The 143,226-nt window shown below is 33.6% G+C and overlaps 12 protein-coding genes across 23 annotated transcripts; 5 read left to right on the top strand and 7 right to left on the bottom strand.

Moving 5' to 3' along the window:
- The first annotated feature begins 6,610 nt into the window (after positions 1-6,610).
- On the top strand, positions 6,611-9,047 carry LOC117908585. The gene is made up of 3 exons (XM_034822235.1): positions 6,611-7,084; positions 7,175-7,522; positions 8,376-9,047. Exons 1-3 carry the CDS (start codon positions 6,761-6,763, stop codon positions 8,868-8,870), a joined length of 1,167 nt encoding a protein of 388 aa, XP_034678126.1. The 5' UTR covers positions 6,611-6,760; the 3' UTR covers positions 8,871-9,047.
- A 320-nt stretch (positions 9,048-9,367) lies between these two features.
- Positions 9,368-9,859, top strand: LOC117908367 (pentatricopeptide repeat-containing protein At2g21090-like). Its single transcript, XM_034821951.1, has one exon. It carries the CDS (start codon positions 9,368-9,370, stop codon positions 9,857-9,859), a length of 492 nt encoding a protein of 163 aa, XP_034677842.1.
- Positions 9,860-9,876: 17 nt separating this feature from the next.
- On the top strand, positions 9,877-11,367 carry LOC117908366 (pentatricopeptide repeat-containing protein At1g11290, chloroplastic-like). The gene has a single exon (XM_034821950.1). It carries the CDS (start codon positions 9,877-9,879, stop codon positions 11,365-11,367), a length of 1,491 nt encoding a protein of 496 aa, XP_034677841.1.
- A 6,518-nt stretch (positions 11,368-17,885) lies between these two features.
- LOC117908572 (myb family transcription factor IPN2) lies at positions 17,886-19,981 on the bottom strand. Of its 2 annotated transcripts, none has more exons than XM_034822219.1 (6): positions 19,654-19,981; positions 19,466-19,542; positions 19,285-19,342; positions 19,098-19,164; positions 18,840-18,909; positions 17,886-18,742 (listed from the first exon to the last, which is right to left on the bottom strand). In XM_034822219.1, the coding sequence occupies exons 1-6, from the start codon at positions 19,820-19,822 to the stop codon at positions 18,086-18,088; spliced, it is 1,098 nt and encodes a 365-aa protein (XP_034678110.1). In that variant the 5' UTR covers positions 19,823-19,981; the 3' UTR covers positions 17,886-18,085. The 2 variants fall into 2 exon arrangements, with proteins under 2 accessions (XP_034678110.1, XP_034678111.1); XM_034822220.1 differs by having other exon boundaries at positions 18,840-18,882.
- Positions 19,982-24,593: 4,612 nt separating this feature from the next.
- Positions 24,594-45,936, bottom strand: LOC117909618 (succinate-semialdehyde dehydrogenase, mitochondrial-like). The gene is made up of 21 exons (XM_034823690.1): positions 45,712-45,936; positions 44,211-44,324; positions 42,765-42,864; positions 42,165-42,213; positions 40,459-40,546; positions 40,224-40,334; positions 38,320-38,382; positions 38,068-38,178; positions 36,315-36,380; positions 36,104-36,181; positions 35,945-36,022; positions 31,188-31,254; positions 30,152-30,237; positions 29,904-29,936; positions 29,782-29,814; positions 27,098-27,198; positions 25,678-25,763; positions 25,368-25,474; positions 25,212-25,289; positions 24,946-24,994; positions 24,594-24,870 (listed from the first exon to the last, which is right to left on the bottom strand). The coding sequence occupies exons 1-20, from the start codon at positions 45,814-45,816 to the stop codon at positions 24,956-24,958; spliced, it is 1,593 nt and encodes a 530-aa protein (XP_034679581.1). The 5' UTR covers positions 45,817-45,936; the 3' UTR covers positions 24,594-24,870; positions 24,946-24,955.
- Positions 45,937-48,179: 2,243 nt separating this feature from the next.
- LOC117909619 (succinate-semialdehyde dehydrogenase, mitochondrial-like) lies at positions 48,180-59,404 on the bottom strand. 5 transcript variants are annotated; one of them, XM_034823694.1, is made up of 20 exons: positions 58,830-59,404; positions 57,857-58,006; positions 56,981-57,080; positions 56,392-56,440; positions 56,010-56,097; positions 55,781-55,891; positions 55,023-55,085; positions 54,770-54,880; positions 54,271-54,336; positions 54,083-54,160; positions 53,919-53,996; positions 52,670-52,736; positions 51,796-51,881; positions 51,566-51,598; positions 51,449-51,481; positions 51,208-51,308; positions 49,242-49,327; positions 48,922-49,028; positions 48,764-48,841; positions 48,180-48,441 (listed from the first exon to the last, which is right to left on the bottom strand). In XM_034823694.1, the coding sequence occupies exons 2-20, from the start codon at positions 57,962-57,964 to the stop codon at positions 48,292-48,294; spliced, it is 1,593 nt and encodes a 530-aa protein (XP_034679585.1). In that variant the 5' UTR covers positions 57,965-58,006; positions 58,830-59,404; the 3' UTR covers positions 48,180-48,291. The 5 variants fall into 5 exon arrangements, 4 of the variants coding, with proteins under 4 accessions (XP_034679585.1, XP_034679584.1, XP_034679583.1 ...); XM_034823693.1 differs by having other exon boundaries at positions 57,857-57,970; XM_034823695.1 differs by lacking the exon at positions 58,830-59,404 and adding an exon at positions 48,547-48,593 and having other exon boundaries at positions 48,351-48,441; positions 57,857-58,293.
- Positions 59,405-59,639: 235 nt separating this feature from the next.
- Positions 59,640-73,219, bottom strand: LOC117909620 (succinate-semialdehyde dehydrogenase, mitochondrial-like). Of its 2 annotated transcripts, none has more exons than XM_034823697.1 (20): positions 73,113-73,219; positions 71,739-71,852; positions 70,742-70,841; positions 70,072-70,120; positions 67,035-67,122; positions 66,812-66,922; positions 66,363-66,425; positions 66,096-66,206; positions 65,309-65,374; positions 65,114-65,191; positions 64,956-65,033; positions 63,344-63,410; positions 62,939-63,024; positions 62,618-62,650; positions 62,492-62,524; positions 61,691-61,791; positions 60,618-60,703; positions 60,392-60,498; positions 60,234-60,311; positions 59,640-60,033 (listed from the first exon to the last, which is right to left on the bottom strand). In XM_034823697.1, exons 2-20 carry the CDS (start codon positions 71,844-71,846, stop codon positions 60,001-60,003), a joined length of 1,476 nt encoding a protein of 491 aa, XP_034679588.1. In that variant the 5' UTR covers positions 71,847-71,852; positions 73,113-73,219; the 3' UTR covers positions 59,640-60,000. The 2 variants fall into 2 exon arrangements, with proteins under 2 accessions (XP_034679588.1, XP_034679587.1); XM_034823696.1 differs by having other exon boundaries at positions 73,071-73,167.
- Positions 73,220-83,094: 9,875 nt separating this feature from the next.
- LOC117908900 (ALA-interacting subunit 3-like) lies at positions 83,095-88,478 on the top strand. The gene is made up of 8 exons (XM_034822728.1): positions 83,095-83,527; positions 84,582-84,640; positions 84,742-84,816; positions 84,899-85,012; positions 85,175-85,245; positions 86,103-86,400; positions 87,007-87,296; positions 88,195-88,478. Exons 1-8 carry the CDS (start codon positions 83,440-83,442, stop codon positions 88,247-88,249), a joined length of 1,050 nt encoding a protein of 349 aa, XP_034678619.1. The 5' UTR covers positions 83,095-83,439; the 3' UTR covers positions 88,250-88,478.
- Positions 88,413-95,834, bottom strand: LOC117908899 (ribosomal RNA large subunit methyltransferase I). The gene is made up of 8 exons (XM_034822727.1): positions 95,728-95,834; positions 94,381-94,606; positions 94,165-94,299; positions 93,227-93,449; positions 92,039-92,225; positions 91,740-91,924; positions 89,172-89,309; positions 88,413-88,692 (listed from the first exon to the last, which is right to left on the bottom strand). Exons 1-8 carry the CDS (start codon positions 95,813-95,815, stop codon positions 88,564-88,566), a joined length of 1,311 nt encoding a protein of 436 aa, XP_034678618.1. The 5' UTR covers positions 95,816-95,834; the 3' UTR covers positions 88,413-88,563.
- Positions 95,835-103,899: 8,065 nt separating this feature from the next.
- LOC117909326 (ent-kaurene synthase TSP4, chloroplastic) lies at positions 103,900-110,605 on the top strand. 6 transcript variants are annotated; one of them, XM_034823325.1, is made up of 15 exons: positions 103,900-103,968; positions 104,524-104,607; positions 105,809-105,861; positions 105,954-106,239; positions 106,385-106,565; positions 107,471-107,688; positions 107,782-107,902; positions 108,030-108,127; positions 108,218-108,441; positions 108,531-108,643; positions 108,726-108,824; positions 109,085-109,300; positions 109,412-109,553; positions 109,821-110,066; positions 110,153-110,605. In XM_034823325.1, the coding sequence occupies exons 2-15, from the start codon at positions 104,526-104,528 to the stop codon at positions 110,456-110,458; spliced, it is 2,385 nt and encodes a 794-aa protein (XP_034679216.1). In that variant the 5' UTR covers positions 103,900-103,968; positions 104,524-104,525; the 3' UTR covers positions 110,459-110,605. The 6 variants fall into 6 exon arrangements, with proteins under 6 accessions (XP_034679216.1, XP_034679213.1, XP_034679212.1 ...); XM_034823322.1 differs by having other exon boundaries at positions 103,910-103,968; positions 104,492-104,607; XM_034823321.1 differs by having other exon boundaries at positions 103,956-104,039; positions 104,492-104,607.
- Positions 110,606-111,271: 666 nt separating this feature from the next.
- Positions 111,272-115,751, bottom strand: LOC117909266 (inosine-5'-monophosphate dehydrogenase-like). The gene is made up of 4 exons (XM_034823221.1): positions 114,707-115,751; positions 113,908-114,087; positions 112,298-112,552; positions 111,272-111,675 (listed from the first exon to the last, which is right to left on the bottom strand). The coding sequence occupies exons 1-4, from the start codon at positions 115,694-115,696 to the stop codon at positions 111,604-111,606; spliced, it is 1,497 nt and encodes a 498-aa protein (XP_034679112.1). The 5' UTR covers positions 115,697-115,751; the 3' UTR covers positions 111,272-111,603.
- A 6,201-nt stretch (positions 115,752-121,952) lies between these two features.
- Positions 121,953-123,690, bottom strand: LOC117909299 (vegetative cell wall protein gp1). The gene is made up of 3 exons (XM_034823265.1): positions 123,425-123,690; positions 122,340-123,329; positions 121,953-122,255 (listed from the first exon to the last, which is right to left on the bottom strand). The coding sequence occupies exons 1-3, from the start codon at positions 123,645-123,647 to the stop codon at positions 122,224-122,226; spliced, it is 1,245 nt and encodes a 414-aa protein (XP_034679156.1). The 5' UTR covers positions 123,648-123,690; the 3' UTR covers positions 121,953-122,223.
- Positions 123,691-143,226: the final 19,536 nt, after the last annotated feature.

Here is a 143,226-nt window from a genome sequence, read left to right as displayed (position 1 = left end):
GAAAATAAAAAATATATATATTATAAATTTTTATAATTTATTTTTATAAAAAAAAAATCAATTAAAATTTATTTTTATTTAATATTACATATAACCTATCTCATATGAGCATCCGAATCCAATCCTTGAAATGAAAAACTAAAACAATTCATTTTTATCCCAAACTTATTAAAACAGGGCATGTATCTAAAAACAAAAAAAACAAAAAACATTTTTTGCTTATCTAGTTATAATGAAATTATATTGTAATCCTTTAATAATATTTTTCGTCTTAATTTTATAAAAATAAATTAATAAAATAAAATAAATAAATAAATAAAAGAAGGAGAATTTCGGTGGCTATCCCACGAAAAATGGATTAACATTTGAAGAGGTTCTTGTTTGTTTTTCAGGAGAATGTTTAATTACCCACTTTAATTTAACATTCCCCAAAAACAATTTAGCTCTTTCAACAAAGTGAATTGTCTCAACCTTCTTCCTGTTTTGGATATTGATACCACAATATATTGTTTCTTTCACCACTTTTTTTTTCAGTCTGATAACTGATCATCAGTGATTTGTGAGTTATTATAAGTAATTTCTTGCTTTGAAAAGAACATCTTAAAGATACATTTAAGTTGAAATACGCTAATATATATATATATATATATATATATATATGCATTGACATGAAAAATCAAGGCCCATCAACATGTCAATTTAATTACTAATGAGCTAGTGATAAGAAATAGAATGTTTTGGCTAAACATTCAAAATGATATTATAAAATGTCTAAAAACTTGTGTCAATGATTCATTTTGTATGTGATGCTTAAGACTTGGACATATTAATTTTAAAGGATTGAAATTGTTGAACAAGAAAACTATAATGAGAATGATTGTCTTTTAAAGATCATTTGGACCAATTATGTGAAGGATGCATACTTGAAAAACATTTCCGAAAACGTTTTCCAAAAGAAACAATTACAAGAGCAAAGAACTCTAGAGCTTATTGTATACAACCCGATTCATCCAAACTCTTTTGATAATAATAAATATTTTTTACTTGTCATTGTGATTTTAGTACAAAAAAATTGGGTGTGTTTTTTAAAGGAAAAATAAAAAGTATTAATGCTTTTAAGAAATTTGAAGCAAGAGGAAATTCATATTAAAGAATTTGAAGAATATCATGAAAATCATGAAATCATTGGCCTTTAACGGTTCCATTTACTCCACAACAAATAGCATAGTTGAAAGACAAATAAAAGGATTCTGGACATGACTCGAAGTATATTGAAGAGTAAGAAGATGTCTAAACGATTTTAGACTAAAATGGTTGATTGTGCAGTTTATTTGTCAAAGTATTCTCCTAATTGAAGTTTATGGAATGAAATACCACAACAGCCTTGGAATGGAAGAAAGTCAAGTATTTCACATGAGGGTATTAGGAAGCATTGATATTTATACAACCTACTCAAAATGACCCTCACTTGAGATTATATAAAAGAGGAAGCTTTTGGAACCACCTTGAGACATTTGCACCTCCCTACTAGTGGAGGAGTATAGAGAATTCTAGAGAACCCTAATGACATTGACACATCTACACACAAGGAAGGAAAATGAGGGAAATGTCTGGAGAATTCTAAAGAGTTCTAAAGATGTCTTGTACATAGAATTTGTATAAGACATTCCAAATAATTTTAGAGTAGTGGAAAACCTTTGAGGTATCTAGAGAGTTCTATAGGTGTCTATAAATAGAAAATGACTTCATTTAGCAAAAGTACCAAGCACTTGAGTCTATAAGCTTTGTAAAGCATTCTAGTGCAACACAAGTTCCTTTCTTTCAAACCCTCTTGGTGTTATTTTCTTCTTTGTTCCTAACTTATGAGTTGTGTTATGCTACTTAACATAGCAAGTTAAGACCAAGGTTAACTTAGCAACATCAAGAGGCTTGAGTTATCTAAGCGTCGTATATGAACTTAGGAAACACCTAAAAGCAATTAAAGTTAGATAATAAGATTGAAAAATATATTTTCATTGGTTATAACTTAAGCTCTAAAGGCTACAAGTTATACAATCCAAACAATAAAAAGATCATTATTAGTAAAGTTGTAAAATTTAATGAAGAAACATGGAATTGGAGTAGTCAAGAAGGTAACTATAATACTCCTCCCCACCATAAAAATGAAAAAATATAAATAAATAAAAACAACAAAAAGAAGCTTATAAGATATTGCTACTCCATTTTCATCACCATCTTCATCAACTCACGAAGTTCTAATAACATCATCTTGGAAAGTTTAAGTAAAAGAACACCACATTTTAGAAGTTTTAAAAGACATTTATGAAGAAACAAAAATTAAAATGATCTAACCTTCTTTTGTTTTTTTGAAAATTGTGAACCAATAAGTTTTGAAGAACCAATTGGTCCAATTCGAAATCGAAGATGGAAAGATGGTATGAATGATGAAAAGAAGAATGCAAAAGGGGAGGTGGAGAAACACAAAGCAAAATTAGTGGCTAAGTGCTACAAGCAACACCAAGGCATCCATTATATGAATAAGACATCAGTGATTATATTATCAAAAAATCTAGTTTTCCATGATTGAAGTAAGTATAATAGATACAAGATATCATTTTATTAAAGAGTGCAGTATGAAGAATGAAATGCAATTAGAATTTGCAAAATCTCGAGATCAAATTGTAGATATTTTTACTAAGTTTTTGAAGTTCGAAAATTTTAGAAGGTTGATAGTTCAAAAGTTAAACTTAATTTAAAAACTTTATAAATATTATAATTAGATTTGGATTACAGGTTTTTTTTTAACTTAATGATGAATGCAATTTGCTTTCAAACTTTACTTATTTGTTTTTTAATTTTTCTTAACTTTCAACTTATTTACCAATATTTTTAACGGAATGGAAAAAATATGACTTTTTTCTTAATCTAAAAAGCTAACAGATTCAGATTTCCACCACCCAACTCTTAAATATGTGAGGTGGTAGTAGAATCAAAAACATCTAGGCACAACATTCAAATAATTAGGAATTTGAATAATGCATTAATATGTTGATTTTTAGAATATAGCCGAATGAGGTGCCAATGTAAGCTAAGTAATCCAATGACAGCTTCGATGTCATATGTTGTAATTGGACCACTTATAGGGATGGCAACCGAGGCACCCCCTATCTCATTCCCGTCCCAAAATATTTAATTATTTTTTATCCCCTTCCCAAACCTAAGGTAGGGTGGGGTAATACACTTTCATTCCCATTTTCAAACAAAAATTATAATCTTGTCCTTTCCCCATCTTAGACACGCAAATCTCAAATCCAAAATGAAATTCAACTCCTAAAGAGAAAAATCTCCTCAAAGATGCAACAAATTGCATCAATTTGAAGGGAAAAAACAAAATACTCATGAGAAAAGGCCAATTAAGGAGGTTGAACTTGAAATAAGGTTCAAAGTTGAAACTAGGTCCCTAAGAATCTAATGCCCTCATCCAATTAGAGAAGAATCAGGGCCTAAATTGTTGTTGGGACTTACTTGTAGAGATTGAGCTCACTGTGGCTCTTGGGCCTAAATTGTTTGGCTTGGGTTGATATCTGTTGAACACCTGAACCCTAGAATGAGAATCCGGTGGAAGGCAGGCATGTAAATAGGTTGGGCTAGGTTGGGCTGAAGCCATTTTGACATGGGACAATTTGGGCTCAGGACAGCCTTAGTTAGGCCCAAGTGGGCTGTCAAAAATTTAGTGTTTGTTTGGCATCTGCTTTGAAAAACAGGTTCTTATTTTTAAAAAATTAGTGAAAACCATTTTCAAAAATTGTTCTCAAATTTTTATTTTTAAAAAACATTAGCATGATTCTTAATTTAGGCCAATTCTAGGCCTATAAAGAATCATTTTTAGAATTTTCAAAAATTGATTTTTAAGAAATGCTTTCAAAAAATTCCAAGCAGACTTTTAATTCCTAGTCTAGGCTTTCAAGTTAGTTTTCAGGCTAACTTAGCTTTGGGCTAGGAATTCAATTAATACTTTCAGAATCAAACAAAATAAATTAAAAATTATTAATTGAGGTGATGGGATACATTTCCCATTTTTATATTTTTAAAAATAATATGTAAGATTTTTTATACAAAAATGGATACACAATTTGTGTATTTAAAGCATGTTTAAAATTTTATAATTGAAGTAAAAAAAAAAAAAAAATTACTCTCTCAAATATTTATATAAAAAGTGGGAACATAACTTATGCACTTGAAAACATTTTAAAAAATTTTTAAATTCAAGTAAAATTTTCTACACAAGAGTTTTTATATTTTATATAAAAATAAAAAATAGAGGTCGCATTCTATATTTATATAAAAATAAAATAAAGTAAAAAATGGGTTCAAATAACTCATAAAAGATGCATCCTCTGGAGTTGAAAAAATTAAAACTTCAAAACAGATTGTCTAATGAAAGAATTTATAATCTTATTCATCATTTTGAAAATGGCTTGGTTAAACTTAAAAATTAACTTGTTGAGTAAGTAAACAATTCAATTGAATAGTAGCAACAAAATCAAGTGCTAAGTCTCATCAGTTGAATATATAGTAGTAGCGAAATCGAGTGCTAACTCTCATTTCTTATTGAATTGATTGATCAACTTTCTATTGAATTTTTGGATTCTATAATTTTCACAAAAAGTTTCATTTAATTTGACTTTTTATTATTTTGGAAATAAATCCTATTACTTCTGGTCCTAGAGTCTCCACGCTTGAAAAAAAAAAAACTTGGGAATGCTTCGTTACAAATATTTTTAAGAACCCTTTGCTCTTAAACATAAAAATAAATAAATAAATAAGAGACCATTTAGCGTGATTAAGCTAAGCTCAAACTAGGTTAAGCCATGTTCGGGGGGTTTCAACTTGATAATATATAAAATGAAAACATTTTACAAAATTATAAAAACATAATCAAAATGAGATAGAGCATCATCCATCATCCTTAATAAGATGGTGATGGATTAGCTACTACGAACATACAAGACACACATGTGATTACAAAATGGATATTAAAATCCCTCCATTGAAAGCCACATATTAACCTTTCAACCTTAGCTTGAAAGATATCACCATCCTTCATCTACCATTTAATTTGCTTCTCATCCAATTGATGCCGACTTTCCACCATTATCTTCTTATACATTCTTCCTCAAGCATGCAGGCCTACCAATTATCATCAAATTTCTCTCCATTTGGACGTCATTCAATGACCCTATGCTACTATTAATTCAATTTAATTAATTTAATTTCATGTTATTGAATATTAATTTTTTATAAGTATATGGTTTTCAATGAAAGAGCAGTCCACCCATGATTAGTTTTTAGACCTTGGGATAAAATGTATTTATCTTGCATGGTGGATGGTGACCCATCAAGCTTGTTCCTCTCCCCTCCCCCCCTCCCTCCACCTCCCAACAAACTTTTTTTTTTTTTTTTTTTGCCTTAGTATTTTTATTTTAATGTTGGAACCCAACCAAATATTGCTTTGGCCATGCCCTACTCTAAATATAGCCTCCACTCATTGATTGGCTCCATGGTTTGGTAGGATTACTTTGAGTCTTTTTTTTTTTATCTAAAAATAAATTATTAAATAGATAAATATCATCAATAAGAAGGGACTATATAAAACCTTGTAAGACTTACCAAAAAAGAATTAAAAAAAATCCAAGAAAATTTTTAAGTAATTACATATGTATAACAAAGAAAACATTTTATCACTATAAATAATTTGTCCAATGACCTAATAAAAGCATTCAATGACATTCATAACATATTTCAATATTTTAATGGACATCTATGCTCTAAGTGCATTCTATCCTTGGATAGTGTTGTTACTCATGAAAAATAATTAATTATATCATTGTTTAAAAAAAAAAAAAAAACAAAGAAAGAAAGAAACTTAATTTGGTAATATCTGAAAAATGGATTTTAAAAAATAGAACAATTTTGAAAAATAATTATTTTTCATAAAAAATATTGTCTAAAAATATTTTTCAATTTTCAATTACTATTAAGAAAACGTTATAAAAAAATTGAAAACATGTTTAAATTGTTTTTAAAATAATTTGAATGTTTGTGAAATGTGCTTTTTAAGTTAAAAGCAATCATCAAATTAAGAGGTCCTCCCCTTTTCATGCACTTCTTTATTTTAAAATTAAAATATGGATAAGGTTGTTTCTTAAAAATCCTTTTTATAAAATTCATTAAATGGTTAGGAAAATTCAAGTTCATGAATTCGAAGTCATTGATCTCCAACCATATATATATATATATAACCCAACTTGGAGGAGTGTGACAATAAATGGCCTTGAAAATGAAGATGAGTAGTTACTTTATCCTAAAATAAATGAAATGGTGGGGCAGTCAAATTAACTTATGGGTCTGACCAAAGACCTAGAGAGAGAGAGAGAGAGAGAGAGAGAGAGAGAGAGATCAGAGGGTAACCCTCATCCCTCGTCCCTCACTTGGAGCTTCACAATGGAATAAATATAAAAATGAAACGACAAGAGCAGCCTAAAAAGAAACCAAGAATAAAGCAAACACATCCCAACATGCTACTTCTCCAAACCCTCCTCTCTATTATTATAAAACCCTTTCTCTGCCCTTCCCCACATAACTTGTCCCTTTTGTCCCTATTCACCCCCATTTTCTCATCCATATTCACAACTCTCTCCACCTTCCTTCTTCTTCTTCTTCTTCTTCTTCTTCTTCTTCTTCTTCTTCTACACAGTTCATGGCTTCCAGAGCTAGAAAGAAGCAGCAGAGATGGTGCACACAGCCTCTAACTCCTCTAATGGAGGGCCCAGATCCTGAAATGCAAGAAGAAGGAACCAAGAAGGAGAGTTCCTGGGAGGTCATCAGAGAATGGTTCCGCCTGCAGAAGGGTGGCGGCCTTGGGGTTCATGGAAGCAGTAGCTTCTCCCTCTCTTTATATGGAAACATCCCCGCCAAAACCCAAGACTTGAGGCTTCTGCTAGGCGTCCTGGGCTGCCCTCTCGCCCCCATCCCCCTCGCCACTGACCCACTTCACCTTCTCCATATCAAGGACATCCCCATAGTAAGTATATATACTTAATTTATCTTCTACAACATTTATGTATATGAACCAGCTCTGCTCATCATGAAATATATATGGGGTAATGAGCAGGAGACGTCGAGTGCCTGTTACATCATACAGCAGTACTTGGCGGCAACGGGGTGTCTGAAGCAAGAGAAGGGGATGAAAAACATGTACACCACGGGGACGATGAAGATGATATGCTGCGAAACGGAGATATCGACGGGGAAGAGTGTGAAGAGCTTGGGGACGAGGAGTGGGGAGAATGGGTGCTTTGTGCTCTGGCAAATGTCTCCCGGAATGTGGTCTCTGGAGCTGGTGGTGGGTTGCAACAAGGTCGTCGCCGGCAGTAACGGCAAGATCGTCTGGCGCCACACCCCTTGGCTCGGCACCCACGCCGCCAAAGGCCCCCACCGCCCTCTCCGGCGCATCATTCAGGTACATAGATACATACAAATTTTCTCCTACAATTTTTTTTTGTTTGTTTGGAAATTAAATTTGAATAAAGAAGGAGGAGACGGAATTGAAGAAGGGGCAAACGAATGGAAATGGCTGACAATGATAGAGAAACTGTCTCCTTCTTTACCCAACACTATGCTTTTTCTTTTCTTCTTTTTTTTTTTTTTTTTTTTTTGTCTGAGAAGCTGAGAGTGAGTGATGGAGGGCACGTGGTCCACTTTATTACGTCACCAACGATCACAAATCCTCGGGATTTCCACCTCTTATTCTGTTAAAGTGTTCCGCGTAGTATCTTATCATATCCCCTCCCTTTCACTTTTCCTTTTTTTTAACACTTTACTGCATCGTGTCGGATTTTATTGCATTTTAGACCCTACTTCTTTTGGCTATTTCCACTTGTTCCCTTCTTCATTTTGTCTTATTCGATTAATTCCCAATTGTAACCACCTTTTTCAGCTTTTTCTTCTGCTATGCCCCTCAATTACTCCTACTATGTTTTTCAAATTTATAAATTTAACACAAGAAAAAAAAAATCTGAAGAAAAAAACAGAAAAAAAAACCCTCAAATAACACTATAATTATACAAATCATGATGGTCGAAACCGCAATTATTTTAGGATATTGAAATATAAATCTCGAAACTCTAATAATTATCATTTAGCTAATAAGTTCATGGATATTAAGGTTTAACAAATGGTGCTTGCAAATGTTGGAAATCAAATTCAAATAACTATTAATTCTAAGGTTTTTTCTAGTCCAAGAATAATTGTACATTTTTCTTAGGTTGACTTGAAAGGTTTTTCTAACCCTACCATGACGGTAAATTGTGTAGGGTTTGGATCCAAAGAGCACGGCTAGCCTGTTCGCCAAAGCCCAATGCTTGGGCGAGAAACGGATAGGAGAAGATGACTGCTTTGTCCTAAAGGTGGCGGCCGACCGGGCGGCAGTGATGGAGAGAAATGAAGGCCCTGCAGAGGTGATAAGGCACGTACTATATGGATACTTCAGCCAAAAGAGTGGCCTCCTAATATACCTAGAGGACTCACACCTCACAAGGGTTCAAGCTCCTGGAAATGACACAGTCTACTGGGAGACCACCATAGGAACCAGCCTGTGGGACTACCGGGACGTCGATGGCGTGATGATCGCGCACGAGGGGCGGACCATCGCCACGGTTTTTCGGTTTGGAGAGGTGTCCATGCAGCATAGCAGGACAAGGATGGAGGAGCTGTGGGTGATAGATGATGTAGTGTTCAATGTTCCTGGCCTCTCCTTTGATTACTTCATTCCTCCTGCTGATATTTTTGATGTTGATAACTCACCATGATGGACTAACAATAGGGTTTTTTTTTTTTTTTTTTTTTTTTGTGGGTTTAATTTGGTTTGGGTTACACTAATATTGGTGGATCAACGTTATAACGGTGTAATTTTCATGGGGATTGTGCAGTTGTTTCTAGTCATTAAGCCAAATGACCAAATTAATCAAAGAATGCATTTGAAGTCTTGGAATAATGTAGGGATTTTGAGTCTGTTCACCAATGATTTTTAAAAATAATTCTTAAAATGGTTAAATATGAAAAATATTTTTGTTCCCTTATTCTAAATACTTGAAAACAAACAAAATATTTTAAAATATTTTTTATGTTTTTAAAAAATTAATTGATCTAGAAAAAGACGACTTATTTTTAGATTAAAATTAAAACAAGCTTTTTAAGTTGGAAAATAATTTTTATATTATGTTTTAAAGAATAGAAATGAGAGAGAGAGAGAGAATAAAAGAGGTCCTAAGAAAGCCACAAGGCTCTTGGACTAACCATAATTTCAATGGGCTCGCAAAACGCCCTCTTAATCCTCTACTCTGAACAAGGAAAATGGCGGGAACTAACGGCCTTTTACCACCAAATCAGAAAACAAGGCTTTCAGCCAAACTCCTTCACCTTCTCATCTCTCCTCAAATGCCTTTCCTCTTCCCAATCTCCTCTCCTTCATGCCCAGCCCCTCCATGCCGACGCCGCCAAGCGCGGCTTCGTCTCCTCCGACCCCTTTGTGACCAACGACCTTCTCACGGTATATTCCCGATGCGGCTCACCGCAAAGTGCTCGCAAAATGTTTGATGAAATTCCTGTTCCAGGCCCATTCTGTTGGAACACCATGATATCTTGCTACTTCCGGGAATCCCATTGTGGGGCTGCTCGGGAGCTGTTTGATCGAATGCGTGAAGCCCATTTGGCTAATGATGTTACTTGGTCTGCGGTGATAGCGGGGTATGCTCAGAATAGCAGGCCTAGGATGCATTGTTTGTATTCAAGGAGATGAGGGGGGAGTGCGATGAAATGGGCTCTCCCTTGTCGCCAATGTCTCACACCATTACAAGTGTTTTTTCAGCTTGTGGGCAGTTGAGGAATGTTATTTTGGGAGAACAAATTCATGGGTATGTGATGAAGATAAGCAGTTATGTTGAGAATGATGTTTTTGTTGGGAGTGTTGTTGTTGATATGTATGGTAAGTGTGGTTTTGAAGAGCTTGCGAGGTTTGTTTTTGATTCAATAGTGGACAAGTGCGTTGTAGTTTGGACGGCACTGATTGCAAGCTATGTCTGTAATGAGTGCCCTTCCCCAGCTATTGAAGTTTTCCGGGAGATGATTTATGAGGGCATGGAGCCAAATTGTGTTACTCTATCTTCTCTAATTTCAGCTTGTTCCCAAATCCCAGACTTGATGTTGGGTAAGGAAATTCATGGCTTCATTACTAGGAGAAGAGCAGCAACAACTCCAGATGTTTTCATTTCAACATCCTTGATAGATATGTATGGTAAATGCAATTACATGGTGTATGGTCATCGGATATTTGAGAAGGATAAAACATACCCAAGATGTAACACAACAGCTTTGTGGAATGCAACAATTGCTGGGTATATGGAGAATAATTTTGTTAGTGATGCTTGGGATGTGTTTAGATCTATAACTCATGGTGAAGGGATTAATCCCAATACTGTTACCATGTCCATTGTTCTTCCTTTGTGTGCTAGATCTTCCCAGCTCCTCTCTGGTAAGGAAATTCACTGCTATGCTCTTAGAAATGGTTTGGATCAAGAAATCTTTGTAAGTAATGGCCTAATAGACATGTATTCCAAATGTGGAAAGCTTAAGCTGGCGGAAAATCAATTTAATAGAATGATGAATGAAAAAAACAGGATTTCATGGACCTCCATGATTGATGGGCACGGGATACATGGAGATGGAGAAGGTGCAATTAGAGTTTTTGAAAGCATGGTAAGGGAAGAAGTCAAGCCGGATCATATCACATTTGTGGCTCTCATCTCTGCTTGTAGTCATGCAGGCCTCTTGGAACAAGGTCTTAGATACTTCGAAGAAATGAGTAGAGAGTATGGAATTGTACCCGTGGAGGAGAATTATGGGACTGTTGTTGATTTGCTTGCACGAGCTGGGCGCTTCAAAGAAGCCAGGGATCTAATGGAACGAATGCCTATAAAGCCTGGTGCAAACGTTTGGGGGGCATTGCTTGGTGCCTGTAGGATCCATGGAAATGTCAAGGAGGCTGAGCTTGCCGCTCATTGTCTGCAAAAACTTGAACCAAAAGATAGTGGTTTTCAAAAATTGTTAGCCAGTATATATCTAGAGGCTGGGAGGCGAGAAAATGCAGAAGATTTAAGGAGTCAAATGAGAGAAATGGGCATGGAAAAAAGACAAGGATTCAGCTGGTTGGAGACTAAGGAAGAAATTTATGAATCCATTGACAGCGATAAGCACATTCCTGATACAGCAGAGACTTGGAGTCCTGAACAACTAGAGATTTCAGATTAAATGATAAAATTCATCTTGAGGATATCAGTTGAAGATTATACAATGATGCCATAAATCTTCAGGCAGCAATATTATATTAATCTTCCCTTATTGGAAGTTACAAATTTATTTGTCACGATTTTGGACCCACTAGAGTGGGAAATATCCATGTATATTAGAGAAAGAACGAATTCAATGGAAACCTGAGTTTCTTCTTTATTTGTTGTACACATGATATATGCATTTTCATCATGACTTTTTTAATATTGTTGTACTCAGATTAATTTTCCTATCTCATACCCAAGTTAGATATTGAGCACCCACAACAATTTTTTGTGTTATCAGAGCTCATCGGACTCACTCAAAGAACCTCTTGACTTTTTATCTTCTCCTTCTTGTCTAATCCCCTTACATTTCTCTCTATTTACAGTTACTTCTGATTCATGTATGATCATCCCATGTTTGATGAAACCATTTTTGTTGTTTCATCTTCTAAAAATGGTCACTATAATTGATTCTCTGAAAAAGGTGAATATTTCCGGCTTCATGTTCTGCTGCTCTGTCTTTTCCAATGGAGAAGAGTCTGGGATTTGCAATGATCCATTAATATATGTCGACATGTTAATGCAAAACTCCTTTCTTTTAGTTGCTATGTTATTCTCATAGGCAATTGGTGCAAGTTTGAGATGCATGATATTAAGAATGGTCTTCTGTTTCAGCACTTCAAGGGAGGCACCGTTTCCCAACCATGTAGATATTGTCTGCTTTAGACGCAAAGGGGCCCTCACAGCTTTAAAACGTGTCTATTTGGTTAAAAGGAGTCTCTACATATATAGCGCCAAAAATTTTTCCCCTATCCGACGTGGGACATCACAAACACCCCTAGTTTAATACAAATAAATATTCTTAGAATATTTAATTTAGATAAGTTAGAAAAAAGAAATAAATTAAATAGTAATAATAGTTTAATACAAATAAACATTCTTAAAAGATTTAATTTAGATAAGTTTGAAAAAAAAATATTATTGTTTAGGAAGATGAAAATAATATTGGACGGTAATAATAATATTAGCATGAAAAAATAATCAAGATCCCTAATATGCTAAATAAAATATTTTTAGGATTATATAATTTTTACCTTTAGATAATTGTGAATGATATTATGTTAGGTGGGGGGAGTAAATTTGTCAAGCTAAACACTTCAAGTTTTTGAGCGCTTCTTCAAGGTAAGGGAAATTAATGCAAATTTTTACAAAAGAAAATAATTTCCTTTTTATATTGTATTTTGAAAAGTGTAAAAATATTATTTTTATCTTTTTGCATGGATCAAATATGTGTTTTGCATGGAAAGTATATTTGAGAATCTTCTTTGTTTCTTTATGAAAAGTGAAAAATTTTGGAGATATGATATTTTGTTTTGCAAGTTTGAATTAATGAAATAAAGTGTTTAACTCTAGTTCCTATGACCCTAGTCAATGGGTTATAATTGTTAACATTTCTATGGCCCTAATCAACGGGTTATAATAGTTGATATTATATGGCCCTAGTCAACGGGTTATAATAGTTGACCTTATGGCTCCTAGTCAACGGGTTATAATTGTTGACTTTTGGTTTTGTTCACCTTAAATGGAACAAATTTGAAACTAGTCACTCATTTGTGAAGTTCCACCTAATTGGGCACCATTTGTTATTTGATAACCAGCGTAAGATATTTTGAATGCATTTGATTTGGTTTTGATGAGAAATTATTTTGAAATGGATATAAGAAAGTTTGTTGAAAAGTTTGAATATATTAGTATTTCGAACTCAAAAGTTTTTTATAAAAATAAGTATATGTTATATCTCCTATTTACAAGCATGATTGAAAATGTTTTATCAATGAAACTGTATTAATATTCCTTATTAAACTTTAAGCTTATGTCCCTTCGTTAATAATTTTTCAGGTACTCTCAGTTCGGGTGAGGAGTGACGGTTAGGAGGAGAAATTGGCTTGTTAGGACTTTTGTCAAAACTCTCTTTATTTTGAGCATTGTTAGATGTTAAAATTTATTTTCCATTGGAATTATTTGAGTTTTGAGTTATTTGAACAATAACACTCTAGTTGATGTGTTAGTTTTTTTTAAAAAAGTTGATGCTCGGAGACTTTAGAATTTTGTCCTATTACTCTGAACAGGAATTTGGTAATTGATAAATTTCTTTCTAGTTATAATACGAATATTTGTGTCGTTTCCACTTTGAGCCTTTGGGCTTGAAGTGTGAAATGACCATCATGCCCTTGGAGTGGGTTTTAGGGCGTGACACACCGACACCCTACATAAACTAACAATTCGATTACATTATACATTCACATTCATAAAGTGAGTAGGTTTCATTTTCCATAGACAGATTCACTGATATATTGTTGGTTCCCTTATGCAGGGTGCATATTCATCCAAAATTTCTATGAAACAGAAGTGGGACTCATTTCAATTTCCATGGATGGAGAAACATATGTCAGAGCTGCTACTACATTGCAATCCACCATTACCTGATTTTACGTTTAAATCCCAACAAAGGGTAAGTTGCACTCAACCTGTTAAGTTTTTCTTGTTTTCTTTTTCATAGACTGATTGCAAAACACGACCAATGTGGTAGCACAAGAGTCCAAACACCATGGGTCCGAACTATCTAACAATATTAGATTTTGAACAGAATAATTCTCCACTTGGTTGCATAAGAATCCAAAATTTCTTCTCTTTTTATCCATAGTGTGAGGTTCAATACTTTTCTCTTCTTTGTCTCTGTTTTCTTGACAATCAAACTAGCATAAAGGACTGGTAAATTTAGTGAGAAGCAAAATGATCAACTGTCTTGGTATGAATGAAGATTTATTTGAAAATTTAGCTAGAGGCACCAAAGCAATGAAACTGATCACCAATAATTCAAATTTTCTAACTCTCTCTTGTAGACTAATCTACTTGTGGTCCATTTTGAATGCCTTTAGAATGCAATCTTTTGGATCTGTTGAACAACAAAGATTCTATCCTGGCCATAGAGGCCACTCGAAGAGCCCACTAAGGACCACTCTCTGAGTCATATGAGCTCTCTCATAGGCCCATTGAGAGATCTCTTTAAGCTCGTTAAAGTTTCATTCCTTGCTACAGGACCACTTCATCAAAGCCCATTCGAGTTCCACTCAAAGCCCCTATCTTTTTGCACATTCGAATTGCGTTGCCAAGCATATTGAAGCTTCATTTTCCTCATTTTCTTACAAATCCCACACTCAATGTCGGCAAAACATACAAATAATCTCGGGAATATAGATAGATTTGATTACCCTTTAGCTTTTTCCATTCTTGTCCATGTACAGGTCTGTCTCTTAGCAAGGTTATCATTGTTGGTCCATGCCTGGCCACAAAGATGCATGCATCTTTGAATACCCTTGACCATATAACACATTCTTCATTGGCTTGACACTCAACTTGGAAAGCATATGCTACTCTTTTGAATGAGCTTTCTAACAAGAACTAGAATTTAAGTCGGAAAACCCATTTTGTCATCAATTGAATTCCGAAAACTTTCTAGGAGGAAGTTCAACAAATGAAACCCATTAATGAACTGCCCTTATAACTTGGTGGTCCTGATGAATTAGGACTCTCATCACGATCCATGCAATGATCGAAGTTTATGCCACATGACAATCATCATTTGAAAGTTATTATGGTCGAGATCTTAACTAACATTCAACTTATTTTGTAACACATTTTTAATTTCAAGCAGGTTGGACCAAGTCTTAGAATGATGATTTTCACATAGGAAAAGGTTTTGTTAAATGATGGCTTGCATCATGATCAACTTATTTTCTGACACTTATTCTGTCAAGCAGGATGCACCAAGACTTTGGAATGATGATTTCCGCATAGAAAAACCCTCCTGATACATGATGGCTTCCATTATGTTCAAAACAGAACTCATTTGGTTGCTTTGATAGTTTCAAGAGCCGATTTCAATTTATGCAGACAAGAAAAAACTTGTGATTTCAATAGTCATTGGAGTATGACAATGTTCTAAAAGTATCACAGGAGAATGAAGATTGATTTATTCTTACATTTATTACGAAATGCACGGTGGTGCTTTTTCTTTTCTAGTGGTAATCTTATGGTTACATGTTTATGAAGAAATCAGCCTCTTTACTTTATTAAAAGGATTTAAAAGCCAACTAATGGTAATGTACAATCGTCAAAAAGAAGAAGATGGATAGAAACAGCATGCATAGTATTTTCCCAGCCGATATTTTGGCATTATTTTCAACTGAGTCACATTACGGTTTCATATCAGACCCCTCAAGACATAATTTTCCCCTTTCTAGTGGATACATTGTGCAAAATACTCTTAATTTCTCAAAAAGGGATGAACCATGACTAACTCATCACTTTCTTTCTTCGACTCTGGCTCAAATTATGGGAGAGGTGTCAGAGGGGAAGGACAAAGGAAGCTTCTGCAGCGTACTTTGTGACAGAGGAGTCATGACTGAGCAGACAGAATCCAATGTAAGGTACTCTATATGTATATGGAGCTGCAAATGATATTTACATGGGAAACCACGCCATGACCAAGTGCTTCCTTCGGCCTTCTTTATATTTTCGATGATTTGCAATAATAGGTGATAACCCTTATCATGGCATATATAAAAATCTATGTATAGGTTTCTGGGTAAACATGTACTTGTGAAGATACGCAAACCAATCCCTGATCATCAACTTTTAATATAGTATTGCAGACTCAACTTTGCCCTCATAAAGATAGAAGCTTCCTCGGAATCTGCACGCATGGGAGTGCGTTGCATTCTCTCCTCCCCGCTCTAACCTTTAAATCTCTCCCTCTCTCTGTGCCTTGGCTTTTCCTCTGAATAAATGAGTAGTTAGCTTTTCCTCTGTTTATGAGTGGTACAGTGTGTATTGGGAGAGTGAGGTGGTGGGAGCTTTGTTGCCAACTTGCAGCCATCCTCTTAAATTTTTTTCCTGCAACCGATAAAGGTGGTTGCACCGCCATCTTTTCTACATAGCAAAAGAAACCCTCTTCATGCGTCCAATCATAGACAACCAACCTAGAGAGAGAGAGTGTGTGAGAGAAGGAAAGAGACTTGGATCTTTTTCTATTTTTCTTAAAGGGAAGGAAGCCTCTAGGGTTTTTGGTCTCCATGAATCCTATGCCAGCACTGACTGATCAGCATTCATCATCAACCTTAAGAAAGCAAGCAGTATTATCAAATTATTCTTTTACACCATTTGTTAAAGGATTACGTGGTGAAGTATGTGCTTTTTATGGTTACTTCTCTCTTTAATTGTCCCTCATGCATGGCAAGGCCCCATGTATATCTTAAAGGTGGGTCTAATAAACTTTTGATTAATGTGTATGATTAATTAACATATATGACACTGTTCTTATAGTAGAATTGTCTCGATATTTTAAAGGAAAAGTTATCAATGTGTTAACCATATGAAGATAAAATTATTAATTGGCGTTACAATCACTGTTTTTTATGCATTGTTCATGAGTTGTGATGCCATGATAATCTTCTGTTCTTTCACATATTGACTAGCTCAGATTGATATTAAGAAAAAATGAAGAGAAAAACATATCATATATAGATAAAAGTAGAGGAAAAAGAAAACAACAATACTAGATTGAACCTATTTTCCAAGAAACCAAGAGTACTTAGAAAAATTAATGAAAGGTAGAGTTCTTCAAACGACCGATGAGATCGAAATGAGAGATAGGTCATGCACCTAGTCGTTCTTTTCATTTGATACCCAAGGAATGTGGAGTACTAAAGAGGAAAAAGGGCATGAAAGATAGATACTCACCCACCAAAAGAAAAGGGATGGTTAGATACTCTCTGTCGGCTTCTCTCACGGGAAATTCTTCTTCATTCAAGGAAAAGGAGCTTCTATCAATCTTGCTTCATTCAATTCCCAATGAGGAATTGAAAGCCCTACCTAACCAGGTTGTGCCTTTGTTTACTGTTTTATGTGTTCCCCAAAACCCTAAAACCCTTTAATTGCTTTAATGGTGATCACTGTTCGTTTTTTATCTTCCCAATGGATTTGTTTCCAATGATGGAACTAACTAACTATGAGCAACTAACTTAAAAGCAACAGTTGGAAAAAGGTTGCTGCATTCATATGAGTAACCTCAAAAAACAAATGCATACTGTCCAAACATGACAATGTCCTATGTAACAAAAGACCCCACCAGAAGAAATTTAGGTTCCATAATCTCAAAGTCCTCGCTTCTTCTTTTTTTCCCTTTCTACAAATTAAGTTGTCCTTAAAGAAAATGTTTTCGGGCAAATTGTGGAGGAAGGTTCGATCTTAAGTGGAAGAAAAAGGAAATAGTTTGATGAAAAGAATATTAGTACTGTTTGCATGGTTGCTAGAATATATTTCATGCAAGCTAGCTTAATTGTAAAGCAGCATTGTTCTGTGGAAATTTCATGGACTAAACAGTCATCCATAGTGCGATACATTTCCGAATCGATAAGCTAGGAATGAGATGCATGAGAGTAGAAAGAGTATCAAGTAGTAAGAGCATAATAAAGTTATAATTGTACTAGTTAGATTACATTCTACCTGAAAGTCTGCCATGCATGGCTTTATACCAGATTTGAGCGGAAACCCTAATGTGAAATGCTAGCCTTCAAGACCAAAACCCTAAATCTCATAGTTCAGGTCACTTAGATCTAATATGTAATTTGGCCTCACCCGTATGAACTTCTTCCTTGTGGCATGGCACCAGCATTGATCATGGGATTCATCCTATCTGTGGGAAGTGGTGCTCTACGTGGCGATGGCCTTCCAAGCTTTGCCGACCCCGACCCATCAAATTTCTTTTCTCCCATAGGATCACCAGAGAGAATTGGCTTTGTTTCATAAATGTCGGATATGGAATCCATATCAGCTCCTCTATCCATCGATGGTGGTGCAATTTGAATTTGATCACCCTTGAATGGATCATCTTGAGAGCCTAGACAGGATGCTGCTGTTCCCAGTTCTTGCATCCGAAGATCATCAGACCAGATTAGAGGGTTCTTGCCACTACCACTATAAGGGCTAGGCCTCTTCTTTCCCAAACACATGTTCTCAGTATTCTGTATGAAGCCATCAAGTGATCTGTCCATGCTTTGTTGAAGGTCAAGCTGGTCACCGCCATAAATGTTTAGGTCTTGAAGAGATGGAAAGTTCAAGGAAGAACCGAAATCCTTCATCGCTCCCATGTCAGGAACTCCTTGATTTCCGATACCCTTGTAGTTTCCCAAAGCCATGTTTTCACCTGCAAGTGTCTGGCAAGCTTTCTCCAGTATAGTCTGCATGTACTTCCCTTGAGCTTCAATTCTCAACTGGAGGTGTCTTTGGACCTGCAATACATATATAACACATATACCAAAACCGATCCGTAAACGAATTCTTGTTGATCATAGCCTGTACACGAAAAATGAAGTTCTTTGCACTTACCTCTAGTTGTTCGTGAAGCCTTCTTTGCACCTCCATTTGCATCCTAATCGCATCAGTTATATGTGTGTTACTGCCACCATAGCACACATGCATTCCACAAGAAAATCACAAACCCCCCACCCCCAAAAAGATACGGAGAAAAAAAAAAAAAAAAAACTTAGGAAATTCATTCAACATTCAAAAACACAGTTCCCCTACTAGAATTCATTCACTGGCTATCACCCAAAAAAAGAATTGTTGAGGTATGTGATTACATACTCGTTGGTATTGCGGCTCATCACCCCAGATGAAGATGCAATGTTTCTTTGAAGTTCTAATGCTGAAGCTGCCATGGAAACCGAATAACCAAAATTAAATGACTTATATATTAGCTAAATTATAAGTCTGAATTTGGAGATACATGCAAAAACTTAACAACCCTAGGAAGATGAAACACTTCTCTCACCATCCTTAATTGAGTGATCATTGAATTCCTTGTGCGGCTGCTTTCCAAGCCTGAATTTCTATGAACAAAGAAAAGGAAGGAAAAGGAAAAGGAAAAGAGAAAATATCAAGCCAACTCAATATCAGATGCATCAAAAGCAAAAGAAGCACGCAATATTTGTTATCCTCTGTTGTGTTCAAACCTGGAGATGGCTCTTGAGATGGTAAAGAGTGAGACCTTTTACACCCATGACTCTCATGATGGTCTTCGGGGTGGCCTCTGCAAAGAGGAAACAAATTAAACAAGAGAAAACGAGGACAATCGCAAAAAAACAGAAACACGTGAAGATATGAGATACAAGAATTGGTGAGAATTAGGGAGGAGAGGTACTATCAGGTCCTCCCAGCTGAGTGACAGCATCAACAAAGCGTTCATGGAGCTCAACAGTCCACCGGAGGCGGGGCTTTGGGTCGGTGGTGAGGACAAGGCCAGAGTCACCTTGAACACACATGGGTCTATCGTGAGAATTCATAGTAGAAGGCTTCTTGTGATGGAACATTCTCTATCTCTCTCTCAGCTGCTCTGGAATAGGAAGAGATTCAAGAACAAATGCGATGCAAATAGGGAAGAATAGGGTGCGTTTTTGAAGAAGAGTTTGGCTTTGATTTCTCAAATAGAAAGTACGGGGGGACAAGCCAACCCTGTAGAAAAGAAAATCTCCACAATATTAAACAAAAATAAAGCGAACCCCTACTCTAATATGCAGGCAGGCAGGCCTCTTCCTTTGCCAAAAGATTCTCTCTCTCTCTCTCTCTCTCTCTCTCTCTCTCTCCCCCTCTCTCTCTATATATCTCTCTCTCTCTCCCTCCCTCTCTCTATCTCTCTCTTCCTCCCTCTCTCTCTCTCTCTCTCTCTCTCCTTACCTTTACAAAGAGTACATCAGTGTATTGTACATCTAAGTAGTGTTTTTTTAGTGTACATCTTTTGTCACAGCTAAAAGAAGAGTACATCCATGTAGCGTTATTCTTCTACCATGTGAAGCTTTTGAAGCATTGAGATATATGAGAGAGACCTCTCATGCAGTCATGATGAGCAAATGTTGAACTTTACCCTTGTTCCATTGAACCCCATGAACATATATAGATATATCCATATGCTGATGTTCCATCTAAAACATAAATCTCACTGCCATTATGCATCACACTTTTTCTTCTGGTTCGTAGTACGACTCCCTTTTTAACTGATTATGCCCCAATAAATCTATCAGCCATGATGGTTAGAGCTTCAACCCTTGCTTTGTGTCATTACCACCAAAAAGGCCTCATGGATGAGACTTGACACAGTTAAATATGTTTTCATCATTTGCATGAGATGGTAGCCAATACTCATAAACTCCTCTTCTTTTCAGAAATATATATATATATATATATGCTTTCATCTGGGTTCTTTCCCTTTTTTTTCATGAGAATCAAAATTAGGGTTCATGTGAGGAATACCTAAACATTAGAACTTATTTTGTGGACAGCCCAAAACCCTAATGTTTGAATACATTAGGGCTAAAACTCATAGGATTATAATATTTTTCCTTGCCTAGACAAATTGGAAGTACTGTTAAACTTTGATCATCACTTGGCTTTGGAAAGAGGGTATGATGATCAGGAAACTATACTTCATAGATACTAGATGCATATGATTAATATTTTAATACATGCATCCCTAGAGATACTAACTCTCTCCAAAGGCCTTTTGTCAGTATAGAGAATGTCCAAAGTTTAATTTGACCACAAGCTTACAGACTGATCATTTCCTTTCTGTAACATGCCTTAGAAGAACAAACAGCATATTATTATAAGTGAATTAGAGTTAAGCAATGAATCCCTCCTCGGATGAAGAACTTGAATATACCTGCAGAAGAATATGTCTGTGGAAACCAGTTTATTTTATGTGAATTCTCATCAGTACCTTAACCAAAAGTTGCAAGTATCCATCAACTGAATTTCATTTCTCTCATGCTCAATGTTTGGCTCTAAAACCCCACGTAGAATCTGATGAACTTAAGATTAATGAATAGATGAGAAAAGGTTCTCATGACCCTACAAGTTTCAATGAGCTAGAAACCCTAAATAACCAACCCCATTTTGTATTTAAAACTTTCAAGTTTGCATTTATTCTTAATTAATACACTACCATTTTGTATTTGTCATTATTAAGTTACCACTTTAAATCAAATGCCTCAGCTCAAATTAAAAGATAATAGTAAGTCAATGATGTATATGAAACCGATATGAGTTACAAGCCTAACACCCTATCTCATATGCAATCTTTTCAAACTTTCATGTGAACTTAATTAATAAATATGGGTGACAAATAAATAGAAAAATTCAAAATCACGATCTCCTATAAAATAAGTTTTTGATATCATGTTAAGTTCTGACAATACTCGATATAATTTATAATTGTGACTATAATCAATTTCATGAAATTATCAATATTGGTAACAGGCATGGAAATTGCCCATGACTATATTTTTGTCCATATGTTGAGAAATTAAAGCAGCGGGGGGGAAAAAAGAACATAATGTGGAAGACACTTTAGGGTATGTGGTTGGTGTGATCTTAGGAAGTGAACATCAATGCATAAAGGGTGGTGTAATGTGGAGCTTTTGATGACAGGTTTGGGGGGACCTCTCTTCTACTTCTAAAGCTTTTTTGGGGCTCAACACCACCTCCCTCCCTCTGTATAATCACTTTTGTGGAACAGAAGATTGTCTCAGCTCCCGTAAGCATTTGTCATACAAATGATTAATCCATATTAATTTCATCTATTAAAGGACTAAAAAAACAAATTGAACTCATGAAAACAGTGGTAGCCAGTCAAACCCAATTCATTGACACAGGGGCCCATATCCTTAGTAAAAGAACATAAATGCAGATGAGTAAGAACATTATAAAGCTCTCTCTCCCTCCGCCCCTCCCTCCCTCACACACACACCCACATAAAGCCCATGCAAGGATGTCAAATCTACCACAGATCATACAAATCTAAAGAGGGAAATTGCATGCTACTCGCCTAAATCCAAAAGGGAATAGATGCTTTCTTCTTTGACAATCAAAGGAAAGATTCTTTCCCCCTCAAACATTTAAAACTTGTAATTGGCACTTCTCCCAAATCTTACATCTAAGACCCGTATTTGACCCAACAAAAAATTGACCAAATTTTTTGCTAATACTTCATGATATAATTTTTCTTTTTAAAAAATAGTTATAATGTCATGTCATGTGATTTTTAATAAAACCCGAAATATCATAAGGATGATATAGAATTGGTACCCATTTGCTTTATATTAATGGCACCTCATTAATGAGAAAAGCAATAGATTTAAGATAGGGAGATTCTTCTTCTCTTTAGACCACTGTGTTACAGTTGATATCCCTTTTTTTAAATGTGATTGAAGCAAAGCTGAGATTTAACTTTTAGTTCAATATGTTTCAAAAACTATAGGGGGAGTGGAAAAGTGGGTTGGCTTAAATGTTAAGGCCATGTTTGCTTGAATTTCAAGCATCTTTATGTGCTGTGGAGAATTATTCCCAAAAATTGAATATATTCCCCTTTCAAGTGTGAAGGTTTTTTGGGGGACCCACCTCTTCCTCTGTAGCCTGTGGTATTAGAATACTTTACTTGCCTTTTTCTCTTTATAATTTTTTTTTTCCCTATATGCTTTCACTCCCATATGGGAATTGCTAGGGTGGTGGAGCCTCCATCTTATTATTATCACCCCACCAACAATAAACCAACTATAGGGTTACTTAGAAGAACCTTTGGAAAAATGGTTTATAATTCACGGTCTCTTGGGGTGAAAAATAAATAAATGGATTAAGCTTATTTTTATTTTCTTAAACTTTTTTTCTTCCATTCTTGTGTGGTTCTTTCAATCTTATTTTTCCCTCATACTTCCTATAAATAAAGCCTATTTAGAGGAAACATTTATGGTATGAATATTATACTTTATTTTTTATCTAGACCGTTGAAAATATATAATCAAATCTAGATTATCAAAGTGCAAACCATGGGACTGAAGTACAAAGCAATTAGATCATGTATAAGGTACAAAACAACGGGATTCAAATACAAAATAATAAAATCATTTTTATGTATTGACATTATTTGATGGATGATACGTATCCGATCTAATAACCAAAAAGTACATTTTGTTATTGTAACCACTAGCTGGTTAATTGACCAAGGAAGAGAAAATTGCAGGTGAAAAATAAAAAATTATTGGCATAATGTTATGGAACATTAAAAATATAGCTTGATTTGGATGTGTGATCTTTTGGGTGATCGGAGGCTTCAAAATGAAGGCTCACAAGAAGGATTCATACCATGGAGTACATGCATGGATTGGGGTCGGTAGAGAGATAAAAGGACATGATGAGTTGATGATGATGATGATAATGGATGTACATGTTAGGTAGTTGTGCATTTTGAAAAGATGCTCCAGATTTGTGGAATATTTGACATTCCAATCTCCTATTCATGTATTTTCCACTCTTTTTCCTTTTCTTTTCTTTTTCATTTTTTTTTTTTTTTTAACGCAAAGGAAGTAAATTGGAGTACGATATCTGCGTCAACTCAGAGCTTGGCCGGATAGACTCATACCTTGCCTCTATGGCTCTATCGTCGTGGTCCAGCACAGACCCAACTGAAGACCTTTATCTGGGCCTAGCCCGCTCCGCCATCTGGCCCAAAGTAAGCTTTCAGAAGCGGTTTAAAAATAGAGAAGAATATTTGGCAACATTTTTCTAAATAGTCCTCAAAAATTAAAAATTTAAAGAAGACCCACTATGCACTTGTGTATATTACAAAATTTTCAAATATTATATTAAAAAACAACTTAAAACAATTTGAAATTCATTCTTAAAAATTATCTTTATTTTAAAATAAATTCTAAAAATTGATCCATATATCCCAATAAGTCCAAAATTTATTTTCCATTTAAAGAAGTAAGAAATTGCTTGAAAAACAATTTCCAAATAAATCAATCTTCAATTCAACAGTGTATTTAAATGATGTAAGGTAGAAAGCCTTACCATATTAATGCATTTGAAAGTATGTTCATTCGAAATGCTATTAATTAAAATGTTTTCTTCAATACCATTTTCATAATAATCACCCATTTAATGCTTCTTCAAAAAGCGCAAGTGATTTTTCAAAATTTTAAAAATATTTTCTAAATTTCACCAAATACCCAATTTCTTCTACACAAGCGCTTTTTATATATTAAAAATATTTTTAAAAAACACAACCAACCGAACCATGTCAGGAGCCCCTACAAAAACATTTAGGTTTCAAGTTCAGGTGTTGATGGATATGCGCAAGTGCATATAGCCACAACGCAACCCCGGAACAACAAATAAGCAGGATAACCAATCAGCAGAAAACAAAAATCCAAGCATAAGCCTCTACAACAAAGAGAAGCATTAAAAGAACAAGGAGTACAACAAAAAAGGGAAACATTCAGGTGCAAGTCTGCACTTTATTTAAACACACAAACACAAGAAGGAACTACCAGCCGCTTATTCCTCACTCTCCCGCCCAAGTGATGACCTGCATTTTTAAAATCAGAATCAATACTTACAACGTATATGCATAAGATTCCGGTTTGTGTTGGAAGATACCAACCTTGGCCCCATCAGTTACTGCTTATATTTCCGAAGCACACATATTTCATCTGCAATCAGAGTGAAACAATGTCAGAAAAAAACTCTATTTGAAAACTCAAATATCAAAAACAATTTTCTCAATTTATCTATAAGCTTATATATAATTCAAAAGTTCTCGACTTATTCTCCATGTTTCAATTTATTTTTACTAAATAAGTCATAATTTTTTAATGAAAAAATAAAAATCAAATGCCTTTTCAGCTGTTAGTAAAAGGGATTACTTACTTCCAGAAATTCATCCATCCCATATTTGGAACCTTCCCTACCAAGACCAGACTCCTTGACTCCTCCAAATGGAGCCACCTGCAACGAACAAAATTTTATTCAGCCAATTTTGAGCCTGCCTTTATTTATTGTTGCCACATTCAGGACAGAACTCACCTCTGTTGAAACCAATCCTTCATTGACACCAACCAGTCCATATTCAAGGGCTTCAGTGACACGCCACATACGTTGCACGTTTTCAGTGAATACATAAGCAGCTAAACCTGCACATGTGTATCAGAAACCATGTACTTGATAAGTCTGAATCTATTTACCATGAGAATGGAGAGCACAAGATGTTATTTAAATTTGCTATTAATTGAGATTTGACTGGTCACGCTGTCAAACTGCTTTCCTAATAAAATAAGATAATCAGCTGTATGGTCCTAATGTTGTGACATGCAGTATGGGGTTGTGGGAAACAAACCAGCATTGGTGTCATTTGCAATGCGGATAGCTTCCTCCTCGGTTTTAAAGCGCAAGAGGGGTGCAACAGGTCCAAACACTTCATTCCTGGTGAAGACAGATTTAAATACCATGTATTAGCACATAAAACAAACATGACAAGCCCAAATAACACACAGAGTAAGCTTCAAAAGGAAAAAGTCCAGCTTTTTCCGAACTAATTAGAGACCCTTTATCTGATCAACCGTCTTCTATAAACAGCAATAGAAGAGACAATGTTCACAACAAAATGGAAACCATAGGGTATAAACAGTCAACTTTCAACAATGAAGTTAAAGAACAATGCAAGAAGGATCACTACCCAAAACCCCTTGGAAAGATGATGAGAATATAGAGTGAAGTGGATACGCATACTGCAGTCCCCAAACGCAAAATAACATTTTGCAACAAAATAGTCTAAGAAGGGCCAGTGAAGATTATTTTGTTCTAAATGCTTCCCTAAGTGCCCTTATATTACCCTCCTAGTTCTCAAATGCACACCTTGAGTAAGTTGCATAAGTTCATGTTCCCCCCATAGTTGGATTCCTAGGTAAGAAGGGAATGCCACGGATGACAGAAGTTCATGTCACCCATGAACTGATACTAAACAAAATGATTCTTGTAATTTCTTTGGAACATAGGAATTCTCCATTCTGTACCCCTCAATGTGTATTGGCTTCTATTTTGTCTAATCTCTAAAAATTTTTTGGAGGATATAAATTCAATAACTGGACTATAACAAGTGTGCTATCCCAACATGAAACCATTTCTCCCAACCCCCACCACTGACAAGCCCATTCTCAAAAGAAATCCCCATAAAAATCATAAAGAGCCATTTGAAACCAATCATCCCAGGAGACTTGAACAATTTTCCTTACAAGTACTTAGTTCCACCAACGACTGACTCTTATAATGCAGATTCAGCCAATCTGTTCGATCTATTAGGACCAACCTATAGGACAAACCCCCAGATAATATGGTACAGAAACTAAAAGTAACCATAGAAGAATCACCAAAATAGAGTACATTTTCCTCTCGCTTGCTAAATCAGTTTCACTTAAATTGTGCAACAGAGGTATAATCAATAATAGATTTCTTAAACAGGAAATTCTAAATAGTGCTTCATAAGTAGTACCCAGCTAAAATAGTAATAAAAGTCAAACTGCAGAAAATTACACACTTGCAGAATACACTGAGAACAACTGCAATTCTCTCATCTATGATAATAACAGAACACAATAATAAAGATTTTGCACAATAAATCCATGTATAACACCAACAATTTTTTTATTTTATTCTATCTTTTTTTTTTTTCATTTGATAGACATATAACACCAACAATTTAATTTTACATATGTATCCTTAGCAGAATTTTTGGAATAAACATGTTGACTAGAGTTTACCTCGCAATAAGCATATCATTCTTGATGTCACCAATTACCGTTGGCTCATAGAAGGTCATTCCTAGACTGTGTCTTTTACCCCCAAGAAGGACTTTTGCTCCCTTCACATAACAATTGTATAGCTTATGAGAAGCAAATAATAGGAAGAATTGCATCAAAATTATCCTAATGTTGAAAGACAATTCATCAATTATTTCAGTGGAGAAAATTTACCACATATCTGAGTAGACAGAAAATGAAGAAAGAAAGAATAGGCAGAGAGTACTAGTTTACTCCAGTGCATGTTAGTTCAAAGTTCCAACTTATTCGAATATTATAAGAAATTTTCCTCTTTTTTTTTTTTAGTCTCTTTTCATTCTTCATGTGCAATGCAGCATGGGAGAAGAAAGAAAACAGAGATATCAAAGTAACTTAGATGCAGCATAACATTTTATGTTTCCTATCACTCTTTTATATCGCTCTTTTTTACAGCTAAAAGGATGCAACAACAGGACCATCCAAAATTATACATTCAGTATTTGCAAAGAGATTTTTTTTTTTTTTTTTTAGCAGACAAAAAAGAGCATTTATTAAAAAGGCGCCAAAGAGAGGGGATGCACTCTTTGAACTAATTTAGAAAGGATTATCCTATTTGAGCTTCCTTTTGAATTATTTTTCAACATCAAACACATGAATCTTGTCATATCAAGCACAGTTCTGGCTCCAAAAATCACATTGAAGTCCATTCTGTTGAGGTTGTCATGATCAGATGCCTAACATACATGTCAGACATTACAGCTATGAAAGCATGCTACTTTGTTACATGGGTGCACTATATTCCTTAGTATTACAGCATTACTCATGGTAGTTAACTGATGTTCAAGATCATGTCTTTTTTTTTTCTTTTTTTTCTTTTCATTTTGTTGGCGGTTGGCCAACTAGAAAATCCAACTCAATCCTAAACCCATACCCCACCCTTGACCAGGCTTACACCCATTGGCATTATTATTGCCCTTAGAGAGTTTGGAACTCCCTAACTCTATGAAGTTTCCCAAGTTCAGATTAAGCCTATTTACTTACATGAAAAAAAAAATGTAATTGTTCAAAAATTCATTTTTCTACTTTTGATCAGAGCAGCAACCACATTGTGGCCTTTATTTAATTGTCCTAGTATGTTTCTTTCCCTATCAAGTAGAGGAAGAAAAGCGGTTTCTAAGACATTTTTTCAAGTTCACATTTATATTTTGTACAATTTTCATGCATAGCACAGGCCGACAGTCCATTACTGGTAGATTAATTTATTTTTTTTATGATAAGTAAAGAAAAGAAATTGTATTAAAAAAAGACACTAAAAAAACCGGCCCAATAAATACAAGAAAAATACACTCACCCCCTTCACAGTTGAAACAAAAAACTGTCCAAAGGGATATACAATAGACAACCCTCCCTCAAGGGGCACCCACCCAATCAATGAAATCTATTACTGTCGAAAAACCATCTTTTATAAACAACTTGGACTCCAACCATAATAAGTACACAAAAGAACCTTTTACCCTTCAGATGGATAACACATCGTCTTCAAAGGCGATTCCATTTCTTGACTTCCAAATTGTCCAAAAAAATACACAAGGGGCCCGTTCTCCAAACTTTCTTGCGCTTCTTACCCACAAAAGGCTCATTCGAACTCAAGAGGGTTTCCCTAACCGAAGAAGGGACCACCACAAAACTCCAAAAAAAGAAAAAAAACATCTCCCACAAAGCCCTTGTCTTTACACAATGGAGAAGTAAGTGATCTATGGATTCCTCATTTAAATGACAAAGATAACACCTATTTGCTAAAGCCCAACCCCTCTTCTGAATTTGGTCCAAAGTTAACGTTTTTCCCCACGAGGCCTCTCAAGCAAAGAAGCTTATTTTTGGTTGCACACAAGAATTCCAAATGATCTTCATTGGGAAGTAAACTGAAGATTCCGACTCTAAGGCTTTATAGAGAGACTTTACAAAGAATTTACCACTCTTCGTTGGCGGTCACAGCACCATATCCTCCTCATCCAAATTCACTCTCTTCCCACCCAGCCATAACAAAAGTCTCTCCACCTCATCCACCTCCCAATCATTGAAAGGTCTAGTAAAACAAGGACTCTAGCTCCCCCCACCTTTTGAGACATTCCAGACATCCTTCACCCAAGCCTCTTTGGAAACAGCTAAAGCAAATAAAGACCACTTATCCCTTTAAAAACTCACCCTCTGCCCCATTACCCACCACAAAGGAGAGCCTACTGCGAACAAGGTGCCAAACCTTCCTAATTGCTTTACACAACCCCACACCATATCCCTCCCTTACTTCATAAGAACACCAGCCACCTCGATCCTCCCCATACTTCCCCCTTATTACTTGATTCCAAAAGGCCTCTCTCTCACTTGCAAAACGCCAACTCCATTTGCCAAGGAGAGCCTTATTGAGAATAGCAAGACTCTTAACCCACCTGTTTACAAAGCCTACTCAACAAGATATGGACATACACAGGCCATTATTATCAAGAAAAATAATCATGGTAGCACCAATCAAAGAGCATGTGCATTTGAACCATTTATTAATAGAACTAACATAAAAATAAAGGTGTACAGTGCTAACAATTTTTTTAAGTAACATACTCTAAAAAGAAAAATTAACATTTCGCAATGATACAGATGAGAAAAAGAACCTTTGAGACAGCATCTTTAACAAATGATTCAACCTGTCAAAGAATTCCAAGGTGCCAAGTTAGTTAATGGATTATACCAGGAACAATGCTCAATAGAAATTAAATTCAAAAACAAAACTAACCTTCTGCACTGCAGCCTCATTAATCAGTGGACCCTGTGAAATATGGATGGTCAAAACTATGATCATTAAAACTCGAAAAAAACTATTAATTATCATGAGGGAGAAAGTTCTCAAGTGTGGAAAAATGGAAAGCTACATATATGTATGAAGGTACATGGACAAAGCCATCTCATGTAATAAAGAAGATAAAGGAGTTCAATAGATTTTGTCATCAATCAACAACACTGGAAATCAGATTGGATGACTACCTGGACCACACCTTCAGTAAAACCTTCACCAACTTGCATACTCTGGACAGCTTGTGAAAAAGCAATTGCAAATTTCTCATAAATACCTGCAAGAATGAAGGCTCAGTAAATCCCCCACAAAAAACTACATACATTTTTAAGGACATGAACAAGTTCAGAAACATATAAGAGAAAGTTCAACATGAATGAACCAATTTAGGAACAATCTGCATTGGTAAGAATCTGACATGTTTCTACATCTATATTCCCAGGGACAGTACAACAAACGTACTATTAAGAATTTATTTTTAAGTAACAAAAGCTTCAACATGGCATAAGGCACACCCGCAGTCTCGTATATCACCTTTCATTTGAGACTCTCCAAATAAAAGTAAGAATTTACAGTAATGGAGGTAATAGAATTTGTCCTACGATGTCATTTAAAGCCATAAGATACTCCTGTAAGAATGATGTCAATTTTGACATTTTGAATTTCTAAAACCATATAGAAGCAACATAAACAAACAACTGAAATTCTAGGGCTTAGAGAATAGTCTCCTAGTAGCAGGCACAGAAGGATATCCTTCGTTAGTCAAGCTGGCAAAATTGTGGACACATATCTGACATGGCTATGGCTCCGCTAGAGTAAGGTCAATGAATGCTACAAGCTTTAATATCATGGAGCTCAATTTATAAAGTTAAACTTGAAATTGCTTTTCAAGTTTCCATGAAACAGAAATGCAATGTTTTGGTATGGATAGGCATTGGGAACTTTTCCTGTTCAATGGATCGTTTAGGACTACAAGTTATGATAACTACATTTCCCAAAATCTTATAATAATGATCTTAGAGTAAGATTAGCCTAGAAAGGAAGTAGAGCAGCAGCTTCAGATATTTATGTATATGTAAGACCCATGATTACTACATATACTATCAGAATTCTTAACTTGTATAATTCAGTAACAATCAACAGCTAGTTCAGTGGAGAAAAAGTCTTTATACACCAAACAAGGCAGTAAAATTACAAATATATAGTAAAATATTCTTCCCAATATACCTTCCTGCACAAGTATTCTATTTGCACAAACACATGTTTGTCCACTGTTACGGAACTTTGTACCAAGCTGCAAAAGAAGATTCCACATTTTAGTTAAACAATGGTGCACAGAAACTGAGAATGCAGAAATGTTGTCAAATTAAATAACAAAGTCCATTTTCACTACTTATTCTGTAACACAAAGGCAATCGCCATCTAAAACCACATGTACTTAAAACACAACATATTAATACTAGTAAAAGTATAAAATTTTAGCCAGGCCCAAATTCAATGGAATACAGATATAGAATAAATATAGCTGGAAACATAAGGATTAACAGAGAATGAGTAAGGAATGTCTCATTTTTTTTTTTTTGATAGACGAACAATCAAATATATTAGGAAAGGCTAAGAAGCCGCATGTATACAGGGGGTATACTGAACAACCCCAAACAAGGCTGGAAAAACAAAAAAAAGGGGAAAAGCCTCACCCACCCTCAAGTGGTCCCAAACCACTCCAAAAAGCCTAACAGAGAGTAGATTTCCTCACCAATGTACACCCTAGCCCAACTCCACAAGTTACATACAAAAGAATTCTTAATTTTCTGAATATCTAAAGACCCTTCCCTTAAAGCTATCCTATTCCTTTCCTTCCAAACCGTCCAAAATATGCACAACGGAATGGAATTCCATATCTTTTTTCTTTTTTTCCCCACAAAAGAACCCCTCCAACTACGTAACACCTCTATAACTGACTCTGGGAATACCCATTGAACTCCAAAAATGGCAAAGGTGATCTCCCAAATAGTTTTAACCACTGTACAATGTAAGAGAATATGATTTGCATTTTCCTCTTCGCATCCGCATAAATAGCACCGATTAGGGAGCTTCCATCCCCTTCTTTGAAGCTTATCCAAGGTGAGGATCTTCCCCCACGATGCCTCCCAAGCAAAAAAAGACACCTTTGTTGGAACCTTATCCAACCAAATGCGTCTATTAGGAAAAACACCGGCTGAGGAGCCACTCAAACTTTTGTAGGCCCCCTTGGCCCCAAACACACCGTTGCCTTCCCGCTTCCATCTCACAGAGTCCTCTTCAGGAGCAATCCTGAAGTCCTTCAGAAGATACAGCATGCCTCCTATCTGATCCATCTCCCAATCATTGAGATCTCTAGCCAAACTGAGATTCCAACCTCCTTGACCCAGACTAGAATCCCACACTTCACAAACTTTGGCATTCTTATGACCCGCCAAGGTAAATAACTGAGGAAAAGTTTGAGAAAGCGCCTCATTGCCACACCACTTATCCGTCCAAAACAAAACTCTATTCCCCTTCCCAACCTTAAAATCCATGCTCTCCCAACACCAATCCGCCTCCTTCATGATCTCCTTCCATAACCCCACCCCATAAGGCCCACAAACTTCCTTAGTCCTCCACCCACATCCCTCTTGACCATATTTCACCCCTATCGCCGTTTTCCAAAGATTATCCTTCTCATAGGCATATCTCCAAACTCATTTGCCCAACAAAGCTTTGTTCAACACATCTATCTTTCGGATGCCTAAACCCCCCTCCTCCTTAGGGCTACATACCACCTTCCATTTAATCAAGTGAACTTTCCCCTCCAAGCTTCCTCCCCCCCACAAGAAATCTCTTTGGATTTTTTCAATCCTTCTTGCCACAGCCTTCGGAATGCGAATAAGGGAAAGGAGGTAGATGGGTATGCTGGCCAAAGTGCTCTTAATGAGAGTAATTCTTCCCCCCTTCGAAATATATTGCCTTTTCCACCGGGCTAGTCTTCTTCTCATTCTCTCCTCCACCCCATCCCAGGAAGATGAGGTTTTATGATGGGCTCCAAGGGGCAGCCCCAAGTACACAGTGGGTAAAGCCCCCAATCTGCAACCTAGCTCAGCCGCCAACTCCTCCAACTCATCCACTTCCCCCACCGGAATTAGAGCACTCTTAGCCAGGTTAATTCTAAGGCCGGAGGCCGCCTCACACCATGCCAAAATCCAACTCAGATTGGTCAATTGCTCTCTTTTAGCTTTGCAGAAAATGAGAGTGTCGTCAGCAAAGAGGAGGTGAGAAACAGTCAGCTCTTCCCCCCCTCTCCCCCGCATCCTACAGCCTGAAATAAAACCCCCCTCACCAGCCCGTCTAATAATGTTACTAAGCACTTCCATACCCAAGACAATTAATTGGAAGAGACATCCACCAACATAAAACATGGCAATGTTCCTTCAGAATAAATTCCATTTTTAGAGGAGAATGGAGGATAAATAATTTACACATAAAGAGCATAAAACATGTAGCTGTAATGGACTAAATATCATTTCAGCACATGTATTGCTGCACCAAAAGTTCAATGAAGGGAATCATGAAAGTGGGAACTGACATTTGTACAGTTTCATTTACTGCTTCAGTTCCATGATAAGGCAATACAAAACTGTTATACATAAAAGTAAGAACAATAGCTTTTCGCTTAGGAGTTAAGCCACAAACCTAATTTCATGAACCTTTTTACTTGAAGCACAAATTGCAGAAACATTATCACTAAGCACCTCAAAGTGGAGAAATACCACTATTCCAAAAGCCCAACAGAAAGCTGATCCTACCTGATACTTTGTTAGCATATCAAATGCACTCTACTCACACTAAAACTCTATAAATCTAACCTCAGTTCCTAATTTGTTAATCCAAGTCATTCTTCTTTATCCCAGAGTTGTCATAAGAAAGAAGTACTAATACAATCAAGCCTCCACTGTTCAGCTCAGTACTAATATTCCCCTTGAATGGATGTACATTTAGACACGAAATGGAACATACCAAAGCAAGAACAACTAAGGTATGTTTCACTCTAGATCCTAAATGATTAAGTTTTAACCTCCTTAAGAGAACATTCATTAGATTAAGGAACAACTAACAAGACCAGAGGCATGAGCTTGAAAGGAGTTTTAAATTTTATCCTCCGAGATGCGTTTCAATTTAGAACCGATGATGTCAAAAGAAGCATGAGCAGCATCAAGGAATTCCTTTTTCTTTTAAAACCACCATTTTGTTGTGGCATGTGCAGACAAATATTTTGATCCTCAATCCAATATTCAGCAAGTAAACACTTCGTAGCCCCTAGAGGAGAACTCTACTGCTAATGCACCAGCAGATGCTCCCACATCTGTGCAACCATACAAGCAGAAAGTGAGGTTTGTGATGCTGGTGTTTCAAACCCTATTCAGCAAACAACAAGAAAATTTGCCATAGCATAGGAAGAAAGAGACATTTATCAATTGATCCTCCTCTAGGCAAGACAGTGCTACTTGTAACAAAAAGCTTAATGGTAGAGCTGATAGTAAAGAGTATCATCCCTTGGCCATGGAGGAAGGTGAAGGATGGCACTTCAATGGTGAAGCGAAAGCTGTGACTCCTTCTTCAATGGCCTTTCCATGATGGACAACTTTGAAGTATGAGGTATCGGATAACTTGTTGCGGACATAAGTTTTTCGTAGTGAGGTTAGAGGAGGAAGAAGATACTGAAGTTGGTAATTGAAGGCAAGCTCAAATAAATCATGTCTTATGACACAGTGGGTCTTCCCGAACTACCAAATGAAGAGGGGTCTAGTGCTTTCAGAGTTGCTTAGATGAATTATTCAATCACTGTGGTGAACAGTAGATGCATAGTTTCCTTCAAAAATGTAATGTCATTTTGACGACACACTTTTCTTGGAAGATCACAGGTATATGGATAGAAAGTTCATCAAGGTGGGATATGCCCTCTAAATGAACAGAAAAGGGAGATTTTTCCAATGAACTTGAAAGAGGCTGCCATAAAAGCCCAGGAAAAGAGAACACTCCCCAAACCATATCCAACAATTATATCTCTGAGACATTTTGAGGCTGACCAAAAACAGGTTGCTCTCCCTACTCCAGCAACACAAGAACTGGAAAACCAGTCAAAGAAGTTTCTCCAACCACGTAAGGAAGTGAAGTTCTTATCTTATATCCAAGATGCTAGGCTCAAAAAACTCATCAGAATAATTTCTTCCATGGCATAACATCTCTTAGATATAGTATATATATGCTTACCCATCACATAGTGTTTTAGTACATCTATGGTCAGATGTTGTCATCATTATAGGAGATACACATCTTTTTCTCAAACTTTTGCTGTCCATCTAGACTACTGGATCTCTTCCAAACACCATGAAGGTTGTGCCAGTGGGGTTTTCAACCATTTTCAAGTTCAGAAACACAGCAAGGGGGAAAATGCAAATAAGCAAACAAACATATGTCAGAGCAATTTAAAACACATGGAAATAGTTGGGACCTCCAAAAAGTTACATTAAATGAATTGTTAAAGATACAGAAGAGCATACTTGAGTAGCTCCAAAAAATTTTACCGAACTTGCTGCTCAATCTAAAACCTAACCAATAAATAAGGAAACAATATTTGAAAGTAACCAAGATATATGTCAAACTCAATACAACCTTCAGTTGTCTCAAAAAGATAATAGAGGCTCATCGTGTAAGAGGCACAAAAGAACCTTATCACACGGATAAAAAGGAAAAGTAAGAGAAAAATAAAAGAGTTTAACAGAATGTTCAGCCCAATCCACACCATATCTCAGACCAACGGATAAAATTTTGATTAGGATTATCTCAATGTCATCAACATCCTGTTCAGTTTCGATGTGCTAAATAGAATTACTCATGTAACTCAACAAACATCTATTATGTAATGACAACAGTATAATCAGGATAGCTAGGGAATAATTCTAACTTACAGCCCCTTTTACTGCCACCTCCAGGTCTGCATCGTCAAAGATTATGCAAGGTGCATTACCACCAAGTTCCAGAGATACCTAGAAAAATTATGATTAAGGCAATTAACAATATAATGATCTCTGAAGGCTTGTTCCTTTAACAAATTCTACTATGCCAACCTTTTTAACAGTCTGAGCTGCACCAGCCATCAACTTCTTTCCGACAGCTGTTGAGCCTGTAAATGTGATCTTCCTTACCTGAATAAGTTGTTAAAAGTATGAGCTACTAAAGTTGTATCATTTGTATTCCAAAGCCAATACTATCCATAAGGATGCTGCATCCAAAGTAATAATTGGGGAAATTTTCCCTCTATTTCAAAAGGTACAATACCTGCCGACTTGCAAGTAAAGCATCCCCAATTTCAGGAGCATTTCCAAAGACCACATTCACAGCACCCTAAGTGATTAACAGACAAAAAACCATTAAAAACAAATAAAGCAACAAAATCTATTGAGAGGACCCAGGAAAAGAAAGAAACAAGACAATTGGAGCACAACATTCTTTTGATAGGAGAGCTTTCAATGATAATTGTGATAGGTTCGATCAAACAATTAAGAGTTTTTTCTTGAATCTTTTTTGGGAGTGGATAAGAATTTATATATATATATATATATATACACATTTTTGATAAGTAAGCACAGGTATTGTATTAATAAGAGGCGCTAAAATAGCAGCCCAAGATGTACAGATGAAAGAAACTCACCCCCTTACAATTGTAACCAAAAAGAAAACTAACCAAGCAAGATGTACAAAAAAGACCTCCATCAATGGGAACCCACCCAATCAATGGAATCTATTAACATCGTAGGACCAACTTTCATAAACAGTTTGGTCTCCGACCAAAGTGAAAAAACCAAAAAGGCTTTCAGCCTTTGCAGGGACAGCACCCCATCATCAAAAGTAATGTTATTTCTAGCCTTCCAAACTGACCAAAACAAGCACAGGGGGGCCGCTTTCCACACTGTTCTGCGCTTTTTGCCTACCCAAGCACCATCCCATCCCAAAAAGGTCTCCCTAACCGAGGCAGGAAACACCCAACACACACCAAACAGAGTAAAAAACAGTTTCCACACCTCCCTCGTCTTTTCGCAATGGAGAAGAAGGTGGTCAATAGACTCCTCATAAACTTAGCATAAAAAACATCTATTTGCTAAAGCCCAACCCTTCTTCTGAATTTGGTCTAAGTTAAAACTTTTCCCCAAGAATTTATATTGGGAACGGATCATTATCGTTGTTAGAATTTGTGGAATAGATAGGTTCTTTGTAGGGCATGGCCAATGATTTGTGAACTTTTTATGTATACATTATGTATACACTTACACTTATCAAAAAAAAAAAGCATTCTTTTCAAAACAAATAGTAACATCACCCAAAAGGTGTGTCAAAGTAGACTCAGATATTACAGAGTTACAGAAACTCATAGTAATAGTTTACCCCTTGGGCAATGACACAATCAGATGCAAAAGTAAGAGCAAGTTTGTCTTCTAAACATTAGTATCCAAATACCTGCAGAAATAGGTTATAGTAATCACCTTATATTCTCATCCATCATGTCATGTACCAATAAGATGTACAGGCCATAATGATCACTATCTTATTCCTGTATCTAATAATAATATGATATGTCAATTGATGGCCATAACAATGGACCAGTGTAACTTTTTTCTTTTAATCAAAACCTTATGATTTGCACACCAAATGTCAGTCAAGTTGAACAACATTTAGAGGAATGCCTTTAAACATTATGAAACAGGAGGCCCAAAAAGTTCTTTCCACCAAAAATTCACTAAAAAAAATTAAAATACTAATGGCTTATTTACACATGCCATTAATCACACCCCTGCTAGACAGCCTAAACTAGCTTGGAGAGTTCTGCTATAGCATCAATGGACCCCACAATCTGAAACCACGCCCCTTTGTGTTTATGAAAATTTTTGATAAAAAATTTCAATTAAATGCCAAATTTGCGATCTATAGAAACATTCCAAGTTGCAAAATGTTATTTCCAACTTAAGATGAAACCAAATCAAGAGTAATTTCCATGAAAGCCAATAAAAGAAGATTATACAGATATAAGGATTACCGGTGGTATTCCAGCTTGAAGGGCAAGCTCAGCTGCTGCTAAGGCTGTCAATGGTGTAAGTTCAGAAGGTTTTATAACCACTGTGCAGCCACAAGCAAGGGCAGGACCAACCTGACACAAATGTAAAAAGATGTCATTTGAGCATGACAATCAACCACCAACCAGATTATCTGCTCACAAGACTGATACAGAATTACAAAAAATTATGTCCCATTGTCTAGTCACAATGCAATAAACCTAGATCTGACACACCTTCCGTGTGATCATAGCCAATGGAAAGTTCCAAGGAGTAATTGCACCAACAACACCTACAGGCTGCAAAAGAAAGATTCAAAAGCCTATGGTAAGCAACAGAAAACAAGAGAATTGCAAGAGAATGACCAATATTGGGAAGTCTAGTGAAGCCATAGCTAGAATTGTCCATCAAAAGCTATAATCATAAGTGTCAAGTGTCTAAAAACTGGTGGTAGAAGCTGTTACAGAAAATGCAATCAGCTCAGAAAAAGAATAAAAATGGCAGACAAAGTTCTAAAAACTAAAATTAATTACGAAAATATTGGCCAATGGTTCAGCAGAGTTTCACATTTCCCTTACATATATACCTGATGTTTTAAAAGGCCAAGGGTGGACTTGAGGCTTTTTGAGCAAATGAAGCAAGGTGTAAGCCTTGAGTGGAACATGGGTAAGCCCCAACTTAAACAATAAAATATCAATAATAATGAAAAAGAAATTAAAAAAATTAAAAATTTTGAAAAAAAAAAAATACAAATAAAATCACATGAAAATTGAATAATAAGAAAATTCATAATAATCAAATTAATTATTTTTCATTGCCAATAATTTCTAATTTAGTTCCTCTTTATTTCTTCTAAAATTCAATTATCGCTAATGGCTTCATCAAAATAATTTTCCAAGGAATTATACTCATATCTAATTGCTTTATGTCCTCCCTATCAGTGTTAATATCCACCCATTCCTTTTCTTCATCCATCAATTTTATTTTTTTTTATAGGAAACAACAATTATATATATTAGAAAAAGAAGTACAAAAGAAGGATGAGGAATCCTCCCTCCAAAGATAAAACTAAACAACACAATAAAATTTCTTCATCCATCAATTGCAGTGAACTTTTCCTTTATCTATTAATAAATGATTATATAAGAGCTCAACATTACAATGGCCAACAACTCCTTTATTTCTTCTCCTCGATCTATTTTTTCCCTCTCCAACTAAAGCATTAATTGGTAGCCAATTAAGCTCTAACTCTGAAAAGGACTTAACCTTGATCTTGAACCCAAGAAAAAAAATAAAATAAAATAAATAAGGAAAGGAAAAAACTTATAAATCTACATCATAACCCCACAAAGCACAACTCATTAAAACTATTGAATATTGAGGTTTAAAACTCTTATAAAACATATACCAAAAAAACCCAATAAGGCCCTAAAACAATTAAAACCCTTTGAATATTTGATACTTAAGCCTCAATAGCCTCAAGGCTATATCTCAAGATTGTAAGCCTCTACAGGGTGAGCCTCAAGCCTTGATTACCCTATATGGGGTGAGCCTCAAGCCTCGATTACCCTATATTCAGGCTACAGCCTAAATGCTAATTTGCATAACCTAGCCTTGAGGTGAGCCTCGAAACATAAGCCTTAATAGCTTTCTAAATCACTACATATACCATATAGCCTTTTATTATAAGCTAAATCACTGTATATACCCTGTAAGTCTCAATAGCTTTCAAATCACAAAATATACATTGTAAGCCTTAATAGCCTTTTAAATCACTATATATACCTTGTCTTTATTTATGTCTCTGTGTGATCTTTTTAAAAACATTGTTTCCTTTGTTGTTTCCCTTCCAAAACACATAATGGCTAATCAAAAAGAAGAAAAATATGCTCCATATAAAACAAAACATATTGCACAGTTTAAGGTGGTAAAAACAACATTTTTATCAACATTAGAACCATGGTATTGCCAAATTTAAATGTTTTGGGCATTTCCAGGTCAAACAACCTAATAATCATGTTGTAGTCGACCCAAGCATGTAATCTTGTTAAATTGGGGTATCTCAAGATAAAGAGAAAAGTTTAAGACAATTATTTGCGTCAAAACTTGTATAGAATTAAGATATAAGCCAGTGCTTCACCTGCTTTAAAACAAGCAGCCGACGATCAGCTAGTGGTGATGGAATTATATCACCATATATACGTTTTGCCTCCTCTGCAGAGAACTCAATAAAGGCAGCCCCATAGTTAACCTGCAAATTGACTTTCCAGTGTCACATGTTGCAGAGAATTAATGACAAATAGTGAAGAAAAATTTGTGATACTACTCCTTAAGTTTCTTAAAGCAAAGTTGAGAATGGCAGCCCCATAGTTAACCTCACCAATGGCTTCTTTTAGGGGTTTTCCTTGCTCTAGTGTTATGATTTGACCAAGCTCTTCTTTATTGGCAATTAGCAAATCATACCTTCAATCACATCCAGAGATGATATCACAAAAATTTCATTGGGTATAAAGTTTTGACAGATTCAAAACAGAACACATCTTTTATACACATCTTTCATACCTTCAAATACAAAAGCTTTAAGAAACAACTGACCATATTAAATGCAGGCATGATTCAACTTCAAAACACATCTTTTATAAAAAAGTACCGAAGTAGCTGAACAACATAAATTTATAGGATTAATAAGAAAACTTTACACCAAATGCTAAATTTTCTTCCAAAAACTTAAGTCAGAATTTCAAAACAGAACTCCAAAACTCATAATTTACGTGTTTTTTTCTGATGAAGGACCAAAGAGGCCAAAGGAAACCAATGTATTCAAGGCTGTACATGAATGGGAAAAAAAAAATTGTAACCAGTGTTACTCCTCTTCATTTTCTTTGACTATATCTCATTTTCAACCCACTAACCAAATTCAAAATATATGTATATGACATATATATAATGATCAAATCAGTTGCTCTTCCGGGATAAGAAACATTGTGCTTATATAAATTGAACCACACAATAGGAAGAAACCAAGACATAAAGGCATTGAACTTTAAACTCATTGAATTTCTTATGATTTCTAGGTATGAAATGTACAATATACTATGCATCTACATGTTATAGCCAAAATTTTATGTTAATGTTTTGAAATTTACAAAGAATTTGGGGGCTGTGGTATACATTGTGTATACTTTGGTGTGCCCCTTTTTGGCGTTTTTCAGAACTATTGCTATTTATCTATAAAAAAAAAAAAAGGAAAAGAAAATTCATCGGTTTTAAAATTTACTCTTAAAATTATCAGTGTGCAAATTCACTAGTGTTTACAATCAAATAGCTTTGTTTAACAATGCCAGGCTTCCCTGCAATAATGCTTCACACTCATTCCCACATATTTCAAAACCTTAATAAAAAAAATAATTTAAAAAAAAAAAAAAGAAAAAAAATTTATGTACTCTTATTATTATAGTCAAAACCAGTTTCAAAACAATCCTCCAAGTCTTTAACCCATCTCCAAAGCACTTGCAAGCTAAGTATATGAAAACCAACTAAATATTTCTCTTTAGCTTTTTTTTTTTCTCTCAAAAGAAGATACTTTATCAACCCACTCAAATTGCGCGAAAATGAAAGAGAGGAAATGAAAGTGACTCTCTCAAAGTAACAAATATTCCCAGCTCCTACTTATGACGATATGATTTCAGGGCACACAAACAAAAATCACTTGACCCAAAAAAATTTTAAAAAATAATTATTATTTTTTGATAGGTAAAAAAGCAATAATATTAAAAGTGCTTGGAAAAGGCACACGGAGGATATAAATAGCAACAAAAGGCAAGCAAAAGGAAAGAGCAACAAACCACCACCCAAACAAAACAGAAGCCCCAAAGACCTAGGAACACCTTCAAAAAAAATAATAGTAATATAAGAGAAATGCAATCCTCTCCTACATGTTGCAACGACAATGGACTCTATGACTTCTTTGTCTGAGTCATTTAATTAGATTCACTAAAATAGGTAGCTATTTTCAATAGTGAATCAAATTAAATAACTAAAATAGTTAAAAAAAGATCATAGAATATAGATTTCCCCATACCATTTCCGCAGACGTTTGCTCCTTTCAGCAGCAGTAAGTTTGCTCCAAGCTACACAGATAACAAGGTGAGGATGGTAAATACAAGGAATTACATGTAAATCAAAAAATTAAGAATGTAACACAAGGGATAATGAGAACTCATTGCCCCCAATTCCACCTTAACCTGCACTTGCCTTTGGCAACCCTATTCTAACTTAACCTACATATGCCTCTGGAAGCATCAAAATACAACTCCTTGTAAAAGACTTCTTATCAGCCACAAGTAATATCTTTTAGTATTCTATTTTTTTATGCTGGTCGCATATTTATTATAAGCAACCACAATATATCTTTTGCCATCACATGAATCAATGATGCATGTTTATATGTCATCTGAGATTGTTACCTCCGACAGGTACAGATCAAGTAAAACATTGCTGTGAGAGGTGTCATGCCTACAGGACTAAAACAATATATCTTTATGTAATAAAAAGAAAAAAAAGGAACATTAAGAAATATAACCCCCACCTCAATAGGTAAATACAACAAAATATGCTTAATCCAAAAGATTGTGCTTTCCAAAGAATCACAACATAGTAGAGAAGCACAATAATCACTTACAAAGGAATGCCTCATAAGCTACAGATATCGCATCATTCGTCTCCTGCCCTCCCATGCATGGAACATTTACTAAAACATCACCAGTAGCAGGGTTGTGGACCTGCCAAGAGATGCAACACCTTTACCACTATAAATATGTACAATGATATGGTAGAGATCAAAGAAAAGAATAATTAATCAGCAAAAAAATAAAAGGAACCATAGATAAGTCTGCTATCAAATTTTGTTTTTTTTTTTTTTTTTTGATAAGTATAGATAAGTCTGATATCATGTCTTATGTTGTTCAGATTCCACAGCTGAGAGTGCATTCCAGCTATTTTCTAATATGGGATTTCTCATTTCTAGAGAGAAGATTTCAATTGGGCCTGAAGCTCATTTATATAAGGTTAATGCCATTGTCAAATCAGTGCAATCTAGCAAGAGTGATTTGTGGGGAAAAACTGGAGTGTCTGAGAACAGGGTGAAAACCCCAGCAATTCTAGTATTCTAGGCAATAGCAAAGGGCTAAGTATGCGATATATATGGCATCTGTTTCTCTTCTTTTTTTTTTCTACTATCTGTGTGACAAATAAAATAAAAATTAAACAAAGGAAAAAAGAATGCACAAGAAGTATAAAAACAGACATTTAGAGCAAGGCCAAAAAACCCTACATCAATGTCACATTGACAGATCAAACCAGGTAAAGTACTAATGCAGGACTTGACATAACATGAATATGGAATGGGATGTGCATCTTCAGTCCATACAAAAAACTGACACCCAGGCACGCACACAAACTAGACACCAGTAACTGAGTCTATGCAACAAAATTTTAGAGCCCAATCATCAAGTATAAGATTTGAGGGTAATACCACAAAATCCTTTGAAATATACCAAGTGACAATATGACAATAAAAGGAAAATTAAAAACACTGTTTAGCACCACCATTTCAGTGGAATGATAAATTTTGAAGGCAGAACATCTCTTTCTTTCCAAATTGTCCATAAAATCAAGGTAAGGATCAAGCTTTTGAACAAAAGAAATAAATAAACAATGAGCATAAAACAAAACAAAACAATAATTTCGTAGATAAATATTCAGCTCAATACAGCAAAAGGTTTAAGCCCCAACGCAAATTTGTCTTCACTGTTGAGCTCAATCTAAGGCCATATCCTCTGTGATGCAGAACTTATTGCCCTGGATATATAGCCAACTTCAAGTAGTTGGGATAAGGTTATGTTGAATTGACTATTAACACCAAAGTGAAGTTCCTTGCAATCTTATTCTAACTATTTTAATACTGAATTCATTACTCGTCACTATTTTTCCATTTTTTAATAAATTTTACACCAAAAGCTTTAATTACTCATTACAATTAGGAATTGATATCTGGTACTAGCCCCCTATATACTCTACAACACATGCAGATTGTAGCATTATTGGAAAGGGGAAAAAACAGTCAAACCGGTATGGTCTTCCCATCATAAGCTTCAGTCCATTTTCCTCCAATAAGGCACTGGCTCCGAAGTAGACCTGAACTATTCAGCCGAGCCACAAGATTTTGTGTGTCCATGCTTATCTGATCATCAAAAACCCTGTTTCAATCAGATGAATTTGCACATTTGGAATATGAATTGAAAACAATTTCTAAAACATGAAACAAATTCACCTTAGTATCAAGATGAGGCAAACAATCATAAAAGAAAATTGCTAAATAAGACATCAATGGCTGAGATAATCATCGTATCTTTCTTTTATTCATGCACTACATAGAGTACAGTATAAAGAACAGACTATTTCGCAAAAAAAAAAAAAATGCAGAGGTATTCACTATACAGTGTGAGTACACTCACAGAGTACCCAGAAAGTACTAAAAGGGAAAAAAATGATATTCCTGCCCAAATGCCCCCTGAATAGCAGAAAATCTACTTGGTGAAGACATTTGTAATAAATAGCATTGCTCATCAAAAAATAGAACAAAATCTACAGAATATAACAGAAGACACATACATTCACATCTCAGTTGTGAAAAATCAAAAAAACAAAGAACCAAAAAAGGAAAGTAGTCAATTAGCACAACTAGCAAATTAAAATTGCCAAAAGTAGCAGGAAAAAATATTGAATTGTTATTATCAAAACTGAGATTTAGATTGTGATGACATATATGAACTTAGCCCCAGTGGTGAGTGTCTGTGTCTATGGGACTGCAAGTGAGATTTATATTCAACGGCAATCTATTGAATATTTGAATTCAACAGCAAAAACACACATTCAGCTCAATTATGAAATCAAAAAACAATCAAACGATAAAAATAGAAAATTCACACAATCTGCAAATAAAAACCACCAATACACAGCAAAAAAAAAAAGTCAAACTGAGATCATCAAAATTGGAATGGAACTGTGTTTACATCTCTGGACACTTCAGTGTGTCTGAGGCACTGCAAGTGAGATTTGGAGCATACATACATTCTTAGCTCCATTATGAAAACCAAGAAACAATCAATAACAGGGGGGGAAATCACACAATGTGCTAATCAAAATCACCAATAAACAGCAAAAAAATAAAAATTAAAAAAAAATCAAACAATCAAACAAACAGATCGAGCTAATCTGCAGCAACCGTGAAATGAAACCATTGAAAACTCAGATTGGGATCGAGATTACATGTCGCAGCGCGCTACAGTGAGAGGGAGAGAGTGAGTATATAAGTGCGAAGACATAGATGTGGTGGTCGTGAAAATCAAGAAACAATCAACAACAACAAATATGCAATTTCACACAATGCGCCACCAAAAATCACCGATAAACAGCAGAACAAGTTCAACATCGAGACCGAGACTGAGATTTACATATGAGGAGTTTGCTACAGTGATTGAGTGTGAGACTGAGGGAGTTCGAGTGAGAGAGATTTATGCAGATAGAGAGACAGAGAGAGGTGGAGGTAGGTGGCGGTAGTTGAGTACCTGGCGAGTGAGGACAGCGGAGGGTCGGAGCACGGAAGCAGTCCGGGGGCCGTGACACAGCGCTGAGCAGCTGCTCCGCAACAGACCCATCTGCGATATCCCCATTTCAACGAAACGCTTCTCACCGACCACTGATGCAACCCTCTCCTTTTATAACCAGGTGCCCCAGCCTCGTGACCCTAAATCGCGTCGTTTTGTGTTCGGGCCGGCAGCTGCAGCACTCCCTCACCTCTCACTACCAATCTTGTTTAGTTGCTGAGAGAATTGTGGGGGCCACAACAATCAAACATGAAACAACAACGATTTATATGACTGATTAAATTACTCTCCTTGGTGTTTGACCTTATTAAAGAAAATGAGAGGATAAAGAAGGAGGACGCAAGTATGAAAAACACTGATGGTGATGGATTTTTAGGTATGTGGATGTGTTAATAAAGTAGATATTTACAATTTATTTTTTAGACTTTTTGGTAAATTAATTTTTAAGAAATTTTTTTAATATCCCTTTAACGCTATTATATAAAAACTCAAAATTATGTTTCATCATGTGATTTAAATTTTTTTTATTTTTAAAAACATAAAATTATTTTTAAAAATGCATAACATTATTTGGTTATTATTTTTTGTTTTTTATTTTCAAAAAAATATATATATAAAATAATTTTTAGAGAATAAGTAAAAAATTGTTTTCATAACTTTTAAAATAATAGAGAAAATTGAAAAAAAAAACCAAATAAAATCCTATTACTTTTTTCTCTCTCCACAGTTAATATTTATGCTAAAAGTTTTCAAATATGACATTTCTTCAAATTCTAAGTTTTTTTTTATTTCTTTAAAATTTTATATTAAGCAAATAAATTTCAAATCAAACTATACTTAATTAATAAAATTTATTAGATTTCAAAAATAATTATATATATATATATATATATATATATATATATATATAACTATTCTAGTAATATTTAAAAATAATTTAAAATTTAAATTATAATCTCATTAATACTTGAAAATTAAACAAGATTTAATGTTTTTGATTCATTAACGAGTTTAATAATTTTTAAAAATAATTTAAAACTCAAATAATAATCTCATTAATACTATAAATTGTTGATAAAATTTTGTTTACAATGAGTTTATTATTTTTTTTATACATAATTATATTGTTATAATTTTTTTTTTTACAAAAATAAACTTCAAATCAAGTTGTTGCTATCATGGAGACCTCATGAAGATAAGGTTTCTTAAAAAAATAAAAAAAAAAACCCTTATCAACTTAATTGAAGTGCTTCAGACTTAAAATTTTTAAAATATCAGTTAAGACTCCATTAAAAAAATGGTCTACATTTATATGGATTATTTAAAAACCACAAACATGAACTTTCAAAATATTGGGTTAAAGCAAATGATCAGATGATCATCCACTTGTCATGTGGACGACCACACAATCATCTACTTACTCTATTTTCTTTTGGGAAGTCATCTAATGCATATTTGTGTTTTGGCCTATAACGATTCCCTGCAACTCATTAAATGCTAACAACTAATAGGCGAACTTGTTTTTAACAATTAGTTTGACTTTTTAACTCTTCATCTATCATAGAGAGAGGAGTTCCAAATTGTTATTCAGTCATCTTTTAAGCCATAGGAAAATATTTTGAGTGTATTGAGTTTAAACATATATTCCACTTTTAACGCATCTCCCAAACCTAGCTTTTTTTGTGTATTCTTTGTGCAAAAATTATAAAATAGGAATTTCCAATAAGAATTCATTTCGTGTCAACCTTGTGAGGTGAGCTCAAAACTCGAGCAACACCTAGAAAAAATCTAATTATGATGTTAGGGTTTGTTAAGTGTAATCTATTACTTGAGGAATTCAAAAGTGAGACATCTCTTAAGAAAAACTATAAGTACTTATTGAAATCGATTAATCCAAGTGTAAAGTTTGAGAGATTGGTTTGGAAGTCTTCATATAATGGGACCTCAAACTTGATACTGATATTGAAACGGAAAATGGATGTGAGTCAAGATTTGATGAAACCACTAATAATCGAAGTTTGCAATCTCTCTTCCTTATTTGTTTTACGTAATTATTTTTTTTAATTTTTATTATATTGTTAATTATTTGTATCTTACATCTATCTAAGTTAAATTGCTTGAATTTGCAAAAAATGACCTTCGCTCAATTCAGCCCCGTTAAATGATTAGCTTAGGTTGATTAACATATAATCCCAACACTCTAAAAAGTCAGATATATTAAATTAATTGAACTAATAGGGAGTCTCCTTTAGGCTTAAATTTAAACTTAATAAATGGGGAAAATAACTATGGTGAGGCTAAAATTTAGCCCCCCCGTAAACTAAGACTCTGATACCATATTAAACTACTTATAACTTAAAAAAGTTTTAAAATTAGATTACTAGCTTAACCATCTAAAGCTCTTCTTAATAAAACCAATAAAAAGGTTCTTTTGCAAAAAGCACCCACCTAGATTATGAAAATTGTGATACAAAATGTGGGTGACCTTGCAGACTTACAAATGAAGAAAGGAGGCTTTGTATGTGAAGATCATATTAAAGCTTAAGCTTGAGAACTAATACCATCCACTAGAACACAAAACCATAAACATTTACAACAAACCACAAAGTTTTTCAAAGCTAGTCTACACACATTTGAATAGATTACAATTGTGCAAAACCACTTATTCCTAACTCTTTCTCTTGTTATGACCTGCATTTGTGAAATCATACTCGTCATGACAACATGCAAAGGACATTGAAAAAAGGTAATAACTTCCAATTTGTGTTGGAAACTTGTTATAATAAGAATACAGACCTTGTCAATCAGATATTATTCATATTTCCCAAACATATATATTTTAACTGCAACCATGGAGTGCAGGAATGTTAGTGGAAAAGGACTAACATATTGAAAAGTTTTGACTCTAACAAAGGACAAAAGAATTTTCAAAAATTAGAATCATAATTTTTTTTCCTCAAATCAAGAAAATCAAATAGTTCTTTGGTAAAGGAGATATTTTCTATATACTTACTTCCAGATATTCAAGCATGCCCTTTTTGGATCCTTCTTGTCCAAGACCAGTATTCTTAAACCCACTAACCGGAGCCATCTGTAATGAAGGCATTCAACTATTCAGCTAATCTAAATATTTGCTTGCTTATTCATTGCTACATGCAGTATAAGACTCACCACTGTCGGAATTAATCCTTCGTTCACACCAACAAGTCCATATTCAAGAACTTCAGAGACACGCCAAGATCGTTGTAGGTTTTTTGTGAAAATATAGGCAGCTAAACCTGCAACATGTGTCATGAAAAACACATGATTATAAGTCTAGATGGATATCCTTTTCATAAATCCATTTACCATGACCTTTGGGAGAATGATTAAGACCATATTTTGCTATTAACTGAGATTTCTAGATTCACTTGACCAGATACACTGTGATGTGCTTTCCAAGAGAAAAATATAATGTGTGGTATGGTTCTAATGTGGCATGTAAAAGAAACCTTCATCAGTGTCATTTGCAATGCAGATGGCTTCCTCCTCGGTTTTAAAACGTAGAAGGGCAGCAATAGGTCCACATATCTTGTTCCTGATGTGAGAACAATTGAAATAAGAGTACTAGCAACAAAATGGAAACCATATGGTTTAAATACTCCACCTTCCATACCTAAGTTGTAATTTTTAATCATTTGAAAAAAGTTCTCTTCTAGAGACAAATGTCACGAATTTTGGTGTTTCTTAAGCAATACGTGTGTTATTTAGACATACTTGAAGTTACTAAATCAGCATTCAACAAGGAAGTTAGATGTGAGCAAAGCCACAGTTACAGTTTGGAAGAATGAATGGATCTATTATTTCACAAATATGCTTTACAAGCCTTGATTGCTATCAAGTACTCGATGACTTAGCCAAATAAGGCTATCACCTATTTATAAACACCATAGAACTCTTTGGAACCCTTTGGGGTTAATGTTAACCAATGAAAATTGTAGAACAGCCTAGACTCTGCTAGGCTTACAAGCTATGCCCAAGCAACAAAGAATTCTTCAGATTTCTCTACATTGCTCAAAGGACTTCCACCTAACTTTGGATAAGGCTAGAGGTCTCTTGACTCCTCTTGACGCTTTCAGAATATTCCAACCATCTAAAGGAGGCTCCCATCTCAAGGTCATTTAATGCTTAGTGTGGAGAGAATAATAAGCTTGTCTTTGTATCTAGAAAGTTTTGCCTAGCAATAAATACTCAAGGGAGGGGTCGTTTAAGGAGGGTGTAACATAAAACTCCTGGAGTTGTTGCTGTAATGAAGAGGCAAAAGAGAAGTGAAGAAAATGATTCCTTTCAAAAGCCTATTCACGAGAATATGTAGAAGAGTGATTACACATGCCCCAGTCCAGCAAAATACCATTTGGCATAAGGTCTATTTCTACTTTCTTCATAAATATCCCTATATCACCCCCTCACTTCTCAAATCCTCGATCAAAAGAATTCTTGTATTTTCAATGAAACTTGTGTATTCTTCATTTAGCACCCCTTCAAATTGTTGGATTCTGAGTTTGATCAATCTCTGTCATTGGAGAGGATATGCATTTAATAAGTGGACTACATCAAGTGTATTTCTCTAACACGCTGTGGATATCATCCCCACCTGACTCCCACATTTTCCTTGAGAAACAAAAATCTACAAACCTCAACTGCTTTAGCAACTTTTTGACCTGCAATTATTCTTATTAGCTCAATCAAGTTCAATCGATACCTATACAAGCCTATTCTTGACAAAAATCCCCAAGAAAATTGCAAGAAGCCATTTGGAAACCTAGGAGACCAACAGAATTTTCCTGTAAGCACCAACTTTTGGCTTGTAAGTTCAGCCATTGGTTTTTCCTATCTGTTGGCACCTCCAATGGTATAATAGAGAAATGAGAAGAAAAAATCAGAACAATATCATTGAAAAAACAAGCAAATTGTCTGCCAACTTGCTAATACAGTTTCACTTATTTGTGTAGCAGGGGCATAATCAATAATAAATTTCTGCAGTAGTAAATTCTACCAAGTGTCTTCTAATATTGCTAAATTTTGCCTTTCACAATTTGTGTTCATGTTATAGTCCTAATAAAAGTCGAACTACAGAATATTACACTCTTAACGCGACTAGAGTTAACCTCCTCTATATCGTGGGTCCATGGGTCCATTATAAGATTTTGGGTCAAATTGATGCTACCAACATGGTATGATCAACTAGAGGGTTTGAGTTCGAGTCTCTCTATTCATTTATTTCCCCATCCATTCATCTGTAATCCATGGTATACATTGTCAGCCCATTACCTAAAAGTTTAAGCTCTTTTATCAAATTGATATATAGTCTAACATCAATAACAATTGCAACCCCATTCACCAACAAACTTGTTCAACAAACCTAAATTGAATGCCAACAATTCAATTGTGGAATATCATTTGGACGGTAGAGTTTACCTTGATATAAGCATCTTGTTGTTGACATCACCGATTACTGTGGGCTCATAAAAAGTCATCCCCAGATTGTGTCTTTTACCCCCAAGGAGGAGTTTTGCTCCCTTACATAACAATCATATATTTTTCAGAGATGGATTATTGGAGTTATTGCATAAAAAATTTGCTTTGCTGTTGAGAAAGGTGTCCTCATTTATTCCAATTGTAAGGTACTTTTCAATGGTAGAGATGAGAAAAAACATACCTTTGAGATAGCATCTTGAACTAATGACTCAACCTGTCATAAAATCCCAAAGAGGCCAAATGGTTTGTTACTGGACTATACCAGGAGCAATGCTAGATGGAAATTAACATAACTAACCGTTTGCACTGCAGCTTCATTAATTAGTGGACCCTGGAAAATGAACGGATAACTCAAAATTATCATTGTTAAAACTCAAAAATCACTTGCAAATATCATCCCCAAGAACATGGTGACATTAATAAATATTGACAACACTAGGCAGAAACTTCAGCATTGGTGTGCACAAATAAGAAGACCAGCAAGGGAATCTTGTTAGAAACTAGAAACAAAAATGAATGGATGACTACCTGGGTCGCACCTTCACAAAACCCATCCCCAACTTGCAGACTCGTGACAGCTTTAGAAAAAGCAGCGGCAAATTTTTCATAAATACCTGAACAATGGAGGCTCAGTCAATCCCCCCCAGAAAAGAATTTACATTTGAAAGGAAAATTAAGAAACCAGAAATGTAGAAGAGAAACTTCAGCATGGATGAACCAGTACAGGAGCAAAAACTAAAAGCATTTTGTGCATCGATGAGAATCTAAATCATTTTTGAGCTATTGAGCGTGCATTTCGAGCAATAAAAATGTCAACATGATACAAACGCGTATCCATAAATGATTCTTCATTTGGGACTGCATGATGGCTAATAGAATCCCCAACTAAAATTAAAAAATATAGTGCAATAAGGGTAATAAAATGGGTTGTACAATGATGATAAATAAAACGGCAGAACACTTATCAAAAATAAATAAATAAATAAAACGGAAGAACCTTGGATCAACTAGAAGCATGTAAATTCTACAAAGCTGCACCATCATACACTTCAATTTTAATAAAGTTAAACTTGAAAATGTGTGGTTTACATTTCCATCTCTGGTTGAGAAATAAATTAATTATCTCATGAACCAAAATGAAAGGTTAAGTCATGTTTGGTATGGCTGGAAACAGTTCTTGTGCCAAGGATCCTTTTGGAGTTGCAAGTTATGGTAACTAAATCCCCTATCGATCTTAGCAAGGAAGTCATACGATAGAGCATAATAAGACCCACATTAGCCCACATATTATGAGGATTCACTAAGTGTATTACTTAATAACAATCAATAGATAGCTGAATGTAGAATGAAATACAAATCCAAAAAAATATGAATTTATAGTAAAAATATGCTTTGACCGTACCTTCTTGCACAAGTATTCTATTGGCAGAAATACATGTTTGCCCACTATTATGGAATTTCACGGCCAGCTGCAATAATAGATGACATGTTTTAGCTAAACAAAACGACAATGATAATGGTGTACTGAAACTTAGAATATAGAAATGTTATCATACAAAATGATGCCCATTTACATGCAGAGCATAGAATATATAACTCTTAATGGGCTAAATATCATTTCAGCATATACTCAACAAAGGGAGTCATGAAAGTGAGAACTGAAATGAGTAAAATTTCATTTGCTACTGCAATTCGATCATAAGATAGTGAGAGAACTCTTTTGCATAAAAGCTGAGGACAAATTAAGCCCCAGTCTTAATTTCATATACTTTTTGCTTGAAGACCAAAATAAAGAAACATTAAACATTTAGCATTTCAAAGTAGAAGAATAGTACCATTGTGAAGGCCTAACAAAAAAGCAGACCTATGTGATTTTTTTGTTAGAACATCTACTGCACCCTGCTTCCAATCCTACCTTATTAAGAAGAGTCTTTCTTCTTTATGCTAGACAGTCGTGAAGAAAGAAGTAGCAATACAACATAAGACAAATGTAGGAGAATATTTATTGGGAATAAAGCATAGCAGTAGAGCCAGAGGCAAAGAGGGTCATCCTTCAGCTATGAATGGAGTCGAAGAATTATACTCCAATGATGAAGAGGAAGTTTCTGCTCCATTCTCACTGGTGGTTTCCCGCCAGAGCACTTCAAAGCAAGATAAAAACAACTTTGCGTGGAAAAGAGGTTTCCATTGTGAGTTCAGAGGCCGGAAGAAGATATCAAAAGTTGATAACACTTGTGCACAACTGTCAACAGGAAATTCAGTAGTCAATCTTAAGAATAAGACTGTTGGCACCTTTCATATTTCTATAGAGTTCCAAGTGTTCACATTTGATGCAGCTCAAATGATCTGAACTTACCCTGTGTGATCTATTTTCAACCTTAATTTCTAAGTTTCAGAACATAACGAAAGGGAAAATTTGTTGGAAGCTCTAAAGAGTTACATTGTATATATTGTTAAAGCCAAAGAAGTGCATACTTTGAAAAAGGAAAAACTAAAAGAAAAATAAAGAGATGGAAAATCTTCAGCTACTGCTCTTTCAAAGGAAAAGGCCAAACCCAAGCACTATCCCAAAGCTATATATCAGATATTGATGAGGATAATATCAATTCCATCAAGATCCAGATCACTTTCTGTGTATTACTCTGACTTACAATTGATTTTACTGCCACGCCCAGGTCCGTGTCATCAAAAACTATGCAAGGTGCATTACCGCCAGGTTCAAGAGATACCTAGAAAGTCATGATTGAAGGAAATTAATGACATGATGAATTCTAGAGGCTCATTTCTCTGGAAAATTCTGATAATCTATGCATACCTTTCTAAGAGTCTCACCAGCACCTGGCATTATCTTCTTTTCAACAGCTGACAAGCCTGTAAATGTTATTTTTCTTACCTGAAAAAATTCTTAGAAGTATGAGCTACTAATGTTGTATTGTTTGTACATCCAATGACATTCACAAAGATGTTGCATAAATGATTCCTCTATTTCAACAGCTAAAATACCTTTGGACTTGCAAGTAAAGCATGCTCAATGTCAGGAGCATTTCCCGTGACAACATTCAGAGCACCCTAATTGATAAATAGATAAAAAAAAAAATCATTAGAAACAAATGAACACAACTTATGGAGATATCACAGGAAACAAAAGGGGAAAAAAAGCTTTCTTATTGAAAACGATATTGTATAGAAAATTCAAAATCCCAATGGCTTCTTTGAACATGTCTTTGATTCAATGCCTTTTTAGGGAGCCTAAATCAGCTTGAGAGTTCTTTCTGTACAGCCATAGCCGTTTACTGATATATGAAACAGGCGGGATAAAAGGCTCCCCAAACACGAAGCCAATATCTTTTTGCATAAAAATTTTGAGCTTGGTAACAAATCTGCAATCTATATATATTTTCCAAGTTGCATAGCAAAATTTCCATCTCAGAACAAAATGATATGAGTACAAATTCCATGATAACCAATAAAAAGAATATTATATAGATATAATAATGATTACCGATGGTATTCCTGCTTCAAGCGCAAGCCCAGCTGCTGCGAAGGCTATCAAGGGTGTAAGTTCAGAGGGCTCTAAAACCACCGTGCAGCCACAAGCTAGGGCAGGGCCAACCTGACACACATGTGAAACCAACGTCATGTTAACATGATAGTCATGTATTAAACAAGTTTTCTGCTCACAAAAACACTGCATTCGGAATTCCAAATTATGCCTCATTTTGTAGTGGAAATGTAATAAACCTGGTTTAACACACCTTCTGAGTAAGCATAGCCAACGGAAAGTTCCATGGAGTAATTGCACCAACAACACCAACAGGCTGCAAAACACATTTGAAAAGGCCATGGTAATGATTAGGAAGTAAGAAATTGCGTGACAATGATTGGCATCAGGAATTTTAATGAAGCCATTGCAAGAACTGTCCATCAAAAGCTATAACAAGAGTCAACACAGAGGTGGTACAAAGAACACATAACAGCAGAGAGAGTTTCACAGAATAATATTGGTCATAAGAAGATCGGTCCAAGGCTTGGTATAGACTTTTCTAAACAATTGAATTAAATGTTACCTAACACCTTAAACTTTCTTACCCTTATTTGTTCCCCATTTATTGAACTTGCATTTATTGAGGCTATTAGCCGAGTGTTAACTAAAGCTCGAGAACTGAACTTGGAGGTTGGCTAACAGCTTAAACTTTTGAGTTGATAAGTAGTTTAACAAGAAACGTTATTTTTATTACACGGAATCAAATCTAGAACCTTCCCATCCTGCCCACTTACCACACAAGCCAGGCCACATTATTCCAAACCCTGAAACCTGAGTCCTTTTCTGTACCATTGTTAAACATCAATGTTTTAGACATTTTCACAAACAACCCATAGTCATATAAGATATCTACAGCCATTCATGTAACCCTGTTCAATAGATATATCTAAGTTTAAGGGAAGAGATCAAACTAATTACTTGTTTAAGCAATTATACAGAACCAAGACAAAGAAAAACCCATAGCTTCACCTGTTTTATAACAAACAACTGGCAATCAGCTACTGTCGATGGAATTATATCACTATATACATGTTTTGCTTCCTCTGCAAAGAACTCAAGGTAGCCAGCCGCAATGATGACCTGTAAATTAAGTGACTTTCCATTATCATATGTTGCAGACAATTGATGATGAATAGTGAAAAATATGCAGTGATCCTACTCCTCAAGATCTCTTGAAGCAAAGGTGTGAATGACATACCTCAATAATGGCTTCATTTAGAGGTTTCCCTTGCTCTAGTGTTATAAGTTGACCAAGCTCTTCTTTATGGGCAATGAGTAAATCGTGCCTTCAATTATAAGCAGAGAAGATACCATAAAGACTTATGAGCATAAAATTTTCACAGGAACTGACGCAATATTTTCCAAAAAAACATTTCAAGTACGAAAGCTTCAAAGGACAGCAACTCCAAGGGATTGATAATAAAAGGTTACAATATATGCAAAATTTTCTTCCAAAAGCTCAGACTAGAATTTCAAAACCCAACTTCAAGATCAGAAACTTGGATCAAGGGACTATTCAAGAACATTGTAAGGGCAAATCTATAGTCAATAAAGACCACAGTATATTAATTTCCTCATACCATTTCCACAGGCATTGGCTCCTTTCAATCGCAGTAACTTTGCTCCAAGCTGCAGGGACATATTTTCAAATAGAAGGCAGATCATATATATACAAATTTGCAAAGTAAAATCATTTCTTATGTAAGCGATATCATACATAAAAATAATGGACAAATTGCTGCTTATTTATGTTATAAATATTAAACATTTCAAGGAAATGTTAATTGAAAATTGTTTACTCGCTTTCCACCTCTTGCTTCTTCACTATTTTATCCACAACCTGTCAGTCTTTCCATTGGTTCTTGAAACAACAAACAAAACAGAAGGAATGATAAATACTATTGAAACATCAGCTGTGTTCAATGATGTCAATGAACCGATTCTGGTTCAATTCTAGATATATATTGTCCAATTCAGGTCTGCCTATTGCTGCTGAGATGATACCATCCTCATTTTTCTCAAAATCTTCTGTACACATGCCAACCAACCAGGGAGCTTCAAAAGTGTCTTGGACTAAAGCAATATAAAAAAAATCCTAAATGTTTCTTTCTAAGAATGAATTTTTATCCAGTATCATGAACAACAGGCACCAAAAGACAATTCCCTTACAATTGAACATCTCATAAGCTGAAGATATCGCATCGTTTGTCTCAGGCTGACCCATGCATGGAACATCTGCTATAACTTCACCAGTAGCAGGGTTGTGGACCTACCATTAAATGAAACACCTTTAGTGTTTGACATGCATATCGCCACATGGTAGAAATCAATAAAGGAATAATGAATTGATGGAAAAGAAACAGACAGAAGGGAATCAATGTCAAGTCTCTCTGAGAAAAAGGGCAACCTTTGAATTTTTCTGTTAGCTTTGAGATAAATAAAAAATATCGAAGAAAGGAACAAGACTCAGAGGGAGGACACAGACAGAGGTTCATAGCCAATGTCCCCGAAGAGGTTAGCAAAAACCTCAGCCTAGGCAAACACTCAAACATCCATTAACCATAGCAGACCCAATCATGAAGTAAAAGATCATGAGGGATATCCTAAAAATCCTTTAAAACAGAGGCCTAAGGAACAATGTGATATCAGAGAAACCCCTTCTGCGCCATCATTTCTGTGGAACAATGGTTTTTGAACGAAATAGACCAAAGGTTCATGGATAGAATTAGGTAATCAACAAAATAAATAAAAAGCGAACAAAAAAACAAATCAAAACAATTTCCTCAATGTTTAATCAGCTCAATTCAGCAAAAGATTTAAATCCCAGTTGGTTGAATCAACCACACAAATTGGTTCTTTTACAAGCACAATCTAAGGTCATGTACTCAGTCATTACTTTAGTACTTACTGAATTACTCATTACAGTTACAACACCGATACTTGGCACCGACCTCCGGCATGTTCTACATGCAATCACATACAGAAATTTGGAGGCAGTGTTTGTTGTGTTAGGAAATAAAAAGAGAAGTAAAAGTTCTGTCAAACCTGAATAGTCTTGCCATCATAAGCTTCAGTCCATTTTCCTCCAATAAGGCCCTGGGTCCGAAACACACCAGAATTTTGAAACCGAGTTATAACACTTTGTGCTTCCATCTTTATCTAGCCATCCAAAGACCCTCTTTCAATCATATGCGTCTAAATGTTTGGGATATTTATTGAAAACAAATTCACCATTGAAGTATGAGGAAAACCATCAAAACACTAAATATGAAGTAATATTGACAGTCCTTATACAGGAAATATATTAAGAAAATGTTAGCATTTTACTATTCTAAGTGCAGTTGAAATATCTCTAGTCCAGGATTAAGTGGACCAACACAAAATGTTGCTACTACATGTTTTGTACTTAGACAACTCAAGCCACTAGAAATTGCTTAGACAACCTTTCAGAACCAATCTAGTGATGCTGAGCAACAATATGCAACATGAGAGTAAAACCTAAGGAGTTTAGGCATTGAGACTAATAATAATAAAATAAATAAATAAATAAACCAAATGTTTAGGCATTTAAACCAATAAAAACCCCAGATTTTCTAAAAAGGATATCATATATTTATATATACCTAAAACCCTAGAAATTTAGGCATTGAAACCCATCAAAAAACCCCTAGATTACTAAAAAAATTTAATCAAGTTCCGTATACACACACCTAAACCAAGAAATTTAGGTATTGAAGCCACTTAAGGGAAAAAAAAAAAACACCCAAAATAAAAACCCCAAAGTTTCTGAACCGATACTCAAAACCTTAGAAGTTTAGGCATTGGAACGGGGAAAAAGAAAAAAGAAAAAAGGAAAGCCTTAGATTTCTACAATTGACTGGAAACTAAAAGCATCAGATAATCTTTCCTTCAAACCAAACACTATACAGAGAAGAGAATACAAATTCCAAAGGAAACAACAGGAAAACAGAGAGATAGAACCTTTGCAAACAGTAATGAAATATAAAAATATGCTTACCAGTTATCACTACACTGCACAGAGAAGTGTTCACCAAGTAAAACTACAGGATTCAAGAACCACACAAATTGAGCCAAACACACTGAAATCAACACACCCCACATCCCAATCTTATTATATATATTCATATGAACAGCAGATTCACACAATACAGCAAAGGAAATTGGAAGATGACTCCCAACAATGAACTGAAGTTGGAATTTGTAGCTGGGTAGGTGGAGTCTGATACTCTGACACACATTAGTGGAATGAGAGCTTGAGAGAATGACAGCAAGGAAGGTCCATGTGAGGTGTGCATGGATTTCTGTTCCTGCTGTTTTGGCTTCTAGTCTTCTTCTAAAGCCTCCTTATTTTGACTGTTACAAGTCTTATGTTTATATGTTTGCATGGTTTTCATGCAAAGGTACCCAGTCTGTTGGCAGCGGGTGTAAAAGAGAACAGCATCCTCTTGAATTTTTCTGTGCTTTGCATATAGTCTTAGGTGTGGGGTTGGAATATATGCTTTTGGGCTGTGCTTCAGGCTTTGATGATACCGTTTTTATACCTTTCGAAAACCTACATTTCGATATTGTAATACGATCCTCAACTATAAAAACAATATTGAAATTATTTTAAATGAATTTTTTTGTTATTAAAAGTTATTATGAATTAAGCCCAAGATTTGATATGTTAGGAAGTGTTTTCTTAAGCTTTTAAAAAATGTTCCATGGCACGTTGAGTCTCTGACATTCATCACCTGATTAAAATGCATGAATATGAAATAGAATTATGCATGGAAAATTTTCAAATAGCCTTCTCCTCCAAAACCTCTTTTGTGAATGTGAGATCCCACATTGATCAAAGAAAGATCACTTTCCAACACTTAGACAATGTTTGGTTCCCAACAACTACTACACAAAGAAAAGCAAAAATCATGTTAAGGAAAATTGCTTTCTTCTGTTTGGACTATAGAGCAAGATGAGGAAAAATATTAAAGAAAGAGAAAAGAAGGGAACCGAAAAATGTTTTACAATGACTGCTAACAGAAGCATCAAAAGCTCAAAGTTGTGCAACAAAAATGAAGACACCCAGTGCTAGTCTGCATGGATTTATTCGAATACTTCATGTGGGAGGAAACCATCAGCAGCTTATTCCTCATTCTTCCATCAAGTTGAGACGTGCTCCAGTAAAATTACACCATATTTCCCAAGCACAGATATTTTATCTGCAAACAAAGGATTAAAGGAATGCCTTAGTATATGATGCTTCTTCTGCACTTGGATAAACGAATGCATTGTGTTGTAGAACTGGAAACAGGTTGGTTCATACTTGGATTATATCGACTAAGGAGTTATCCAAAAGTATAATCGTAATTCTTTAATGAAGCAGGTCATGAAAGGGGCATGCATTTGTTTATGTACTTACTTCTAGAAAATCATCCAACCCATACTTGGATCCTTCACGTCCAAGACCAGACTGCTTAAACCCGCCAAATGGAGCACACTGCAATGAAGGCACATGGTCACTCAGCTAATCTTAATCTTAATCTTTCCTTGTTTATTGATTCAGGATATAAGACTCACCGCTGCTGGAATTAATCCGTCATTGACACCAACAATTCCAAATTCAATAGCTTCAGCGACACGCCAACAGCGACGCAAGTTCTCTGTGTAAATGTAGCCTGCTAAACCTGCATATGTATATGAAAAATTAGTATGTGCTTATAAGTCTACTTCAGTCCCTCTTGCTAGTAGTTGAGAATTCTAGGTTTGTTGATTGGACATGCATGGGCCTGGCTGGAAAACAAACCTGCATTACTGTCATTTGCAAGGTGGATAGCTTCCTCCTCAGTCTTAAATCGCTGCAGGGCTAGAACAGGTCCAAATATTTCGGTACTGAGGAAAGACAAATTTAAATATAGCATAGTACCAAATAAAACCAACATATTTAAGCAATCTCATGATTTGGTTTAAAAGAAAGAAGAGAAGAAAGAAAGAGAGCTGCCTTTAAATCAATCCGAGACCCCATTACCACCTAAAGTTGGGGGAATCATATAGTAGTTAGCTATCTCCATAAAAACCGCAATGAAAATTACAGTGCTGGCCAAAAAATGGAATCTACATGGTATAGACATTCTCACATCTAGCATCCAATTGATATTCTTCAATCCTTGGAGAAAAGTTCTTTTACAGACAAGTTTTCTAAGATCCGAGCTATACCAAAGAAGCTAAAGATCAGTGAGGGAAAGGATCGCTGCTGAAAAGCCCTTTGAAAGACTATTAACAGCAAAGTAACACTCTGCATAAGATGTGGTCTAAGAAGGCCTGTAAAGATATTCTGTTTCTAAATTCTTCTGTGAGTTGCCCCTATAATTCTTAGACAGGATTTAAGTTCAATAAGCAGAATTTCCACTCCTGTTTCCCAACATAATCCGCAAAGTTTATACTTTCTCAAGCCTGTTCTCAGCAAGGTTCTCAGTAAAATCACAAAAATCCATTTTCTGAAAGGGAGGTACAATCTTTACTGCACAAGTACTTCAAAATTCCACCAAGACATCTTTTTATGGGGTCATCCTATGAGGATTTATGGCAATGGACCTTGGAATGAAATAGTTGAGAAAGTAGAAGAAATCATAGTATAGTATGATAGAAAAATAAGAAAATTATCCTCCAACTCATGGAATCAGTTTGTGCAAAAACATGAAATTCTAACAAGTGCCTTCCAATAAGTTACTAAAAATTTCAGCATTCTGGATTTCATGGCCCAGCTACAATAGCAATAAAGATCAAATTACTTCCTGATCCATGAGAAACTTTGCACAAAAATCTATACTTAACACTAATAGTTTAATTATGGGATATTGTTTGGAATTTAGAGCTTACCTTGATATAAGCATATCACTAGTGACATCGACAAGTACTGTGGGCTCATAAAAAGTCAATCCCAAACTGTGTCTTTTACCCCCAACGAGGACTTTTGCTCCCTTCAAAAAGCAACCATACATTTTTCAGAAATGAAGCATAAAATTTTTTTTATACCTCTTAAAGTGTGTCAGCATTTATTTGCAATGGAAAAAAATCTAGAAATATTAAGCAAAAAGGGGAAAAAGAGGAAGTATGTATTATTTTATCATGTTTTCCTCTTCCTTCTTCATGAATCATACAGCATGAGAGATGAAAGAAAACAGAACTATTGGAGTAATTTTGTTGCAGATAAAATTTTCATGGGATCTAAGTGTCGTTTTCAGGTTCAATTCCCAATGGAGACAAAAATTTATTTTTGAAAAAATTGTATATACTCGTACCAAGAGTTGGAAGCTCAAAAAGACCCAAGGACTTGATGCGTTTCTAGTTGTCATGTTGGGTGGCCTATTTCTTGTATTATTCTCTTCATCAATGTTTCTTATTGATCTTCAGGTGTATTTCAAGTTAGAACCTTTATTGTACCTGCTATTACTCTATTAAGATGAACATATATCCTATAGCTTTTGTTTTTTAAGCTATTTAACATGTTTGAGTGATGGAGGCATACAAGGAAAAAAATTACACTGCAATCGAATGAGGTCGTGCACCATTTTATAGTACTTTCATAAAAATGAAGCCATAGAATGCTAACAACATATGAAGTAATATCCTTTGAATAAAAGCTTAACATTTTCCAATGTTATGTGTGAGAGAACAAACCTGTGAGACAGCATCTTCAACCAATGCCTCAATCTGACATTAAATCCCAAAGGGCCAAATGGTTTAATAGAGGCCTATACCAGGAACAAATGCTTGATGGAAACTAAAGTTGAGAACAAAACTAACCTTGTGCAATGCAGCTTGATTAATCAGTGGGCCCTGTGAAAAATGCACGGGTAAACTCAAAAGGCACTCATCAACTACCATGAGGGAGACAACCCTCAAGTGTGAAAATATAAAAGCGATATATCTGTACTAATTTATGTGAAGCTCATGTAATAAGGAAGATAAATGAGTTCATTATATTTTTTCATTGGCCAACAACATAGTGCCATTGATGAGTATGACTATCAAAAAACCAAGTAGAAACTGTAGAATTACATAGATGGGAAGACCCACAAAACAATCATCTTAAGGACTAGAAAAGAAAACAGAATCAATGACTACCTGGGTCACACCTTCATCAAAGCCATGCCCAACTCGCAGAGTCTGGACAGCTTTTGTAAGGGCAGCTGCAAATTTATCATGAATACCTGCATAATGAATACTAAGTAGAAATCCACTAAAGATGTACATTTGAAAGAATAGTGAAGAAACCAGAAATTTATAAAAGAAATTTCAGCATGAATGAACCAATTTAGGACCAAAAGTAAATAGTATTTTTCAGCATCGATGAGAACATGATGTGCTTTTACTGCTATGTTGGTAGGCACAGTATTCTAATATGAGGATTCACTTAGTGTATTAGTTAACAATCAATGGTTAGTTTGATGTAGAATGAAATACAACTCTGTATCCACCAAAAAGAAAAAAAAAAAGCAGTAGACTAAATATTTACTGTTTTCACTGTACCTTCTTGTACCAATATTCTATTCGGAGAAATACATGTTTGTCCACAATTAAAGAATTTCACAATCATCTGCATACAATGGATTGCATGTTTTAGTTAAATAGAACCACAATGATCATGGTGAGCTGAAACCGACAGCCAGAAATGACATCAAACAGAATAACAAAGTCCAATGTCTTCTGCTTGTTCTTTAATGAAAAATTTACAGTGCATATCACACAAATACCACAAGCAATTGAAAGACAGAATACATTCAGAAGCAGAAATTAGAGACATCTTCCCTTGAAGAGAGATACTTTAGACAGGAAAAATAGCATATTCAGCCAAGTAATATCCAAAGCACATCTCACTCTAGATCCAAAACAACAAAGTTTATGACCTTCTTAATAGTATATTCAATAGATAAAGGGATTAGTCAAGACTCAAGACACATGAGCCCGAAAAGAGCTTTAAATTTTATCATTTGAGATATTATTTAATTCAAGAGCTACAATGTCAAAAGAAGCATGAGCAGCATCCAGGGAATTTTTATTTTTAACACAACCATTTTGTTGTGGAATACCCAGACAAGTGTTTTAATCCTCAATCTCATGCTCATCTAGTAAATCCTTAATTCCCGGTTCAGAATTATATGGTAAAAAAAGATAGATCTATGTCAATGCATGACCTAAGACTTCTAGACCTACACAACCGTGAACTTAAAGTGAGATCTGTATCACTGGTGTTTCAGTCCATATTCACAAACTCACAAGACAAACTGCCACAGGTCAGGAATTAAGGGATTTTTAGCAACTGATTGCTCTAGGCAATGATGCACTATTTAATGTGAAAAAAAGCATAATGGAAGAGCCAGTATTGAAAAGGCTCGTCCTTTGGCTAATAAGGGGAGTTGAAGGATTGCATTTCATGGAAGAAGAGGAAGTTTCTGCTCCTTTTTCAGTAGCATTTCTGTTGCTAGAGAACTTCAAAGCAAGATTAAAAGGACAATTTATTGCAGAAAAGGGTTTCCACATTGAGGTCAGAGGCAGGAAGAAGGTATTCAAAGTTTAAGATATTTGTAATCAGTCAATCCACTGATCAGAAATTCAATAATCAATCTTGAGAAAAATTTTCTAGAGTTCCAAGAGTTCATATTTGATGCAGCTTCTGTGGTCCAAAGCTACCCTCAATGATTGACTATCAATAGGAAAAAAAAAACTAATGTATTTTCAACTAATTTAGAACACATGGAAATGGTTGGAAGCTCCAAAAGTTTACAGTGCACTTCATAATTTGGCAGCTCCAATAAATGAGCAAACAATATTTGAAAAATATCCACATTATAAATCAAACTTATTAGGTTTTTTAGTTTTCTCAAACAGATGATTGAGGCACATACTGTTAAAGGGCATAGAAGAGCTTTGCATGAAAATCTTCAGCCCCTTGTCTTAATAAGAAAAGGCCAATCCACACAGTATCTCAAAGCAATTCATCAAGCACACAATGAGCATTTTGCCAATGCCAATCAAGATTCAGGCCGGTTTTGATTTTCTAACTGCAAGTGCTCATGGAACTCAGCAAACATCTAGTATGGAACAAAAATATTAGAATCAGTATATCTGGATGACAACTTACAAGTCCTTTCACGGTCACCTCCAAGTCTGCATCATCAAATATCATGCTAGGTGCATTACCGCCAAGTTCCATAGATGTCTAGAAAGTTGGGATTGGAGTCAGTTAACAATATAATGATTTGTAAAGTCTCTTTTCTGAACAAATTCAACTATGCATACCTTTTTAACAGTCTGAGCAGCACCAGCCAGCAACATCTTCCCAACAGCTGTTGAGCCCGTAAAAGTGATCACCCTAACCTGAATAAGTTGTTAAAAGCATTAACGAGTACTGTCGTATCATTCTGGATATCCCAGGACCTCGACATGGAGGTTTACACTAGGAAAGTAATTCCTCCATTTGAACAGGCACAATACCTTTGGACTTGCAAGGAAGGCATCCCCAATCTCAGGGGCAATTCCCATGACCATGTTGAAAACACCCTAAAAGATTAAAAGATCAAAAACCATTAGAAATGAATGAAGGAACAAAAGTTATTGAAATGACCCAGGAAAAGAACAAAACAAAAACAATTGGAGCACTGGTATTCTTTTGAAAATACATAAAAATATCAACTAGAAGGTACACCAAGTAGATTCAGATACTTCACTGAGTTGCAGAAACTAGGATAATAGTTTGTGACTGGAGAAATAACACAATCAGAAACAGAACCATGCACTTGCTCATGCCTTCTCAAAAATTAGTAACCACATGACTGTCAAAATAGATTATAGTAAAATTTCCTTATTCTATTTCTCATCCATGGTTATCTAGCAATAGTATGATATGTAGGCTATAATGATGACTACATCATGCCAATGTAGCAGTGTGATTGTCTTGTGTAGTTTAATCATAATGGTATAGTTGAAAAAACATTACAGTTAAAGATCCCGTGCATGCTAAATGATTTGAAACTTTCCACTCTTTCTATCAAACTGAAACTAAAAAGCTTTCTTATTGAAAACCAGCTTAACAGTTCTGCTACACAGCGATTTTCAGATGATATGGTACAGGTAAGGCCAATGGACCCCCCAAAGACCAAGCCAATTTGTGCTTCTGAATTTTCTTACATAAAAATTTCAAGAACAATTCCAAATCTGCAATATCTAGATACTTTCCAAGTCACATAACAATAATTCCATCTTAAAACAGACATGAGATTACCGGTGGAATTCCAGCTTGAAGAGCAAGTTCAGCTGCTGCTAAGGCTGACAATGGAGTTAATTCAGAGGGCTTTATAACCACTGTGCAGCCACAAGCCATGGCAGGACTAACCTGATAAAAATGTGAAAAAGACATCTTTTTTAGCATGGCATGACACAATATTCATGGATCAAATAGGTTATCTAATTCAAGAAAACACGACATACAGAATTATATCATTTTGCCCCATTGTCTAGTTGTACTGTAATAGACCTAGATTTAACACACCTTCCGAAGAGCCATAGCCAATGGAAGGTTCCAGGGAGTAATTGCACCAACAACACCTACAGGCTGCAAAAATGGAAATTCATAAGGCCACAGTAGAAAATAAGAAATTGCATGAAAATGAGTGGCATTAGGAAGTTTAATATACCCATGGAAGTCCTTAGATAGCTACAATCATTAAGGTTCAACTGTCTAGATAGTGGTGGTAAAAGGAGGTACAGAACCAGTACAGAACCAGGCTAAATTATCATAGACATTAAAACCCATGTCCTTCACATATCATTATCAAATTCCAATGTTTTGGGCATTGCAAGGTTAAACAGCACATTGTCACATATGATGTTGAGACCCAAAGTATGTAACCATGTTTGTGGAGGCATCTCAAGATAAAGAGAAAAGTTTGAAATAATTACTTGTTTAAGCAATTAAGACAAAGAAAGCCACAGCTTCACCTGCTTTAAAACAAACATTCGGCGATCTGCTTGTGTTTGTGGAATTATATCACCATAACAATGCTTCACTTCCTCAAGAAAGAACTCCAAACAACCAGCCCCAATCAAGACCTGTGAATTTCCTTAGTGTCATAGGTTGCAGATAATTGATGTTGAGGAAAGAAAAATTATGCAGTGAGCCTACTCTTAAAGATTTCTCAAAGAAAAGGTGTGAAGGGCATACCTCGTTATAGCCTTCCGCTACAGGTTTTCCTTGCTCCAGTGTTATAAGTTGACCAAGCTCAGTTTGATGGGCAATTAGTAAATTGTACCTTCAATTGCATGCAGATATGATATCATAAAAAATAGATATGGGTCTAATTTTTCACAGAAACTGACACTATTAAATAAAGAGATTTTCCAATATGAAAGCACCAAGCGACACTTAACTACAGTAAATGCAGGCACATGATCCAACTCCAAAATTCATCTTTATGGAAAAAAAAACTAAACAGCATCAATCCCAGGATTACTAGCAAAATGATACACTAAGTTCAAATTCTTCTTCCAAAAAGCTAAGATTGGAATTTTAAAACTCAAACTCCTAAATGTTGCCTTATGCCGAGGGACCATAACAAGATGCTAAAGGAAAGCAATATATTCAAAACTGTACATGTTAAATGCAAATGCATAAGCAAGTGTTAGTTCTCTTCATTTTCTTTGCAATATTTCTTATTTTCCACTCTTTACCCAAATTAAACAAAAATAAGTAAATAAATCAATGGATGCTTAAAAATGATCAAACATGCTTTTCCTAGATGTAAAAACAATGCTGTCATTTGATACGGATAGAAAACAAACTTTTAAGTCTTAGACCCATCTCTAAAACCCTTATAGCTAAAAGTGTATGAAAGCTACCCATATGTCTTTTTTTTTTTCAGTGCTACTTCATATTTTATAAACAATGCTTTATGCCTATTATTGATACTTTTTAGGCCACCAACTTTCCTTAAAAGGCTACAATGGATACTAGGGTACAATATGGGAAAAGACAAAAATTATGAATTATCAACAAATAAATAGGGGAATAAATAGTAGGAGAGACTCAAACTCAACACTTCTAGTTAACGATAGCTCTTAAATAATATTTGTAGACATAAAAAATTTTAGTGGATTAAATTACCACTAAATTGGTCTTTAAAATTGTGACTCCTTAGTTCAACAAAATTTCAACTTGACAAGTGATGGGTCTTACATGTTAAAGACGTAACATACAACTCAAAAGGTGACATGTAACGAAATTTGGAAGGCTACAAAATTAAGTGTTCAAAATAAAATAAAATAAAATATTTAAAGTGAAGAGGGAATTAGAAAAAAGGATTTTCCTGTTGACATATTTCCTAAATAAAGGAAACAAATCTTCCCATTGAAGTCAAAAGAGAATTAAAAAATAAATATTCTCTTATTGGCAACTTTCCTAAATAAATAAAACAAATTGTCCAATCGAAGTCAAAAGAGAATTAAAAAATAAATATTCTCTTATCGGCAAATTTCCTTAATGAAGGAGACAAGTTGCTAAAATCAATGAACCAAATTCTTTAAACTAAGCAACCAAATCTTAGGGATGTCAAATTTAATTTTTTAACTTCATCTATAAATAATGATGGCTTCCTTTTAATGGAGAAGATTAGAAAAACAACTTCACGTGCGAAAAAAGGCTTTACAAAGATAAAAAGGCTTCACAAAATATCATTGTTTTGAAAACTGGACCGGACCAGCCGATCCAACCAGTCCAACCGCTGGCCGGTGGTCTTTCCGGTTTGGCCCTCTCCTTTAAATCGTTGGGTTGTAGAACCAGCCACAAGCCGCCTAAACCAGCAGTTAGACCGATGAACCGCCTGGATTGGGCGGTTCTTTATGAACCACAACTCAATTCCAGCCCAGTCTTCCTCTATTTTCTTTCATCCAAACACAGTCCAGCCTTCCCCTCCGGGCCTAAGTGAAAGCCTAATTAGCCCAACCTTTACATTTTAATGGTTTTTCAGCAAAACCCAAACACTTTAACAACCTTAGTGGGCTGCACCTTTGAGCCCATTAAGTTCACAAATGGCTTGAATGAGCTGTGTTAATAAGGGCACCATTATCCTCATCTGCAACCGATGTGGGATTGCTGCTATTTTCAGTCTAAAGAAAAATCAATGTAATAACATCTACTTTAGGGATTTGAACCCCAGACCTCAACTGAGCAAAAATTATAGAGCACCACTTGGCTACAACACAAATCGATACTAAGTCTGGAAAAAAAAAAAAAAAAAAAATCTATCTATTTCTAAAAAGATTTATAATATCGGATAAAATAAAATATATTTTCTGAAATTATAAAATTAGTTAAAATAAAATAATTAAATTTTCTTTCATTTTGAATATATCCACATTTAAATATTATACGTATTCCATTTAATAAAGTTTAAAATATTAATATATTTATATTTATATTTGATAATATCCAAGATAAAAAATAAATATTATTAAAATTTTAATTTATTAATATATATATTTAAAAAATTATTTTTAATTTTAATAATATATAAATTATATATTTATGACGTCACTGGTTCAACTACGGTTCGACCACCGATCGACCACTAAACCATTCTAACCGCTAAACCGTGAACCACTAACTTTTTCAATTCAATAATCGGTCTAGTTCTAAAAACATTACAAAATATCCCTACAAGTCCAAGAATTGCATAAGTACTACACACATATTCTTCACCTTGCAACAAAGTCATTCAAGAACAAGTCATTCGAAGCCCTCGATTGATCTTCAAAACAAAAAAACCCTTTGCATTGTTGTTTTTTGAATTGTGATCAAAGTGAATGAATCAGAGGAAAAATATTCTTTTGTAAAGAATATTGTCACAAAGATTATACTCTACAATTATTTTTTAATACAAAATTTGTGGTTGCATACAACTTTCCTAAAAGCTTAAATTGTTAGGATATAAACCCACAATATATACCATCCTAGTGTTTCTAATTAATTATTGGGTTTAATACTCATAGTTCTCTTTCCCTAATTTTTTGTTTTAGGTTCAAGAACATTTCCAATGCAATGATGATGCACAACACAACTTCTTTGTGTCACTTATTTAATAACATTCACAGTTCACTATATTGGAAAAGCTTCCTCAAACAAGCTCAGATCAATGGATCATTCAAAACATTATAAAAGCAAATATATAGTTAATAAAGATCACAGGATATCAATTTCCTCGTACCATTTCCTCATAAGTTTGCTCCTTTCAGTGGTAGTAAGTTTGCTCCAAGCTGAAGAAATAACGGACCACAAATAGATTGCAGATCATAAATATAATTTGTTAACTTTAAATGATACAACATAATTTAAACATAGAATTCAATTACCCAGAAAATTAAATTCTCAAAGTTTCTTCTAAAAATGAGGTTACACTATGTATCATGTACAGCATGCACCAAAACACAACTCGTTGTAACAATTTTCTCATCGACCATTAAATACCATATATGCAATTACGATACCTCCATTTCATAGCCCATCTTTTATTATGTTAGAAGCATATTAAGTATTAGCAACTAATAATATATCTTTTTCCATTACATTAATCTATGACGCATACAGATATGTTATAGATACCTACTGCAGGTATGGATTAAGTTCATATTACTGTGAGAGGTGTAATGCTCTATCCAAATAGCGGTTTTTATAATTAGACACAGAAGTGTTATGGTACACCCCATTGGTTACATTACAATGTGTTACAAGACTCTGTAAAATGTATTTTTTAAAGAAAATAGGAAGTACAAGGCCAAGGTTCAATTGGCAAGTTCAATAAAATATGCTAAATGCACAAGATATTTTTCTTCTAGGAGATCACATAAACACAGTAGATGGGCAAAAAAATCCCTTACAAGTGAATGCAGCATGAGCTGAAGCTATCGCATCATTGGCCTCCTTCTTACCCATGCACGCAACATTAGCTAGAACTTCACCGGTTGCGGGATTGTAGACCTGCCATGAAATGAAACACCTTTAGTGTCTGATAAGTATATTATATATTATATTGCCATAACTGATTTAAAAGAAAAAAAAAAAAAAAAAGCAGAAGTGAATCGGTGATAAGTTCTATTTGAAGTCTCTTGGGAGTAAAAGGGGCCCCTAGTATTTTAGCTAAAATAGCAAAGAGCTAAACATTGAAACAAATAGCTGTTTTTCTCACCTTTTTTTTCCATTATTATTGTTATATATAAAATGAAATCAAAGAAAGGCTCAAAACATGGAAGTAAGTACAAAAAACAGAGGTTTAAGGTTTATAGCAAAGGCCTAAGAATTCTACATCTATGCCATATTGACATTTCAAAATATGCAAAGTTCCAATATTTGGCTCAACAATAATATGGATTAGAGATTAGACAAAATCCAGGCCATTCAGCTCAATTCAATCCAAATAACATACAACAAAACAAAAAGCAAGCAAAAAACAAATTCCAAATAGTAATTTCTTGAATACGTATTCAGCTCAATTCAACAAAACATTTAAATCCCAGCCACTTGGGATCAACTGGACAAGTTAGTGTTCAATGCTGAGCTAAATCTGAGGCCGTATCCTCTGTCATGTTGAATAGCCAACATTAAGTAGATAGGATAAGACTTTGTTGAGTTGACAATTCTTGCAACCCTCTTCTAACTGTTTTTAAGACCAATTTTTTACTGCTCACATTTTTTCCTTCAATGAATAAGAAAATTTTCTAAATTACTCATTACGGTTGGAGTTCCAACATTTGATACAATTCACTACATAGTCTGCATGCATGCAAATCATCCAGGGATCTGTGGGATCAAAGGAAGAGGGTGCACTATTTGCTGTTGTAAGAAATGGAAAGGACAACAGGAAAAAGTCTGTCAAACCTCAAAAGTCTTCCCATCATAAGCATCCATCCATTTTCCTCCAATAAGGCCCTGGGTCCGAAAAAGACCAGCCCTCTTAACTTGAGCTATAGCACTTTGTGGATCCATGCTTATCTAACCATCCAAACCACTTTCAATCAGTTGCATTTAGATACTGAGAATACTTATTGAAAAGAAATACTAGACACACAAAATGAATTCACCTAAGCATAGAAAGGAAAAGAATCACAAAAGGACATTTACTATTAAAAGCGCACAACCTCAAACAAAAAAGGACAAGGAAAACAGCAACAAAAATGTAAAAAGACAACTTCAGTCCTTTTCAGTAGAGGAAAAGATCAGTAAGCAGTACTTTAGCATCTTACGGTTCTAAGTAGACAAAGAAAATGCCACACCACTAAATCAGTCTTTAGATTTACAAAGCTCTGGCCAATATGTAGGAATTGAACACAACATTACATACAAGCCATCGATCTTAAGCCAGACAATAAAAGATATAGCAGCATTTTTTGTCAAAAGAACCCAAAACAATGTTTCCTGATACACACAAATGAAGCCAAAACTATGCTCATAGCAGAACACAGACAATAGTAAAACAAGGTGAAGTAAATTTACAAATAAATACTGGTATAATACATTTTTCTTTTTGTTGAAGAACAATGGAAAAAAACTGGTATTATATGACTTTGGTGGAAAGTTCAAGACCAAAAGTTCAAGACTGAAAGTTCAGTGCAACATATTTTCCTTGTTTCCCTTAGGCTCTCTTTAGATCTCAAAGACTTCAAAGCCAAACAAAAAATACCCCCAAAAAAATTAAAACTAAACACTTATTTTCATTATTAGCAGGGGAAATGAACCTAAAATCACAATACCACAATTAATTTTAACTTATTTTATTTTATTTTTTATGGTATAATTTTCTTCTCATAGAAAATAATCATGTTATGTTTATATCTAAAACCCTTGAACCTTAAGTATTGAAACCAATAAAAAAAACCCCAAAATTTCTAGAATGGATTTGATCTATATACCTAAAACCCAGTAAATTAGGCATTGAATCTGATAAAAAAAAAAAAATTCTGAATTTAGACTTAAGACTCAATAGGTTTAGGCATGAAAACCAATAAAATAAAACCCCAAAAATTTTCTACATTTAGACATAGAACCATCAAGTTTACGCATTGAAAGCAATCAAACAGAAACCCAAAATTTCTACAATGGTCTGAAACTGAAAAACATCATAAAAATCTTGGCCTTAACACCACATAGAGAAAAGAGTACAAAATTCAAGCGAAACAACAAGAAGCAGAGAAATCAAACTTAGGTAAATACTGTGTATATAAGCATGAACACACTGCGCAGAGAAAAACCCACATAAATCACAGCTGAATCAAGAAATTCTGCCTATAAAAATGGCAGATGAGCAGCAAATTATGAAACCCAGATTGAGGAAAACCTTCAGAAACCAATAAACAATAGTTGAGACCTGTAAGTCATAACACTGTTATAGTGCCATGATGCAAGGTGTGTGGGCCTGCTGATAAGTTGTCATTGGGCCCACATTCATTTCCAAATATTTTATGCCTCTGCATGGTCCTCATGCAAAGAAACCTACCCACTGTTCACGAAGGCGGTGGCAGCGGAGGTAGACAAGAAAGGAAATCAAAACCCGGCTAAACTCCACCTACCACTAGGCTCTGGCAGTTGAGGGAACTGCCCTTCTTTCCAAAAAATTTCTTGGACCTTTGCATGCGCTCTTATCCATCTTTGTCTTCTTTGCATTTTGCATGTCCGGTGGTTAGGTGGTTCTCGGGATGTTTGGAGAACAGGTTTAAGGCTACGTTTGATGGCCGAAAATTTGAGGGAAAGAAAATACAAAGGAGGAAGGAAATAAGATTATTTTTTTATTAAAAAAAAAAAGAAAAAAAAAGGTTTTGACTCGTTGATACGTCTAAATTTTGAAGGAAATAAAATTAAAAAAAAAACGGAAGAAAATAAGAAACCAAAAAAAAAAAAACACACACACACACAAAAGAGAGAAAAATGGGTTTTGACTTGTTAACATGAAAATGCAACCTTTATTTTTTTAATTAATATTATTTTTATTTATTTAAAATTTATTTGAAATATATTTATGTTTCAATAAGTTATATAATTATTCCTTAAAATACATTTTTTTACTTATCATTTCATCAATAATAATTGGCAATTAAACTAAACTTCTCCATGTAAATGTTTTCATTCGTTTAGATATATTACTATTATTATTATTATTTGAGATTTTTTTTCTTAAAAAAAAAAATGGTTTAGATATATTACTACTATTATTATTATTATTTGAGATTTTTTTTCTTAAAAAACAATTGGTTTAGATATATTACTATTATTATTATTATTTGAGATTTTTTTCTTAAAAAACAAACAAACACTCCGTAGACAAAGTTGAAAATTTTTTTTTCTCCATAAATAAGCATTTCATAACAAATGTAAGGTAGTTTGAAGAATGCGAACATTAGAAATAGTGAAACCCGATAGACTATAAATGAGTTTGAGTTTTGTTGAAAATAAAATTTATGATTTTTCTCATGGTCTCTTTAGGAGGTAAGTTGAGGTTAATTTTAATGACTTTGATTGTTTAGAACATTTTCTTTGTTTTTGACATCACCTTAGATTCAAGAGATAGAGATTGAGATAGTTTGAGTTGCCTATAAAATGTTTATTAATGAAGAAAATGAGGGAAAAAAAAAATCCTTACGAGTGTTTTTTTTGAAGAAAAAAGAAAGAAAAACATTTGTATGACGAGTTTAGTTATCAAATTATCAATTTGTGTCGATGACATAGCAAGTAAAATGAGCATTTTAGAGAATAATTATATGACTCATTTAAAAGTGCATGTATTTTAAATTATTTTTAAATAAATGAAGATAATACTAATTTAAAATTTTTGAGATTCATTTTTTCATATATTTTCATATCAGTGAGTCAAAACTCACTTTTCCTAATAAAAAATAGATTTAGAATTAATAAATTATTTTTGTATATTTTTTCAAACTTATTTCACTTATTTTTTTTATTATATAAAAATTAAATAAATTTAAAATATATAAATTTCTAATTAAAGAAAAATGTGGATTTTTCTTAACTTTTTTTGTATTAAAATTATCACCCTAATTCATAACCTAAATGGTTAGATACGTTGACTTCATTAGTGACACGGTGTCATATATGGTATAAATAGAAGACAAAGACAAGACATAAAATGGAATATTAAGGAAGCAATTTCATATGACACAAAAGGTAGATGTAAAATAAATTCGGGCACTAAAGGAAATACCATGAAAGGGACACAAGAACTAATAGTAATTTAATAGTGTAATTTATTATATTGAAGTATAAATAGAAAATTAAAATAGACTTCTACTAAACCGAGGGTTGCAAAGAGAAGAATCAAAATTAATTACAAAATGTTATACATGATAGGTATAAAAGGTGGTATGGAAAAGAATACGGAGTATGGGTGTAACTTGGATGGGTTAGCTTGATCGAATATAATGTTCAAGCAGGTTTGGACAATCATTTTCAACATTCGGATTGGATTTGGGTTAGGTTTTTTCAACCTGGACTTAATTTAGGTTAAACTTGCATTAAGATTCAAACATTCTTAACCTAACCCAAATTCAATTTAATGTTTTTATAATATAAATTATCTTATATAGTATATATATATATATATATATATATATATATATATATATATATATATATATATATATATATATTTTCTTTTTAAAATTTTTTTAAATCAAATTATATTATATGTAATGTCCCAAATTCAATTTAGGGGTAAAATCGTTATTTAGAAATTAATAATTAATTAAAGTAATTTAATAAGGGTAAAAAGATCTTTTCATATTTAAAACTCGAAGGTATAAATTAAATTTTTCTTATCTTTTTTATTCAGAAAACTCTTTTACACAGAAAAGATCAGAGCATAAGATTAAAGATTTGAAGGTTTAGGGTTTTAAGATCAACTTTTCAGGTAAGCTTTTTAATTTTTAAATTAATATTTTATATTAGTTAATTAGTTTTGAACATTTTAGATATTTTTTGGAATATCTCAATTTTGATTAAAGTTCGTTTAATTAATTTCTAAGTAAAAAAGATTAAAAATTATGAACATAGTTTGATTTGTTTATGGAGATTGACAAATTTTGATTACTCAAATGAATAAATATAAAAAAAAAATTATATAGTTTTAGATGTGAAAATTACATAAAATTTGTGAATATGGAGGTTAAAAGTTTTGACTTTTAAGAAGAGAGAAAAAAATGATGAAAGATGCGTGAGGTAGGAAGGATTTGGAATGTTGGGAAAAAAAAGGCTAAGGAATGACGTGCACGTTGGCTTAGGAAAGGAAGTAAATAGGATTAATAATAAACAAAAGTTAAATTATGTATTGCTTGCATACAATAAAAAATAAAAAACAACAAAAGACAATTTGTGTGCTGTTTGTGGAGGAAAGTAGTATTAATAATAAACAAAGGTAATGGGTTGGTCATGCATTGAATATGAAAATTAATAAAAAATAATAATAATATTTAGTTTTAAACTAATAAATGAAATATTAGTAATAATAATAGCTTAATGTAATAAATAGAAAAAAAACATATTTTTGTGGGATTTGGTTTAAATAATAATAATAATAATAATAATAAATTAATAGAATCTTGGAAATAAATTTTGGAAAGAACCTAATTTTTTAGAATAATTTAAAAACTCACTTGTTAAATTATTATTGATTAAGAAGTTAAAAATAATAGGTGACATAATATAGAAAATTATTAGGGTTCTCAAACCTATAAATTTAGATAAATAGTTAATAGTAATAGTTATGTCTTTTTTTTTTTTTTTTTTTTTGTTAGGTTTGAAATGGGTTCTTTGAGGTGAAATTCTTTGGGATTAAATACTTCAAGGTTTTTGAGTGTTTTTTTGAGGTAAGGGAAATTAATGTAGATTTTGTAAAAGGAAATAAGTTTATTTTTATATTATATTTTGAAATGTATAAAAATATTATTTTTATTTCTATGCATGGATCAAATATATGTTTTGTATGAAAAATATGTTTGGACATTTTCTTTGTTTATGAAAAATGAAAATTGTGGAGATATGATATTTTGTTTTGTAAGTTTGAATTAATAAAATGAAGTGTTTGACTCTTATTTCTATGGTCCTAGTCAACAGGTTATAATAGTTGATCTTATAACCTTAGTCAACAGGTTATATGATGCGAACCTCAATCAACACGTTTTAAGACCCAACAAATAGTATTGGAATAATTGCCCAAGAAAGTTAAAATACAGATTTTTGATAGAACTCTAATCCAATGTTTATAAGTGAAACGCGAACCAAAAGTATAAGTAACAGACTTTGACCCAATGATTACAATGGAATCACGAACCGAAGGTATTAAGTTTGAACGCCACAAGGAAGAATCCCTGATAAGTTCACAGTTCTTGAAGAACCAAAAGAAGAGTAAAGCCTCACATTTTCTTATTTTTTATTCAATAAAAATTATCTCTAATACAAGGAGTGCATGCTATTTATATGTCATGACAAAAAAACTTACTAAATATTAAAACCCTAAATAAAAGTTGATTTGGTCTGAAATTAGCAGATCCAAAATAGGAAAATAGCTAAAAAAACGTTCTAAATAATAAAAGCCTAAAATTAAGGTAGATTTGGCCTGAAATTAGAAGCTCTAGAATAGGAAAAATGTCTATTAACTGATATGGAGTTGGAAAGTCAATCAATCATTAATCCACGCCATAAATCACGTCCAATTAAGCTAGATTAGCCCTCAATAGTTTGGATTAAATTTATTACACATTCATCTTCTTTTGGGCCAAGTTTGGAATGTTCTGTGTTAGAAGCAACCCAAATCTCTTGAATTAGCCCATTAAGTGCTTCGATCTTCTTGGATCTTGCTTTAGTAATAGGCCCAACTGGAACATGCAATGGATCCTTGAATGCTTGTTGATTCTCATCATTCCCCCTCTCTTCAAAAGGATTCGTCCTTGAATCGTCACATTTTTCTCCTTGGAGTAGTTATGGCACTCAAAGATGAACTTCACCTTCTTCTCTCATTCCAAGTACACTTCTGGATCATTTTTCCCTTGGAACGATGGTATCTTCATTTTGATGTTTCCTAGGTTTCTATCAATCTCATATTGCCATCTTGGAGCTCTTCGGAAACCTCTACCACGCCTTTCTCCCCTTGGCGCAAACCTGCCCTCATGGTTCAATGAAGCTTGATCATCTTCATCTTTAAACTCATCCTCATGGTAGTCATCAGAATCATCAATGCGCGCATGCCTTCCTTGTCTTCTAGCATTAGGGGCTCTTTGGGTACGCTCCTCTCGCAAAGAAGTGATAATAACGTCTTGGCTATCCATCTGATCCCGAATATCATTAAACACCACGTTCATGCGTTTAAACTGTTGTTGCATAGCCTGCAACATGAGGGATGACTCTTCTCCTCCTTCATTGTTTGATGTTTCGCCCATAGAAGACATATTTTTGAAACTACAAAAAAAATGTTAGAAATAATTTCCTCACAACACTCCCTCACGTGTTTGCACTCACACTCGTGTTTCACTCTTAAATTGGCTTTTTCCCGATATTAGTCTCACACTCTCTTGCCTTTTTCCACTCGCAGCTTCCCCTTTTCAATTCTGCTTAAACTAATAAACTTGATCAAGAAATTCAACTTGTAGTATTTAAACTAATATCAATGGTAAGAAAATATGACAAAAACACTAAATCAAAGGAAGAGGACGAAAGAAAATAGTATTTTGATTTGAGAGAATTGAAACTACACACATTTTTTATTTATTTATTTATTTATTTGAGCTTGGTGCACGATTTTATCCTAGTGCATGTAAAAAAAATAGGAACGAGTAATAAAGAACACAAAAGGAACAAGATAGGATGATAACAGGAAACAAAAGATAAATGGATAGAAAACTAATTTTAGAACCTGTGCTCTAATACCAAATGATGCGAACCTCAATTGACATGCTTTGAGACCCAACAAACAGTATTGGAATAATTGCCCAAGAAAGCTAAAATACAGATTTTTGATAGAACTCTAACCCAATGTTTATAAGTGAAACGCGAACCAAAAGTATAAGTAACAAACCTTGACCCAATGATTATAATGGAATCACGAACCGAAGGTATTAAGTTTGAACGTCACAAGGAAGAATCCCTGATAAGTTCACAGTTCTTGAAAAACCAAAAGAAGAGCAAAACCTCACATTTTCTTATTTTTTATTCAATAAAAATTATCTCTATTACAAGGAGTGCATGCTATTTATATGTCATGACAAAAAAACTTACTAAATATTAAAACCCTAAATAAAAGTTGATTTGGTCTGAAATTAGCAGATTCAAAATAGGAAAATAGCTAAAAAACGTTCTAAATAATAAAAGCCTAAAATTAAGGTAGATTTGGTCTGAAATTAGAAGCTCTAGAATAGGAAAAATGTCTATTAACTGGTATGGAGTTGGAAAGTCAATCAGTCATTAATCCACGCCATAAATCACGCCCAATCAAGCTAGATTAGCCCTCAATAGTTTGAATTAAATTTATTACACATTCATCTTCCTTTGGGCCAAGCTTGGAATGTTCTGCGTTAGAATCAACCCAAATCTCTTGAATTAGCCCATTAAGTGCTTCTTCGATCTTCTTGGATCTTGCTTTAGTAATAGGCCCAACTGGAACATGCAATGGATCCTTGAATGCTTGTTGATTCTCATCATTATAATTGCTGACATTTGGTTTTGTTCACCTTAAATAGGACAAATTTGAAACTAGTCACTCATTTGTGAAGTCTCATCTAATTGGACACAATTTGTTATTTGATAATCAAAGTAAAGATATTTTGAATGTATTTTATTTGATTTTGATTAGAAATTGTTTTGTAATGGATATAAGAAAGTTTTATTGAAAAGTTTGATTGTATTAGCATTTTGAACTCAAAAGTTTTTATGAAAATAATTATATGTTATATTTCCTGTTTGTAATTATAATTAAAAACGTTTGATTCATGAAACTATATTGATGTTCCTTATTGTGCTTTAAGCTCATGTCCATTTGTTGATAATTTTTCAAGTACTCTCAGTTCAGGCGAGGAGTGATGACTAGGATGAAAAATTTTTCTTTGTTAGGGTTTTGGTTCAAACTTTATTTTGGATATTGTTTAGATATTAAAATTTATTCTTGTTTAAATTATTTGAGTTTCGAGGTATTTGAACAATAACACTTTGACTCATGTGTTAGTTTTTAAAGTTGATATTTGGAGATTTTAGAATTCATTTATTTTACTACTCTGAATAGGAATTTGGTAACTGGTAATTTCCAATTACAAGATGAATGTTTGTGTTGTTTCCACTTTGAGCCTTCGGGTTTGAGGTGTGAAGTGACCGTCATGCACATAAAGTAGGTTTTGGGGTGTGACATTATATCATATATATTTTTTATTTTTTTAGAAACATATGATTTTTATATATATATATTTTTTGTTACTATTTTAAAATTTTATCTATTTACTACATAAATTTTCATATAAATATATAAAAAATTTTAAAAACACACTAACAATTATACAACTCAATCAACTTAAGTCTATCCTAACCAACTCAAATTCAACTCAAACTTAGAGAAATGATGTTGAGTTAAACTTAGGTTGAGTATCTTGAGTTAAAGGTCGAAACTCGGGTTGGGCTTAGGCTGATTGTTTCGTAATACAGATTAAATTTAGATTAGTCATCAATTCAACCAATCCACCTAAGATTGAACCCTAATATTGAGTTAAAAGTAACATGCATATCGATTTAATTAGTCATACAATTATAATATATGAAAATCTTTCCTTTATTTAATTTTTGAGAAAAATTCTAATATATCGAATGGGTTTCATATCTAATCCTCGGACCTCTCAATCTTTAGTTTCTATTTTTTATTTAGTTTCTATTTAGTTTAGGGAATAAATGATCCTTAGTAAAAAAAATTATTTTATTTAGTTTCAACTTTATTCAATTTCTACTTCTATTTAGTAGCCTATATAAAATATGACAAAGCGTAATGAGAAAGACATGGAAAAATATTCTCAATAAGAATAATTTATTCTCTTAATTTTGCATCTTCTCCATAGATCATAAGAATTGGTATAAGAGCATGGTCTTGGCACCAATCATGGCAAAAAAGACTAGAACATAAAAACAATATAGACTTGAAGATATTGTTAAACAATTGAAGGACTCGTTAGATAAACAAGCAGCATGACTCATCAAATAAACAAGTAGCAACCTTATTGGAATTGTTGAAAATGGTTGCAATCATAAACCTAAAATTTGAACACTTGACTTCCATAATAGAGGAGTCAAGTAATGGGAACCATGCTTTAATAAATAGAAGTGAGACAAATTATCACTCACATGATTAAAACTCCTTTCAAACTAAGTGTTCCAAACCCAAATTTCCAAATTTAAAAGGTGAGAATCCTAGTGGGTGGATTTGCAAATGTGACAAATTCTTTAAAATTAATGGAATCGAGGATTAGGAGAAGGTAAGATTGACTTCCTTGCATTTAGAAGGAAGTGGCTTAAAATGGTTTCAAGGGTACGAGGCTAATAACAAGGAAATCAATTAGACAGTTTTTTTTTATAGATGTTGTTTATAGGTTTGGCCTTAGTATTTATGATAAGCCTTATTGGACAAATAACCAAATTGAAACAAGTTTTTATGGTTAAGATATACTAAGAGCCGTTTGAAGTGTTGATGGTAAAAACTAGTGGGTTGATTGAGGAATTTTTTGTTCAATAATTCATTATCGGCTTGAAAAATGCAGTTAAAAATCAAGTCACAATGTTTCGACTAAACATCCTAGCGCAAACCATCAAGTTAGCCTTGTTGCCAGAAGGGATAATGAAGGCAATTCTCAAGGAAGTCAAGGACTCTAATGAAAGTGATGGGGAAGCAATATGTGAATCTAAAAATGATATCAGGGAGGATGATCTTGTGGTTTCAATCAATGCAATATTTGATTCAACATCTCATTAGATCATGAGGATTGGTGGCAACATTAAGAAGAAGTTCGTCACTATACTATTTGACTCAAGAAGCACCCATATCTTCCTTGATCCCATAGTGGCCAAAAGAACAGGATGCTCAATGCAAACTACCAACCTTATGAAGGTGGCAATGACAGATGGAATTAGAATCACTAGTGATGCAAGTTGTAGGCAATTGACATGGAACATGCAAAGGAAGGAATTTTAGGCAAATTTGAGGCAAATCTGAGGCTCCTATCTTTGGGTGGGTGCAATATGGTATTGAGAATTCGATGGCTAGCTAAATTGGGATCCATATTATGGGATTTCAAGAATTTGAGAATGAAATTTATTATCAATGGAAAGAAATTCATGTTGAAAGGTGAGGCTATAGGTCCCACCAAGTTAGTAAGCTCTCAAGCATTTACAATTCGAATTTTATCCATACAATGGGAATGAGGAAAATATAGCTAAAGAGGAACGATATGACAGTTGTTCAATAACTCATACATCGGGCCAACTTGTTTCTGAAAGACACAACATGAGAAGATGTTTACAAAATTCAACAAAAGTTTTGAGAGTCTTGACCTTGAGGATAAAACTTCTTTTGACGGGGAAGAGGATGTTACAACCTGATTAGTTTAGGGAATAAAGGATCCTTAAGATTAGTTTCTATTTAGTTTAGGGAATAACGTACACTTAGGATTAGTTTTTATTTTATTTAGTTTCTATTCCTATTTAGTAGCCTATATAAAATAGGGAGATTGTAATGGACAAGATATGAAAAAATAATCTCAATAAGAACCATTTATTCTCTTAATTTTACATCTTCTCCTTGGGCAGTAAGAATCATTGAATAAAGATAAAAAAAATGATATTCAAATATAAACAAAAATGAAACTTTTTATAATAAATCCATACTTTTCAAAATTGTATTGAAAATAATAATCAAATAAGAATCTGGCCATTGTTTGTCAAAAGCATTTTGGGTACTGTTTGTTAGTTTGATTTTGTTTTTACGCCTTATATTTGATTATTATTATTAGTCTTATACTTGTATAATGCGTATAGATATGGCATTTTGAAAAAATGAGAGAGAGAGAGAATGAGTCAAAGAAACGGAGAAAATCAAAACGCAGAGTTTCAATAAACGGAGGAACCCAAAACGCAGCGTTTTGAGGAGAGAAGCAAAGAGTAAACGTTCTTAATGAAATACCTAAGTCACCAAACCCAGCCTAAACCGTGTTGTTGTTTCCCTCTGAATTGGGGTTTTGACTTTCAATTTTCTCTCGTTTTCTCGCACTTTCTCTCTCTAGACTTTCTCTCCACCTTCTAGAGGGAGAAGTTGTCTTGGCCGCCCTTAGAGAGAGAAGACACCTCTTTCCTTTTCAAAGTCAAAGGACAGCTCCAAGAATTTTCTCTGAAATCCCAAGGCTTCAGTTTTCATACTTTATATGATCACACACGCCTTCATCATCGTTTCTATCTCGCTTTTGATTCTCTTCTCTTCTCTCTTTCTGAGGTCGTTGGCCTTGTCTCTTGTTTGGTAGGAAAAAAAAAATAAACGATAGAAAAAAGAAGCTTTCTGATGAGTTCGAACGTACCGTCGTCCAGTTCCGGAGCCGCCGGATCGGCTGATTCTTCAGCTCCCAGAAGGAATTCGAAGCGACCCAAGTGTAAATTTCTATGCAAAATTCAAAATTTGTGATCTTTTAGGGGTTCTGTGTCGAGTTTATGAGTACCCATATACGAATTCGTGGTTTATGGGCCCCAATGCACAAACACCCATATGCAAATTTGTGGGTTTTGGGTCCAATTTACTTTTTCCACTTGGAGTTTTGTTCATATTGTTTGTGTGTTCTGTTATTTTTCTGTGTGTGTATTCACCGTTGTTGTGTCTAGATTTTTTATCTTTGCGACTAGATTAATTAGTTTTTTTTTTTTCTGACGTATTTCTCAACTATTGATTTTATTTGCCGATGCTAATTCTTTTTTTTTTTTTTAAATAGATGGTCCTTTTTTTCTCGTTGTTGTATTCATGATTGTCTGTTCTGATCCAAATTTGTTTGGGTTTTTCTTTGATCTCTCTTAATTAAGTGGTCTTTGATTTGATCAACATGCTTTTTTTCCTCCCAGATATTTTGTTGGAAAGATCGTCTTGATAAACGGAAGAAAAACTATTTTTGTTTTTTGTATTAAAAGTATAATCTTCGTCAGGTCAGGCTACTTTATTCTTAGAATTTATGTCAAATTGTTTAACTATTGTAATTGAAACATAGCCTGGTTCATGAGGGATATCAGTATGATAAGAGATATACTTATTCTATGTTATTTACGCCCTTAGCAATAATGGTTCTGGGCATTACATGGAAAATTTTATGAGATTGGTTGTGTCAATTACATTAAGCCTGTAAAACATAAGAAAAATGAAACTCTCTAGGTTAAAAGTTCATCACGGATCTTTAAGAATGATTGAATTATCGAGGTTAGACATACAATGTGATGGTTCCGTTTACAATTGAGTGCAAAAGAATCGGTTTATAGACTGATACGGCTGCAATTCAGTGTTCTAATCATCTGTGCATGCAGTTTTTGATTCAGTGATGATTACCTTTTCTTTTCATATATAAAGCCTTCTTTGTCCATTGTATTCATTTTGGCAGTGGGTTTACGAAGTTTCTGAAACATTATATAATGAATTAAATCGGTCCTTTTCTATTTCCCCTTCAGATTCAAGGTTTACTCAACAGGAACTTCCAGCCTGCAAGCCAATTCTCACACCACGATGGGTAAGCTTTCTTCTTTTCTGCATATTTATAACACTTGTGTGATTTTGTCATCATAAATGGGAAAAGAAACCATCTCATGAAATCTCTCTTCCCCTGTGCAGGTGATTTCAGCATTCATGCTAGTTGGCATTATATTCATTCCCATTGGAGTTGCTGCCTTGTTTGCTTCTCGAGATGTATGCATGACATTGACTCCAAAACTCTCATTTTCATGTTGAATTCTACAAATTTGACTGTGTATTATGTTGCTTGCCATAGGTAGTTGAAATTGTTGATCGGTATGAGACTGACTGCATACCAGAGGAATTCAGAAATGATAAGGTCAACTACATACAAAAGCCTGGAAATAAACCTTGCAACAGAACGATTACAGTAAGTTTTCTTATCAATGATATATTATCAGTTATTATCATTGTTATTAGATGGATCTATTCCTCCTGTGCCTTCTGCTTATTTATTGCACCATGTGAGATAACACAATTGCTGACTTTTAGATTGGATGAATTTATCTTCTTTTTTTGTTTTCATAATCAGGTACCAAAGAAAATGAAACAGCCTATCTATGTATATTATCAGCTCGACAACTTCTACCAGAATCATCGCAGGTATGGTCACCTACCTATGTTAAGTCCTTAATTAAAATATAAGGTAATCACTACTGGAATAAATGTGATTCTTTTTATCAATCGATCTAGATCATTCTCTTTATCAATCAATCTACATATTTAGTACATCTAGCGATCATAAAATAAGAGGATCATCTACAGAAAAAAGATCAGCTAGATCTTTGATGATGGTGGCCTGTGCTCAGATCATTGCATTTTCTGATTTTTCTCACTAAAAGCTACTCTGTATTGATATATCCATTGTTCTTTGCAAGAATTCATTTTCCATAAGTAGGCTGGGGCTGGTCATGAGCTTATTTCATGTCTTAGATTGCTTTAGCAATAACAGTATTCTACCATTTTCATCATAATGGTACATGTGTTTGCCCAAACAGCCCAACTGCATCCTAACTCTCCATTTTTTTGTTAAATTTTTCCATTGCCTGGTCTATCTGTAGATCCAGGTTTTTACTGAACTCCTTTTGTCTTGGTAGTTGCAACACATTTAGATGGTTATTTTTTTGAGAATGAATTCTACAATTTCCCAAAATGAAGGAAGCTGATTTTCCATGATATTGATCTGGGATGTCAGTGCAGGATGTGAGGATGTCTTAACACACTATATATGTTGCATATTTTGCAAAATGTGCTTACACCCTGATCATAACGATTTATGGCTCATACAACTTGCTTGATATGCTGCTTTTCCTTAATTCCATTTTCTGATATGTTGCTTTTCTTTGAATTCACTTGCAAAATACATGGAGGTTAGCTGTCAAAAATTCAAATAAAATCAAATGTTTTCATATGTAGTGATTGATTTGCTGCAAGTGTAACAATCACCTTCTGCAATTTAGGTATGTGAAGAGCCGAAATGATGAGCAGTTGAGAAGTGGCAACAGTGCGAATGAAACAAGTGATTGTAAACCTGAAGATTATGCAAATGGGGCAGTAATTGTGCCTTGCGGTCTCATAGCTTGGAGTTTATTCAATGATACTTACAACTTCTCTCGCAACAATGAGCAATTGTCATTGAACAAGAAGGGTATCTCCTGGAAGAGTGATAGGGAACACAAATTTGGCAAAGATGTGTACCCTAAAAATTTTCAGAATGGTACTCTCATAGGTGGTGCAACTCTGAATGAATCCATACCAGTAAGTCTTTCACCTCTTCTCTTGGAAGAACACTAGTCTAGGGGCAAGTTCCAAACTATGATCTTTTCTGTGCTTAGCAGTTGAGGTTTGGTCATGTAAATAATACTTAATTATGCTCTATAAAGATTAAGGAAATATTTCCATAATTATCTAGCACTATATTCCTATACAACGTATCCATTTATCCGAATCAATAAGGCATAGACTCTGCAGGATGGTTATGGAAACACCTCTTAGAATCTTCTTTCTTTTCCTAATGATTTTTTATTGATTTATAATTTCTTGTTTCATAGGTCTTTTAAAAAGCAGAAAGAATCACAACCTAGTGTTGATGTTCTAAAATACAAAATATTTGTACTCTAAAATAGTCCCTTTAACGTGTCTGGCAGTGCTTACAGACCGGAATCACATATGTAACCACATGCAAGAAAATTATATATTTTACCATTGCTTTTTTCATTGTGATAAACATGTTGGTATCATTTTAATGACCTCTAGATTTGTTCTTGTTGATGGTTAGAAATCGTTTTAATGGCCTCTAGAATCATCTTGAAGGTTTTCCATCAAGGCAGGTGTTAATATAGTATAATATGTTTTCTGTAACAGTTGAGTGAGCAGGAGGACCTTATTGTTTGGATGCGAACTGCAGCTCTCCCAACTTTCAGGAAGTTGTATGGGAAGATAGAGGTGGATCTTCAAATCAATGATACCATACATGTGTCATTAGAAAACAATTACAATACATACAGTTTTAACGGCAAGAAAAAGCTTGTGCTTTCTACCACTAGCTGGCTTGGTGGGAAGAATGACTTTCTTGGCATTGCTTATCTCACCGTCGGGGGAATATGCATTTTTTTGGCTATGGCTTTCACTGTTGTATATCTTGTTAAGCCAAGGTAAATTTTCCTTAACTTGCATTTATTTAAATTGTTTTCACCATTTGAATTTATAAGTGTCTATCAACAAGAGACCTTCATATTACAACCTGAGGTATCCCATTTGATAATGTCGTTCCTCATAGATGTTTGGCCAGCATGTGGAAACAAGTTGCAAGTTTGGTAACTTTCCACTCCCAGAATTGGAGTAGTTGAATTTAAGATTTTCTCTCTTAATGGGCAAACAGCATGTGTAAGAATGTTGAACTTTGGGATGACTGAAACTGAACTGAAAGGCTTTTGCTTTATGTCTAGAGGTTCTTATCCTTAGGAGGAGAGACTTAAACCAATTGATCTAAAAAGCTTAACCGGTTAGGAAAAGGAGACACGATGTATGTTAGGTTAACATAGAAAATTTAGTCTTATGTAGGATTTGCCCTCTTACTTTGAAACTGCCTTACTACCCGAACAGTGGGTAAGGTTGAATGCAAGCTAATTTAGGGGAGTACGAAAACTAAAACCACATAACACAAGGAATAGATGTATGGGTATTGAATGAAACTAGTTGAGTTACCAACTTTTCTGAGACCTTGTTAAGATTTGAGATCCATGAAAGAATGTTTAACTTTCAGATGAGTGGAACTGAGTTGAAAGGGCTTTGCATGCCTTAAGAGGTTCTTATGCTTAGGATGAGAGACTCTTAACAAATTGACTTAAAAGTTTTAAGCTTTTGGACCCATGGTTTATAGGCTGATATAGAAAATTTAGTTGCATGTAGGATTGCCTGAACAGCGAGTGAGGTTGAATAAAACATACTCTAGAAATTTAGGGGGGTACACAAACAAAAACTACCAAATGCAGGGAATAGATATCTGGGTATTCAATGAAACTAATAATGTCTTTCTTTCTTTCTCAACAGGCGGCTTGGAGATCCTTCTTACTTGTCATGGAACAGAAACCCAGGAGGGCACTAAACAAATTCACTGAACCTGTTTATAGGGCTTGGCTTGAGTATTTCCGTCACATTGGTGAATGTAATCTTATGTGTATTAAGATTTTCAAAAAGAGAGTGCATATACCTCAGTTTGGTACGGTTTTCATGCATTCGACTCTGAATTCTTTTTTGCAAGAACAAGACCACTGCAATGTTGATGTATAATTTCAGTAATAGAATTCAATACAAGAACTGGTTATTATGATAAACTCTAATGGCTTCCCATTTTTCTTCAATGTCTGTATCAAAACTTGTGTTTATTTTCATATTCATATTCATTCATGATGACAAGTTTCAGAGTACCCTAAAAAGAATGTTGGAAAGGTATGCCCCTTCTGGGTAGGATGGATCAATAGGATGGTCACAAGCTGCTCCTGCCTGCCGTAGAAGGGTGATTTTCCTTCCAGCCATTGATGCAGCTCCCTATACCCGAAAAAGAAAAAGCAGACTGAATCAATAATGCAGGGTAAAAATGATCCTAAACAGGGGTGAAAATTGCTTATAAGAATGCATTTCATTTTGTTGTTCTTTTGCCTTAAAATGCAATATCAGTTTAAGTGATTCATGGTAATACATGGTTTCTATCAAAAATACAGTTCCGGAAAACCGAATGATAAACCTCACTCTTAACACATTAGCAAGAACAAGGAAGAGATGTTCCTAACATGATGGTTGTCTAGTATTCTACTTCACTGCTTTCTGGAAGAGCTGTGACAGAAACAACACAAAGAACAGGAAACAAAGGAAGCAAACCAGAGTTTCTTTTTCTAACAATGGATTCTTTAACTTATGGAGATCATTGCATATGAAAATTCTCAGGGTGGCTAATCCATTTCAACAAACTCAAGTTATGTTCCTGCAAGGATATGCTGGATAGAAGTTAGCGATAGAAAAATACTTGCCTGAAGAGTACGCATGAATGTTCCACTTTGGGTCATTGCTCCTGAACAAGAACAAGTCATGAGAAGACCGCCTCTCCTCGTCAATTGCATGGCTAATGAATTTAGATTTCTGTACATGCCGGATGCGCTTTGTAGAACCTGGATTTGTTACTGACCCGGTAAGTAGCAGCAAGAGAGAGAGAAATTAGAGCAAAAGGCTGATAGAAAAGAACTTGATTCAAAACAAACAAGATGATGTGTAGTCTGTAGACCACCCACCAATCCTTTGAGTTGTTTCAGTTATGAACATGGGAAGACAAAGGAGAGAACAAATTTTCTTCCAGTTTCAGTTATGAACTGAAGTGTAGCGAAAGAAAGGGAGGAGAAACAAGGGCCCAACCTGAGTGCCTTATAACATATTTGTAACCAGGACAAAAACTATTGCACTCGATCCCTCAATTTAAGTTTTCTCCCAATCACGTGACTTTTGTTGTGACAGTATCGGTTGGTTCAAGGATAAAAGCTCTGCAGGGAGACGGGTCACACAGGGAAAATGAAGAGATTTTTTTCTTCTCTTCTTTGCTCCTATTTCTAGTGAGCTAAACTGGCTACAAAACATGTTCGTTGGCCCTATACCCATGTCATGAGAATTCTACTTTAACTTGATAGGTATATAACAATCATACAACAGAAAACCCGCTTCATTCATCTCCCTAAAAATTGTATGGATGATATTCTCTCTTTATCCCTCCCTTTATGATGAATCCTTACCACCAAATTTTAACTTCTACCAGATTTGTCTTTGATTTTTTTCTGAACTACTTTTGACAGGCCAATTTACTAAGTTACATCATTTGTTTGGAGAAAAATTCTAGGACTCTCCATGACGAGTGAAGATCCACATAGGCGTCATGGGATTCAGCCCATTACCTTTCTCTATTAGGGGATCAGTCATGAAGCCTTGACTAGGCATTCTCATGACTGATTTTTCTGGGTTAAGAAGAGGCGTGCAAGGCTAATAGGAGAGAAGAAGGGGTCAGGCAGGTGGTGGAAGCCCTGACCTCCAGCAGCTTTTTGGAGGTGTGCAAGGCTATTGGATGTCTAGAATGGTTAATCAAACAGCTGATCAATTAGCTAAGCATGGGACTTCTTTGATATAAACATTGCTGAGGTAGAAATCTATTTTAACCTTGTTTATTTTAGAAATATTAGACTCCCAAGAATTTCTCCATCCTTCATAGACCTAACATAAACCAACAGATGCCAGCTATAGGGGATGCTGGGATGGACAGAGACAGTGGGGACTACTAAACATTGAGCCTCAGTAGGGATTTTAGGTGACCAGACAGACCCTTTCTGGATTAAATATTTGTAGAGTGGAAGGCATGGAGAGTGGACAGATGAGATCAGCTGAAAAGCAAACAAAAGATTGTCAATTCTAAATCAAATTATTCTTCAAAGCTGAGCCCCAGGAGGATCATGAGGTCTCCAGGTAGATTTGGGGATTCTTGACACCAAAAAGAAAGCTTTCTTCTTCTGGATAGCTGTATGTAAAACAATCTTAACAACCAAGTCAGTTTAGGAGGAGAGCCTGGATCCTAACAAATTAGGAAGTTAATCTAAAAGGGATGAAGAGACCGTCCAATGGCCAAGAATTTAGAGTTGATGATCCCTTGTGGGTTGGCATTATCTACATTTAAGCTTAAAGAGGCCAATCTCACTCCCTGTACACGTGGGTAATTGAAGACTCCAAGGAGAGGACATTATCTATTTCAGAAATCAGCAGTAGCAAGGATATTCCCAGAAAAGACAAGCAGATTTTGTATGCTTTTTAACTTCGTAAGCCATAACTTGTATACTTGCTGAGTACTTGGGTTACAACCTCCTTTAAGGTGGTCTTTTTAGTCATCCATTTAGAAGAAACAACAGCAAAAAAATGTCATGGTGGAATAACAACAATAAGGAAGAAAGAAAATAGGACAAGAAATAAATGTAGAATAAGAAATAAGAGGGGGCATAATGAAGGACAAGACAAGGGAAAGTACTCTAAGAGGGTCTGTTCTTATGATGGAGAGAAACTTGAACCAAGTTCTTTTCTCTTTTTCATCATGCTAATCAACTTAGAGAAGTTTGGATGAGTTTAATATCAAATGTAAAGAAAACCTATGCCAAGCATCAACCTGAGAAATGAACCTATGGAACCCCAAGGAAATTCCCTTTATCTAACAGCAGGACTGACACAAATATTCAGCCTGAGAACAAAACCGACACAACTCAAGTTTGTCATCTTGGCCTAACAAGTTTTAGTATATCAAATTAAGCCACAAGTTTCACAAAACATTTACTCTTGTATATAAACATTTATCATGGTTATATATAGGTATAGGTTCCTATATTGTATCAGGAATCAACTCAAAGTCAATCAGGACTTGGGTCCATCTCTAATTTTTCAAACCAAAACTAACCCTATTCCAAAAAGTCCATGCCTAAACTAACCTAAAATCTGGTTGGGTTGGATAGGCCTAGGTTGGAACCAATACAATTTTCACCCCTTTATTCTTACCGAATAGGATTTGCATGTTAGAATACCTTTCGTCGAGGTGCTAGTTTAGGGGGATCCAGAATAACTATATCCCATGATTCATTCCTAGCAACAGCATCCTTCATAAACTCGGTGGCATCTCGTCTCAAAAATGATATTTTCCCTGGATCCAAGTTGTTGAGAATGATATTTTCATTGGCAAGCTCCAGAGCAGGCATCGATGTATCAACCCCTGACAAAAAATAAAAGATAATGAACAATCTTATATGAACTCCGCCACTCCTGCAATCTTAGGAGTGTTGGAGTTTGTACAAAACAAACCAGTAATCACAGTGATGAATTATACCAGTGACATTTACGGCACCACCACATACTGCATTCAGAGCAAAACCACCACTATAGCAGCACATGTCAAGAACTCTTTGACCTTCTGAAATTGTTGATATAAAATGACGGTTTTCACGCTGATCAGCATAAAATCCTGTCTTTTGGCCCTCTGGCGAGATTGCATAAGAAATCCCATTTTCAATAACCTGGCATACAGGAATTGAATATATCAAGCAGGTGTACATGGGCAAACAATAATAAAGGCCCTCGACAAGTTTCAAAGAAACACCAAAAAGAGATTAAGTATATGAAAACATGGATTTAGCTAGTGATTGATCAAAAAGTTCGTGTTATTCCAGAAATCTTGCCACCGGAACCTTTTCATCACATGAATCAGACACAAACATAGAAAGAGTATAAGTAAATAAATTAAACAAAGCAAAATAAATCAAATCAAGCCCTGACAAAGAGAAGTGGTTTTTAGAATTTCATCATGCCACAATCTACATCCCAATTATAAAATTACTATACAGAAACCAGATTTAGACATGCAGTAAAAGCACAAAACATCTTCCATAAATCGGTTGTTTTGTATTTCGATGTAATAGTGCAACAAAAAAGTCAGAATTTATTCAGAAAAAAGGTTGTAAAATGCGAGTAAGGACTTCACAAACTCAATATCTTTTGCACTGGGTGGTGCATGACCCGGACCATTCTCATAGAACTTGATTTTTTACCCTCTAGAAATAGGTTCTGAACAGATGACTTTCACTTTCTTCTCTCACCTTATTTTTGGTTCATGGAAAGTACTAAGGAAACATATAAAAATGCTAAGGAAAATGATTTTCTTATGTTTGGTTTACCATGAAAAATATGAAGAAAATCAAACATAATTAAAATTACTTGGAAATGTATATATTTTCAAATTATTTAATCATTATTTAGAAAAGAAAAAAATAAGTGAAATGAGTTTGAAGAAACATGTAAAAATAATTTATTAACTTTAAGTCTAGTTTTCATTTTCCTTCACTTTTTCTTTCTTGTTATTTTCTCTCTGTTTTGTTTTGATTGTATTTTCCCTCAAATTTTCAAAGAACCAAAGAGTAAGGAGTTCTTGTAATGGAAACAACAAAACCAATATTATTTCAGTTAAGAGTTCTGAACTTATTCAAATGAGAAATATTAACTATGTCATGAGGTTTCCTACCTTTACCCTCTGATGAGAAGTAGGCAGATGTATTCCCTTCAGATCTGTTAAATCCAATCCTTCTTCTTTTAACATTTCCACAGACTGCCTCCAGTTTATATGATTAATTTCATCAATTCTACTAATGCAAGCCTCTACTTGAGGCTTGTACTTCTCAACCCAAGCCGCAGATGATGCTATTACAGCTAAATCTCCAAAGACATCAACAATTAGTCCTGACAACCTGTATTGAGGAAGAAAATTGAAAATTAAGTGGACTTGCTTTCTCAGAGAAAATTCAGTTTATACACTACAAAAATATTGAAGTAAAGGAATGGATTTGGAGCCCTGCATCATATGATTCCTATCACAAACATGCACCCACAAATTATTTAGTTCCTCTTTTTTTTTTTTTTCCAGTTGACAAAAATTTACTGAATGATTGTCTGGAACGATGCTGTTGTAAATTCAACATGTTCTGGTAATATTTTCCCTTTTTTCAGGTATGTGATGTTGGACAGCACCATATTTAGATGCAGAAACATATGCTGCACGTTTAGATCATCAACTACCCAATGTGGGAGGCATCAAGGACTTGGCATTTGACATTTCAAACAAATAACCCCAAGTATAATTACCACTGATTTACTCAAAAACTTAATTAATTGCTATAAAACCCGAATCTGCATAAGTAAACTATTTAAAGTCATTCATACTCAACTTACAGAGGAGCTGAACCAAAAGTTTGTACACAAATTAAAAAACAGGAATTCTAGATACCTTTCTAGCTCGGTATGTACATGGGTGCACGCATATGCATGTGCATATAATGATTAATTGTACAGTAATACAAGAACATAAATAATTCTCAGGTTCCAGAGAGAAATCAACTAGCTCCAGCGTATAGAGAAATGTTATCCTTAAGAAATGTAGTGTATTAAATATCCAAGAATCTATACCTGTCTCCTTCACTATTCACAAGACGGTATGCATTTGTATTGGCAGAAGGAAGGCCCAAATTCCTACGTAGTTCTATAGCTGCATCGATTCTTGTTTCAAGCAGTTTCTCCATGTTCAATGCACAAGACGGGTCTCTGCACCATATAGACTATAACATAACTAGCTCTGTCTCAAATATCAGATAAAACTAAGAAAGCCCTTATTTTGACAAATACCTTGTTGCTTCCTCTTCTTGTTGCATAAGCCTAACACAGAACATAGAAACTGAATTGTATAAGCCCCACCCTATTGGTTTCTCTGTTCCATCAGCTACCACCACGACATCTCCAGTTCTGGGTGGTGGCCTCCCAATAATTCTATCAACTGCCCCGCTATAAACCATAGGACTTCCATCCCTAAAAAGTTGCGTCTTCCCCTTTTTCAGGACAACCTTTGCAAGACCTACCAAATTGAAAACAAGGATTAAGAAGCAAGCAGGTTCATTTTAAAAATATTTGACCACTAACACTACATGTTTAAGTTAGAAGAAACAAATAGACTAAACTGACATGCTCCAAAAAAAGTTATGCTAATTAAATTAACACATTTTGCTATGGCGTGTTTGGGTCATCAGAAAATTTTTGAGCTATCATCTCAGTGGATGGCACATGATCGGTTTTATGATTTCTTCAAGTGCCCGTTATCCAAATTTTTACTCTCATTTGTGAAGATGGCAGCCATTATTCACGATCAGTCCATTCATAATCATGGATTGAAAACAAAATCGTATATAGAAGGCAACGAGTCAATTGAATTTCCAAGAAATATAATTTGAGGAAGAAATGAACAATTACTCTTCAACCATTGTTTTTATTAATCAACAGCATTCATATGGTAATCCAAACTATTTAGAATTGGCACAGTGGATTCAATCTATACCATTCTAGTTCATCGATTATAAAAAAAATGGGATGCATAAATCGGGTTTCAAATCACATGCAGAAGTAGCATATAAGAAATATATTTCAGGATGAAACCACACACACAGAAAAAGGGTTATCCATCCTACAATTTGAATACCTATTATCAGAATCCTCATTTTCAAGTGATTCTATCCAAGGCATATATGTATACTCACACCATAGATTACTCAATTGAAATACATTGATTTCATATTCTGAATATTTGCAGACTCCTTTACTGGAATTCAATCACACTCTCGTAGAACAATCATATTCTTCTCCAAAAATCCCCCTGTTCCCATTTTCACCACCTCCCGGTTTCCCCTATTGCAGAAACATCTAAAACTACAAAGAAAATAAATTGAAGCTTTGTTCACATGTAGAATGCAAATTGAGACAAACCCAACAGCAGGATAGTTGATAAAATTCAGATTAATGCAAAAATAGGAACATTTAAATCCGAAAATAAAAGAAATTGAAGCTATGCTTACACAAAGGATGCAAATTGAGACAAACCCAACAGCGGAATAGTTGATAAAATTCAGATAAACACAAAACCAATGCATGAAAGTGATGACCTTGGAGGCACCCAAATAGAGAGAGAGAGAGAGAGAGAGTGACCCTTGTGGTGATTAGAAGCAATTTCTTGAAGGGTGGTGGGCGGCAGTGACTGCAGACAGAGGGACTTCATCAGGCGAGTTGCAACCATGTTTTCGCTCCACACTGCTCCACTGCCGTTGCTTTATTTATTTAGAGCAAATTTTCAGATTTATAGTTATTCTGTGACATTTTTTTTTACTTATTTTTTAGATTTTCAAATTATTTTTTAAACTTCATAATCATAAAAGAGTAACCTTTTTTTATTTTTTTTAAATTGCATCACTTTCTTATGTAAAATCCTTTTGGAATTTCTCCCAATTAATTTTTAATTTTCTCTTATAGGTTTCCTTGTAATTTGTATTTTAAATTTGATTTACTGATATTTAGTTTTCGGGAAGTGTTAAGGGAAATGATTTTCTTATTTTAGTATTTTCGAATTATTTAATATTTACATTGATAAGTTAAAAAAAAAAAAGAGTTTAAATAACAAATAAAAATTATTTATTGACTTTAATTTTTTTTTCCCTTGTATTTTTCTTTAAATTATTTGAAAACCAAACATAGCCCAAGTATTAGTATGAAATTTCAAAATTATTTTATTAAATATAAAGGTAATTGAACATAGTTTCATTTGATACGAGATATGTTGAAGTAATTTTTTCAATAATTAAATTTAACAAATTTTTAGAAAGTGCCAGTCTTATTTAAACCTCAGATGAATCTCTTTTGGTTTGGGCTTGCCCACTGGATCAGTAGGGCATGGGCCAAGCCTGACCTGGCCCAAAAGTCTGCTCAACCCATCAATAGCCTTGAGTGGGCCACGTCGGATCGGACTAGCCCAACCCTTGAAATTTGTGGGAAATAGGGCTGAGCAGAAGATAAAAGAGAATAAATCCACAAAAAATATAAAAAATAGATTTAAAGTTAATAATTTTTTATATGTTTTTTTTCATCTATTTTACTTTTTTTTTTTTATCTTTTATATCATAATTAAATAATCTAAAAATGTATAAATTTTCTAAATTATCGACTATAAATATATTATTATTTTTAACATTATAAAGATTTATATTCCGTTTGATAGTAATTTTAAAAATTATTTTTAATCTTTTTAATATTTGAAAATATTTATTTTTCAAATATTAAAAATGTTAGAAATACTTTTTAGAATCACTGTCAAACTTAATCTTAGAATCCTTTTAGTACTAATTCTAAAAAAGCGTTTTTAATCTAAAAAGTATTTTTGGAAAAAATAAAATTAGGTGTTTAACAAATTTTAGAAAACATTTTTAGAACGCATTTGATAGTGATTATAGGAAGTATTTTTAACATTTATAATACTTGAAAATTCTTATATTTTAAGTATTAGAAATACTAAAAACACTTCTTAAAATTAAAATTACTACCAAACACATGCTTAAAAATTTGAAAAATCACCACTTATTAAAATTTTTTTTGGAAAACCATTACCAAATGCAAAAGATGTTGATTTTTAATAACTGTTCAAAAAATTGGGACATTAAAGAAAATTGTTATCTGGAATTTTAAATTTTTGAAATTGTTTTGAACTTGGTATTGTTTGGTAATTGTTTTTGAAAATAGTTCTTAAAAAATAGTTTTTAATAACGGTTTTTGAAAATTGTTATATAATGTTTTGTAGAACAAAAGTCTGTTTGGGAACCTAAAATTGTTTTTAACTTATTTTAAAATATGTTTTTAACTTATTTTTAAATATGTTTTAAAAATAATTTTTATGTCCATAACTTTATTTTTAATCATTATATATATTTGTATAATTATTCTTTAAAACAGCTCTAAAAAACATTTGAAAACAACTAAAAGAAATTCTCTGAAAATTGTTTTCTGATAATAGAAAATAGGGAAAAAAAATAGTTTTTGATTATCATACGTGTTTTTCAATTTTTTTTTTATTTTAAAAAACATAAAATCATTTTGAAAATAGTTGCCAAACAAGCCAAAATGGGTCCACAATTTTTATGCAATAATTCTTGTATTCTATATGCAAATTACTATCATTTCCCATTTTAAAATTTTAAAAATAGAAAAATATATCCATATCATTAACTAATTTTAATTATATTTTATTTTCATTTATATTTTTGATAATAAATCAAATATGAAAAAAATATTTTTTTTAACATTAATTTATTTTATTTATTACTTTCTTGAAATTAAACAAAGAAAGATAAAATTTATTAAAATTAAATTACTTAGAAATGTATTCTCAAGACTTTCTCTTACATCCATATTAGATAGATGAGAAGTTAATTTCCAATACTATATAGAAAATTTTCTTTAATATATATGTATATATTCAGGCATGTTTTTAAGCTTATTAAACTTAAAGTAAAAAATATCAGTATACAGTAGATCATTATAAATTATGATAATTGATACTCGATCGTCGATAGTAGATGTTTATTTATTTTATTTAATACTTTCTCGACGTTCTTAAAATATTTTTTGATATCCCATATAAAATAGAATATAAATTTTAAATTTTATATAACTATGTGAACTCGTTTTAAAGCTATGTTTGCCCCGACAAGATATATTCGGTATACCTTCTCGATTCGTTTAGGAATAACCGATCTTTAGGTCATGGGTGAGTGGAGTATGACACGAGAGATTATAACAATCCGGGTAGTTGGAGTTGGGCAAATATTATGTTTTTTGGCAATTATCTTGACATGTGATGTATTGGGATGTAGAAAAGAATTTGTGATGAACGTAGAGGAAAACCATCTTTTGATTTGCCCAACCTCAAGATGGGCACTTTATTCATTGGGATGGCCCTTGCTTTGCATGGAGAGGTGAGTCTAATTATGTGGACTACGTTTAAAGAAGGTGACGGATGACCCCATAACGCGTCAAGACATCGTGTCCGCGTTTCGGCCATCCTTTTCCAAATCTCGCTGATTACGTGTTTCAGTTGTTTTTGGCAATGATCGTCCGGAATTCCGAAATGTCAGGGATTGTTTATTTCCGATTCTCCGAAATACCGGCCATTTCGGCCTCTATAAAAGGCGGGCAGTCGGCCACCCTCTTCCTTCGCCTCTAAGAATGTCTCTCATTCTCCGTTTCCCAAGAAGAATCTCTGTCTCTGTAACGTCAGGGGTGATAATCTGTGTGTGTGTAATGTCAGGGCCGCTGATCTCTCTCTGTGTAACTTCAAGGCAGCTAACCAACAAAATAGTTTTTAGCAGGAAAAGTGTAGAATGGGAAAGCTACAAGCCCATCTCTTCATTCATATCTGGAAGAAAATATCGCGATATTTTCATCAATTATGTATTGTAAAGAATTGATGGATAATATATCAGAAAGCAGAAAAATCAATAAAAATCGGAAAATATATGGATCGGAAAGCAGAAAAATCAATAAAAATAGTAAAAAATATCCGATATATCTGTATATGGAGATAAATGTTCTTGTTTTCGCCTAAATATCGGTGATAAATAGACGATTTTTCCGAAAATATCGCCCAAAATTGGTTTGTGGGCCTATGACCTCCCGCCGTCAGCCTTGTGGGCCCCAGGCCACAATCTGCCATCAAGCCAGCACTTCGCGTGCGCTCAGGTCAGAGTCTCCCACCAACACTTCAATGCGTCTCAAGTTTAACAAGCGCCCAGGTCACAGTCTCCAGTTTTAAGGAAAATTAAGTTTAAATTAAATTAAATTTACATTTGAAAGGGAAGGCCATGCCACCCAGTAAATTTATGTATTTATTATTTTATTGATATATATATTTATTATATAACATTAAAATTATTATATATGGTATCCCAAAAGATAAATTTCTTAATACTTATATATTAAAAATTATAAGTTTATAAATTAATACACGTCTTTTTGTGTATATAAATATAATAAATTAATCAGAATCAAATTATTATAAATAAATTAATTTTAATTATTATATCTTTTGTATAATAACTACATGCAAAGTAAATATAAATTAATAAATAAAATTATCAATATTTTAATAAAAAATTAATCATACATATATTATCATTTATTTTATATCATTGAATATATCCAAATTAGATAAATATATATAAAATATGTTTTTAACTTATTAACGTTATTATTAAATATTATAAATTATATTATGTATGTATTAATTTATTCAATAAAACAATTTTAAAGTATTTATTATATTTCTAATTTAATTTAAAATATTTATATTACTTATAATTTAATTTTTAAGAGTTTTTTCTTATAGTTTTATATTTTTGATATATCTTATATATACCTAAAATTGAAGTATCAATATATCTGTAATTACTAATATTTTTATCATTAATTAAGCGATGAAAAATAATTTTGCCACTACATAAATTTTAAGGGTTTTAATGGGTTTGAGTTTATTACATTAATGGTATCTTTGCTTTTTAACAACCTGATAATTGTACATATCATTGCCACGTGGGGATTCGTATGACCCAGATGAGTTCTAAAATCTTATTAAATATATAATTATAAAAAAAATGGTGAATTTGATAATTGAATCAAAGATTTGAGAGTTTGAATCAATGTTTCAAGATGGAGTTTGAGGAATCTTCAATCTAAAATAAGAGAGGATTACACTACGAATAAAATCGATTATGGGGTTAAGGTTCACAAAAGCCGTAAAATTCAAGGTTAATTAAGTTAAAAGATATATTGTTGTTATAATGTCAAAAATACCCGATGAACATTTAAAATTATATAAAATGAATTTATATTGTGTGATTATACTACTGTAGGTTGAGACCTCAAGGCAAAGTATGGATTTTTATTTTTTTATTATGAGAGTGGGTGAGATGGGAAAGAATGGAGGTGGGGGTTGTCGGTGGCAGAAGGGTGGCAGAGAAAGAAATTTGTAGAAAAATTAGGCTATTTTAATATCTTGGTTGTGACTTGTGAGAAGGGGTCATCGGTGTTTGCGTTCAAAGCTTGAGGCATTTTCTGAGAATGGGTTAGTGGGGGAGTTGCAGGAAGAAAGTGGGGAAGAAAAGTTTTTATTTTTTATTTTTTTAAGGGAGTTTTAATGGAGCCACGTGTGAGCCAAAGATGTCAGCATAGAGGAGTAGGGGTTTTATTTATTGTTAGTATTGTGTTATTGTTGTTTTAATTATTATTATTTTATTTATTTATTTTAAAATTTCATTTTAAACAATTAATTTAAAACTTTCGATTTTCAAATTAAATTTCTATTTCTAAAAAATTCCAATATTCACATTAATCTATTTAATTATTATTACTTTATTTATTTATTCTAAAATTCCATTTTAAACAAATCATTTAAAACTTCCGATTTCCGAATCAAATTTCTATTTCTGAAAATTCCGATATTCACATTAATCTATTTAATTATTATTTTATTTATTTATTCTAAAATTTCATTTTAAACAATTCATTAAAAGTTTCGACTTCCGATTTTAATTTCCAATTCCAAAAATCCTAACATTCATATTAATCTATTTAATTATTATTATTTTTACTTATTTATTCTAAAATTTCATTCTTAAACAATTCATTAAAATTTCGGACTTCTGATTTAATTTCTAATTCCAAAATTTCAATATTCACATTAGTCCATTTAATTATTATTATCTTATTTATTTATTCTGAAATTCCATTTTAAACAATTTTTTAAAATTCTAACTTCTGAACTTAATTTCCAATTCCCAAAATTCTAAATTTCTTTCTAATTCAATTCCCAAAATTCCAACTCTTAAATTTAATTCCCAAAACTCCAATTTTCAAATAAATTTCAAAATTCCAGTTTTCTCTCTAACTGTTTTTAATTCCATTCGGGTTTCCAATAATCTTTTGTTCATCTTGATTTTACATAAGCATGAATGCAATTTTCATAATTCCAGAATAATGGAATTTGTGAGATTAATTCGTGCAAGATGGATCGGGCTTTGGTGGGGGCCCCACATACGTGATTTTATGATTGATTGGTGGATTGATTGCTTTGATTGCTATATGTGATTGATTTACACTATTCTATAATACACACACGATTATTCTGTGTTTAATTGCTAACATTTGTTTCCCATGAAATAAGTTAGATCATCACTCAGGTACATTCTTTGTCTCTTTTATTCATTCAGTTATTTTGTTTTGGGTGATATTCATTTGGTATCCATGCTCGATTAATCAATTGCCCATGATTGCTTCATTTTATTAGTACAGACCCGTTTTAGGGACTTAGAGGGGTGTTACGGTCTTTACCGTACCTTCCCGATAAGTAACCCAACCCCCGAACCCGATTCGGTTTCTCGCAGACCGCCTTTTCCAAAATAAGGAGTCACACTTAGGGTTTTTCTTTCTTATTTTGTTTACCCTTTTAAAAATAAAATAAAAATAGTTATTTTTCGTAATCAATAAAATCAAATTTTTCAAACAAAAATCGAGTTCATCATTCGAGTGGGAAATGCATTGAGATTTAGATCGAAATGCGGGGTCCACAACTACCTTATTTTTTTCTTTAGGCTTTTAATTGTCTAATGATTTATTTTTTTAAATGATAAAAATAAATAAATAAATGAAACCAAGTAAAATCTTGATTGGAAAAGTTTATTTTAATACATAACTTTAAATTATTTTTAAATAATTTTAGCTTGATTTTTTATTTCATATAATAAAAATATATATTGTGTGAAAATTCTAAAATATAAACAAAACAAAAAAAAACTTAAAAAACATATATTGTTCTATTTCAAATATATGCAAATTATATTTTAAAAACGCTATTATTAATATTAAATTTTAAAGAATTTTTATTAATTGCTTTCAACAACATTACTAAAATGTTATATTATTAATAAAAAAATAAAATTAAAAATGAGTTTAAATTATAGAGAATATTTGTTTTTACTTAAAATTTAACTTGTTCAATTATAAAATATAAAAATTAAATTAAATTAAAAATTAAATTTTTTTAAAAAATATAACTAAAAGTCTATTAATATGTCTATTGCGTTTTCCTTTTTCAAACTTTTTTTAATAAAAGGATAAATGAAAAAATATTAAAATATTTAAAAAAAAAAATTAAAAAGTGAAATAAATGTAATATAGGGAGATCAAAGGGAAAAAATATATAAAAGTCAATGAATTAGAAGGATGAAACCATGAATATATTCACTTTTCCTTATTTCCTTTTAAGGGCATTTTTGTCTTTTATATTTTAACTAACCTAAGGCTATGTTTGGTTGGTCGAATATGACATGAAATAAGATAAGAGTCGGGATAAGGATATTATATCATATTTGTTGATAATGAGATATGATAAATTATCGGATCATTTATCTTATTCTATATTCAATCAAACATAAGATATGATAAGTTGTGAGATATATTATTTATCAACTTTTTTTTCATTTATTTCACATGGGAAGATATGGGATATACATATCCCATGTATCAAAAATTCATTTTTTTTAATCAATTTTTTTGTTTTTTAATATACTAATTTTACAAAATAAATTTTTATTTTTTTATTATAAATTAAATTTACGATTAAAAAAGAAAAACTAAAAAATATTTATAAAATAATATTAATATATGATATATAAATTATTTTTATAATTAAATAACATAATATAAAAATTTATTTATAAAGTTTAAATATTTTAATAATGAATATTGTTAAATATAATAAATTTTTCATTTTTTTAAATAAAAAATATTTGAATATGATATAATTTTTATTTTAAACATTAAAAATAATATATATTTCATATTATTTTTTTATTAATTTCATAAATTAAATATAAATATAATATATTAGATATGCTTTAAAATATCATGACCATAGGATATCATATCTTAGGATATGTATATTTTATTCTGAATATGATATAATACGATATATATATATATCTTATCATATTCTATCCTGTCAACCAAATATAACCTATATCGTAATTGAAATTATGACCCGAATTAGCCAATCTATGGCCATACAAAGCTTTCCCATTTTTGTAATAAAAAAATCAAGGGATTAATTATATAATACTAAAATCCAGAAATAAAAATTTATTACTTTTAATTTTTATTTATTAAAATAACATAAAATTTTCTCATCAGATTTTTTCCCTTTTTATAATTTAATCTACTTGTCCAGTAAACCGACATAATTAAATGATCAGGTGAATATATGGTGTGTTGTATCTGTCATTTTCCCTCGGTCCCGGAGGACTGTGAAATCTCTCTCTGCTATTCTTTTCTGCACACTTGGTAAAGCGACAGGTACCCACATTCTCCGATTCACGCCGATATGCTTGCAGAATCTTTCTGGAGTCCCTGGTTTTAGTGGGAAGTTATGGGAATTTGTTTTCTTTGTATGTTCTCAATTTGTAGGATGTGTTGTTTTCGGTGATGATCGCTTGGAATTCCGAAAGTTTGGGGGGTGTGTGTGTTTCTGGTTCTCCGAAATATCGGTTGTACATACCGGGCACTGATATGTTGTTTTTTGGCGATGATGATTGCCTGAAATTTCTAAATTTCATGGTGTGTGCTCCCGATTTTCTGGAATACATGGAGGGTGGCATTTCGGAGATTCGGCCACAAACCGAAACCCATCTCTCTCTCTCTCCCACCAAAACCCGACACTTGCTTTTTCTTCTCTCTCACTTGCTTCTCTCTCTCACATACACACACTTGCTTTTCTCTTCCCGTCTCTCTCTCACTTGCTTTTCTCTTCCTCTCTCTCTCTCGCTTTACTCTCTTTCTCTCTCAGTATGTGATTCTCTGTGTGTGATGTCATGGACAGCTAACCATACAAAATGGGTTTTGGCGGTGCAGCAATGGCCCTCTACAGCTCCAACAGTCTTCTTCTTCTTCTTCACCACAAACCCAAGAGCAGCTGCGTCACTGCACCCATATCAGGTATCTCTCTCTCTCTCTCTCTCTCTCTCTCTCTTTTGTCTTTTCTCATTTTATATGCACATTCATGTACCTGTTTTGCTTTGTTTTATCTTCTTATTATCACGTTCTGTTTCCGTTCATGTACCTGCCCTTTTTCCTTCCAATCACAAAACCCTTTAGGGGTCTTTCCACTTCTTTTTTTTTTGTACTTTTTGATAGGTAAATTCTTGCCCACAGGGACTTGAACCTGAACCTCCTACAAACCCTCCCCAACCCTTGACCACCTTGGTCTTCCCACTTTTTTTTTTGTCTATTATCATATCTTTTACCTCCCAATTTAATACTCTTTTTCTAACATATATAAATAAATCTGTTGTTCTGTTTCTGAACCACTGTTTAATTTAGTATTTTCATGAAGTTGCCATGGTCTTGGGCTTTGATATTCAATATTTTATTGATGGGTGCTGTATAATATAAAGGTTCTGGAAATCAACTTATTGATTGAAACAAACTGGAATTTTTGTCTTTTAGGGTTCTAGTGATGTCATGAAAACTCTTCAGAATCATCTGTTACTGCAAACCGATTGAAATTCCCACAATTGGGCAGCCTGAAAATTTCTTTCTATGCATCTTGGTTCATTTTTTTTTTGCCCCTATGTTGCTTTCAAACTAATTTCATTTGCATTCTCTTTTTCCTAAAAAAACCCTAAAAATGAATATGTTAATAAGAAATATGATACCGGGAAGGATGAGAGATGCTTCCGAGAAAAGGGGCAGGAAAGAAAAACTGGAGGAGAGAAGCCATCTGAGGAATGAATATAGGGGGAGGTAAGGGTGTGGACCTTCTAAGTGTTGAATATAGGAAGGCAGTATCCAGTTTGATGCTCAAGGGTGAGTTGCATAATAACTAATTGGTGTTATATGATTTTTATCGATTTAATCTTTACTTTTTGGGTCATCTTTTTTCATAAATGTTAAATATGTTTACAGAAATGGAAGAAATAGCAGATAGTGAAGCAATCCCTTTTCCCTCTTTTTTGCGTTTTGCTGTTTCTGGGTTGGGATAGTAACATTTAGCAATTTTCTCCATACCTTTGAAAGTATAGTTCCAAGTTTTTGTCTAATACTTTTGAGTTCAGTTTGTGTTAGTTTTCTGTCTTCCCTATACAATTTGGTGTTGAGTAAATTACATTTGGCTATCTGGTGTTCTGTTTCTGAGCAGCTTCTCTTAGTCCTGGACTAAAGACTTGGACAGAAGGCAATCATGTTGGTCTGGTAAGACTGATCTTCCCTTCATAGCTTTTTATATTTTCCTTCCTGTCTGTATATCCGAGATTAAGTAAACCGATACACTAAACTGTATTCAGGGCTTTGAAGGGACCAAGGAAAGAATCAAGAAGATGTTTGACAAGGTTGAGCTTTCGGTATCTTCATATGACACAGCTTGGGTTGCTATGGTCCCTTCTCCATATTCCTCACAGGCCCCATACTTCCCGGAGTGTGTGAATTGGTTATTGGAAAATCAGTCTCATGATGGCTCATGGGGTCTTCCTCATCCCCATCCCATGTTAGTCAAAGATGCTCTTTCATCTACTTTGGCATCTGTCCTTGCACTCAAGCGATGGGGTGTTGGTGAAGAGCAAAGGAACAAGGGTATATATATGCTGTTCTTGATTGTTTAATCTTTTGTATTAGCTCTTTTGGCGCTTTTAATATATTCTCTTTATTTGCCTATTAAAAAAAATTGTTCAATCTCCGTTACTATCATTCAGTATGTAGATATTCTATCTTTTTTCAGGGCTCTGGTTTATTGCATCCAATTTTGCTTCAGTTAGCGATGAGAAACAACATTCTCCAATTGGATTCGATATAATATTTCCTGGTATGATTGAGTATGCCAAAGAATTAGATTTGAACCTCCCTTTGGGGCAAAGAGATGTAGATGCTATGCTTCAGAAGAGGGATTTGGAGCTCAAAGGGTATATTTCTGTTTCATAGTATCTTTCTGAAGTATATTGGAAAATTTTCCATGAAAGTTCCATGAATCTAATAGAATTTTTTACCTCAAACTAGGCATTCAAATCAAGTGATTTTTGAGTTAACTGGGATACCATTAGAAGACACATTTGTCAGAGAGGGGAAACACTAGTTTTGTATCTGTATTTGTTTTGACATGTTCTGTTTGTTTTCAGTTTTAGAACTAAAAAAATGTACCAGTATCTTTTATGAGGATTCTCTGATGAATGCATGTGTATGATGCATAGAGTGAGTCATTCCTTGTACACACTTGCACTTGAACTGTGGATGGTACTTAATGCTACATAGTTAAGAACCTATGTTAGAAAAGTGGGGTGTGTGTGAGTGCCTGGCAAGAAACAGTGGAATTTGTACTAAATACACTCTTGAGGGGTTTTAGGTTGATCTATTGAGGACCAAATGAGCAAAATCTTGAGATGGTTCCAACTTTTTCCATGAAGATCAATGAACACCCTGACGTGGAAGAGTGACTATTGAAACTGAAACTAGAGCAAAATCACAAAAGGGGTTAAAATGAACATGGGTTGAGGTGGTAGAGATATGATTCTCGAAGACTTGATGGAGGACATTGGCAGAAACAGAGTCAAATGGCAATATTGGATTCATGCAGTCCAGCAGTTGGGGTTAAGGCTTTTTTCATTTTTTTTTTCTGTTTCAGATTGAGTATTACTTTAGGAAAATAGGGTCATTACTTGGTATCAAAAAAATGATCATGTATACATCTTATAAGATCACTAGGAAATGAGCTGAGAAACAAAATATTTTCATTTCTGATGCAGTGTTAGACAAAATGAAATGGTGTAAGACCAGTAACTTATCAAGCTTTGTTCCAATGTTCTTTATTTAGAGGCTTGGGAAGCAACACTAAGAGCAGAGAAGCCTACTTAGCATATATTTCGGAAGGAATGGGAAGGTTACAAGACTGGGAAATGGTTATGAAATATCAGATGAAGAATGGGTCTCTGCTCAATTCACCTTCCGCCACAGCAGCTGCTCTTTCTCACCTTCAAAATGCGGGTTGTCTGAATTACCTTCGATCTCTTTTAGAGAAGTTTGGGAATGCTGGTACCTTCCTCCCTCCACATTCTTCTGTAGCATGCTGTGTATTTAAATTTCATCCTCTAACCTGTATCAGTTTTCTTCTATTGATCTCTCCAGTTCCAACAGTGTATCCTCTAGATTTATATGCTCGTTTATGTTTGGTCGACAATCTTGAAAGGTTGGGAATCAATCGGTATTTTAGGACGGAGATCAGAAGTGTATTGGATGAAACATACAGGTATGTTCCTTTAGCAGTATATGCAGTAGCCATGGTGTGAAAATATATTTCATCCTTCAAAAAGGAGAAGAGTATAGCCTTATAATGTTCTCATCCGTTGGAAAACATGACATTAACCATCAAACAGATGCTGGCTGCAGAGGGAGGAAGAGATATTTGCAGACACAGCCACCTGTGCAATGGCATTTCGGATACTACGTTTAAATGGATATGACATCTCTTCAGGTAATTTGTTGATTTTAGAGACTTGATGCAAAATCAATTCAGGGTTTTATTCCGTTGATTGAAGTTTAATCAGTTCTGATTGTGGTGCAGTTCCATTAGCTCAATTTGCTGAAGACGATCAGTATTTCAAGTTTGGACAAGATTTTAAGGACTTGGGGGCTGCCCTTGAGTTATTTAGGGCTTCAGAGATGATTATACACCCAGATGAAGTGGTTTTGGAGAAACAAAACTCATGGTCAAGTCATTTTCTAAGACAGGGACTATCGAACAGTTCAATTCATGCAGATAGACTCAATAAGTACATTGCCCAAGAGGTGGTTTCTTGTCAAATGTTTGGAGTCGTTTAGCCTGTCTTGACATATTTAGCATGGTTCTTCTGAAAAAATGTCTTCCATCATTTCAGGTGGAGGATGCTCTTAGGTTTCCCTACTACGCAAATTTGGATCGCATAGCAAACAGAAGAAGTATTGAGCATTATAATGTAGATGATACAAGGATATTAAAAACTGCATATCGGTATGCCACTGGGAGGTTATTTTGTTACTGAATTATTTATCAATAGCATTGTTTCTTCATTTCTTTTTGTTTCTTTTGCTAGCTCTTCACATTTCTGCAACAAAGATCTCCTAAAACTAGCAGTTGAAGACTTCAATATCTGTCAATCAATACACCAAAACGAACTCAAACAACTTGAGAGGTGCCTATCTTTCTCTACTTTCAGGGACTTAGGTTAATTGTAACTTGTTTGTTGAAGTTGATAAACGTTTTTGATGTAAAATTCATTGTTACCTGGAGTCTTGGTCTGCCTGGCCTCCTTTAACCATTGTTGCAAGTTGACTTTGTTCTTATAGAAAACCCGTACCCAAGTAATGGAGATGGATTCCTGCATTAAGTTCTATGGAAACATTGAATACCGATAAAATAAATTTAGAGTAATGTTTCCTCCCATGTGAGCAGGTGGATTATAGAGAACAGATTAGACAAGCTAAAGTTTGCGAGGCAGAAGCTGGCCTACTGTTACTTCTCTGCTGCAGCAACCATATTCTCTCCTGAACAATCTGATGCCCGCCTTTCGTGGGCCAAAAACAGTGTTCTCACAACTGTGGTTGATGACTTCTTTGACATTGGAGGCTCTGAAGAGGAGCTCCTAAACCTTATTCAACTGGTTGAGAAGTATGCTGCCCTCTTCCCCCTTCCTTTTTATCTTTTGTTGCTCCAAGATTTCTGCAGATCATCTTAATCTTCCTGCACAAAAGTGATAATGTGAGGAAAAATGAACTGCAGGTGGGATATAGATGTAGCCGTGGATTGTTGTTCTGAACAAGTTGAGATCGTTTTTTCAGCACTCCACAGCGCAATATCTGAGATTGGAGTCAAAGCATCAGCATGGCAAGCCCGTAACGTGACAAGCCATATAATTGATATCGTGAGATGCAATCTTTACCTTACTCATCATATGATTTTAACTTGGTCAGATAAATGTCACCTCTACAAGCACTATGGATCTTCCCTGTTGTTCTTACAGGATCGCAATCTTCATTTTCCTTGAAATCGCTCTAGGATTAATTCATTCTGAGACCCTCTAAACCCTAATTTACATTCTAACCTTAGATTTCATATTCATTTTTTCTGGTGTTAGACTTTAATCGTTTTGTTTCCACTAAAGACGATAGCGAGCTTGTTTGCGTGGCAGTGGCTGAAGTTGCTAAGATCTATGTTACAAGAAGCTCAGTGGGTGAGTAAAAAATCAGCTCCAACAATGGATGAATACATGACAAATGCATATGTATCCTTTGCTCTGGGACCAATTGTCCTCCCGGCGCTCTATTTTGTTGGTCCTAAGCTTTCAGAGGAGGTTGTTGAAGGACCTGAGTGCCATAAACTATATAAGCTTGTGAGCACCTGTGGGCGTCTTTTGAATGATATCCACAGCTTTAAGGTAGGACCTTTTCTTTTCTTACTTACTAGTTCCTCGTCTGCCATGGCCGGGTTTATAACTTAAAAGCACTAATGTCTATGTCACAGAGGGAGTCCAAGGAAGGGAAAGCGAATGCTCTAGCACTACACATGATACATGGCAATGGTGTCACTACTGAAGAACAGGCCATCAGAGAGATGAAGGGTTTAGTTAAGAGTCAGAGGAGAGAACTTCAGAGATTAGTTCTACAGGAGAAGGGTAGCACAGTACCAAGAATTTGCAAGGATTTATTTTGGAAAATGAGCAAAGTGTTGCACACATTTTATGAGAAAGACGATGGATTCACTTCACATGACATGCTCCGTGCTGTGAAATCAGTCATTTATGAACCTGCTCTTCTTGCTGAATTCTAAGTATAAGAAGTGCAGTGCCCCTTAGCTTGTGTTGTGTTGTGTTTCTTTCGGTTTTTGTTCTCTGTTTTTCAAATGTTATCTCTATCCATTGTAAGGTTTGCCAAATATTTAGACGACATATCTCTATATATATAAATTACATTGAGAGAAAAAAATTATATCTTTATTTTTGTGTCTTCTTACTGAATATACAAAGCATTTGCTATTAATATAAAAGAATTTAAAAAGGATAAATTAAGCCTATTTGATAACTATTTTTTAAAAAAAATTAAAAATAAAAGTTTTTAAAAACTATTCTTTAATTTTTATAAAACAAAAATCTGTTTGAAAATCTAAAATATTTTTAATATTTAAAAAAATATTTTTTTATATCTAGTGTTTTAAAACAAATGAAAATAATAGAAAACTGTTCTCAAACAATTTTCAGACAAACCTAAATTATCCTATGGTACAATGCATTGAAGAACAATCCCTTAAATTCACGTACAATAATCCCTTATATTACTTTAAATTATACTAAAAATAATATAATTTATAAATAAATAAATATTATACATTTTCATAATTTACTTTTATGAAAAAAATGATTTCATTTATTTAAAAAGTCAAAAAATGAATAGAAAATTAAACAATTTTATATTTAATATTATATAGAATCAAGACATCAACAAACCCAATCCCTGTTCTAAACCCGTTTATCTTTAACTCGAACCCTTCCTATTAGGACACAATAGATACTTGAAAAAACTCACTACATTGTTATTCCTAAGCTTAGGAAAGAGCATCCAAATAATTTCCAACTGAAGAAGCGAGTAAAATTTCAAGGTAATAAATATATTATCAAGAAGAAGAAATCTCCCAAAACATGTTAAAACTAAACAAAGTATCTCAAGAAGAATTCGGATAAATATTCCTGACCAGGACTCCATCGCCCTGTGGGGCAAGTTATTTTTCTTCCACATCAAATACAAGAATACATTAAAATGAAAACGAATTATACAAGGAAGCTCTCCAAAGTGAATGCCCCAGCTCTGGTTAACTTGACTGTTGCTCATGCTATATTATCATATTTCAACCCTGAATAGACTTCAAAGTTAATTTACCAGGAGAAAAGCAGCCGAAGTGTTGCTTGATAGTTTGAGAGATCAAAAATACTTCTTTTCATGAGAAACCAGCCCATGAACTCCACCTTCAACTTGAGCTGCTCCAGTACGGACCTGTACAAGCAGAAGAAAAAACAATAAATCTTCAGGCGGACTACAAACCAAGGGAATAGAAAGAAAAAGAGTATTGGAGGATGATCACAAACAAGAGTCCAAGCTAGAAAACGGTGCAAACCATAAGTTCAAAGGGACCGCATTTTGGGTGAAATGACAGCTACAAGGGGATCTACTCACTTTCTTAAACTGGTCATAAACACCTACCAATCCATCTATCTATATATATATATATATAAATATATAAAACAGTTGAATTCATCAGCACTCATTTGGTTTTATAGAGCAATCAAGTGGACACCAAGATGAGAAGTGAGTGCACAGAACCATAGGTTCAAGACAAGGATTGTTTGCTATCTAGATCACTAGTTCTTTTGGAAAGCTTCATCCGGAGCTGTTGGTAGAGAGAACCAAACAAGTTTTCTGCTAGAAAAAGAAAGAGCTCAAAACAATTTTCTTTTGCCATGAAAGAACTAGATGGAGGTAGAAAAACTACTAATAATACAACCTTTGACTATCTGCAAAGCATATAGCACAGAATGCTTTATTGATACATCAGGAAGATCCAGCAGATAATCCATGTAAATATAACAGAATGGTAATGAGAAATAGTTCTTCTCACCTCAAGCCTTAACTCTGATCTTAGCAGGTCATGAGCAGATTGCAGAGAAGACGCACCAAGATCTTGGAACCCTTGCTTAACTGCTTGCATTGTGTAAGGTATAAACTTTAAAACAGAACCTTTGTCTGCAACTGCTCCAACAACACCCTGGGCAATCTTCAGCTTAGCTGTATCACCCAAGTATCGAGCATCACTCCCTTTTGTCATGGCTTCTAGGGATCCCATGCCTCTATATTTCTTAATCTTGAGACCATTCTGGCACAGGAAAAAAAAATGTTAGCATTCATAATAATAAAAATTCTGCTTCTCAATAGAGATTGAATGAGTGACAAAGCAGCCAAGAAAATGAAATATTTTGTCAGGGCAATCAAAATAGATAACTTTTCCATACTCTAGAAGAAGCAACTAATGTGGTCAAGCTAAATGGAACATCACTGATCACTCAATTAACGAAAAAGTTCAGAAAACCTAAACACAGGTGAGTGCACTTGTGTACCTATATGTGATACATTTAGGTATCTATATAGTTCAGAACAAACAAAAGTTTATGATTGGTTGGGGAATATATTTCAGATAATTATTACTGTGTTATCCGTAGGTAGTCAAATTTTTTGTTCCAAAAAGCAGAATATTCCCTTTTCAGATATGTTCGTCCATTCTTCATTAGGTTTAGATGGACTTTGAGAACTTGTAGGTTTGAAAGCACCAAATATTAAAGCATAAACAAATTAAATGACACACATCCTTGATATGTTGTCACAATAGATATCATTTTATATTGATATGTTCAATTAATTTATTATAATTAATATCCCTAAAATGAGTTGTCTATAAAATTTAAATTTTAAAAATAAGTCTTTTGGTTCTCTCATACATTTTACTTACTTGCACTACATACTAATAATTTTATGACAATTGATAAATATCTAAGCACAAGGGCATATATTCAATCATATACAGAAAATCCTCATTGCAAAGGGCTAAAAATAGCATCTAATAACATGCAAAAGAAAAAGGAAAAATGAAAATCATCAATATGTTATAAATTAATAGTATTTAGAGTTTCGGTTTTAACCCAAAGAACCAAGTTGAATCTTCGAGGAAATATTAGAAATTTGGGGCAATTAACTCCTAGAAGAGGTATGCCAGTACAACTGAGAGAATGGGACAACAAAGACCCGTAATGGATTCCTCAAACCAATCAATAATTTGAAACGCACATTAAACAATTTGGATTGGGGCACAAGCTCTCGAGAAAGTTTAATTCTACAATCATGCCAACCAGGTCTAAAGTCTAGCTTGCCTAGGAGTTGGTCAAAGTAGGAGTTTTTATTTAACTTCTACAAGGCGTCAGCCAAAGCAAGCAAAAGTTCATAAAAATTCTGACCCATGTATGGTGCTTGGTAATCTCTTACATTTGATCCACAAAACCATATTGATAATCCAATTCACCAATAATCAGTTAACTAACAAACCAATCTAGACTGTACATTTCTTTTGAAAGCAACAAAGACAACAACAAATCATATTAACTCCAAACACCACAAAAGAATATTCATATTGCTCTACTTTTAACAATAAAACAAAAGTGGATCACAGTACTGTCATACCTTAATCTCGTAGGCCCCAGGAGCCTCACTGCTTCCAGCCAAGAAGCTCCCCATCATCACCGTAGATGCTCCAAGAGTCAAAGCCTTGACAATATGCCCAGAGTTTGAAATGCCACCATCAGCAATGACTGGCACACCACTTCTCTCAGCAATAGAAGATACCTTGTAAACAGCAGTGGCCTGTAAAGTTTTAAGACAAGAAAATTCTATTATGGAAGAATCGCTGCCAACCATTTCCAACAGCACCGACTACATTCTTTTAGATATGGTCAACTCTCAAATGGTGAGCCCAATTAAATGAAACATTTGTTTCCTATGACAAATAAACCTACGTAACGACCACTTGATGCAACCTTTTGAACATTTTCCCTTAAAGCATAAACACCTTTAAAGCAAAGTAATAGCTTTTGGCAATAGGCCTTCCCACTAGTTATTTTCTTATGATTTGGCATTTTCCCTTTCCGCAATTGAAGAGCAATATCTTGTAAATGATCGTCTCGTTTCAAAAAATATCACCCTAAACTACATGTCCATATCTTCTCTCCTCGGCATCACCCAAAAAGGTCCAAAAAGTGTCCTTAACATAATCAGCAGTATGGGATATGGATAAAAATCTTTCTTTACTATGAAAACATCAAATCTATGGCTATCGACCTATAAATGGATTATGGATACCGTCTTAGCAACAAAAAGCAATCTTCTTCAAGTTGCTCAACCATCTTCAGACTAGATACATCACGAATAAAAGCCTAGTTCTAGCAATACCAATCAACAGTATAGATAAGAAAAACAATGTTACCTGCCCTCTTCCCACTGCACAAACCTCCTGTGTGGTGCAAATGGAGCCAGACCCCATCCCAACTCTCAACCCATCCACCCCTGCCTGAATCAAGTTTTGGGCTTGTCTTATCGTAACCACATTCCCACCAATCACATCAACTTCCGGAAACATTTTCTTGGCATACTTGGTCATCTCAATTTGATAAATTGAATTCCCTTGTGAGCTATCCAATACAATAACATTGGCACCTGCCTTCACCAAATGCTCCAACCTCTCCTTATCCGATTCTCTCGTCCCTATCGCCGCTCCCACCAAGAACTCGCCTTTTGCATCCAACGACGGCATCCCCAGTTTCGGAAAACCACGAATTCTCTCCACATCCGCCGTGGTCACCACATCCACCACTTCATCATCCCTTACCAACGGCACAAAACTGAGCTTCTTTGCAGCCAAATACCCCGCCACTTGCTCAAAATCATAGCTAGCCGGAACCGACTCCGGAGAACTCACCATATACTCACAAACCCTCACTCCCTTATCGCTCAATTTCTCCCAATCAGACCTCAACACCACTCCCAACATCTTCGACTTTGCCGTTCCCGATTCCGTCACCAAAACGTACGGCGCAGAACCGAAATCCGAAACCGAATCCACCGAATCGAACGCGGACTTCACAACTGGATCCGACACAAAAGGAACACGCCGCGACTTGGCGGAACGGACCAACGCCGCCTGCTCCGCAGCGGAGTTGTTGGAGTGGATGATTCCGACGCCGCCAACAGTGGCCATGGCCACGGCCATGGCAGATTCGGTGACGGTGTCCATCGGCGACGCCACGCAGGGTATTGAGAGGTGGACGTTGCGGCTGAGTTTGGTGCCGAGCTGGACTGCGTCGGCGGGGAAGTCAATGTAACCTGGGTGGAAGATAACGTCATCGTAAGTGTAGGAGTAGCCTTGGTTAAAGAGCTTCACCGCCGGAAAACCGTCTTCGATGGGAGCTCCGTCCATGTCCCCGACAGCACCGGAAGTTGCGGAGGGAGGAGGAATGCTAGGGTTTTTTATGAGCGAAATACAAAAACAGGTGAGAATATATAAATGGAGGGAAGAGTCCAAATCTGGACAGCGCGTTTTCGCGACCACGGTCTTACAGTGCACCCGCGCAGCAACACCGTACGATCTATTGACAATTTCGCGTGAGATGAGAAAAAAGTAGGTGACAAGGACAAACGACTTCGAGGAAAACGACATGACGTGGAAACATGGCGGCTCACGTGGCAGTTAGGTCCATCAATTTTTTGGCTGTGTCACCCATTAACTTAAAAATAAATAAAATTAAACCCTAATGGGGAAATATTATTCTAAAATAATTAATTATCATAATTATATATTTATTATTAAAACCCTAAATTTTATATTTGGATTAGGCAAAATGCGTGTAAGAAAAAGAAATGGGAAAATGTGGTGGGATGTGACAAGGAAGGCACATTGGAAGGAATATAGCTTAAAAGTTTGGGATGCGATCAGGGCTGGCTCATGGGTGGTTGGGTCACTTGACTCAGATCTTTAAATGTAGCTCATTCATTCATCTTTGTAAGTGTAGGCCATTCAAAATACATGGAATAATAATATAACGTGACTAAGGTCCATAGTTTTAAGAGGTGCGCTTTAAGCGTGTCAATGCTTTGTACGTCTTATTGAGAATGTGTCTTGTCAATTTTACTTTTCCTTTTTAAACCTTTTCATTTTTGAAAATTTTAATTATATATTAAAATTTGTATAATTTTATTACTTTTTTTTAATTGAATATTTCTTTTAAATATTGTGAATTTTAAAGTTTTTATTCATCGGAATAGATTTTAAATCATATTTTACAAAATTGATATATATCCTAAGTTGCATTTCACTTTATTTAGGCGTGTTTTATATTTTAACTTATTTCTATTTTTTTTAAAATTTGAATATATTTATTAGAGTTAGTGTTAAAAAATGAAAAAAATGGTACAACTTTTGGATAATAGTCTCATAAAATAAATTATATTATTTTTAAATGATTGGAAAATAAAACATGCTTGGTAAAAGATTATGGCCTCGCATGCAAGAGAAAGCTTTCAATAAATTTGAGTTTATATATATATATATATATATATAAGATAAGTAAATAAAACAAATATTATGAGATGAATTTTAAAATAAAAATTAAAATTTAAAGCCCATTTTGGAGTGATTCTAAGACATTATTTGCATTGAATTTTGTTTTTTTTTTTTTTTGAACTTAATAAGGGTTTTGATATTTGATTGGTTAATTTTATTGAAAAAGCTTACAAATTGAGGGGGAAAAATAGGGATAACCGATTAAAAGAGATAAAATTCCCTCAATATTGCAAAACTAACCCCCTCCTTCCCCCTCTCCCAACTTATTTAAGTCTCAAAAATGACCCAATTTAGACAAAAATACCTCTCAGCTATCTCTTCAACCCATTTTCCCTCAAACTCCAATTTTCCCCTGTGTTGCATTCCTTCCTTACCATGCAAACTCATTTGTTCCATTTGTTAACCTGCAAGAAAGAAATCACGAAGCACTTTTCCGTTCATTGCAAGAGAACAAAAAGGCAACACAATACAAGGAAAAAACATAAAGTAAGTTTCACTGTTTCTTTCTTTGATTTCAGTTTTTCGAACTGTACATATGAACCTTCATCCATGAAATAAGAAGAAACCCTAAGTGTCTTATTTTAGTTCCTTTTATTTTATTTTATTTTTTAAATCAAACCCTATTTTTCATATTTCTGATATTGCGTGTTGATTCAGTTTATGAAAATAGCGGAAAAAGAAAATTCGCTGATGAAAAATACAAAACAGAAGAGGTATAAAATTTTGGGAAAAAATGGAAGTGAAACAAAACAAGGTTTCGAAACCTCGTCATCGTCATCAAAAAATGAGAAGAAATCAACTGATTCAGTAAACATTAATTTTCTACTTGAAATTTTGATTTTTGATTTTTTTTAAAATTTTTATTCCTTTTAATCGATTATCATTTTTTTATGAATTTATTTTTCATGAATTGATAATCTAATTGAATAAAACTTTTATGGAATTGAAGTTGAAAATTTTCTCAGTGAAGTTATAGTCTAAGGTTTAAAGCAATATTTGAATGATTGGAAAAAATTAAACTTAATTACTATTAAGTTCACCATCAAAAGGTTTTGAAATTTTGTGTAATGAAGTTATTTGATATGAATTTATAACGTATTTGAATATAATTTTTATGAAATTATTTTATCCAAATATTTAGAATTTTGATTTAAATATATATGTTAAGGAAAAACCAAACTTAACTGTTATCAAGTTCATTGTCAACAGGTTCCAATTTCAAAATGGTTTTGTTTTGTTTCAAATTTCAATAAACATTAGAATAATGTCTGCATTTTTTTTAGCTACAACTTAGTAAAATATAATAGCTTCAATTGCATTAGTAAAATAATATCTTTAGAATATTAGCATTTGACATGACATCCTTAAATAATATGAAAATAAAGTCTATGTTAAGAAGTAATACGAAATGATAGATTTACAATAGTTGGATAAGTTTGGTAATATAATTTTACTCAATTTATATTGATATTTTTACAATTTGTTATTATCTTGCATATTGATATTCCTCTTCCTCTTCTATTTTTTATATCTAAAATACCTAAAGAGGAGTATTTTCCTAGAAAAATTGCATGTTTGTCTCACTTGGTAGCCATTGAAAATATTAAGAAGAAATTGACTGAATCATAATTGGAGATGTTTAGAATTTTAGTTATCATTTTTAATTTTTTGTAATAATGAATCTTATGATCTTGATTATTTATTTATACATGTTAACTTTATTCTATGTAGTAAAATGCTTAAGCAAGATGTATTAAGCATGGCAAGAAATGGAACTAATTCAAATTACCAGAGAATGACATTCTTATTGATTATGTCATTGGTTCGCAACCTCTTTATTCTATCAAATGGTCTGATATTGACATTGTGTATATCCCCATCAATGTTCGGGTTAGTCATTGGGTATTAGGAGTTGTCCACCTTCGTCGAAGGATTATATATGCATATGACTCATTGGCGGGCATCAATAATAATGCAAGATTGCAAGTTGCCATTAAACCATTAGCCAAATTGTTGCCGCATATATTAAATGCCATAACATATTATGGGTTTCATGGTGACACAAAAGTTAACTACTAGGAATGGGAAATTGAATGAATGCAAGATATTCCTCAACAAGAACATGAGTAAGTGATCTTAAATTTACTTTCATATCTTATACACTTAATCCTTAATAATAACTCTAACATTGATTATCTATATACTATGCAGTGGTGACTGTGGCATGTTTGTTATCAAATATGTTGAATACTTAATGCACAACCATCCATTGAAGTCATTAACAAATGCTCGAATGGATTGGTTTGGGGAAAAGATGGAAGTAGAGTTATTTTATATGAAATACTTGCCTATGTAATGATTTCATGTTGATATTTCACATTTTGATAATGTAGTTGGATGGTTTGTTATATGTAGTTGGATAGCTTGATATATATACTTGCATATTTTGATGAATGTAGTTCGATAGTTATGTATACAACTGACCTTTTAAACTAAACTTGACTATTGTCAAGTTGTTTTGTGTACAAACTTGAAGGTCGTTAAGTCCACAGTCTTAATTGAACACCTGAACGTAACTACTATCAAGTTAACTGTGAACAAACTTGAAAGATATTAAGTCGAAGTCTATTCCAGAATAACATATTTAATCTGGACTTAACATGTATCAAGTTGATCTTGTATAGACTCATAGGAAGTTGTATCTACAATTGTCATTTTAACCTGAACTTAACTATTGTCAAGTTGTTTTATGAACAAACTTGAAGGTATTTAAGTCCACAGTCTTCAGACAAAACCTGAACTTAACTATTGTCAAGTTGTTTTATGTACAAATTTGAAGGTAATTAAGTCTACAGTTTTCAGACAAAACCTGAACTTAACTATTGTCAAGTTATTTTATATACAAACTTGAAGGTAGTTAAGTCTACAGTCTTCAAACAAAACTATTGTCAAGTTGTTTTATGTATAAACTTGAAGGTAGTTAAGTTCACAGTCTTCAGACAAAACTTGAACTTAACTATTGTCAAGTTGTTTTATGTACAAACTTGAAGGTAGTTAAGTCTACAATCTTCAAACAAAACCTAAACTTAACTATTGTCAAGTTGTTTTATGTACAAACTTGAAGGTAATTAAGTCAACAGTCTTCAAACAAAACCTGAACTTAACTATTGTCTAGTTGTTTTACGCACAAACTTGAAGGTAGTTAAGTCCACAATCTTCAAACAAAACCTAAACTTAACTATTGTCAAGTTCCTTATCAATAAACGTGAGGATAGTTGAGTCCATAGTTTGAGAATAAACATGCAATTTTCATTCATACTTTATACATAACTCATCATAATATATATGTACAAAAGTAATAAATATCTCCATTTCTATGGGTATGCAAAAAAAAAAAAAAAAAAAAAGGATCATTATTACAGTATTCATCTATGTGCTTATCCTATCACCTTATACAAAAAAGTAACTTACATTTTCGTTCACATGGGTACCAAAAAACAAAAAAGCTCACTATTAAAATTTTCATTCCATGTAAGTTCATAGAGTACCAAAGCTATCATGATATCAAAGGATTGGTCGTTTGCATGTTTTCCGATTATACCCATATTGACCACATCGACTACAATGAGATGTGTGCTTACCCTCTCCACTAGAAGGAATTCTTACTTTCACGAGTCTTCCTATTAGGCGTCTCGTTTTAGGTGGTAACATAACTTTGTTATGAATGTGATCAGGTATTACTTAATCTATTTCATTTCCAATTGGATAAATACACTTTGAATATGAAGATAACAATGCTTTAGTAGTAAAATACTGGGAGCATAAAGTGTAACATGAAATGTTGTAAAATCTACAAGTAGCAATAGCATGTGCACATGGAATATGATTAAGATCAAATTGTCGACATGTGCATAAATGAGTGTCTAAATTCACTTGAGCACTAATACCAACATATTTAACATTACACTCCTTGGAGTTGATAGGTTCCATTAGATATGTTGCTGACATATTATACTTTGAATGAAGTTCTCCATCAGCCCACATGGTAAGTTCAGTTGACATTAACATTGCTTGTTATTTTATATATTTATATATTATTTTAATTAATTTAAAATATCTAAAAACTATTTACATTAAATAAACTTTTTTTTTTAAAATTACATTTTTTAATAATGAATATATATGTAACTTCCAAATGTAATTTAAATTATTTAAAAAGGTTTAAACTAATAAGGTAATAATTGAACTAGTAAATAAAAAGTAAAAGTGTTTCTATATAAATAAAACAAGTGTCTTTTAATATGTTATATAATAATAATAATAATAATAATAAAATGATTAGGAATAATCACTTGTTAAATGCTTCATAATTTTTAGAAGCATTTTCCTCATAAAAAATGACTTTTAGATCGAGTATGTTTGATAATGTTTTTCTTTGAAGTTTTTTAATGGAAGCATTTCTTTTAAATGTCCTTTTAAAAAAAAATTATCTATCAAATATTTCTCTAAAAAGCATTATAGGTGATTTTTCAAAATTTAAAAATGTTTTCAACATTTTAGCAAATATATAAATTTTCTTTAAAAATATTTTTAAAATTCAAAGTGCTTTTTGAAAAAGACTCTTAAAGGAATTTTAAATATCACTTTTAATATTATAGAATATGACTCAAAATAATTCCTCAACTAAGAGAGGTGTTTATTTTTTGGTTGAATAGTAAAAGTCTAATAGAAAATGCCGAAATATTTGAATTTTTTTATTTAATTAAAAATAATATATTGATATTAACCGATATAACCAAACTGAACTTAATGATAATAAATTCACTTTAATTATATTAATTGATATCAACAAGTTATTTTTAATTTTGTAGAAAAAATTAAATATTTTAATTTTTTTTATTTAATAAAAAAACAAACACCACCCGACAAAAACTTCAATAGATAAAAACATTTTTACCATGATCACATTAGATGGGCAGTTGGAATTGTATAATGAATTCAACATTAGATAAGTTTAATATGAAATTATAATGTAGTATTGAAGCCCCTGAGCAGAGAATATATGCCTCCAAAACATTCCCATGTGCAGATTGTCACTAGATAATATAAAAAATAAAATAAAATTCATGCTTAAATAATATATGTGTACCCTAATCCAAGTTATTATTAATATATTTTGTTCAGAAATGCTGCCAAGCAGCTTATACATTTGATAACGGATCCCAAATGTAGAAGAAGAATCCCTCCAAAACCCTAGCACCTAAATCACATAATTGAAAAAAAATAATCTAAGTTTAGTTGCAAAATTTATGTTTATTTGTTTGTAACTTCAAAGGAAAATGAGAAAGGGTGGTGCCTCCCAAACAGGGTCTTGTCTTCAATCATCATAAATAGATGAAATGGCACCCATCATAACCTGAGAGAAAAAGACAGGAAAATAAATTACTTCTTGGATTTCAATTTTGCTTCAAATAAAATGGGGTTCATTATCAAAACCTACTTGGATCAACGCTGACTAGCATGGCGGTTCCTCCAAAATCGCATGTGCCACCAGCCACCTTAGTCCTTTGCCAATAGCTATTGAAAGCATACGAGGCATGAGCATATAGTGTGTCGGGCTGAAAGCATGACCCACTGGACCCAATTGAAGCGCAATCCGCTCCCGACCCACACGCATAGTTCATAGCCTCTTCGATGATCGGGTCGGGCACCGTTGGCTTCGCGACGCACCACAAGAGGAAGTTTGGGCCCTTGTGTGGAGGTGGTGGGACGGTAGGCGGAGGAAACACCACCGGCGGTTGAAATGGTGGGGTTGGAACAAACCCACCAGGCCCACCGGGCCCTCTAGGCGTAGGAACATAATGAGGTGGGCTTGGAACAAATCCGCCAGGACCACCAGGTGAAGGCCTATAGTTGGGTGGGCTGGGCTCATAGAAAGGTGGGTTGGGTGAAGGTGGACTGGGTGTAAATTCCGGGGGCCCAGGAAACACAACGTTCGGGCTAGGAACAATCTGAGGTGGATTAGGATTCGGGCTAGGAACCGTCTCAGGTGGATTAGGGTTCGGAGCGGGAAAGATCACGGGTGGATTAGGGTTTGGACCAGGAAATGCCTCGGGAGGACTAGGGTTCGGAGTATACTCAGGCGAGCCCGGGATGACGCCAATTGGGCTTGGAGGTGGACCTTGGACGGGAACGATGGGTGGAAAATAGAAGGGTGGTGTGATTCCAATAGGGGTAGGAACAATAGTAGAAGGTGGCTGTGGAGTAGAAGGTGGATATATACAAAACGGAGGAGCAGTATCCGGCAACGGAATAGGACCTAGAGAATCAAAGGGTGGTAAAGAGAATGGCGAACTCACACCATAAGGTTGCGTATTCGTCTCCCTTGAATCCAACATCGACACATCGCCATCCAAACGCTTCACATTCAACTTCTTGATCAAACTGCTATGCTTGGAACCTCTCAGTGTCCGCATTGCCCTCTTCGCATCTGCTTCACATAAAATATAAAACTCATCATCTAAAACACAGCATTGTAATGAGTCACGTACCACAGTGACTCCAACATATAAATTAGTCACGTACCACAGTGATGAGATGAAGAAATGACCAAGAAAGAGACATAGAGAGCCAAAATGCAGAGTCTGATACTGCCACCTCTTCTCTCCATCTTCTGCTCCAAACTGCAGAAACACTCAAACCCCACAAGAGAAACCGATGTGGGATTACATATATAGATGAGGGGAAGGGGATAAGAGAGCAAAGGAGAAGTGCAATGGGCACAAGACAAGTAGTGGGTCGTGGCCATAAAGATGATTCTTTAGCAAACCCACTTTACACTGTCACATTAGTTGCAGATGTGTGAGTGAAGAAATGAAAAAGGTCTCATCTCTAAGAGGGAGAGATGGTGGATTGAAGAGGGAGATGTTGTTGATACTGCGTAATTTATATATTTTTCTCTCTCTTTCTTGTTCCTCCATTTTTGGGCTGTTTCTTGTTGGCATATATGCTTGCTTCACACTGGCAAAAAATGAAAAGTTTAGTTTTTTTGGCCCTTTGTGTTTGCTTGCTTTCCACTCAAAGCTCTCTCTCCCCATATAAATTATTTGTAATTGTAATAGTAAAGATTGTCTCTCACAACCATCTTCTATTGGCTTATTTAATATTATTTTTGATCAAATTCCCAAGGTTTATTTTGGGATGGAGTTAAAAACTTGAAGTGGGTGGTTATGATTTAAACAAATGAATTGAGAATGAAAAAAAATATTTAGGTTTTGGAAAGTGTTACTTAAAAGGGAAGCAAAAGGAAACGCCTTGAAAAAAAGAAGAGAAAGAAAGAATGAAGAAACATGTAAAAGGTTTTAAACTTATTCAAATTTAACCCTTTTTTTTTTCTTTTCTCTACTATATAAATTTTTAAATAATTTTCTTTATTTAAAAATATATAAAATTTTGAATAATTTCATTATACTTTTTTTTAAATCATTTTTTAACATTATCAAATAAAAGAATTTGAAAATGAAATTCTTATCATTTTTTTTTCATTTTTCTAGTAATCTTGGTTATTTAGAGTTTGTTTGCTTACTGTTTTTGAAAATGGTTTTGAAAAACAGTTTTTTGAAATTATTCTTTGATATTTTGTAGAATAAAAATATGTTTGAAAACCTAAAATTCTTTTTAACACATTTTTAGTATTTTAAAATATGTTTTAAAAATAATTTTAATGTGTAATGTTTTATTTTTAATCATTTTAAATGTTTGTATAATTATTTTTTAAAATAACCTTAAAAAACAAATGAAAACAACTAAAATATGTTATCTAAAAAACACTCTTTGTTTTCAAGAATAGAAAACAAAAACAATTTTTGGTTGCTAAATGAGTTTTCCAGGTTTTTTGTTTTGGAGAAAGAAAATTGTTTTTAAAAACAGTTGCCAAACAGGGCCTTAGGCTCTATGAACTATTGAATATTTGAAGTAAAGGAGAATGGAAAGAAAATAAAGAAAAAAGAAAGCAAGAAAAGACTTATATATATATATATATATATATATATATATAAAAGTTATTTGATTAAAAAAGTCATTGAAACCCCAAATTTAAATTTTTTTACCTTTCATCAGTTTTTGGTTTCACATCGATAAAATTACCCTCATTTTTTTCTTGTAAAAATAACCCTTTATTTTAAAGCATACATGTAAATACTTGAAAAAGATAAGAGCATTTATGTCAAAAATGAATTCCTCTTTGAATAAAAACATTGGAGAGGTTAAATTCACAAATGTAAAAATTATTTCATCTCTTTTAATCAATTAATTAAAAAAAAAAAAAACAAGTTTTGGGTTTATTATTTTCTTTATGGCTTCATCCAAATGCATTCTTCAAAGAATTTATACTTACGAAAATACAATGGTTTCTAATTATTTTGTAATTTTAAATTTTTATAAATTATATTAAAAATAAAATTAATAGGACATAAAAATGAGATCTCATGGAAGGAAATTCTAATAGAAATGTTGTTATGAAGTAGCACTTGACTGATGGAGTGTGGCTTGGTTACACTTTTTATTTTTGTTTTAAAAAAAAAAAATAGTAATTCATATATAAAATACTAGAAGTAGTTGCAACTTACCTTAAAATGATAATTATTGTTATTAACAATTTTAAAAATTGAATTAAAATTTACTATCTCAAATTTTGTAAGTGAAATAATTTTTAGAACAAAAAGTAAATTAATATTTTGTTGTATAGGAGTTTTATTTTTTTATTTAGAAGTTAATGTTATTCTTTATTTTTAAAAATAAAAAATCTAAACAGCACTTTAGTACTTGAACATAAGCAAAAGAAGAAAGCTTTTTGGAGTCATTGGTTTAAGATGTAAACATGAAAAATTAAATAATTTTTCAAAGAAGCTCCTACCAAGTGTTAATACAATAATTAGTTCAAGCGTTTAAAAATTCAAAACGTTTTAGTCAATACCACTTTTGTCATTAGTGTTAGGACACATTTGTGTATTGATAATTTTATTTTATTTTTTCATTCTGATATAGGAATTCAAGATTTGAGGTTAATCTTCATTTAGCCGAATTGTCACAAGTAAAATTCTTTTTACCTGATATTTTATTTTTTTGAGAAAATTATTTTCTTAATTAATTTTTTAGAAGAATTGATCAATCAAGTTTGAGGTTGTTGGAAGGACTAGTATCCATTAAGAGATTAAGGTGAATCCACTAGAACATTGAAGGTGTTTCACCGCATACATCAATCAAGATATAGGTAAAAGAGAGTAAATCTTTATGGTAAAATTGTCAAGTAGATCTATATACTTTGATTTTATATAGTGGATTGTTAAATTAAATGTCTTAGATCTCGTGTTATTTTATCTCCACGATTAATATAGAGGTTTTTCATGTAAAATTGATTGTCTCGCATCCAATTATGATTTTATTGTTTATTCATATTTTCATATAGGATTCAACTCATTTAAATGACTTAAATCCTTATCACATGTTAAATTAAGTAAAGAACTTCAACTTACATATTAAAATTTTTTATTTTGACTCGTTCACCTCTTTTGAGTATTAACCGAGACATATGGTTTTCAAATAGCATTTCTATTAAAAAAGGTTTTAGATTCTAAATGGTTCTAGTAAAAAATGGGAAGAAAAAAATATTTGTAACAATTTTGCATGGCACTCTAATAAATAATAAAACATTGATAGTGCATATGTTAAATTGTGATTTTTAAGAAATTAAAAATATGATGTAGTAATGTTGGACAATAAATGAATAGAGTCATATGGATGTCACGAAATGGAGCTTGTGTCACCATATAGTGGTATTTTGATTTCTTCTTATAACTTATTATTAATAAGGGAATGTTTTGTACATTTTTGTCATCTATTCAAAGCTATATGTAACGATTGTGGAGGAAGACATTCAAATATCAATACCCCAAGAGCCTAGCTAAAACCTTTTCTATCATTGAAAAGGAAAAAATATTTGTCACTGGTATATGCTTATTAATTTAAAGAAAATGGCACAAAATAGAAACAAATCAAAACTCAATTATAATCTCTATACACATAGGCTGTTGAATTGCAAGCCTATGACAATATCCTAAGTGCCCTTTATTCTAACAACTAAGGGTGCAACTTGGACGAGGTGGATTGAGTTAATAGTCAACCCCAAACTCTTTCCTATAGTAAATCATATCTACTTGAAACCCCGTTCAACCCGATTTGGTGATTTGTAACCTAAGTTATCCAATTTGAGCTTAACTTGAACTTTATTTCTCAAATTTGAAGTCTAGGTTAGAAAAAATACATGTGGGTACATAGGATGTGCAAGTTATGTGGATTGGTGAAATGAAAACTTGGGATAGAATGGGTGTTATCGAGTTGTGTGCAACCTATCATATACGACGCACTCTTTCTCATGATTAAAACCAATCACTATAAATCAATTTTAAGGGTAGATTTTTAAAAGGTATTTTAGGTATCCTACACATGTATTGTCTACTCTAATTTTTACATTAGGTAAGAGATTATTAGGATGATCTCTTTAGATATGAAAAATAGAAGACATGCAATCATTGGGAGCCATAAGATCACCTTATAATTCTTTTTTGGATATTACTTTGATAATGAGAGTGAATTACTATAAATTCTATCTGTCTATTTTTTTTTTCTTGGTTTGATATGGATGTAAAAAACAGGGATTCTCTCCCAAAGAATATATAAGTTTGTCTAAATATTGGGTTAGGTTGAGTCCACACGTCCAAGTTGAATCCTTAAACCCCATCTAATTCGAACCCAACTCAATTTTAGGCAAGCTTGGGTAGGAATAATATGTTGAGTAATCAAACATGATTTAAGTATTTAATAATTTTAATTAGAAAATTATATTTTTATTATATATATAATAAATAATTAAATTTTATACTATATGATTTCATTAGTGATATTTAAACTTTAATTAACTTTAAGATATTAGTTAATAATTCAATAGTATATCTTATATAAATATAAAGAGATTAACTTTTTATCTCTTAAAATTAAATAATTTATATTATACCAAATTATTGCATTAGATTGATGATGTTGACGAGATTAAAAGATGTGATTTGTTAATGTACATAGTGAAATATAAACTTCCATTGGTAAGTTTTCTTTTAGTACTTGTTAATGTACATAGTGAAATATAAACTTCCGTAGGTAAGCTTTCTTTTAGTCTGCTAACATGTTATACAATTTTTCATTTTTTTATTTATTTTATTATTATTTTTATATATAATATAAATATAATTATCTAATTAAAATTATTAAATACTTAAATCATGTTTGATTACTCAACATACTATTCCTACCCAAGCTTGCCCACAATTGAGTTGGGTTCAAATTAGATGGGGTTTAAGGATTCAACTTGGACGTGTGGACCCGACCTAACCCAATATTTAGACAAACTTGGGCAATTATTTTTAATACTTGGGTTGTCCTTAGATTAAGCATATAATTATAGTATATAGTTTTTATTTTTCTTATGCAAATTTTTATTTATTTAAAATTTTGTTATTATCTACATATTTTTTTAAAAAAAAAAACCATTAAAGATGAATTTTAAATCTTATAGTCCTTAGAGTCTCATCTATCTAACTTGAACTTAACTCAAGTTTAAAAAGATGAGATTAGACTGAGTTTAGGTTAAGTACTTTAAGTTAAAGTTTAGATTAAGTTAGACTTATATTGATGGTCTCTTAATTTGGATTGAATTCAATTTGAGTATCAACTCAACTTAACCTATCCTAATTGGATGGTTACCCTCGAGAGAACTATAAACACGCAGTCACAAGCTTTCATATTGCCCCATGTTATGCGGGTTTGTTTACTTGAGTGTGGATTAATATAAGGACATTTTCTTCTATGAATCCTCCTAAGATATATTTTTTTTTTTGGTATAAAAGAAAATTAAAACGTTTTGAGCATTAAATTATTTTGGTACAATGATCTAACTTTAATTATACACTTAAATAACTCATATTACAGTATAAGGTAAATAAAAAAGATAAAAATAAAATAAATATCAAGCAATAAGATCCCGCATAGTATACATACTAATAAAATTTCAATAATAGAGGTATCACATCCATCATATCCATCACTTACTTTTCTCCCATCACCTCTTTAATTGTCTAATACAAATGTGAAAGTTGCCAACATTATCAACTCTCATCCTCAAATGTGTTGATTGTAAAGGCCAATTCAACGTTCAATTATTAAATGTACGGTCCATAAAAGCCATTCCATAGTGGTCGCAATAATTTAAACATTAATCTGATGTTTGGTTGGTAGGAAAATATTAGTGGGGATATCATCACATGTTAAAAGGATTCATCAAACATAGGGCATGATAAGACGTAGGATATCTTATTTATTTATTTTTATTAATTTTTTTTATATATTTTTTATATATTTATTTTGTAAAATAATTTTTTATTTATTATAAATTAGCTTCATGGTTAAAAAAAACCCATTACCTAGCATTACTCATTCCACCCTTCCTTCCTCACCCACCTTGTTCTCTATCTTCCCATGTGCATGGAGCTTTACGCGCATGGTCATTTCCACCTTTTCATTCCTCATATATTTTAAACCCACCCATCCAACCTGGCACTGCGCTCCCACATACAACTTCTTTCACACTTACTCAACCCGCCACCTCTACCGTTCATCATCCACAAGTTCATGTCCCTTATTTCCTATAAATCCATTTATCTTACCACCTCTTCCCATTCATACCCATTGGTTTTCCATCCTTCATGCTCACCACCTCTCACACCCAAGCTCACCACCTCATCCTCTCTAACCTTCCATGCACATCACCATTTCTTTAATGCTCTCTAACCTATCTTTCATATCTACTGAACCCATTTTCACTAACCTCCTATCCTCCATCAAACCCATAACTTCACACCCACCAAACCCTTAAACCCATTTCTCTCACTACCCATGACTCCACCTGACGTTAATCTCTACGTGCATGGCTTCATTTCATCACCTCATCCACCCGAACCCGTTTCTCTCACTACCATATACCCCCATTCCACTAACGGAAACTCCATGCGCATGATAGTAAGAATGACGAATAGGTGAGAAGGTGGCAGCATTGTGGTGTTTGTTTTTTATGAAAAAAAAAAAGGGTTTATGGTGCTCTTGGGAAGTGCATGGTGGGTATGATAGAGACTTGCATGGAAAGTGGGCTTGAATGACATTATTGTAATATGAGAAGTAGTCTTGTGGCATTCTTTGGTATGCTGGCAACATAGAGAATAGGTTGGTTGTCACTTTGAACACATGGAGAAGTCTTACAAATGAGGATCACCACAAGTCTTTTTTTTTTTATACTATTTCTTCATATTTTGATATTAAAATGATTTTCTAACATTTCAATTTCCAAAATTTAGTTTTTCGAAATGCCATTCTCAAAATGATTTTCCAAGATTCCGATTTTCGAAATTTAATCTTCCAAAATTCTATTCTCAAATTTACTTTTTTTTTTTTTTTTAAAAAAATTTCTCAAAGTCCCAATTTTCCAAGATTTTTATTTTTATTTTTATTTATTTATTTATTATTATTACTATTTTATTTATTTATTTTTAAATTCCATTCTCAGAATAATTTTTCAAGATTTCATTTTTTAATTTAATTTTCCGAAATACCGTTCTCAAATAATCTTCCAAAATTCCCATTTTCACATTTATTTATTTAATCATTATTATTTTTTATTTTTATTATTTTATTATTTTATTTATTTATTTATTTCTAAAATTTCATCTTTAAATAATTCTTCAAAATTCCAATTTCCAAATTTGATTCCCAATTTCCAAAATTCTCATTTTTACATTTATTTATTTAATCGTTATTATTTTTGTTATTATTATTAATCTATTTATTTATTTATTTATTTATTTTTAAAATTCCCTCTTTAAATAATTCTTCAAAATCCCGATTTTCAAATTTGATTCCCAATTTCCAAAATTCTAATTTTTACATTTATTTATTTAATTATTATTATTATTATCATTATTATTAATCTATTTATTTATTTTTAAAATTTCATCTTTAAATAATTCTTCAAAATCCCGATTTTCAAATTTGATTCCCAATTTCCAAAATTCTAATTTTTACATTTATTTAATTAATTAATATTATTTTCGTTATTATTATTTTTTTCATTTATTTATTTTTAAAATTCCATCTTTAAATAATTCTTCAAAATTCCAATTTCCTAATTTAATTTCCAATTTCCAAAATTCCAATTTTTACATTTATTTATTTGATCATTATTATTTTCGTTATTATTATTTTATTCATTTATTTATTTCTAAAATTCCATCTTTAAATAATTCTTCAAAATTCTGATTTCCAAATTTGATTCCCGTTTTATGAAATTCCAATTTTCACATTTATTTATTTAATCATTATTATTTTTTTTATTATTATTAATTAATTAATTTATTTATTTTTAAAATTCCGTTTTTAAATAATTCTTCAAAATTCCAATTTCCGAATTCAATTTCTAAGTTCCGAAATTCTAATTTTCACATTAGTTTATTATTATTGTTATTATTATTATTTTATTTATTTATTTGCTTTTAAAATTCCATCTTCAAATAATATCCAAAACTCCAATTCATAATTTACTTTTCAAAACTCCAATTCTCAAATCATTTTCAAAATTCCAATTTCTTTCAAATTTAATTTCCAAAATTCTAATTCTTAAACTTAATTTTTAAAACTCCAATTTTCAAATAATCTTCAAGATTCCAATTTCTTTCAAATTTAATTTTCAAAATTCCAATTCTTAAAGGTAATTTTCGAAACTCCAATTTTCAAATTTCAGTTTTTCAAGCAATTCTAATTTCACTACAATTTTCAAATATTTATTTAATTCTACCACCCTTCATTTTTCCTTAAGGTTCAGGGTTATCAAAATCCCATTTTTAATAAACTTGTTGCCTTTTTCTTTCAGGCAAGCACCGTCATAAATTTTTCTTTGATTTTTAAAATAATTTTTTCGTTTCTCTTGATTTTTAAATAAGTAAGAATGACTTTTTCATAATTCCAAAAAAAAAAAAAAAAAGATATAAGAAGCGACGTCGAGCTCCGCGGCAAAGTCGATCATGGTAGAGGCAAATGGTTTCAGTACCAACCCGGCGAGCTAGGGGGAGTCAGAGGCGAGCACATGGGTTTGTATTGCATGCTTAACGTGGGGTTTTAGGAGCTGGAAATAGAGTGAAAGTTTTCGAAACTGGGTTTTAGAAACTGGGTTTTTTTAGAAAACGAATATTTCTCATTGTATATTAAAAAAAGATGATGAGCGCTTGTACATTGACGTTTTTATTTTTATTACAACAACCTAACTAACTTCCTACTTCAAGACATTCTTAACAGACTTCTATTTGTTGCAGCTGATCCCGATTTGTTGCAACTAATCTCGGTTTGTTGCAACTGACCCCGGACAGTTACTTTCTTGTTGATCAGTTAGGTATTGTCTATCATCCCTTCGCAAGCTCACAATGGAGGAAACAACAGAAAGCTTCGTTCTGAAACTAAGGAACTAAGAGCTTGAAATATGTTTAGTGAAAATATCAGCAACCTGTTCGAAGGAAGGAAGATACTGAATGATGAGCTGTTTACGAAGAACATGATCCCGTATAAAGTGAAGATCCATCTCAATGTGTTTGGTCTTAGCATGGAACACGGGATTAGTAGCCAAGTGAGTTGCACTTTTATTATCACACCAAAGTAGAGGTGGAGAGGAGGAAGAGAGACAAAGTTCTTGTAGAACAGATTGAATCCAAATAATCTTCGAAGTAGTAGACGCAAGAGCACGATACTCAAATTCTACAATGCTGCGAGACACAACCTTTTGTTTGTTAGAGGACCATGACACTAAATTTGGATCAAAGAAGATATCATAGCCACCGGTGCTTCTTCTATCATCTGGACAAGATGCCTAGTCGGCATCAGTATATTCATGAATATCCAATGAGGTGGACTGCTACATCTGAATGCCATAGGATAAAGTGCCCTTGAGATATCGCAAAATTTGTTTCACAACAAGCTAGTGAGTAGTAGTGGGTGTAACCATGAATTGACAAGCTTTATTAATTGCAAATGAAATGTCCAGTCTGGTAAGGGTAAGATACTGAAGCACACCAACCGTGTTTCAATATAAAGTGGCATCCGAGAGAGGTTCACCATTAAGATGATATAACGTTTGTCTTAACAATCCCGGAGTAGTAGCAAGCTTGGAGTCTAACATGGTTGTGCAAGTTAAGAGGTCTTGTGTGTACTTGTGCTGACTGAGATAAAACATAGTACCATAACAAACTACTTCAATGCCCAAAAAATAATTGACATATCCCAGATCACGAAGAGCAAAAGAAGAATTGAGCTGAGTAATAAATGAAAAAACCTGAGCTGAGTTGTTGTCAGCTACTAGTATGTCGTCTACATAAATGAGTAAAATAAGGACATCATGTGTTGAATGATGAATAAACATTGAGTTGTCAGCTCGAGAAGCTTGAAATCCCTAGCCAAAAAGTGAAGTGTTGAGTTTGGTATACCGTGCCCAGGGAACCTGCTTAAGGCCATATAAAGCCTTGTTAAGCTTGCAAACATGATAAGGAAATTGAGAATTGATAAAGCTCGGGAGTTGATGCATAAACACATGTTCTTCAAGATCTCCATGGAGAAAGACATTTTGAACATCAAGTTGGTGAACTGACCAGTTGAATGAGAGTGCAACTGCAAGTATAATACGGATAGTAAAAGCCTTGATAACTGGACTAAAAGTCTCAAAATAATAAAAACCCAGAGTTTGAGTAAATCCTTGTGCAACTAATCGGGCCTTATAACGATCAACTGTTCCATCGGGTTTATATTTGAGTTTGTAGACCCATTTACAACCAATTATATTGCCATTGGAGGGCGGTGGAACAAGATGTCATGTGTTGTTTCCTTGGAGAGCAGAAAACTCTTTTTCCATGGCAAGAACCCAATTTGAATTTTTAATAGCCTATATGAATGTAGTAGGTTTAGAAATGTGAGATGATAAGTAGGTCTTCTTCTTGCTGATGCCATTCTTTGCATGTGTAACCATGGGATGTTGATTAATAGGGTGAGGTTTAGAAGTGGAGATGTCAGCAAAAGGAACTTGTATCAGGTCTAGTAAAGAAGTAATGGAGGAAGGCATATTAGTTAATGGTGGGCTTGAGGTAGAAGGAGTTTTATGGGAAGGTAGTGAGAACACAAGAGGAGATGAACAAGTAAGAAGGGCTGGAGTGGGGACAGTAACCATAGATGAGGATTGATCCGGAGTAGATTGAAATGGGAACATTGTTTCATGAAACACAACATGTCTAGTAACATAGAGACAACCTGACAAGAGGTCAAGACACATATGGCCTTTGTGATCTGAACTATAGCCAAGGAAGACACATTGACTGAAGCGATAGGAGAGTTTATTTTTGTTGTATGGTTGAATATAAAGGTAGCATAAGCAACCAAAAATTTTAAGGATGTGATAATTTGGTGATTTTCCAAAAAGAATTTGAAAAGGAGATTGATAATTGAGAACTTTAGTAGGTAGCCGATTTATAAAGAAAATAGTTGTATGAAATGCATATAACCAAAACTTGAAAGGTAAAGATGCAGTGGCTAATAGAGCAAGACCAATTTCAATTATATGTCGTAATTTGTGTTCCGCTCGGCCATTCTGTTCAGATGTGTATGGACAAGAAAATTGACTTTTAATACCATGTGTAGCAAGATATGAAAAAAAGGCTTTAAATTCACCACCATTATCAGACCGTAAACATTGTATCCGAGAATTAAACTGATTTTCAACTAGGTTTTTGAACTTTATGAATATAGATAATGCTTGATCTTTGTTGTGTAATGGATAAATCCAAGAGAAACGAGAAAAATCATCAACAAACAAAATGAAGTAGCGTGCACCAGTTGTGGATGGAATAGAGGCAGGGCCCCAAAGATCAACATGAAGTAAAGCTAAAGGATGAGAAACTCTGGAAACAGACACATTGAAAGGCAATTTATGACTTTTTGCAAATTGACAAGCATAACAAATATTGTTTCTATAGCATTGATGTGAAATATTACAAGAGGTAAGAATGTATTTCAAGATATTATCAGTAGGATGTCCAAGTCGAGAATGCCAAAGTGTAGTTGTGGTTGTTAAAGAAAGATTGGAATACATGTCATAATTGGAAGAAACAAAAGTTGCAGGTGAAGACACAAATCTGTTAGGGAATCTATATAAGCCATGTTCAAGACTTCCTTGAAGAAGTATCTTCTTGGTGACCCGATCTTTGACAAAAAAAAAACCAAGGATGAAACTTAAAGAAAGTATTATTGTTAGCACAAAATTGTGAGACACTAATGAGATTAGTAGCAATATTAGGAACGTGAAGTATTTGTCTCAGTTGAAAGGTTTTAGAAGAGGAATGAAAGAAAGTAGTGTCTGTATGTAAAATACGAAGGTGCTTACCATTCCCAACGATCACCTTGTCATTACCCATGTATGGTTGTACATCTGAGAATGGATCAACACTTTGTGATAGGTGATGTGTAGCCCCAGTGTCAAAAAACCATGCCTCATCAGATATAGTGGAAGGAGATGCCATCATAGCTTACACTTGATTCTTGGCATTTGGTTTATTGGTTTGAACAACGTCCATATTAGGGTTGTAGCCTTGGAAGTTAATATCAAACCTGTGGTAGCAACGAACCACGGTATGGCCAAACTTGCCACAAAGCTGACACTGTGGTCGATGTTGAGATGATTGTGAGTGCCCACCATTTGTACATCTTCTTGTGTTGAACCCAGATTGCCTATTTTGACCAAAGGGATTTGTGTTGGAGGATTTTTTATTATTAAAATATTGATATTGTGGTGTAGCAAGATTAGTAAAGATGATGTTATCTTTTGCAACAGAATTTTGAAAGCTAAGTTGTTGTTCATGGGTGAGTAAAAAGTTGTGTACAGAGTGGAGAGACATCTTATTTTCACGTGTTGTAAGAGAGGCTACTATGGAGTTGTAGTCTACCCCAAGACCTCCAAGAAGTTGGAGGATCTGATCTCCATCAGTCACAGGTTCTCCAATGGCCGCCAAATTATCCGCTAAACTCTTTAGTTTAAGAATATATTCCATCATTGTCAATGACCCTTTCCTTGTGGTTTGGAACTCTAGGCGTAGTTGCATCACCTTAGCCCTTGAAGAAGCCGAAAAGATTCATTCTAAAGCAAACCAGGTTGCATAAGAGGATTAATAGCCAACTATCTGGCCCATGATTTCAGGAGTGAGTGAGGAGTAGATCCAACTGAGGATCGTGTGATCGAATCGTCGCCACAAAATAAAATATGGGTTTGTTTCTCCAAAACTTGTTTTTTGAGGTGGACAAATTTTCAGACCTTCAATATGATCTTCAAAGTGATTGGCAAAGATAACGTTCTCAATTTGTGTTCTCCAAAGAACATAATTATTTCTATCAAGTTTGATCTGCAGTGCATGATTCAACATCTACATTGTTTGAGTAGCACCGATGGATGAAGGTAAGGTACCAACTTGTAACCCTGATGACTGTGTAAAAAAAGAATAAAAAGAAGAAAAGATGAGAAAATAAATAAAGATATTCAAACAAAAGTAGAATAGAATGTAGGAAAAGAATATAATAGATTTTCATTAGAGGTATCTCCCTTTTATAGGGAATCACAAAGAGATGTACATCAATATGGATGATCATCCACAAGTTCCTATAATCCGATAAATTCTCATATTTTCTAACACTCCCCCTTAGATGACCATAAGAATATGGTAACTGCCTCATTAAAAACCTTGTCAGTAAAACTCATTGGGACAAAACATGGACAAAGGAAAAAAGAGTGCAATATATCCATATCAACATTCTCTCTCTCATGTAAACATGATTATGATTTCTTCAACATTTCAAATGTTAGATCTCTCAATCTTCGCATTCCAATGTCATACCTTAACTTTTTCAATGTGGTTGAAGGTAACACCTTTGTGAATAAATCTGCTAGATTATTGCATGACTGAATTTGTTGAACATCAATCTCACATTCCTTTTGGAGCTCATGAGTATAGAAGAATTTAGGGGATATATGCTTAGTTCTATCACATTTTATGAATCCTCCTTTAATTTGTGTAATACAAGCAACATTATCTTCATGTAACACGGTTGTATTGCCTTTGATGGAAGGTAGTCCACATGTTTCTTGTATATGTTGGATCATTGATCTTAACCATACACACTCACGACTTGCTTCATGAATTGCAAGAATTTATGAATGATTTGAAGATGTGGCTACCATTGTTTGCTTGACTGATATCTAAGATATTGTCGTTCCACCATAAGTAAAGACATATCCCGTTTGAGATCGAGTTTTATGAGGATCTGAAAGATATCTTGCATTTGCATACCCAATAAATTGTGATTTTGATTCTTTTGAATAATATAAACTCATGTCACTTGTTTCACGAAGGTATCGCAATATATGTTTAATCCCATTCCAATGCCTTTTAGTTGGGGTAGAACTACATCTTGCTAGTAAGTTGACAGAGAATGCTATGTTTGGTCTAGTACAATTTGCAAGATACATTAGTGCACTGATTGCACTGAGATATGGTACTTTAGGATGAAATGGGTTTTTGTTCACTTCAAGTGAAGAACAACCATAGGAGAATTGACTGGATGTGATTTGTCCATATAAAATCGTTTTAATACTTTCTTTATATATGTCGATTGATGGACTAATGTCATTTGAACAATGCTTAATTTGCAGGCTAAGGCAATATCTTGTTTTCCCCAAGTTTTTCATTTCAAATTTCTTCTTTAAATAATTGGTTGTTTTTATGAGCTTTTTAGGAGTTCCTATAAGGTTTAAATCATCCACATACACTGCAATTATTGTAAGCCCAAATTTTGATTTCTTGATAAAAACACATGGGCAAATTGAATTATTTACATATCCTTTTTTTTAACAAATACTCACTTAAATGATTATACCACCTACGTCCGAATTGCTTTAATCCGTACAAAGATCTTTGTAGTTTGATTGAGTACATGTTTCAAGGTTTTGGATTAGTTGCTTCAGGCAATTTGAATCCTTAGGGGATTTTCATATATATTTCAGTATCTATGGACCCATATAAATAAATTGTAACAACATCCATAAGACGCATATCTAGTCCTTCAGAGACTGTTAAACTTATCGAGTATCGAAGTGTGATTGCATCCATTATAGGGAAATAAGTTTTCTCATAGTCTATACCAGGTCTTTGAGAAAAACCTTAAGCAACAAGTCGTGCTTTATATCTTATGATTTCATCATTCTCATTTCATTTTTTCACAAAGACCCATTTATATCCAACAGGCTTTATGTTTCCAAGTGTTTGAACTACAAGTCCAAATACCTCTCGTTTTGTTAACGAGTTTAGCTCTGTTTGGATTGCTTCTTTCCATTTTGGCCAATCATTCATTTTTTGACATTCATTCACAGCTTTTGGTTCTTGATATTCATCATTTCTCATGATGTCCACAACCACTTGGAATGCGAATATATTATCTATGATAATGTCACCACGATCCTTTGTTTCTCTCGTGTGACTCATTGAGATCTCTTCAGTTCTAGATACCGGTATTTGATTAATTTGTGCATCTTCAGGAGCTAATTGTTTGTCAAGTTGGGTTTCATCATTTGACCATTTCATATTTATGAACTCTTCAGGAGTACTAAGTTTTTCATATGTAGTTCCTTTTCTTTTTTTAGGAATTAAATCCTTTGAGCTAATAGGTCTACCATGCTTCAGGCGTGTCTTAGATTCATTTGCTATGGCATTCTCCAATTGTCCTTCAGGGGCATCAATATGTGTTGGGGCGTTCACAACTGGCATGTGTGACTTTGTTACTTTCTTTATATCTATGAAAACATCGGGTAACTGATTTGCAAGTCCTTGCAAATGAACAATCCTTTGAACTTCTAACTCTCATTGTCTTGTGCAAGGATCAAGATGAGATAAGAAGGGTACATACCATGTAATGTCTCGCCATTCTTTTGACTTGTCTCCCCTTAATGGCGGGAAAACATTTTCATCAAAATGACAATCTGTAAAGCGGACAGTAAAAACATCACCTGTGACTGGTTCAAGATAACGGATAATAGAAGGAGAATTAAAACCAACATATATACCAAGTCGACGTTGAGGTCCTAACTTGGAACGTTGAGGTGGAGCTATGGGAACATAGACAACACAACCAAAAACACGAAAACGTGAAACATTTGGTTGGGAGCTTAAAACAAGTTGTAAAGGTGAGCAATCATGATTAGTTATAGGGCGAATTCGAATTAAAGTGGCAAGGGCAATTATGTTCTCAAGAGTAATGGTCATGCAATCAGTTGCAAACGCTTAATTAGAGATTCAGCTAATCCATTTTGAGTATGGGTATGAGCAATAGGATATTCAACATCAATACCAATCGACATATAATAATCAAGAAATGTTTGAGAAAAAAATTCACCAGCATTATCAAGACGAATTGTCTTAATAGGATGATCAGGGAATTGTGCCTTGAGTCGAATTATTTGAGCAAGTAACCTGGCAAAGGCAATATTTCTAGTTGAAATAAGACAAACATGAGACCAACGAGTTGATGCATCAATTAAAACCATAAAATAATGAAAAGGTCCACTAGGTGGATGAATAGGTCCACAAATATCACCTTGAATACATTTTAGAAAGACTGGTGATTCATATTCAACCTTGGTAAATGATGGTTTAATAATTAATTTGTCTTGTGAGCAAGCAACACAATCGTAATCATTGGGCATCAGAATCTTCTGGTTCTTCAAGGGATGCCCTAAAGAATTGTTGATGATACGACACATCATGGATAGTCCTGGATGACCAAGACATTCATGCCATATCATAAAAGTTTTTAAGTCATAGAACTTTTGGTTCATGATAGCATATGACTCAATGGGTCTAATGATTGTTTGATATAACCCACAAGAATAAGAAGGAAGCTTTTCCAAGATGTGTTTTTCCCCATAAATAATTGAAGTATTACTATCATCATTCATAGTTTCAATGTGACATCCATTTCGGCGAATATCCTTGAAACTAAGAAGATTTCGCTTGGATTTAGCATAATAAAGGGCATCATTAATATGGATTTTAGTTCTTTTAGATAAAATAATAGTTGCTCTTCCAAAGCCTTGAATCAAGTTTATAGGACCTGATATTGTATTAACATTAGACTTAACCAACGATACGTTGGAAAAATATTTTTTATCACGAAGGATTGTGTGTATTGTGGCACAATCTGCAACATATGCATGTACATTGGATGTCGTATGATGTACCAAGGTATGAGAAAGATCCATGTATCTTCAAGTATAAATAAAGAGAAGAATTTAAATAAGAAATAATAAAATATGAAATAAACTATAAAAGATGAATAATAAACAATGTGTTTAAAGATGATAACAAAATAAACCTATTTGCAAATAACTAAATAAGAACATAACATTTAATCATAACAAACATTTCCATCACCAATTAGATGGTCAATTTCCCATTAGGATTCTCAAAGAAATCTGAAACATCTAAATGGGTTAGATCTACTGGGTTATCACTATCAATGAAGTTCCTTTCAACTTCTTTTCCTTTTGCTTTTATTAAGGCTTGATAAAGGTCAACAAAATGTTTTGGAGTACGACAAGTATGTGACCAATGTCTTTTCATGCCACATCTATGACACTTATTCTCACGAGCATATTTACTTTGTGGTTCCATCCCCTTTTCAGGTTGTGCTTCTGAATTATTCAACTTATGGTGGTTTGAGTCGTTCTTTTTACTTTGAGAACCACTACGATGAGAAGAATTGTGTTTACCACTACCTCAACCTCGTCAATATCCACATCATTGTCCATGTGCAAGGGTTTTAACAAATGTGGCATTGGCTTTAGGCAATGACATAAACCCAATAAGACGAGATTGATGGTTTTTCAATAATAGCTCATTATTTTGTTCAACCACAAGAAGACATGAGATCAATTCTGAATATTTAGTGAAACGACACTCTCAATATTGCTGCTCCAAGAGCACATTCGAGGCATGAAAAGTCATGAATGTTTTTTCAAGCATATCTTCTTCAATGACCTTTTCTCCGCACAATTTTAATTGTGAGCTAAATTTGAATAGGGTCGAGTTGTAGTCACTAACAAACTTGAAATCTTGTAATCTCAAGTGCATCCAATCATAACGTGCCTTTAGAAGGATTATAGTCTTTTGGTGGTCATAATGTTCCCTTAGATTATTCCAAAGGATGAAAGGATCTTTAACCGTAAGGTATTCACCTTTTAATCATTCATCAATGTGATAGCGAAGGAATATCAAAGCTCTAGCACGATCCTGCAGGAATGCGTCATTTCCTTCTTTAATGGTATTTACAAGATTCATCGCATCTAGATGAATTTTAGCATCCAGAACCCAAGATAAGTAGTTCTACCTGAAATATCGAGGGCAACAAATTCAAGTTTTGCAAGGTTTGACATTATCTGAAAGTTATATATAATATTAATTAGAGAAATATTTCAATTATTATAATAAACTATTAATAAAATGCTTTAACAATATTTCAAGTAAACAATATCTAAAAATATAATGACCTAAAATTTATCAATTATAAATATGGTAAAAATGTATAAATATGAAATAAGAATTAAAATTTAATATATATATATATATATATATATATATGTGTGTGTGTGTGTGTGTGTGTGTGTGTGTGTGTGTGTGTGTGTTTTCTTTTTCATAGCTTCGAGCTATGATTATTTTATCATAACAAAAATATGCAAAGTAATATATAGCTTCAAGCTATGAATTATTTTATGTAAATTTGTGCATTACTTCGGGTTATGAACTTTCATTATATAAATTTGTAAATAGCTTCTGACTATATAATATTGTTTGGTATAACATGTAGTTATACCATATAATTAAAAATAAATAATTAGGGATCATATACATAACTTCTGGTCATGTATATGTAATTCTGTAATTTTTTCCCATAACTTTTGGTTATAGGAATTGCACATATTTTTCATAATTTCTGGTTTTGAATTTACCCCATAATTTATAATTTATCTCATAACTTCTGGTTATAGGGATTATACATATTTATATATTCAAATAAAATAAATGAAAATAAAGATCAAAGGGTAATAAAATAGAAAATCATGATATAAGTTTATCACATACTTTTTTGTGAGAAAGAAGAGAGAAGGGTCTTTCTATTTCTCTGAAAATGAGAACGTCTTTCTATTTGTTTGAATAGAAAGAGAAAAATCTTTCTATTTCTTTTATAGAAACTAGTCGTGCTGATAACGTGTTGTAAAATAAAAGAATAAAGAGAAGAAAACATGAGAGAATAAATAAAGATATTCAAAGAAAAGTAGAATAAAATGTAGGAAGAGAATATAATAGATTTTCTTTACAGGTATCTCATTTCTATAGGGAGTCACAAAGAGATATACATCAATATGGATAATCGTCCACAAGTTCCCATAATCCGATAAATTATCATATTTTCTAACAAATACAACAATTTTTCATACATATTTTGAACTCTTTCCATTCCATTTAATTTTTTTTTATTACAATGAATATAAGAATAGATTTATATAAGGGTTATTTGATTAAAAGGGTAATTAGATATCCAATTTTGTAAATTTAACCCTTCATTTTTTTTTTACCTCATTTTGATAAAAATGCTCTCATTGTTTTATTGTAAAAATAATTTCTTTTAAAACATATTGTAAATACTTGAAATAGTTAAGGATATTTATATAAAAAAAATATGTTATTCTTCAAACAAAAACATAAGAGGAGAATGACTATTTCATCTTTTTTAACTAATTAATTCTTTATATAAATGAGCCGGGAGTAGGATGGTATGATCTCGTTATCATCCATCATAAAGGTATAACTCCAATTTTCCATGAGAATATCATAGGTTGATCAAGAAAAAAATTTCATATATATCGGTCAAATATTGTCGATATATCATGTATCGGGAGGTGACGATACATATTTCGATCCCTCAATATTTCCATTTTTATCGCCATTTATCGCCTCTATATCAATATTTATGGATTTTTGATCGATTTTTCGGATTGGTCCTAGATTGCTTCGGTGAACGCAGGATACTATTGGTCAAACACAATCAAACTCCCGATTTGAACCTGAGAAAAAATGGTTAGAGTGTAACAACCACTAAAACAT

Source organism: Vitis riparia, chromosome 19 (genome assembly GCF_004353265.1).
Source record: "Vitis riparia cultivar Riparia Gloire de Montpellier isolate 1030 chromosome 19, EGFV_Vit.rip_1.0, whole genome shotgun sequence".
Lineage (NCBI taxonomy): Eukaryota > Viridiplantae > Streptophyta > Magnoliopsida > Vitales > Vitaceae > Vitis > Vitis riparia.
This window is presented reverse-complemented; position numbering and strand designations above follow the sequence as displayed.

What these genes read in the sequence shown, in the direction of transcription:
- LOC117909618 (XM_034823690.1), bottom strand. Translation starts at nt 45,816, where the DNA reads ATGGGGATATCGCAGATGGGTCTGTTGCGGAGCAGCTGCTCAGCGCTG. An exon ending in ATGATGGGAAGACCATACCG is followed by an intron (nt 42,865 to 44,210) that starts GTTTGACTGTTT and finishes ATCTCTTGGCAG; the next exon opens with GTCCACAACCCTGCTACTGG. An exon ending in ATGAGGCTGCAGTGCAGAAG is followed by an intron (nt 29,815 to 29,903) that starts GTTAGTTTTGTT and finishes ATTCTTTGACAG; the next exon opens with GTTGAATCATTTGTTAAAGA.
- LOC117909619 (XM_034823694.1), bottom strand. Translation starts at nt 57,964, where the DNA reads ATGGAAGCACAAAGTGTTATAACTCGGTTTCAAAATTCTGGTGTGTTT. An exon ending in AGCTTATGAGATGTTCAATT is followed by an intron (nt 56,441 to 56,980) that starts GTAAGGGAATTG and finishes ATGTCCCTGCAG; the next exon opens with CTTGGAGCAAAGTTACTGCG. An exon ending in CTGGTGAGACTCTTAGAAAG is followed by an intron (nt 53,997 to 54,082) that starts GTATGCATAGAT and finishes ATGACTTTCTAG; the next exon opens with GTATCTCTTGAACCTGGCGG.
- LOC117908366 (XM_034821950.1), top strand. Translation starts at nt 9,877, where the DNA reads ATGGGCTCTCCCTTGTCGCCAATGTCTCACACCATTACAAGTGTTTTT.
- LOC117908899 (XM_034822727.1), bottom strand. Translation starts at nt 95,815, where the DNA reads ATGGTTGCAACTCGCCTGATGAAGTCCCTCTGTCTGCAGTCACTGCCG. An exon ending in GTGAATAGTGAAGGAGACAG is followed by an intron (nt 93,450 to 94,164) that starts GTATAGATTCTT and finishes TCCTCAATACAG; the next exon opens with GTTGTCAGGACTAATTGTTG. An exon ending in CATTCATGCGTACTCTTCAG is followed by an intron (nt 88,693 to 89,171) that starts GCAAGTATTTTT and finishes TTTCGGGTATAG; the next exon opens with GGAGCTGCATCAATGGCTGG.
- LOC117908367 (XM_034821951.1), top strand. Translation starts at nt 9,368, where the DNA reads ATGGGCTCGCAAAACGCCCTCTTAATCCTCTACTCTGAACAAGGAAAA.
- LOC117908900 (XM_034822728.1), top strand. Translation starts at nt 83,440, where the DNA reads ATGAGTTCGAACGTACCGTCGTCCAGTTCCGGAGCCGCCGGATCGGCT. An exon ending in GAATTCGAAGCGACCCAAGT is followed by an intron (nt 83,528 to 84,581) that starts GTAAATTTCTAT and finishes TTTCCCCTTCAG; the next exon opens with ATTCAAGGTTTACTCAACAG. An exon ending in CTCTGAATGAATCCATACCA is followed by an intron (nt 86,401 to 87,006) that starts GTAAGTCTTTCA and finishes TTTCTGTAACAG; the next exon opens with TTGAGTGAGCAGGAGGACCT.
- LOC117908585 (XM_034822235.1), top strand. Translation starts at nt 6,761, where the DNA reads ATGGCTTCCAGAGCTAGAAAGAAGCAGCAGAGATGGTGCACACAGCCT. An exon ending in ATATCAAGGACATCCCCATA is followed by an intron (nt 7,085 to 7,174) that starts GTAAGTATATAT and finishes GGTAATGAGCAG; the next exon opens with GAGACGTCGAGTGCCTGTTA. An exon ending in CTCTCCGGCGCATCATTCAG is followed by an intron (nt 7,523 to 8,375) that starts GTACATAGATAC and finishes TAAATTGTGTAG; the next exon opens with GGTTTGGATCCAAAGAGCAC.
- LOC117909266 (XM_034823221.1), bottom strand. Translation starts at nt 115,696, where the DNA reads ATGGACGGAGCTCCCATCGAAGACGGTTTTCCGGCGGTGAAGCTCTTT. An exon ending in GTGCAGTGGGAAGAGGGCAG is followed by an intron (nt 114,088 to 114,706) that starts GTAACATTGTTT and finishes AAAACTTTACAG; the next exon opens with GCCACTGCTGTTTACAAGGT. An exon ending in GATCAGAGTTAAGGCTTGAG is followed by an intron (nt 111,676 to 112,297) that starts GTGAGAAGAACT and finishes CTGCTTGTACAG; the next exon opens with GTCCGTACTGGAGCAGCTCA.
- LOC117909299 (XM_034823265.1), bottom strand. Translation starts at nt 123,647, where the DNA reads ATGGCCACGACCCACTACTTGTCTTGTGCCCATTGCACTTCTCCTTTG. An exon ending in TTCTTCATCTCATCACTGTG is followed by an intron (nt 123,330 to 123,424) that starts GTACGTGACTAA and finishes TATGTGAAGCAG; the next exon opens with ATGCGAAGAGGGCAATGCGG. An exon ending in GCTAGTCAGCGTTGATCCAA is followed by an intron (nt 122,256 to 122,339) that starts GTAGGTTTTGAT and finishes TTTTTCTCTCAG; the next exon opens with GTTATGATGGGTGCCATTTC.
- LOC117908572 (XM_034822219.1), bottom strand. Translation starts at nt 19,822, where the DNA reads ATGTTCCATCACAAGAAGCCTTCTACTATGAATTCTCACGATAGACCC. An exon ending in ATCTCAAGAGCCATCTCCAG is followed by an intron (nt 19,343 to 19,465) that starts GTTTGAACACAA and finishes CTTTGTTCATAG; the next exon opens with AAATTCAGGCTTGGAAAGCA. An exon ending in TGATCACTCAATTAAGGATG is followed by an intron (nt 19,165 to 19,284) that starts GTGAGAGAAGTG and finishes TTTCCATGGCAG; the next exon opens with CTTCAGCATTAGAACTTCAA.
- LOC117909620 (XM_034823696.1), bottom strand. An exon ending in CTGCTCAGACTGTTAAAAAG is followed by an intron (nt 65,034 to 65,113) that starts GTATGCATAGTT and finishes CCAACTTTCTAG; the next exon opens with ACATCTATGGAACTTGGCGG. An exon ending in TTGAAGATGCTGTCTCACAG is followed by an intron (nt 61,792 to 62,491) that starts GTTTGTTCTCTC and finishes TGCTTTTTGAAG; the next exon opens with GGAGCAAAAGTCCTCGTTGG.
- LOC117909326 (XM_034823322.1), top strand. Translation starts at nt 104,505, where the DNA reads ATGGGTTTTGGCGGTGCAGCAATGGCCCTCTACAGCTCCAACAGTCTT. An exon ending in TGAAGAGCAAAGGAACAAGG is followed by an intron (nt 106,240 to 106,384) that starts GTATATATATGC and finishes ATCTTTTTTCAG; the next exon opens with GGCTCTGGTTTATTGCATCC. An exon ending in ATAAGTACATTGCCCAAGAG is followed by an intron (nt 108,442 to 108,530) that starts GTGGTTTCTTGT and finishes CCATCATTTCAG; the next exon opens with GTGGAGGATGCTCTTAGGTT.